General features: G+C 39.2%; 5 protein-coding genes across 13 annotated transcripts in view; 2 read left to right on the plus strand and 3 right to left on the minus strand.

Annotated features, from left to right (window-relative positions):
- Positions 1 to 1,941: 1,941 nt before the first annotated feature.
- LOC306998874 (erythroferrone) lies at positions 1,942 to 10,143 on the minus strand. Its single transcript, XM_079613249.1, has 8 exons — positions 8,941 to 10,143; positions 7,932 to 8,048; positions 7,574 to 7,688; positions 6,289 to 6,416; positions 5,905 to 6,016; positions 3,788 to 3,878; positions 3,588 to 3,666; positions 1,942 to 2,380 (listed from the first exon to the last, which is right to left on the minus strand). The coding sequence occupies exons 1-8, from the start codon at positions 9,076 to 9,078 to the stop codon at positions 2,282 to 2,284; spliced, it is 879 nt and encodes a 292-aa protein (XP_079469375.1). The 5' UTR covers positions 9,079 to 10,143; the 3' UTR covers positions 1,942 to 2,281.
- A 1,471-nt stretch (positions 10,144 to 11,614) lies between these two features.
- mfn1a (mitofusin 1a) lies at positions 11,615 to 30,797 on the plus strand. 4 transcript variants are annotated; one of them, XR_013797688.1, is made up of 18 exons: positions 11,615 to 11,789; positions 11,896 to 12,019; positions 15,926 to 16,061; positions 16,311 to 16,473; positions 17,259 to 17,383; positions 17,784 to 17,892; positions 18,357 to 18,464; positions 18,905 to 19,058; positions 19,349 to 19,416; positions 19,954 to 20,075; positions 21,696 to 21,822; positions 22,771 to 22,875; positions 25,117 to 25,219; positions 25,320 to 25,540; positions 25,622 to 25,732; positions 26,425 to 26,547; positions 28,681 to 28,815; positions 30,377 to 30,647. XR_013797688.1 is itself a non-coding variant. In XM_079613244.1 (18 exons), the coding sequence occupies exons 2-18, from the start codon at positions 11,905 to 11,907 to the stop codon at positions 30,444 to 30,446; spliced, it is 2,169 nt and encodes a 722-aa protein (XP_079469370.1). In that variant the 5' UTR covers positions 11,615 to 11,789; positions 11,896 to 11,904; the 3' UTR covers positions 30,447 to 30,797. The 4 variants fall into 4 exon arrangements, 3 of the variants coding, with proteins under 3 accessions (XP_079469370.1, XP_079469371.1, XP_079469372.1); XM_079613244.1 differs by having other exon boundaries at positions 26,351 to 26,547; positions 30,377 to 30,797; XM_079613245.1 differs by having other exon boundaries at positions 25,320 to 25,536.
- Positions 30,798 to 32,823: 2,026 nt separating this feature from the next.
- On the minus strand, positions 32,824 to 46,676 carry gnb4a (guanine nucleotide binding protein (G protein), beta polypeptide 4a). Of its 2 annotated transcripts, none has more exons than XM_079613248.1 (10): positions 46,529 to 46,676; positions 43,421 to 43,518; positions 41,041 to 41,079; positions 40,571 to 40,677; positions 40,051 to 40,114; positions 39,115 to 39,277; positions 38,958 to 39,024; positions 36,703 to 36,904; positions 36,369 to 36,585; positions 32,824 to 34,782 (listed from the first exon to the last, which is right to left on the minus strand). In XM_079613248.1, exons 2-10 carry the CDS (start codon positions 43,475 to 43,477, stop codon positions 34,676 to 34,678), a joined length of 1,023 nt encoding a protein of 340 aa, XP_079469374.1. In that variant the 5' UTR covers positions 43,478 to 43,518; positions 46,529 to 46,676; the 3' UTR covers positions 32,824 to 34,675. The 2 variants fall into 2 exon arrangements, with proteins under 2 accessions (XP_079469374.1, XP_079469373.1); XM_079613247.1 differs by lacking the exon at positions 46,529 to 46,676 and adding an exon at positions 45,521 to 45,705.
- A 4,292-nt stretch (positions 46,677 to 50,968) lies between these two features.
- pex5lb (peroxisomal biogenesis factor 5-like b) lies at positions 50,969 to 112,106 on the minus strand. Of its 4 annotated transcripts, XM_079614264.1 has the most exons (14): positions 111,785 to 112,087; positions 88,710 to 88,802; positions 85,031 to 85,142; positions 83,678 to 83,890; positions 80,761 to 80,890; positions 78,247 to 78,337; positions 69,100 to 69,186; positions 64,561 to 64,680; positions 60,414 to 60,557; positions 57,647 to 57,717; positions 56,815 to 57,033; positions 55,447 to 55,609; positions 54,256 to 54,413; positions 50,969 to 53,370 (listed from the first exon to the last, which is right to left on the minus strand). In XM_079614264.1, exons 1-14 carry the CDS (start codon positions 111,803 to 111,805, stop codon positions 53,181 to 53,183), a joined length of 1,812 nt encoding a protein of 603 aa, XP_079470390.1. In that variant the 5' UTR covers positions 111,806 to 112,087; the 3' UTR covers positions 50,969 to 53,180. The 4 variants fall into 4 exon arrangements, with proteins under 4 accessions (XP_079470390.1, XP_079470392.1, XP_079470391.1 ...); XM_079614266.1 differs by lacking the exon at positions 88,710 to 88,802 and having other exon boundaries at positions 111,785 to 112,106; XM_079614265.1 differs by lacking the exon at positions 69,100 to 69,186 and having other exon boundaries at positions 51,169 to 53,370; positions 111,785 to 111,939.
- A 6,697-nt stretch (positions 112,107 to 118,803) lies between these two features.
- Positions 118,804 to 131,482, plus strand: part of phb2a (prohibitin 2a) — a 14,093-nt gene continuing 1,414 nt past the window's right edge. The window contains exons 1-9 of one of the 2 annotated variants that reach the window (XM_079613061.1): positions 118,804 to 119,109; positions 119,862 to 119,991; positions 120,164 to 120,248; positions 122,568 to 122,647; positions 122,804 to 122,988; positions 126,932 to 127,061; positions 128,250 to 128,353; positions 128,936 to 129,013; positions 131,008 to 131,084. In XM_079613061.1, coding sequence (XP_079469187.1) covers positions 119,089 to 119,109; positions 119,862 to 119,991; positions 120,164 to 120,248; positions 122,568 to 122,647; positions 122,804 to 122,988; positions 126,932 to 127,061; positions 128,250 to 128,353; positions 128,936 to 129,013; positions 131,008 to 131,084 — 890 coding nt within the window. In that variant the 5' untranslated portion in view covers positions 118,804 to 119,088. The remainder of the gene's footprint in view (positions 119,110 to 119,861; positions 119,992 to 120,163; positions 120,249 to 122,567; positions 122,648 to 122,803; positions 122,989 to 126,931; positions 127,062 to 128,249; positions 128,354 to 128,935; positions 129,014 to 131,007; positions 131,085 to 131,482) is intronic. The other variant, XM_079613062.1, reaches the window with a different exon arrangement.

The following is a 131,482-nucleotide window of genomic DNA, read 5'->3' on the forward strand; positions in this document are numbered from 1 at the left end:
CCACGGCAAAATAAAAAAAATTCTGTGTATTAACTTGCACAAATTAATTGTTCACGCTAGTATGCGCTAACAAAGTAAATAGGGTAAATTTTGATTTCATGTCGACTTTAAAGACATTTTGATCCACTTCAAATCTTGACTACAGTGTATGTAGCCTATGTGTATATATATACATACATACATACATACTCGCCTCCCTCATTACCATATGGACAAAGAAATGTATAAATAAATGTGAAAAAAAATTGATTTGGAAATAAATAGACATAAATACATACATTTATAAATAAATGTGGAAATAAATGTAGGGAACAAAAGTGTAAATGCACATTTATGTTTTTTTTTTTTTTTTTTTTACAGTAGGCCTACTTGTAATAAAATGTATTTATTTATTTATTATTTCGCCAGCTTTGGTATTCCATAAAACCCCTGATCGATATTTATACATGTACTATTATTATTATTTAAATCTCTATAGCTTATTATAGAATTTGCCTTGTGACACAAGGTGAGCATTTCAATGAGACATAAAAAGTCTCAGTTTATCATTCGTCACCTTTATAATACAGGTTGATCCCTCACAATCTCTCTTTTAATCATGTGTGTTTAGTGCTTTTGGCAATGTTGTGTTGGTGCTGAATGAGGGGAGGGGGGGAGAGGGGTGTGTGTGAGGGAATGTGTTGAAAGCTGAGAAAGACAGCGTGGAGAAGGCTGAGAGTAAAAATGTCTTGGATACAAAAAAAAGGCACTTATTTATCCTGAAAAATAAATAAATGTCATTTAGTTTTGGCTAAAAGCCTTCCATCTTGAGCAATTAACAGGAAACAAGTTGGCCAACTATGTTTTGGGGAAAAGTGGAGTGTTTGTGTGAACTGGCCCGTGTGTTTCTTTGTCTCTTTGTTAATGAGACACTGCTGTCAGTGAACCCATCATGGGATAAATAAGCATGTCATTACCACACACTCATTTATCTTTCGGCACATTATTTGACAGCAATCCGTCCTTGTAAGGTATTGCAGTCTGACCACAAATGATATGTTAGATGATTCCCTGGAAGGTATAGCAGAACATTCATTTGGATGGTGTGTGCGCGTGTATGTCTGTGTGTGTAGGAGAGAGAGAGAGAGAGAAGGAGAGAGAGAGAGAGAGAGAGAGAGAGAGAGAGAGAGAGAGAGAGAGAGAGAGAGAGAGAGAGAGAGAGAGAGAGAGAGAGAGAGAGAGGGAGAGGGAGAGGGAGAGGGAGAGGGAGAGGGAGAGGGAGAGAGAGAGAGAGAGAGAGAGAGAGAGAGAGAGAGAGAGAGAGAGAGAGAGAGAGGGCACAGTGCCAAACACCAGGCGCCACTCTTCCATTATGATGACCTCATCCCCATCCACTACTGGAACATATCGTCTACATTCATCATCGCTGAATGTAGTGTTTGTGTCTTTGTTCAGGCACAATGAAACTCAGAACCATTACCAAATAATATTTAGAGTTGTATGTTAATTGTGTAATAAATGTAGCTTTCCTTTTATTGCTAGAATGCGGTGGAAACGATACAAAAATAAGTTGCCGCTTGCTAAGTCCAGCCCATTTATCCTGCAAAAGTAGTTGCTTTATTAGTGGCAATAACACACACAAGGTTTAAGACGTTTGGCTTGCTTAGTTAGGGACATGTATTATTCATCAACATGATTGATTTGACTGCACTGACACTGACAGCATCACGGTTTTCCTCAGAGCTGCTTATAGCTGAATTACACTCATTGAATAATAAAATAAAGCTGAATAATAGCAATATTTATACGAAAATGTTTCTGTTTTCAAAAAAGTTCAGTTATAAATCGGAAAACATGATGGTTTGTTCAGCCTAAAATGCATATTGAAACACTTTCTTTGATTTGACTCTTTGATTTATTCAAATAACTGAATTCACTGAAATCAATTCCCAGAGACGGTTTAAGCAGTTATAGTATTTATTGCAAATATACACAAATATCAATATTGTCTCAAAAAAGCAAATGCAAATAAATAAAACTTCAACCCTATTAAGAATGGAATGCATAAACATACCACATGAAAAAATACATACACCTCTATGAACAGTTTAGAGTTGCCATTATTTAGTTAAGAAATGCAGCAATGCAACCCCGCTGCTATTTGCAACAATGGTAAAGATCCTTATACACAGTCTCTTAGATGCTCATTATGTCATTATTATTATTATAATTGAATACCTCATGTGTATTTTGTCAGCACAGTGAACTCTGTTTTTTATTGGTTTGTGCTTTGTCGGTGTCCTCATATTCCAAAAAGGATGCCAGAAAACAGACTGTCCTGGAGGATTGTGAGGGCTGAGCCCGTCCCATTGTCAATGAGAATAGACACATACTCTCCAGCCTGTGGAAAAAGAAATGATACACATTAATGAAGCTTTTGTTTGTTTTATGGTCCATGATGAAGAAGAAAAGTTATTAGATATATGCTTTGTAGCTATGCTTGGTGTATTGGTTCACCGTTTTCAAGAAGAGTGTATATGTAATGATATTGTCATGTGGTGTAACCGTCAAGTATAAAGTAATAACCTATTTTTCTTACAAAGATTTTAAATGTATTTTTCAAGGTAAAAAGGCATGAATTCATAAATCATTAGGTTTTGGGTGGTTGTGCCACATGACATTTCACAAGCTGAACTAACTTATCATAAAAACTTCAAATTAAGATATTTTGAAAAGTCTTCTTGACCTGGACTCACAGTCATGAGGGTTTTGTGATTTTTTGAATCCATCATGATGAGGGTCTGTGCATGCTAACAGCACTACATGACTAAGAAATAATAATAAAAGATTCCAAACTACTTAAAATTGTATTCTTTAATAGTGTCTTTTTCTTCGTTATGATATCAGGACAGTTGCTCGACCCTGACTTTAAACATCAAGAAATATTCAAAGTAAATTTGAAATTAGAAATTACAACCATGCTCATTTTAGAGAAAGTGTATTTAAATCACTGTATGTATGCAACCCGATCACACTTAATGCGTCTATATAGCACGCAGTGTGTTTATCGTGTAATTTATACGCGAAAATGAGTTTTTACGTGAATGGGTTGGTTAGGGTAGGTTTAGTAGGGATGTGTGGGGTGCGTGTGTATTATACGTTTGGGTAGAATTAGTGGTGTGTGGTGCGTGTGTATTACGTATCAAATGCACGTAAAAACTCATTTTCGCGTATAAATTGCACGATAAACACACTGCGTGCTATAGAGACGCATTTACATGAGAACAGGCTGATGTATGAATTACATTTATATAATGTGTTGAATTAACTGAATAAATTAGCCAAAAAGTGAGCATCACATTACAGAAAGAGGGCAATAATGTATATGCATAATACATGGGTTTTGAGAGGGATTAATCATATTGTCAAGGTCAGATGAAATTAAAAAGATGCCCCAAATATGGACATTTTCCCAGGCCTTTAATTTTTTTTTTAGCATTATTGGCACAACGGATTCCAGTAATTGATATTACTGAAGATAATTGAAGATAATTCTTGTTCAGTTAAATATGCTTATGATTTGTGTTAAGCTTGTCAGTCAGTCGTACCTGTAGGTAAAGAGTACCGGTCAGGAGAATACTGAATACTCCTCCTGTGGCGCTCACTCCAGTCACAGTCTCGAGAGACCTGCATCATTATAAACACGTTAATCATGGTTTGGGACACGTTTGCTTGACTGAATGTGTGGCGTTATAATAACAGGTCAAACGGTCAGTGCTATTCATGATCATGGACCATTACTACTCACACATTACTCTGACAAAGAGACTCTATGCATATGGAGGTCTTGACACTGTCTCTCTGCCTGGCATTAGGCTTCTTCTGAGACTCATTGGATTCTAAGTAAACACAAACACAGATACATGATGCAAAGTTAAAGGGATTGTGACAGGCAGACTCCATTCTCAGTAGTACAGGCACCCCACCCCTGTTCCACTGAGCTTTATCTGAAGGACAGACTGTTGGAAGGGCCACATTTACCACACACTCTCTAAGAGACAGCATGATGCAATCAGGAATAAGGCATTGCATGTGCTTCAGCTTGCAGAATTATGCTATGAAGCTTATCCATTATATATTCCTATCTGTCTAAATGGCAGGGGCGTAGAATTTAATAGGGATGCCAGGGACGTGTCCTTACCAATATTCAGTGACCACTGATTTGTCCCTAGCAATAATTTTGATCAAAAATCTCTTCCAAGAGCGTTCTGTGAAAAATGCGCAATTCCTGGTACACAAACGGTTAATAGAGAAACCCACATCGTTAATCCGATTGCCATTGTTTTTCTTTCTAACTTGTCAGAGGCCGTAGCTACATTTGGTTGTGCGAAGCGGCAAAGCTCCTCCGAAACCTAGATGCGGTAATTGAGGGAGAAATCAACAGTTCTGTGCACGAGAATAAGGGGTAAATCCCGTCACATATTGATTCAGGGACAGTGCATTTTTGTCCAATATAGGACACAACTGCAGGATAAGTGGCAAACCTAAATGCTAGTGTGTTGTACACTCTTCTAGTGGCACTTATAGTGAAAGATTGTGACAACCGGCTATTTTATGTGTGCTCACTATTTTAAAAGGCTTATAAATCTGCCAAATCATGTTTCTATTTAAATCTAGTGTTTTGCACAGGTTTCTGTGAGGGTAATGTTTAGGGGACTTGGTCTGTTGAAGGCTTGGTCTTGTCTCGTTTGATCAAGTTGAAACCCTTGTCAGGCTGCTTTTAGTCATCCTAGTCTCATCAGCTGGGGCTGAAAGAAGTTTCAGTGCTCTTAAGAGACTGAAAACATGGCCCAGAACAAGAATGGCACAAGTGAGAAACAGTATTGCTGTGTGCCATGTCCACCAGGACAAACTGGACAACATCGATGTGAAACAAATATGCCAACAGTTAATTTCTAATAAACTAATTTCCTGAATCCTCATCTACTGGGGATGTTGTCACAGTATGTGGCTGATAATGACCATGGTGACAAACAGCCATCACTGGACTCTGGCCACAGATCAGGGGCTGGAGTGAATGTGTGTGTGACCCACAGGTGGCCAGCACCCACTCCATAAAGTCTGCAAAGGTCCCCCGAGGACCATCAATGGGCAGGCGTGCCCTTGTCTGCTTAGTAAGACTGGCGTGGTAAAATACCTTTAATAAGCAGTCGGGAAACAACGTCAGGCACACCAGTTGTAAAAAAATCCTTGGGTTGCAGCTAAACTCCAGAGATAAGAACCCCTGCTGTATGACATACTGTGTCCACAGACACCATTGTGCAACCCGTGGACACTATCCCATAAGGCTACGTGAGGAGCCATCAGATTCAAAAAGATCTGCGAGCCAGTGTCCAAAGCTGGGAATCATACCTTTAGGGGTACAACAGCTTGTCACTGAGGCAGTTCCCTCAAACGTACACCTACTGCACATCCCCTATACCTTAAATATGCACTATGAACCTTTGTTTGACTATAAATTAGTGAATTTCCACTACAATTGGACAGTGGACAGTGGCCCTCCAGAACAAGAGTTGCCCATCGCTGTTAGATAGGGTACAAATACATGTAAATAAGTACAGTGGGAGTACTTTTGAAGGTTGGAAGATACTGCCCATGAAAAGCTAGTCTAAAGGTATTTTTTTTCCCACAATCTGACAATATATAGCAAGCACTAGTATACAGAAATGTAGATGCAATCTCTGTTTTAGGACTTTAAGTTTTAGAGCTGGTGATGTCGATTTTCTCTCAAAAGCACAGTGTGCCAAGCACAATGTTTTAATATAAACTAAGGCTGTTACTATTTTTTCAAGTTCAGGAGCATGAAGTTTAACCATATTGGTTGATAACAAGTCTGAATATTGAGGAGATTTTTGAACTACGTACCGAGTAGCAGACTAGCTGTGAGCTGATAGAACCCAGACACTGGAGCCGTGTACCGGCCACTGCTGGCGTTAAAGCCCTGTCCTCTCTGATGGAACTGCTCTGTGTTTGAGGGCTGTTTGAGGAAAACACACAGAAATGGAATTATTGAATATGTCTTTGGGGATCCTTCGCCAACCCTTCTCCACTGCTTTGCCAGTCTGTTTCACCATCAGCCAACGCTAACATTGCTGCTAAACCAATATATCTAGAAGTTAGGGCTACTTCAGGCAAAGGAAAGCATAATTAAGAGATTATATTTAATTTCTCAGCTCTGGGGATGCTAAATCATGGTTAATAAAATGGAGAAAAATTGTTTGTAGTTTGAAAGGGATTTTATCCACTCACAGTGTTGAAGGGCTGGAGCTCCTGCAGACTGCGACGGTGGACCAGCAGGTTGTGGTGCAGTCGGCAACGGAAAGCCGTGGCCACACGAGGAGGTTGATCGCAGAGCAAACAGTGAGTTCCTACCATCTCTGAGTTGAAAGATAATAGCAGGATTGTAATGTTCCTTTGTCAAAAGAACAATTAATTCCCATCTGACTACATTGTTTAACACGGGACAAGGTATAACCCAGTAGACTATGCACTCTCTCAGACACAGAAACACTGAAATACAGCCAGTGGAAAATGGTTGAGATTGTCTTTGATCGACACTTGGCTGCAAATAAATTCATTAAACAATCTCACGGTGAAGAGAAGATGTAAATATTTGGAGTGTGTGAGTGTGTGCATGAGCAGACAGAGTGGATGGAAGTGTGAGGGAATGAGAATGCTAGAATGTATAAGCGTGCGGCGCCACTGCACTTTTCTGTGTGAATAAGGCCCTTTATGTTTTATATTGCTGTCAGAACAGCCTGCAGCTCACTGCACCAGAGCACAAACAGACCTGTGTCTGCTTTCCTGGCAATGCTCCAACACTCATTCCACACACACATGCACACACACACAGAATCTGGAATCCGTGGAATTCTTTGGCCAGGCCAAGTCAAATCCACGTCCTGGAAAATTACACCTATTAAGAGATCAGGCCAGCCCACAAACAGACTTGCAGCCGCCCCAACAAATGAGCATGACAACACACATCCCAAACATCAAGCAATGCTGAAAGTGATCTAGCCGAAACAAAAACATGTACAGCTGTTAGACCACAAAAACCGACATATTCCAATGTTTAACAAACTCTTTGAAAGGTGTTGATGTCAAAACGTAATACTTAATACCAGTATAACTATTTTGTGCACCTGCATCTGGAGTCTTTGTGTAGTTTGAATCCATCACTCTGAAAAAAACTATTGCACAAGTGCACTGAATCTTTAGATGGTGCACGGTGTAGACCAAAGGGCAACCTACAACCTATAAAGTCACAATAGTGCTTATGAACACTATGAACAGTGGTTGTCAATCCTGGTCCAGGAGACCCACCTCTCTGTACATTTTCCATGTCTCTGTTATCTGACACTTTGTCCTGACTAGCTGGTGATCTGAATCCACTTATCAAAAGGAATCTTAACCAGTTGTAGATCTTGCTCAGGTCTGCCAGATGGATGTATAATGAGATTTCTTTTCTGTTTTGTGTGGCACAATTGGCAATGGTGTGTGAATGGGCGTATGTCCAAAAATCCCAGTATACCTTTCAGTTTGACTTGGAAGTCCTGTATCAACTCTGCATGATGAGGCAGTAGGGGGCCTGGAGGCCCAGGAGGCCCCTGGGGACCAGGAGGGCCTGGTGGACCTGGAAGGCCATGCTAGACATGTAGAAAGTTTTCAAGTTACATTGCATAATTAGACAAATCCATTTGAAGTGGTGAAGGATTAGACACGTTCTCATAGTAGACATGTTGTCACATAAGGCCTCATTAGATTTATTTGTGTGTGCTGTGTTCATGCAGATGCACTCGACTTTATAAAGCCTTTGTTCAATATATCAATGCACTTGTTCTATGCATTAATATTCACATTTAACATGGCATGTAAGAAGCAGAAATTACCTTGGAGAGTTTTCTATTTCCTTTCGGTTTCTTATTTCCACCCTTGTTGGCGTTGTCCCTAAAGTCTTTCCATGTCCTGTGGGGGCTCACGATGGTTATGTCAGAGTATACAGTCTCCTGTAAAAATGAAGCATCTCAGGGCTTTAAACTATGCAAGCAAACTTTCACTACAGCAAATATGCAAACTCTTAATGTAGAAAGGGACCCGTTTTTTATGATCATTCTACATATATCATATCATTAGATCATGCATATATCCTATCATTTATACATATACTTTCCATTTAATTTTGTGTGTATATATATATACACCCTCTAAAAAGAAACATCCCTTTTTCGGGATACTATATTTTGTAAAAACAGGATCATTATTGGAAAGGCTATAAACAATGTTTTTCATGCTTGTTCAGTGAACCACAAACAATTGTTACACATGCACCTGTGGAACGGTCCTTAAGACACTAACAGTTTACAGGTGGTGGACAATTAAGGTCACAGTTACAATAACTTAGGACACTAAAGAGATTTTGAGAAGCACCAGGAGAAAGATGGTTCCTGATCACCTCCGTGGACATGCCATAGTCCTGCTGCAGGAGACATGATGACTGCAGATGTGAGCAGATCAGTAACTGCAATGTCCGTAATGTTAGAGGCCTAAGAGGCCAGTGTAAATGGGAGACAGGAAGGATAACTGGTCTGAACGTCTTTGCAGTGACAAACCACATGTAACCATATGCAGAACTGGTGCAAATTTGGTGCAGTCCATGAGGATGAGATGCACTGTAGTATTAATGCAGCTGGTGACTGCTAAAATTTTCAAGCTCATATATCTGTGAGTTTGTTTACACAAGTTTACGCGGAGTTTGTTTTTTAAATAAATATTCCCTCATGTCTAGTGATTTTCACACCCATATCGTACAACTCAAAGATTTGATTCACGAGATTTCCCAGTGTCATTGTGTAAGTCTTAACAGGTGTAGATCAGGTGTGTGTATGGCATTTGACTTACAGGGCTCTCAGTGCTGACGGTGTTGTTCTCCTCCTGGAGCTCCAGACTCTCCTCGCTCTCTTGTGTGGAGCAGGCGGTCATCAGTAAACTCAGCAGAAAGGCCAGCAGTGCCCCTCTCGTCCCACGCCTGAGCTTCATCCTGCAGTGTCAGTAGGTAAACATCTAACTCACTCAACCCCTTCTTAATATCTCAATGCACAATTTCCATTCCAAACCAGCGATGTGACCAGAAGTCCCAGAGGGTAACGCAATGGAATCGGTCCTTAGAAAACAAGGATATCCAAAAAGTGGAGGTGAGAAATGAAGAGTGCTGGGTCTTCAAAGTGTGAACAAGAGTCCTTTAGCTGATAGTGGGACTTGATGACTTGCTCTGTGATCTACCAATGCTCTACTTTCATTTCCGGGGTGGTTTCTGAGATGGAGAAGAAAACCCGTCCTCAGATTAGTTCATGTTTTGATTGTCCTCAGCACGGAGAGCCATGTGAGTTGTCCATAGGGCCTCGCTTCTCTTCTACCCATTCACAGTCAAGTCTGTCCTCTGACAGCCAAGATCCTCTGTGCCTCCTGAGTATAGTCTAAACTGTCTGAGCTTGAGTTATGGATGTTCAGCGTATGTGTTATAGTCACCCGCTGTGTGTAGGTGTGTATTCCATAAATACATGTGTGTGGTTGTGTGAATGTATTTGTTGATTGTTAGTGTCTGTTGCTGAGTTGCGGTGTGATTACCTGTGATAAACCCTGTGTGTGTGGTATACTCAGTCTCTCTCTGTGGGTGGTATCTCCACTTCTTCTCTGTTTTAATAGTGTTTGATTGTCTTCTGCTTATCCCTGGTGCCTTTGCACACTTCCGTCTGTTTATATTTTCAGTAATTCCTTCAGTGGTGATGTTTTTTTCTTCCTTTTTGCCGGTCGAGGTCCCCTTTGCCAGGCTCCAGTTTATTCCACATCTATGTCAGTGGTCCTCTCAGAAAGGATTTTTCTGTTTTGAAGGGCTCCTTTTCGCGCTCCTCTCTTTTTAGCTTCCTCTCAGACCAGACTCCTCCTCCTCTTCTAGTTTGTCCACTCCTCCTGATATCTGCCGCTGGATCTTGACCTGTCACTTTGTCTCTCTTCAGCCTCCATGCCATTTATCTGAAGTCTCAGTTTATCTGATCTCTCTCTGTCTCCTACACTGAGTTCCTTGGTGCCTTCTTTCGTTTGTCTTGTTTAGCTCATTCGTTTGTCTCTGCCAGCCCTTTCTCTCTCCGTCATCCTCAGCTGCAGGGTCCTAGTGCCTCTTTTATGGGTTTATACAGTGGTCAGAGATGCTCTGAGATGATTTCCAGTGATGGAAATCAAACAAATGTAAAATGTCAGAAATACGACAAAGATAGTGTTAATTTAGTCTCTATCCTAAATTTGCAAGCAGCGAGAGACCTTTGGGTGTGGCAGAAATGTGCATAGCAGATATGCAAAAATGTACTGTGAAAAATGATGACAGTTGAGATGAAAGTTGCACACTTTCTTGTAGCAAACCACCACACCTCGCTTTTTATCAGTCTTCTGCTCTTGCTTTTTCCTGGCTGAGAGTACAGCATCTGTGTGGTTTTTAGACTAGACCACAACTAGGCATGAAACTAATGAAGCTTTAAAAATGAGCTTTAAAAATGAGTCTGTGAGCCTAATTAAATGTCATTATTTTCAAAATTCATACAGGGGATTATTGGCACAGTCTTTTGACAAATTCGTTTAACCCTGTGGTGCTCTTCGAGTGTCGGTCAAAAATGACCGAAATTATTTTATTTTTATTTCAATGGAATTAATGTACTATATTTTAGTTCGATAATGTTTTTTTATTTAATATTTTGTATTTTTAGGGTATTTTATTGTACTAAATTATATTTACGCTGTATTTATAATCCATTTATTCACTTTTTGAGCATAGACCTGAACTAACTTAAACTGTCGTAAATCTTGAATGCTTTCAAGCGCACGTTTAAGTTTGATCTCTTTTCAAAGATGACACTTGGCAGATTATTGCTGAAGTGAAAAAAGTTTTTAAAAGTTAACTTTTAGAGTTTTACGTAAATGTTTACAGAATTTTTAATTTATTTTTATGAATTTATTTAATACGAAATACATATTTTCAAAAAAGTTTTACTCGAAAACTGTGAGAAAATCAAAGCCACAAATCTAAACAAGTTGTGTTCAAAATTTGGGCAAAATTTGTCTCCCATTCATTTCCAATGCGCTTATTTTTGACCGCGAGGAGCACTATTTTTTTTTTTTTTTTTTCACATAGGCAAGTGCCAAAACCTTTACCAAGTTTCGAACCATTCCGATAAAAAAAAAAAAAAAAAAGTAAAATTCTTCGGTCAAAATGACCGAAGAGCACCAGAGCGATCAGGATAATCAGCACACAGAATTTTTCATCCCAGTGTGTTTTGAGTAATGTATAGCATAGAGGCAATTTTAAATGATTAAATGCTGGAAATCATTAAAGTATGCACTGAAAATCGAAAAAACCATACACTTACTTCATAAAACAATATAGACAATGCTGTCTAAATGATTTTGGAAATAGAAGTTTGAAGTTAGAGAAAGGTGAGTGGAAGCTGTCTGCATAATTAAGTCCTGGATAAGAGGATTTGAGGTCACTAGTCCTGTAAAGACTTTCTCAGTATTACCAAATCTCATCAGACAATCTCAATATCCTGTTCACAGAAAGACTTCTCCAATGGCTAAAGGAGGCTCGGAAAAGATGTTGTTTCGGAAAAGGTTTCATGTCCCTGTTTGTTAACGAATATGCTCTTTGACCCCGTTTGAGAAACGGCACCACTTGAACTGCTGTAATTCTGTTGTCAGACCGGGTGAGTACCAAATCCTCAATATATAGGCTAGCACTACGCTTATATGACATTATGTCACCATGTTTTTAGTCATCTGAACTGTGAATTATACTCGCTGTACTTTCAGTGTTAAAACATGGATCAGGATGATGTTTCTCCACTGCAGCACTTTGTGGTGGCAAAGAGGACAATCAGTGCCATGTTTCAACAGATGTTGGAATTTGTTCGAGAGGGAGCAGATTTTGTAGAGGGTAAGATGCAATGATTAACTATTGCATTTGTGATTTATAAATATTTTCTTATTTTATTGTTTAAATTATATATATATATATATTTAGTAATTAGTCTAATTTGCAAAAAGGTACCATGGTATTACCATGTTTACATTTGAGAACACTAGTGAAAAAGCTTCAGTTTTGGCTTTTTATCATTTAAATATACATCGTTTTCTTCTTTACAAATGTTAGGATCAGCATAACATTTGAAGTAAAATGTTTATTGTTACAAAGGACATCTTATGGTTTAGTGGGAGCGAGGACAAAGAGTTTATTTTATGCGATAACGTTCCATTGTTTAAACTTTCCAAAGTCGTTAAACGTAATTTTTAACATTAACTTAAATACTTTCATTAGATTAGATTTAAAATCCCAGCATTTTACGTGAAGACCATTGTACACTTTTGGACTTTTGACAATATCTATTTAGACTCTATAATATGATTGCAACATGTAAATACTATGGTTTCTTAGTATGGAAATTATTAAGTACCGTGATATATATTAAAGCACCATATTTATGCTAATCCTTATGCTAAAATGCTTTAAATATTTTTTTCACATCAAAACGCTGTAGTCCATACTGTCACGGGTTAGCGTGTGTCCAAGAGATATGCGTGACACAGAATGAATGATAATATAAGACTTATCGATATGAAATATGAAATATGAAAAGCATACTCACAAAGTCTGAATCGTTCCCTATCCCCGATATAGTGCACTACGCCCCATTCACCATACAGAAAATAGTAAACGTGTGAACAATTGACCGGTTTCAGCCGCAGCTTCAGCGTCTATTTATAGTGTAAGGGGCGGAGCTTCAGATTCCAGAGAGCATTTGATTGGACAGAAAATCTGATGAAAAACTGAAGTGCAGAGTGATGTCACCTAAATAATTGAATGTTAGGTGAATCTTCCACATGCAAATTTTGTCATTGTTTTGGAGCACATTAGCCTAGATAACAGCATATTTATACTAAAATCCCAAAAAACTTACTTCATGGGGACTTTAAATACACAAAGGATGATACCAATGAAACAAGGAACAGGTGTGTAACTAACAATAAACCATGACAACTAATGAATGACTTAAACTAAGGTAAACGGTGGCAATAAAAAACTAAGACTTAAACAAGACAGAAACTAAACATGTCCGTGACACACACCCCATAATAACAAAGCAAAAAAAAAGCCCGAAAATTAACATAAGCATTCAGACCCTTTGCTATGATGCTTGAAATTTAGCTCAGTCCACATGTGGCAAATTCAATTGAGAACCCATTGGCCTCTGCAATTTATATTGGACGTTTGGAACAACCAGGGCTTTTACTAGAGCTGGACCTCAGTCCAATCTGAGCAGGGGGAGAAGGGCCTTGGTGACCAAGAACCTGGTGGTCCTTATGGTTGCGGTCCAGAAATCGTGTGGGAGAAACTTTCAGAAGGACAAACATCACTGCAACTCTCCATTAATCTTGGTATTATGTGAGAGTTGCCCGATAGAAACCGCTACATGTCCATGACACATGAATCCCACTTGGAACATGCAAAAAACCAGGTTACACTTACAGAAAGTCGACTGACTGTAAGTAACTTTGAAACTACATGTCAACTTATTCTCATTGGAGTCTTAGTAGACTGTTAAAATGCTGGGGTTTGGGTTAGTAGAATTAGTTGAAATACTTCCAAAGTTAGTTATATTCAGTAGAATGTCTGTTGGGGAAAACAGACTTGTTTTTATCAAAATAAAATATTAAGCAGACAGTCTGCTAACACTCTAATGACTGCTAGTTGACATGTGCTTATAGTTACTATAGTTAGTTACTTATAGCAAAGTTACCTAGTTACTAGAATGTCTAAAGTGGACTATCAAAATAAAGTGTAAACAAAAGACTGAGACTTTCAGACTGAGAAACAAGACTCTCTGATCTGATGAATTGCAGTTCAAGCGCCATCCCAATGGTGAAGCATGGTGCTTTTAGACTGAGGGAATGGAGGAAAGATGAATGCAACACAAAACTATCCTATTAGTACTTGTTTTGGCTTTATAGCGGTTCTTGAATAATGTTATTTTCCAGCTAAAGTTAGTTTTGATTGATTTACTTCCGTCGCAAGGATCATTAGTTATTAAATTAGAGGCCGCTAAGACGACACCGTTCTCTCTACACAGACTTTAAACGCGAACCTGTGAGAAACACTGATGGTGCTCACGTGCGCATCAAGAATTAATTCTATAGTTATGTGCGTTTGAATATATGTGCGCAGGTTTGTAATTCCCTACAAACCAAGCCTAAACACTTCACTTCAGCACTGCGTTGACATCAGGTCCAGGTGAAGGTCTTTCGTCAGATCTGGATACGGCCTGGATCCGGCAGGCTGCGGGAAAACCTCGGGATAAACAAAGACACTAAAATTAGCGTAGATGCCATTCTTCTTATGATGTAACGAGTACATCAGGATTTATGGGAAGTGTTCCCAGTTCCGGCTGACCTAATCTATGCAGCCTAACATTGAGTTATAGAAGTCTATAATGTATTGTCAAAGAGATGTGTCTTTAATCTAGCTTTGACCTGACAGAGTGTGTCTGCTTCCCGGACAATGTTAGGAAGACTGTTCCAGAGTTTTGGTGCTAAATAGGAAAAGGATCTACGGCCAGCAGTCGATTTTGATATTCTAGGTATTATTAACTGGCCGGAATTTTGAGATCGCAATAGACGTGAAGGACTATAATGCGTTAAGAGCTCGCTCAAGTACTGCGGAGCTAAACCATTTAGTGCCTTGTAAGTAATCAGCAATATTTAACAATGTCTAAGATGTTTAATAGAGATCCAATGCAGTGTTGACAGAACAGGGCTAATATGGTCATACTTCCTGGTTCTGGTAAGAACTCGAGCTGCTGCGTTTTGAACTAGCTGTAGTTTGTTTGTTAAGCCTGCAGGGCAACCACCCAGTAGAGCATTACAATAATCTAGCCTTGAGGTCATGAACGCATGAACTAATTGTTCCGCATTTGTCAATGAGAGCATATGGCGTAATTTAGATATATTTTTAAGATGGAAAAATGCGGTTTTACAGATACTAGACAAGTGACTTTCACACACTTATCACTGTGAAGCTGCTTTGATACAATCTGTATTGTAAAAAGCGCTATATAAATAAAGGTGACTTGACATGACTTTCAAATGAAAGATTGGTATCAAAGAGCACACCCAGGTTCCTAACCGACGACGAAGACTTAACAGAGCAGCCATCAAGTGTTAGACAGTACTCTAGGTTATTACGTGTGGAAGTTTTTTGTCCAATAATTAGAATCACTGTTTTTTCAGAATTTAGTAGTAGGAAATTACTAATCATCCAATTTTTTTAAGGGTCTTTAAAGAGTTAAGGGCCTGAATACATTTGCAATGTAATATTTCAGGATTAAACAATAAATAATATGCAAAGCTATCACCAATCTGGCAAATCTCCTTTGTCATCATGGGGTATGGAGTGTAGACTGATGAACTCTTACACAGGCCTATATATCTTTATCAAAATAGTCAGATACACACCTGCTCGACAACACATCAGTTATTAATTCCAGTTCACATGGATACGCGGAAGCGATAAAAAAAATGATGTATTATACATTTTTAAGGCCAGACAATTCATTTGTTGAAGTCAATTTGTAGAGAAACACTACATGCCTGCGCACAATATATAGATTCAAACGTGCATATCTATAGACTAAACACGTAATACGCATGTGCACGCCGTCTACGCTTTCAAAGATTCCCGTTTTTAAAGTTTACACTGAGATCACTTTTTTCACTTTTTCTTTTTTAAACTTGCACTTTACTGTATGATGGTATTTGATATGCATGTGTGTGTGTGTGTGGTGCCTAGAGACGAGGAAGAGTGAGGATCTGGAGCATGTAGCTGAGGAAGAACAGTGTCTGCAGATCCAGGCCAGCTCCAGGAAACTAACGGTCATTAAAGACGTGCTGGCCCGCAGACACATGAAGGTGGCCTTCTTCGGCAGGTAACACAACAGCGTACTAGTATGTAAAGCAAACGATTACAACAGGCCAGCCAGAATGAAATGAGCAATGCATTAACTGCATGCATCGCTAATTTATACAAATAAGCAAGACGCCAAAAACGGAGTATTTGTGTACAGGGATCGCTCTCATCGCTCTCTCCACTCTTCATTAATTTGAGTTTGAGCTACTCTTGAAACAGAGTGTAAATAGACAGTTTTTGTTACTGGATGCTATATGTCGTTTCTCAGGACGAGTAATGGAAAGAGTACGGTAATTAACGCCATGCTAAGGGAACGGGTTCTGCCCAGTGGAATCGGCCACACCACAAACTGTTTCCTGAGTGTGGAGGGCACAGACGGGGAGCATGCCTACCTTACCACTGAGGACTCTGAAGAGAGGAAGAGCATTGAAGTATGACGCAAATATTACGCGGTTCTTTATGTTTGTAAACTGGTGTTCATTTGAGAATTATTTCACACTATATTTAATGAATTTACTCTTATGTACTGGGACAAACCAGTTTAAAAAAAAAAACTAAAACTACAGTTTCTTTGATGCTCAAGTTGGCATCATGGTTGAGAGAAAATATAAATCACAATTACCTACAATTAAAGCTATCGTAGGCAATTTTGGAGAGGCTGCAATAGTCACCTTCATTTATATAGTGCTTTTTACAATATAGATTGTTTCAAAGCAGCTTTACAGTGATATTAGGAAATTAATGGAACAAATATTGTTTTGGCTGTACTGTACAGCAGCTCTAATAGAAAGTCATTGACTAGCTTAAGTAAGGTTTTAATTGATTCATGTCCGTTGTAAAAATCATTCGTTATTAACTTAGGCGCCACATACACAACAGAAAACTTGTAATACGTTCCATTGTTTACATGACAATTGTTTACATTTACATGACCACAGCATTTTGGTGGCCTGAGAACGCAAACTTTGAAGTAGGTTTCAAAGTGCAAGTTTTGAAAATGAGTTTCGCAAGCGATACCGTCATGTTTGATCTAATTTCTCAAGAAACTAACTTTATTTTTTACACAACGTTTCAACTAAATCCACAGGAAAGCTCATTATGTCTTTTTAACATTTTAAAAAGATAAATAACCGGATTTTCCATTTGTGTTGTTATATGAATATATTGTGATCCTCTATCTTGTTGTTGAAGCTTAAAGTTTGACTTTACCTTACAGACGGTCAATCATCTGGCCCACGCTCTGCATATGGACCGGAACCAAGACTCAGGCTGTCTAGTCCGAGTGTTTTGGCCCAAAACTAAGTGTGCGGTGCTGAGAGATGATCTGGTTCTGATGGATAGGTATGGCCACACCGACTACAGGGTTGTCAGAGCTGAATAACGTTTCTGCAGGGTAGTTTGGCACATGAACAACATACCTGGGCTGCGTTTCTCCAAAGCTTCATGAGCCTACAGAGATCATAAAACCATTGGCACCAACGGTCTCTACGATCAACTTAGCTCACAATCATTTTGGGAAACGCAACCCAGGAGAATCGCTGCATATACATGCAGATACATGGACTTCTACAAGGTTTGATGTGTTGTGAAGGGGGGCAAGTAAAAGCACTAATGGTTTTGGAAGTGCGACTCTAGAGGTATCATGTGTGGTAACAGCTGAAACAAAAAGTCTCAGATTAGCAATAAAGAATTGAACATTATGTGTAGTTTGGTGTAATGTTAACGTCCTCACATTCCTCAGTCCAGGCACAGACGTCACATCAGAGCTGGACAGTTGGATTGACAAGTTCTGCTTAGATGCTGATGTCTTTGTGCTTGTGGCCAACTCTGAGTCCACCATAATGAACACTGTGAGTAGAGACTTATCACTTTCAGACCTCCATTTACAAAATATCTGTGTTATATCTGTTATCAGTCAATATTAGAGTTTTTTTTATTTTGTATTTATTGGTATCGGTTGGATATTTAATCCTTCAAACTTCCAATATTTCCTATATTTAGATGCTTCATGCTCATTTAGACTACCTTTGCAGTCAACTTAAGTTTCAAAGTACTAATAATTAAGTAAAACTGTTGAATGTCATTTTTAGCAAATCTTAAAATGAAGATCCATTTTTTTTTTTGCATTTATTGTGGCAAAACATTGTCAGATATTATTGTAAAGATAAGTATTGACCAAATTGTAGTATCGCTGCATCCCTATAAGGTTTACTTTTATTATTTACCAAACTTGTCGTATTTATTTTTTTCCCCTGCAGTTTTAAATTATTTTCCCTTTTGTTTATTTCAATATTTCTCAACTCTTCTTTGAAAGGAGAAGCACTTTTTCCACAAAGTGAATGAGCGCATATCAAAGCCCAACATTTTCATCCTAAACAATCGCTGGGACGCATCCGTCTTAGAGCCGGAGTATCTGGAAGATGTAAGTTTTATTACAAATGACTCATTACTTATATTTATAAGTCTCAAGTGATTCACCATATAAAACCAGCACAGAGATTTGTGAGATTTTCGTAACATCTATCATTCCTCCGTCATCCATTTCAGGTTTATAGGTTCAAGGAAATGAGATTAACAACACTTCATAAGTTTCATTAATATGTCATTCACAAACATAACGCAGTGCTTAACAGTTGAGAAGTTCATGTATATTAAAGGGATAGTTCACCCAAAAAATATATTTTGAAGAATATGGGTAACCAAACAGTAATTGGGCCCCATTGACTTGTTGTACTATCCCTTTAAGAGATGAATAGATATAAAATTGCATTGAATATGTTTATGAACTATAAGTTGAATAATGAAAGTTTAGTTAATGGATGTGTTTCGTGTTCATTTGTTTGTACTTCACTGACCTTTTAGGTGCGGAAACAGCACATGGATCGCTGTGTCAGTTTCTTAGTGGAGGAGCTGAAGGTAGTGGACCTTCACAAGGCACCTGACCGCATCTTCTTTGTCTCGGCCAAGGAGGTGTTGAGTGCCAGGATCCACCGTGCCCAGGGAATGCCAGAGACTGGTAGGCTCCAGCGCTTTGGGTCACACAGTGCAGACTCTACTGCTTTTGACACGGTTCTGGAGGGAGACCAGGAAAAACGAGGCTTAGCCAAGTTAAAAACAAGAGTAACAACCATAAAACACTCAGAGGCAGATGCTATTAAATCTTGAAGTGGCCCGATGATTTTGAGAGTGATACTTGGTGTGACTTGAAGTGTGAAAAATATGCAAAAACGATGCTTCATGCTTCATTTCATATTTCATTTGTTGGCTGGGAGGGATCAAAATGGGGCATATGCTTTTTATTTAAAGGCGGGGCTTTGGCTGAAGGATTCCAAGAGCGACTGATGGAGTTCCAGAGTTTCGAAAGAACATTTGAGGTGAGACTGCTCTCAAACTGTAGTCACTGGCTCCAGGATAATCGTTGTCTGACAACGAAGCTGAAAACAATGAAGATTAAGAGGAGCTCGATGGAAACTGAGTCTTAGCCCTGTCTGTATGCTGTTTAGACTAGATGAGAATTTATGACAGCTTGACGTGGTGACGGTCTCCTTAAGCAAGCTGTTTTTTGCGTTGATTCAGGCCATCTGCTGCTGGCTCCCAAATGTGTGAGATACTTGGTGTTCCTCATAGATTCCAGGCAGCCGTTTACCGTAGAGGCCAAGTTAGCGGATTTGAGTAGGTGAGCGTACCTCACATTCTTGGGAACCAGGGATGAAAATTCACAGTAATCTACGATGGCATTAATAGATGGGTCTGTTGTGATCCAGCCATGCAAGCAACCGATGTCGAGAGTGAAAAGCATGTTGATGGGTTCAGATAAAATCCGACCGTTGGAATCTTGTTTTAATCATGACGTGATCCCTGATAACTGTGGCACAATGACGGCTCAAGAACGCGCTTCGTGGATTCCACAGGAATTTATATCCCAGTCTGCCGTGAAGACCAAGTTTGAGCAGCACACAATCAGAGCCTGGCAGATCATTGAGTCGGTCAAGGCTATCATGGATGCCATCAATATTTCTTCAGCAGAAAAGAAGTGAGTTCCAAAACCTTGTCTGCTCTGTAATGGAGGGTCTCTGTCCAAGCTCCCAAAGTCTAAAATTGGTCTCACTATTGAGCCGAGACCTGAGATTCTCTCAGTCAGAGCGAAAACTAATGCCTAATATGGGGAGAACTGCCACTCTCCGCGAACTTACGGCTTCTGAACTGGTTGAACAGTTCCACTCTGGTTGCATATGAGGGCGCTCACGGGACGAGTGCAGAATGAATGGAGGTCTATGGAGCTATAGAGAGCCTAAGTCTCTCCCCTTCCGGTGGACCTCCATGGGACCTTATTTCAGAAAAATATTGTATGGTAGTCAATGGCGAGAGACAACAAATATTTTGATCTCGTTTGAATTGTGCCCTGAATTACACATATGATGTTTGTCAATTTAAAATATACATTTTAAAGTCAAGAAAGTCGCAGTTTGATGTAAAACTGTTGAGGTATAAAACTGTGAAAATACGTAATTACAAAGACTACAGACCCAAAAGGCGCACATGTGACGTCATACCTTTTCACTCAATGAATAAAGCTAACGTCTGTCATTTGTTCAATAGTCTAACATTATAATCGTAACGTTACGCCGTGATGTCTGAGTGTTTTGTACCAGACTGCACACATACGAGCAACGGTGACGTATAGTGCGAGGCGAGAGATGTAGTTCATCGAGTGATTTTCACATAAAACTAAACGTTACTCTTCTGTTTTATGACAAACTGCGACTTTCTTGACTTTCATAATTATCTTTTAAATTGACAAACATCATATGTGTAATTCAGGGCACAGTTCGGACGGAATAAAAAGATAAGTTGTCTCTCGCCATTGACTACCATACTTATTTTTTCCAAAATAAGGTCCCATGAGGTCCCGGAAGCGGAGGGGCGGGACTTAGGCTCTCTATACCCCTCAAAATCCACTTTTCTCAGGATATAATTTGTCTGGTAATTTGAATGTTGTATTCGAAAGGAGATGCAAAGAAATCACACATTGCTGGGTGTTAGATTTTTTAGAGTCACTTATTTGCTTTAAAAGGTCTTTTAAAATGTCAATGACGTCGTACGACCAGAGATACTGCTTTACGGCAATCCTTCAGTGACTTTGGTGCTTTCGCGCTCTGCACTTTCTTTTCTCTCGAGGCATCGACAACACAGCGGACACAGGTGACTACACAACACAGCTGACATAGGTAAACACACGTGCTAGAAGAGTTTTTGCTAGAAGACATTCTGGTCCCGCTTCGGATGCCACGATGCCATCAAGCGGTATCTCTGGTCGTAATCAGTCCTTCACTGACCAATCAGCATTCATTAGCAGAATGCTAGCGTGTTATGGGCTTATGGGAGATTTCTCAACGGCAATCGGGTGAAAGTGACAAATTTAGCCGTCTAGCTCCATAGACTCCCATTCATTTAGCACACATGGGCGATCGCCCCCAGTGGAACTCTGGTGGAACTACAACCAAAATTCGGTTACAATAGGACTTAATAGGGAGTGGCCAGGCTCTCCGTAGACGGGCTCTGGCGAAACCATTTGTTCTTTAGTATGGTATTCTTCATAAAAGTCATTGAAACTTTATTGTTGTAACCATCATAATGTTCTGTAAATCTGTAGAGTGTTCTCACTGGAAGAGCGTGAGGCTCAAATGGACCGGCTAGAGTTTGTGCGAAATCAGCTTAACTTCCTGACCGAGGACATCAAAGACAAGATAAAGGCCATCGCAGACGAAGTGGCTGCCAAGGTAACTTGCATCATCACCCCTTACAAAACGTATCATGGCGACTGTAGTGTCCGCAAAAAAAACCCTAATGAAATCTGATTATGTATTATCAGATTCCATAAATTAAGTACTTGTAATTAGATATAAAAATTTTCTATTGATTAAATGATTACATGTTATTCTCACAATGGCAGTAAATTATTCATAATTCATTGATTCTAATTCTTCCTTTCTAACGGTTCCTTTCTAAAAAATAAAAAAAGCCTACTACTATACGTTCAGAAGGTTTGTGGAATTGCACACACAGACCAGCCACTAGTCATGAGCCGATCACTGAAAACTGAGACCCACAAAGCTTTTATTTGTGTTTTATTTGAAAAATGTAAACATTTTATTTAATTACATAATAGCTTTTCATTAAACTCACAAACCCCAGTCTAAGAAACCCTGGCGTAATATCATATTTATTAAACTTTATGTCGTTGTCTAACAAAGAATGGACTATATTTTCTTTCTCTTTGTATTTTTTATATCAATATGGTATAAGATTATCATATTCAAATCAACTTAATAAATGTGTCAGGTCAAAAGTTATCTAAAAGTAGTCAGAATACATTACCTACAATTTTACATAACGGACTACAATTTGTAAGTAATCTACCCAGCACTGTATGCATGTATAACATGTGTATATGGGCTCTATATACTGTATATATATCGGATTATTTTATCCCTTGATGTAGCCCTCGCTACATAATGTTCAGATTTTAAAAAAATCTTTAAACTTCTTAATTCACTTCACAACTTCATCAGCCTCTTTGTTAAGCATGGTTTTAAATGCCTAATTACCATGGATGAAATCATATGAGATACCATTTAAAAAATCAAATATTATATATTATATATATATATATATATCAAATATTGGTAATTTCTGTTCAAAATGACTTTTTCCTGCTGTTCTTCTAGGTGTCCAGTGCCATGGCAGAAGAGATCTGTTGCCTGTCTGTTCTTGTGGATGAATTCTGCACTGATTTTAGCCCTGCCCCAAATGCCTTATCCCTATACAAAACAGTGAGTTCTGTTAAAAAGTTGTTATTTTATTTTAAGTCCGATTCATGGAAAAGAAAGAATCATGGAGTGTTAACTTTTCAAGTCTGAAACGTGTACCTTGAGCAGTGCACTAGTTGTCATGTTCTGTTCACCATTCATGAACTCTGAGTGACAGCTTGTCTGTGTGATCAGCGTAACAGGATTGAGGAGCTGGTGTCTTAATCTGCTGCTGGTCACTGCGCACAGAGAAATGTTACTTAAGACTAGACACATTGTTCTTTCATCATGAGACTAATCTACAGGTCTTTAAATAGAATTTGAAGATGTCACACAACCATGTAAAGACACAATGGTGCATTAAAGCCATACTAAAGTTATTTTATAAATATTATAATAACTCCTGTGTAAATTTAGTTACAGCAGATCTAGGCAGGTGGAGCTGGGGAGGTGGAGGGTATCTGGTAGCGCTCTGCAGGACTAGCTTACAGCAAACAATGAATCAGACTATTTCAATATTAAGTATGTAAAGCCGGGCTCAGACTACAGGAGTTTTTAAATCTCAACCGATTGTGAAATCTGGTTGCATCATGCACTACAAGATTTGAAAATCATGGTGCATCACAAAATGTTCTTAAAGTCTTCTTTAAAAATGTTCTTAAAGTAGTCAGTAATTTTATGCCGTTAAACTCATCTTTGATGACAAAAATGACATATTTAAAAAATGTTTTTTCCTTGAAAAAAATGTTCTTCATACTTTAAAATAGCTTGAATGTAACTCTACACACTTGCCTCATTTAGTATATGCGGTTCTATGAATATGCAAATGAGCCCCGCCTCCACTCACTCACACCAGCTCAGAGATCCACTGGTTGACGATCACACGTTGACCTGATTGGTTACAAGGTAGTTTGTGACGTCAGAAACACCAGCGATTTCGAACCGCGTTTTTGAGACTGTCTTTGGTTCACTGCAGTTTTAAAGGTGGGGTAGGCCTATGTGATTTGCAAAACGGCCGGCAGATTTTGAAAATACACAACTCAAATGGTCCTACTTTCTTTCCTTTGACTCCACCCATTCAAAGAACATGGACATGAATGGGGGGAGGGGGGATGGTACGACCGATTGATTGACGCACTTACTGTCCAATGATTCTAGGTGGTCTTGGAAATGATTGGCTGAAGTTTTTCGAGTCCTACCCGTTCCACAGATGATTAAATTGCTTAATTTTTATTTCAGTGCTTCTAACTCAGTGGCTGTAATTGGGTTAGGAATAGGATTTTAAGTGATTTTGAAACAATGGCCAAAAAAGAGAATTACATACCCCACCTTTAAGTAGAAAATACTCCGCAATGGTGTTGACTTATGATTTTGCACATGGTTTGTCTTAAAGCAGATTAAAAACACCACCTAGACATATAAACAACATTAAAAGCTGGATTTTCAACACAGGGGGACTTTAAGATTATCATGTCAGATTTAGCACCTCACGTGATCTCACAGGAAATAAAATTTTAAAATAAAATAAAACGCGTGTCGCGGCAACTTGCCATAGACATTATATGAGGAGACATTATTAAGGAAGTCGTGTTGCCGCCACATTTCCACCAGCCGTTCCTCCATCTCCGTCGTCGTACGGCTGCTTATTGTTTCACGGGTCGCCATTTCAAAAGTTACGTCACTACCGTCTCCTTGTAGACGCGTCTCTCATTGGCTATTGTGGAAGTACAGATGCAATCATAGTCGTAATCATCCCGATTTAAATCCTAAATATAGAATCTGAGCCGATTTTTTCCTCAGAATGTCGGGAGGGGTAAATCGGGCAACCTAAAAATCCTGTTGTCGGCTTTAAGGACCATCATTGTTCTTAATGACTTGCCTGTAAAATAAAGGTTTAAAATCAGCCTGCGCCCTCTAGAGTTTCATGACTGAACTAGATATTTAGTGCTATATTTGTGAAGCACAATAAAATGTTCATGCTTTATACATGCCACTTAAGATTGTGTTAATTCATCGGAACTCACTAAATATTTGCGCTAATAAATTATATAATTTGAAAGCTTCCTGACATAAAAATTATATTCTGAGCCATAAACACATTGCAAAAAAACAAAACACCATAAAGCCTGAAAACTGAGGTCGTCTTATCTGACGCAGTTCTGCTAATGACCCATATTTATCTTGTTTTAAGAATATTTAGAAGATATTGAAAAGCTTTTTTTCAGTATCTAATAGGCTGTAATCATGTTTGTGTGCATTTTCCAGAAGCTCATGGCCTACGCGGAGGAGAGAATGGCCAAGAATCTGGACCTGCGCTGTTCCAGCACTATAAACGGCTGTGTGCTGTCGTCTCAGAGAGACATCATGGGTACACAGTTTTCACTTCAGACATAAAGTCTCCAGTAAACAAGCTTTCCCTGGCAAAAGATTCTTTAGCATTGACCGCCCTCCTGTGCCTCTCACACCAGACACCCTGCGTCCTCTGCTGCCCCCTGCTGCCCGAGGTCACCTACACCTCCCCCACAGGAGGTTCACCATGACCTACGACCTGAACCTCGCTAGCCTCTGTGAACATTTTGTGGAGGACACCGACTTTCACTTCTCACTGGGTCTTACATCCTTGGTGAATCGTTTCCTAGGGCCCGCTAAAGCCAGAGAAGCTTTGAGTCTGCTGAACCAGAACTTGAAAGTAACTTGATTTAAAGATCTCTAATGACAAACGCATGAAGTGTGAACAGGCCTAAAGTGACGTGATATGCTTCGTGCACAGGTCACCTCTTCCTCTGCTCAGACCCAGGACGAGCTGGCTATCTCCATGGCAACAGGACTGGCCTCTCTCACATCCAGAGCATCAGTGGGCATGTTGGTCACTGCTGGAGTGGTAAGAAATATTTGATTTAAAGCTTTTCGTACCAGTAAGCACATCTAAAAACAGCCTAGAGTAAATACAATTGACCCTTCGCAGGGAGCGTGATTGACAGGTGATCTGACCAATCATACTTCGACATCCGCCATTTTGTCCGACAAAGCCGTCAGGAGAGTTTGTAGATTAACATGGGAGGATTTGAACTTGAGAAGCGGAGTGAACTGACGCCTTTCTGCGGTTAAAACAACATTCCTTCTGATGTTCATTCATGTTTATTTGATGCTATAAATGAACTAGAAGGAAGAGATGATCGGTTCACGAGCAGCTTTAACTGATGCTCTACAGCGATCTGTCAGACACATTAAAGAGCCACAAAACGGTATTTATTGTTTAAATTTCTTTTAAAAAAAAAGTACAAAATTTGAAAGGTGAGACTGTTTAATATCAAAAGTAACCGAAAAGTAACCTGGTCTGTCCTGTCTGTCAGTCTCCTCTCTGCTCCGCGATGTATTTTTCACTGTGTGTCGTGAGAACATGGTGTGGCGTGAGAGCGGCGTAGCTTGTCGGACATAGCGACAGTAACTAAGGGGGGCGGGTCTTTGCGAACGGTCAATTGATGGCATTTTTGGACAGGTGTGGCGTTCTGCGGGATGGAGGGTTATTGTCCTCTCTGTGAGTCTCTACGGTTTGCTCTACCTGTATGAAAGGCTCACCTGGACCAACAGCTCGAAAGAAAGGGCCCTGAAGCAGCAGTTTGTGGATTACGCCACTCAAAGACTGCAGGCCATCTCACACATCATCAGCAGTGACTGTGGACAGCAGGTGCAACAGTGAGTGACGGGCTGAACACATCATTTACTCGCCTAGAACACAAAAGATGGTCAGGTTCTTTCCTGTCAAATTACAGTGATAGAAAAGCCTCAAAAGGCATCCAAATCAAATGCAAAGTGGTCCGTGTTATATTTTGTCAATGGTGTAGTGGTGGTCGAAGTCACTTTGAATTTTTTTTTCAAAATCTACACAGGGATTTTTTTTTTTTTGCCTCACTCGAAATTGCCAATCGCATAGGATTAGGAGTCAGTCATCATCTGAATCAAATCAATGCGTGTGCAGTTTCATAAGCAAGCAAAAAAAGGTCCATTGTCTATCGTGAATAGTGCAGCGTTGAATGAAGGACAGTTCACACAGAAGTCACTTTCAAACCAAGCAGCTGTCAAATTCATGTGGGCCAGCTTGAGCCTAACGTGAGGGGAAATCTGAAGGTCTCGTGCGAAATTCCAGATCGCGTGAACTCGGATTGAAACGACTGGCTTTTGCTCGTGACCGCACATTTATTATGCCACAAACACTGTATGAAAGCATAGCAGAAGCCTAGAGCTGAATCTACTCTTTGAATTCCCAAGGTACAGGAAAAGACATTGTCATTTTTGTCAAGATATTTAAAGGGATAGTTCACCCAAAAATGAAAATTAGCCCATGACTTACTCACCCTGAAATTATCCTAGGTGTATATGACATTCTTCTTTCAGACGAATACAATCGGAGTTACATTAAAGGGATAGTTCACTTTAAAATTAAAATTCTGTCATCATTTACTCACCCTCAAGTTGTTTCAAACCTGTATTAATTTATTTCTTCTGCTAAACACAAAGAAAGATATTTTGAAGAATGTCAGTAACCAAACAGTAGTCTGTACCCATTGACTTCCATAGTATTTTTTTTCCTACTATGGAAGTCAATGGGTACAGACTACTGTTTGGTTACTGACATTCTTCAAAATATCTTTCTTTGTGTTTAGCAGAAGAAATAAATTAATACAGGTTTGAAACAACTTGAGGGTGAGTAAATGATGACAGAATTTTAATTTTAAAGTGAACTATCCCTTTAATGTAACTCCGATTGTATTCGTCTGAAAGAAGAATGTCATATACACCTAGGATAATTTCAGGGTGAGTAAGTCATGGGCTAATTTTCATTTTTGGGTGAACTATCCCTTTAAATATCTTGACAAAAATGACAATGTCTTTTCCTGTACCTTGGGAATTCAAAGAGTAGATTCAGCTCTTCCAAGCTTTATAATGGCAGTGAATGGCTGTTTCTGTTTTGAAGTCCATAAAAGTGCATCCATCCATCATAAAAGTCCATCCATCCATCATAAAAGTCCATCTATCCATCATAAAAGTGCATCTATCCATCATAAAAGTGCTCCACACAGCTCCGGGGGGTTAATAAAGGCCTTCTGAAATGAAGCGATGCGTTTGTGTAAGAAAAATATCCATATTTAAAACTTTATAAAGTAAAATTCTAGCTCCTGGCCAAACGGCCATACGCAGTCTACTTACGCCTAAAGCGCAACTTACCGGAATGTTTCAGAAGTAGCGTATAGTGCGTCATGGTGTAGCGTATCAGCAATACGCCGTATTAGTCGCATAAGTTGCACTTCACACTTAAATATGGATATTCTTCTTACACAAACGCATGTGTGGAGCACTTTTATGATGGATAGATGCACTTTTATGATGGATGGATCCACTTTTATGAACAAAAACAGCAATTCACTGCCATTATAAAGTTTGGAAGAGACAGGACATTTTTTAATATAACTCTGATTTTATTCGTCTGAAAGAAGAATGTCATATACACCTATGATCACTTGAGGGTGAGTAAATCATGGGCTAATTTTCATTTTTGGATGAACTATCCCATAAAATTCAAATCTGTCCACGTCAACTTTGCACACTGAAGGTGTGTTAATAAAAGGTAAATAATGTGACATCACCTGGCTTTCACAGCGATTTCGAGTGAATATTTCATCTACAGGCCGATGACAGCTGGTCGCACTTCACAGACCTGCATACAAACATACTGAGACATTTGGAATATCGGTTTATATGATCTGCGGGACGGATGAGGGTTGTGCGGGTGATGTGTGAAGGATATGCTTATCTGCGCTCTTCTTGCAGGGAGATGGTGGCCGTCTTCGCCCGCATGTGCCAACAGGTAGACAAGAGCGAGATGGAGCTTGAAACTGAGATCCGCAGACTGAGCGCCAGGATCCAGCGCCTGGAGAGTGTCCAGAGACGCTCCAAAACCCTCAGGTAGAAGAGACGGGGTGTGCGTGAGAGAGACCGACAGCTCACTGTAGATAATTACCCTTAATTGGAAGAATTGGTAATTCTGTAAGCACAGGAAAGGTGCGGCAGCATCATATAACAACATTGCATGTTCACTAACTTTATTTCTACAACACTAGACATTTAAACTGTATTTTATAGCTTTAAAACAATAATTAATAAATACTTAAAATAGTATTTGTCCAGCTTAACACACAAAGACATTTGGAGATTGGCCGTACCTCATGAGGTGAGTTGAGGATTCACTTCTCTGCTAATGATCAAGATTTCATATTTAAGTTTCAGTGCAAGTGAATTCATATAGGTTTAAGCTTTAAAAATATTAATTCTAAAGATATCTAAATCATATGTTAAAACGTTTATTATACATTATGAACATAATTGCTTGCGTATCAGGGTACAACATACAGTTACACATTAACAATGTACTAAAAACTGTTTAGTTTTTCCTTTGCGTATACAGACGACACTGTCAAAGCAATCAGCAGAAAAGGACTAAAACCGCTGTGTAATGCATGTCTAAACAGTAGTTAGCCATGTCAACACTACACACCTATGGATTGAGCTCGTAAATACACGACAAAAACTTGCACTTTGAAACCCGTTTTCAAGTTTGTGTTTTCAGGCCCCCATAAAAGTTTATTGTCGTGTAAAAGCCCCTGAGATGCATTAAAGGATTAGTTCACTTCAGAATTAATTTCCTGATCATTTACTCACGTCTCACTCTTTGAAGCTGCAATCCGGACCTCCAACTCATTGGTTCCTGTTGAAGTCCACTATATGGAGAAAAATCCTGAAATGTTTTCCCCAAAAACCTTAATTTCTTTTCGACTGAAGAAAGAAAGACATGAATATCTTAGATGACGTGTGGGTGAGTGAATTATCGGGAAATTTGACTAATCCTTTAAGTATTTAAACCTCAATACATTCTCACATGCTTCAAAAATACTAAAGTCAAAGTTGTATTTGGTAACACCTTGTTCTTCTCAGTATCCATGTAACCTGCAAATAACATTTTAGAATGCGGCTTAAAATTCCTGCAAGCACAATACTGTAAATAAACTATAAATGTGCTTATTTAATAATAAAAAAATATATATCACTAAAGTAAATAGTTCAAATGGTGCTAATTAACATTAAAGTGCACTTTAATTTGGAGATTTAAGTGGGCAGGGCTTTATTACATCAGAGATCGGTCACTGTCCTCACAGTATGTTCACAATCTCATACCCAGAACAAAACTTTCCCGACCACTTTAGCATTAGTCACTATGACAATAAATGCCTGTAAAAACTTTCTTGCCCTTTAAACCTGGTTTGTGAGATTGCTCTCCCAACCACTCCAACACCGTAACACTGGCTCAACCATTAATATAAGAGTCTTACAAACAGATTGAGGGGAGTGTTCAGGAATCTCATCTGGGAGAAAAAAAATTGGTGACACTATTGTAAAAAAAAAAAAAAAGAGACACTTCTGTTTTAAGTAGTCTTAACCGATAATACTGGTCTCGTTTTTTTTTTTTCAGGCACAAAGCCACTGACCTGGAGTCACAACTGGAGTGTTTTTCAGCACAGTATCTGCATCTTCAACATTAACCAGAGCAGCAAGAGAGGAGTAAGACTGTCCTCCAGTGTTCAGTGCTGGAACAACCAACATCTGCTGAATGAAGTTACAGAGTCCACATTCATTTCATTTCAGTATTTCATACAGGCCTCAGGAAGCCAGATTTCTCACTGAAAAAACTCTCAAAGCAAGTTAATAATATGCAGACAACCTCCTTGATGAAAAGCCTTTATTGGTTATGAGAACAAATAGTAACAGGTGTCACTGCCACTGCACAAATACAAATAAATTCTGGGTGTTAAAAAAATTACAAATAATAACAAAAAATGTTTTCTGAACCAACATAAAATAATACAAATCGGTTTTCAATAAAGCAGTTAAAGTGAATTAAGAGGAATGTGTGTTAGAATCAAAAGGCAGTTGTGTCTGCTGGTTTTGTCCATGAAATACACACACGGTGAGGGACAGAATCGCAGAACTCAGAATGACTAAATAAGTGAATTAAAAACAAAATCATTTGGTCTTTAATCAGATAGTTACGACATATGCAGGACCGTCCAGGATCATTTATTTTGCACAATGAACAGAATATCCATAAGTGGATCTATCGCTATATAAAATACATCAAAACCACTATGAATCACGCGCGCTTGCTTTTTGGTAAGCCACAATTTGTTTTAAGGGTTGGTCACAGTTACTGTGCTTGAAAGATTGCACTTGGGTTATTATCGGTGTCCTGTGTGTTTACAAATGAAAAAAAAAAGGTTCCTCCAATGTCTGAACTGTGTAGCAAGCGAAAAAGCCATCACACGACAAACACTGTTTTTTAAAGGTGGTGCACTGCTTTAAATGTGCCAACCGGCGTTAACACCTTTGAACACAGCATTACCTCTGGCACACTTTCGTTTTTAGAGTTGAAGGCAGGGTGTAGTATTGTGATCATGTGATTGATGCGAACCGCTGCAATAAGGAAATCAGCCTTCGGGTTTCAGTGCAGTCATTTCGATGTTTGGCAGCGTAACCACCTCAGCAAAAACAACCGTGGCCTAGTTCCGATTCAGAAAAATGCAGCTCTTGCTCACTTCCTCTAACGACGAGGCCAGCACACTTGGAAAACCAATGTTGTGAGGGAAACCGTTTTCAGAAAATATAAATATCCAAGGCTCGCGGTGTAAGTAATGCACCAAGTGCTTATCGTATCGCAGAAGCCGCATCATTGAAATATGATAGTTAACACTCAAGCTTTAAAATGATTTTCACAGTTGGAATCTGTTCAATGATTCGGTTATGCAACTTCGCAAAGCTTCGCATGAGCGCAAGTGAATCAGAAACCGTTCAGGTGTTTTTTGTGACCTGTTGAAGGAGCAAGCTGATTTCTTCAGAGTCAGCGGGCTGTGGTATCGCTAGCACAGTGTTTGATCTTATCCATAGGATAAGGCTCAGTAAGCTAGCTGAAATATCCATAGGATAGTATGTAGCTTGCTCCTTACGGTCATGCGCATGTATGGACTAACTGGGAAGTTCAGGTTGAACTCTCAAATCATCTGAAATTAATGTTCCGGGCTCAATGCAAGTTAAGGTCGAGGCATGGTGGTTAAAGGCACTTGCAACTCATTTAAATCCACACTAAAATACAATTTCAAAAGTATAGCAGCAACACTTAACATGAGATTAAATGTAAACTGTCTTTCCTAAATTTAACCAATATCAACTCCTGTCATGATTATGTAGAGTCCTCAATGAAGAGGACTTTTATATAAAAGAAGAAAAAAAAAAAACACAGGAATGATGGTAAATATGATTTAGAAAACCCAAATAACAATAAAAAAATTAAAGGATGAATTTACACAAGTGCTTTCAACACAAATGTCTGCTTCTTAAACTTTCATTGCAAGTGCCCTATTTTTCCCAGAAAAAAAGGCATGAGCCAAAATTACTTAACTAGTATTGTTGGTATTACTAAACTTGTATTGAGACCGGAACATTCCTTTCATGTCAATTAATGGAATAAATGGCTGTATTTTGATGGGAGTTGGACTTCATATGAATTATGTTGGTTTTACTAAATCATTTTAGGTTAAAACACGTTTTTGCCTTCATTGTACTATGCAACGTTCTTCATGGACCTTAATGCAACGGTCTAAATGTTGTAAACACTCAAAAAAAGGAACATCACTTCCATATTTGTTGAATATCCTTGCATATCATAACTAACTGTATGATTCAACTGAAATTTCTAAATAATTGCTTTACAAAAGTTTACCTGATGATGAACAGTAATGTCATAAATTGAAGGTGAAAAAGAAACAAAATCTATTCAGAATACTGAATGCAATCTGGTATTGAATGCAATAATGGATGATTCATTTTGCCTGTATTATGTATCAGAAAAAAAACAATGCCCAAAACTAAACCGTAAGGAAAAGCAAAATACCATTTTGTTATGCTCACAAAGTCTGTAAATTCATTCATACTGATTGGCACAAAATTAAGGTGATTACTGACGTTAAGGTTTTGTTTTTTCTTTGTTTTACAGAAACTGGTAGAGGGCTCTATACCATCAATTCTCACATTTGTGAAAAATACACAGTGTAGCTCGTGGTCCACGACAGCTTTTCAGCTTTCTTGTCATAGAATCTAAGCACATTTACTCAAATACATGCAGAAACACCAATGTGTGCTGTTTTGCGTGACTATTTTCTAGTGCAAAAGCATACAGTCCTAGCTAGTTCCTCATCTAAGAAGGGCAGATGCTCATAGTGTGTGTAGGAAGGCAGACAATGTCAGAGTGGCAGTGACCAAGGCCTCTTGTTAGGTATTAGGTTGCACTTCCAGCCTGCTAACCAATGGCAAAGTGGCACAAAGCATCAAGGCCATGCTTGGTGTTTGAATTCAAACAAATGACTAAACCAAACCTAAGCTAAAAATGCATCATTTACTCACCCTCAAACTGTTCCAATCCAAAATTATAATTTTTTTGTGCTTACGCGCATTTAAAAGCACCATGAACGAGGCCCATATGATTTGTGCACCAAACTCCATGTCTTCATAAGCTGTACAAGTCGATAAACAGGATCAACAGAGCCGAAGCCGTTATTCACTGATAAATCTCAAATGCACTGATAAATCTCAAATGCACGAGGTCTTCCTGGAACGTTCACGAATTGCTTTGTGCCGATTCAGTTCTTGAGTTCAACTTTCAACCCACTCGAAGTGGATGCAGAGGTTAAATGTAGATAACCAAATTAAATTTCAGTTCGTTTCTTACTCAGTCTCTTGTACGTCTTCAGAGGACTTTGAATGTAGAGCACAAGTCACATATCCTGTTTTTGAAGTGTAAATACATCAGTCCCCATTTACTGTGATTACTTGGGAAACCAAGTCTTCTTCAGAATTGTTCTGATTTCGACAGAAGAAACAAAGCATGACGGTGAGTAAATGACGTCAAGTTTAGCTTGTGGCTAACTATCCCTTTAACCATAAATGCATCACACATGTCCTGCTGGATCAGTATGGAAAGCAGCAAATCTCAGAGAGTATATCTAGTGATAGAAAAGACAGAAGGGACGGACAGGCTGATGGTAAGTCCTTCTGTGCAGTCAGTAATACAGTCTAATACCATGAAACGTGCCGAACATTTCTGTCAGGCTTAGAGGATGGCAAACACAAGCTCAGTGACATCAGTGTTTCTCACACAACTACACTCTACCAACCTGAGCCTGAACCATTTATGACAGAACAGGCCAAAACACTGACGATACTAGCCAAAGCAAACTAAACTTAAGGTCAAAGGTCAAACACTGACGGCCTACAACACTGTGGCGGCAGCATCATCCTTCGGTGTGGCAAATAGCACTGTGATTGGGGACAAAGAAAAAAAAAATCTTTTACGCGGGAAAAGAAAACAGGCACAGCTAAGACACCCATCACGAGCATCCACACACCAGAACATCCAAACACTGTCAGAAGTGCATATGTTATACATACAAGCGTAAAGAATGGCGGATATATACAACACAGTCTGTTCCGCACCTCTCGAGTGGAGATGTGAAGCCCGAGAGACGGAGAGAGCCAGCGGAGGCTCTTCACTGCTGGTCCTCACCTCTTTGACTGACTGTAGGATAGTGGGATAGTGCGGAGAGAAGAAAACCAGGTCGTCTGTAAGGAGGGGAAGGAGAGGGAGGGGTCCTGCGTGGCAGTGGTGCACTACAGTGACTCTGTGATCAGAAAGAGTGGCTCCCCGAAGTCCCGTCCAGTGAGGTCAGTTCCATATCCTGAGGAAGCTGTCCCAAGAACCGGTGGCCACCGCCATGCCGTCACTGGTCACCCCCAAACAGCTGACCCTGTTGTCATGCCCAGCCAGAACGCCTTCAAAACACAACAGCAGCAAAACAGCAGGGATGAATAACAGAAGTATTTTACAGACTGGGTTATCTTTCAATCTAAACCCTGGGTAGAGGAACGTTCCACACTTGTAATTTCAAAGCGGGGTTACCACTGCTTTTTACCCAGGGTTATGAAACCCTGCATTGCAGTGCCAAACATGTACAGTGTGAAACAATGCTGTGTTAGACGGTTAGATGCTTAGCAACAGACCCCCCGAACGCATGGGACGCAAACCAATGAAGGTCCAACGAACAGAAAGGTCAACTCTTTGTGTTCTATGTTTAAAGAATGGGGAATTATGCCATACATATGTGTTATTCATATTCCATACTTAATGTTTTAGCTGTATGTAGAGTTTTTGATTAAACTTTGTTGTAAAAGTAGTTTTATATTTCAAGTCTCCATTTGAGTGATTAGTGTTCTCTTTAGTGAACTTTGATTTCAACGAGTATGTACACATTGTGTTTTGGTGTAACTGTTACAACCTTTTGAAATGCAAAAAAAAAAAAAAAAAAAGCACGTTTATTGAACTTCCACAAGTAAAAACCATTCGAGTTTAGAGAAATTATATAATGTTGATGAGAAACTATTAAAAATTCGAACAGTCGAAACAATACCGCTGCTGCTATTCGACTTGTTTATAACAACCAGTATTTCCAAGTCGAATAGCAGCAACAGTTTTGTTTTATTGTCGGGAGGGCATATATTGTCCCAATAAGGCATCCATTCAATAATTATTATAAATATAAATAACTTAGTTATATTTCATCTTGTTAATGTACAACAATACTGAGGTGCAAATAGTATTGGCCACTATTTATAAGTATACACAGAATCTAACAACTACTTTTATATTGTGTAAATAGAACGTATCGCTATTGTCACTAATGGCATTTCGCTAAGAAAATGCTGCTATTGTCACTTAGAGTAAATAGTATCTATTGTTAAAAATGTTTTACACCGTTAACTAAAGTAAATATTTTCTAGATAATATCTTCATAATTTCTTTGCATTTTACTACAATGACAATATAAAAGTAGATTTAATTTTGAAAGCTGGTCTCTACAATTGAGGTTTTATACATGAAGATACATTAGCTGCCGATACAGGAGGTCTCTTTCATGGGGATCATAATAATCGAAGCATCTAGTTTATTAGGGCCGAATACAGATGGTGCGGACTCAAGTTTTCTGCTTCCGCATCAGGGTATTTAATTATAAGTCTTCTCCTGAAATGTCTGAATGCAAACAAAGACGGTTTCTCCTAATATCAGTAGAAGGCCTCATTCTCATAAGAGATTCTTTAACACAACATTTGTGAAAACACCAAGGTTTGTTACTAAAATGAAACCATGACAAATGGCCATAATGGTGCTTTTGTTTGTGTCGACGTGGTTTAAAAGTCAGGACTGTCAGAGAGGAGACCACTTGAGATGCTTGACTTTCTTCATTGTGCTTTAAAGCAGAAAAGCTTCAGTAGAACTCAAACACAGATTTTGTGATCTGGAACAACTGTTAATTCAGGTTTCTTTTCCCCCGTGTGGTCAAAGGGTTGTGTGAATTACTGACCTGCACGCTCTCCTTTAAGCGTGTCCCACACATTGCAGTTGAAGTCATCGTAGCCAGCGAGCAGCAGACGGCCACTCTTGGAGAAGGCCACGGAGGTGATGCCGCAGATAATGTTGTCATGCGAGTACATCATGAGTTCCTGGTCCGCACGGAGGTCAAACAAACGACAAGTCGCGTCGTCCGAGCCCGTGGTGAACGCATTACCATTTGGAAAGAACTGGAAAAAAACGAGCACAATTAAAACTGGACGATATGAGTTTTGAACAAGTATTATGAAAGGCTCAATAAGAAGTAAACCAGCATCAGCCACTGCGGAGGACTCTTTGACACTCACACAGACAGCATTTATATCAGACACGTGTCCAGTGAAAGACTGTCTGCACATCCCGTCTCGGATGTCCCACAGTTTGGAGGACGCGTCGCAGGCACCGGACACAAAGGTCTTCGAGTCAGGGCTGAGGGACAGGCTCATCACGTCTCCACTGTGCCCGGTGAACGTGGTGGTCTGCTGACCGGTCTCGATGTCCCAGAGAGCACTGCAAAGTGGAAGGACAGCTGGTTCACATTCAGTACAAGATCACACAGACCTTGACAAAAGGGTTTGCAACTCTTTATCTTAGCAGTGTCAACTCTTTTATCAGAGCTCAACAATCAGGATGGCACAGGGTAGGGCTGGGCGATTTGGACCAATCTTTCATATATTTTTCGGCTTAATGACGATACATCTGGGCACTTCTACAAAGAGGGCTGAATGCACAGTTTTGTTTTGGGTAAATGAAGCTTGAAGCCCTTTGTTTCAGGGCAGAAGACTTCGGGCTGTGAAGGTTTCGTGGTTGGGGTTGCAGTAGCAATGCAAAGTTTAACTCTCTTCGAACTGCAGTTTATGGTGCTGTCGTAAATGCTGGGATTTGAGGTACGTCTGCTTTTGGATGCAACATGTTTATGACATTCTCCACAGACGAAATGGCACTGCTGCTCAGAAGACCTTTTAAATCGGAATAATCTCCAAGTAATTAAACTAGGGCCACAACTAATGATTATTTTCAGAATTGATTAATCAATTTATTTGATAGAAAAAACACATACAATCTTTTCCTCCAAACAATGTGCAAATTGAAGGCTATGAAAACAAATAGAGTGAATGTGTCCATGTAGGCTATGCTACTGTATACAAAACAACATACAAACATTATAATCTAAAGCAAAAAAAAAAGCAGAAGTTAAATTCACTAAACTAGTTTTAAGAATAAAAACAAAAGCAGACTAAAACATTAACAGGAACATATTCACTCATATAATAAAAATACAATTATTTGTGCCACATAAATATTTAAAACCTACATATTAACATCCAACAACAAATATGCAAAAGGTATTAATTATTATTGCGCTCCTATTTAATTGCACAGAGTCTGTCGTATCGATTTGAGCGTTTTTTTTCTTATTCTATATATTTTTTGAAAACATATCAATATACCAAGAAAGACGATATACCGCCCAACCCTATCACTGGACCAGTGTGTGAGCGGATTTCAGGCTAGTTGACGAAAGGACGTGTGTGTTAATATGTCTTGCATTCCTTGATAAAGTACATGCGTCAGTCTTACACTTAAAATATATATATATATATTATATTTTTGAAAATTGTGATGAAACATTCAATTAAATATTAAATGCAAATGAATTCAAAACAAATCAGCAAATGTTTTGTACTGTACGTCTTCATTTGGAGCAAAAGTTTTTAATGCAGAATATAGATGGATACAGTACTGTGCAAAAGTCTCAGGCACGTTAGTACTTTCACCAGAAATATTTTTTTATTTATATCTTTTGCTGTAGTGTGTCAGTAGGAAATATCAGTTTCCAAACATTCCTTTTGCCACTAATTGTAATAATCCAGTGAGATTTTTGTATGCAAAAGAATTTAACAACCGGTCTGATCCACACTGATTTTTTTTTTCTTTCTACATTTTTACTTTTCTCAGTACTGTAACTTTGCAGGTCGGTTTCTTCAAGCGTCTTGGACACGTTGCCGCAGTTCTTCTGGATTTAGTCTCTCAGTTTGTTCTGTTTCTTCATGTAATTCCAGACAGACTCGATGATGGTGAGATCAGATCTCCGTGTGGATCAGACCGGCTGTTGTTAAATTCTTGTGCATACAAAGATCTCACTGGATTATTACAATTAATGGCAAAAGGAATGTTTGGAAATTTAAACATATTTCCTACTGACACACGACAGCAAAAGATATAAATAAAAAAAATATTTCTGGTGAAAATACTAATACACACAACAGCTATTCATATATCTGAACTATTTTAACAGTACTACTAAACATTGAGAAACAGTTCCTGCCCTTAGACCAAATTAATTTGTTTCAGTTGACTTAGAAATCAGCATCATTCAAACAATTATCACGAAACAATGTCATCAAAAATGACCATCTGTGACATTTTTCGATTGTTACTCATTGTCTCTAGTTCAGCGAAACATCATGTGATAAATGTAGTGCATTCATGATATAATGAAATATGTTGTTGAGGGTAAATAATCTATTAAAATGGTCATTCAAAGCTGTGATGGACTCACCATGTAGTATCTCCAGAACTGGTGACAATCTGACTATCGTCCAGAAAGCGACAACATGACAAATAACCTGGTGTGGGGGAAAGAAAACACGAGCTTCATCACACTGCATGACAGATTAATGATGCTAATCTTGCTGTGGAGTGTTGTCTAGGTCTACCTGTGTGTCCAGGCAGTTCTCTGGTGACTCTGACGTTGCCCTCGCGGGTTTTAAGGCTGTAGATTGAGCAGATGTTGTCCAGGCCTCCACAGGCTACATAATTCCCTGAGGGAGCGTAGGCGCAAGTCATCACCCATGATGACCTTAATGGGATGGCATGCATCTGGAAGGAATCACACAAAAAAGTTGCTATTCCCTTTTGTTGAGACCAATTCAAAACCAATCCAATGAGACCAATTCAAAATCATGAACAGCATACTAAGCAAACTACTCCTGTTATTTCTGCCGTGTAACGAAACGGTAAAAATAATAATGCTATGCTAGTAGATGATTCTGAATTCAGCACAAGAGTTAGGATGTTCCACAGGTTTGAAGCAGCAAGAGGCTAAGTTGGATATATAGCACATCCTATTTTACCTGCGTACATACAGCATGCTCACGTAATACTGTATAGCAAATCTGGACTGCATGATTGTTTATATCATTGCAAAAATATAATGTGTTTTATTGCACAGCTCAAGCATACAGAACACTATAATAAAGCGATTTATACAGTATATTAGCACATTTCAACAGCCTGATTTTTTTAGTTTCATCGCAAAATGTAAACCGTATTATCACCCGGCTCTAATCTGCTAAATGCATTTTCTGTAAAGCTGCTTTGAAACTACGTGCAGCGTGAAAAGCGCAATATAAACCCATTTGACTTGAATAAGTATATGATTTTTGTCCATTTTGATGGCTTTTGTAGTTAATGATATTTGCATTTTAGTAAAAAAAAAAAAAAAAAAAAAGTTAACTGATTTTAATTTTAACACTGACTTCATAGTTTATTATAGTCATAGTCAAGTATCAATTACAAAGGAAGATTTCATTCATACATCCTTTAACAACTGTGCTTTTTACATCTATATTCACTTGTCGGGCTGGACAAACCTTGTTTGTGGTGTAGCTGTCCCAAATGATGAGTTTGCCATCTTGTGAGGCACTAACTAGTAACCTTAATGTAAAAAAACACACACACAAAAAAACAAACACACAGAAAAAGGGTTAAAGAGTAAACCGCTGTTGATGATACAAAATGTCAAAGATTAAAAATTCAACAAGGGGAATATGTGGAAAATGATTGCAACTTATAACATTAATACACATCATGGCATTTAAATGCTTGTGATAATATTCCTTAAAATGACAAACACACTGCAGGCGACTATAGATACAAACTCCGAGCAACTAACAATTGTGCCTCCTCCCTAAAGCACTAGAACGGATGGAGAAAAGGTGAACGACAGAGGGAGGAAAAGAGAGACAGAAGGCAGCCTACATAATCCCAGAACACCCCTGGGTTGAGAGAGGCCTGCTGTATTATTCATTGAGTGTACACTGACAGAGCTGCAGGGTTCCTCTGAGAGAGCCCATCCTCCAGCCCCCTCGCTCTCTCTCTGTGTCAACTGACCTGGAATCAGTGGCCCAGTGCATGGCATAGATTTTGGCTAAATGGCCTCGGAGGGTCCGCCTTGTTCTCATCTGGATCCTTCCGACTGAATCCAGACCAGCTGTAATCTAAACACACGAAAGACATCTTCATTTACAGTGACACTACACAGCAAGAAGCAGACAATATTTCAAAGTTATGGTGATCATCTAAAATTAACACAGCACGGACTGAAGTGAAGACAAGCAGAAATGTATGACGTCATAAATCTCAAAAATTGCCCGGGCCTGGGTTGAGCGTTTAAATTTTGATGGAGGACTTGGCATGTAAGAGGATGTTTAATATTTCAGTGCACTTAAGAGCGTGTTCAGAGTGTACGTCAGTGGCTATTTTGCATGTCTGTGCTGAGCGCAGAGAACAGGAGAGCGGGGACCTCCACAGATGAGCGAGGACACACCAGTGATGCAGGGGGACCCAGCAGAGCTGCTTACCTGGGACAGGCTGGAGTCGCTGCATGCTTTCCTGGCATCCTGCAATGAGAACAGCAGCATGTCAGAGAGAGCAGTCTTTCTACTGAACAGGGCTGAGGAAGCGCTTAGAGACGAACATCTGCTCGCTGGCACTCGGGTCCACACGAAGATCGTATTTAACATTTGAGAAATAACCAAAAGTCCAGTCACCAAAGCTGATATACACACTGTGCAAAGCAGGGCAACCAATATAGGAGGTGGGGGGGTATACATAATTTAACAAAATACTTCCTGCAACAACAATGAGGAAACAGGACATTAATATTAATCTTCTTTATAGTTTATTTTTAAAGAGGTTAAGCATATATTTTTTGTATAGCCGTAGGCAACACCTAGCTATAAATAAAATGTGTCTCAAGCTTGAAATCAGTCAATAAAAAACTACTACTAAACAGTACCATATTTAAATGTATTGTTATTCTGAAGAATGTATTTTGGCAGTTCTTTGGCAGTATAATTATGTATTATAGATCCTACAGCTGTACATTTTCGTCTGCCTTTTTCCGTATTTGTGATTCGGTGGCTCTGAATGGTCAAAACACAGTTTAAAATGCTTGCTACGGATGCTGAAAATCGAAAAAAAAAGTATCTTCTGCTCACCAAAGCTGCGTTTATTTGGTCAAAACCGTAGTAAAAACAATAATACTGTCAAATACTATTAAACTATCATAATTTGAAATGGTTTTCATTTTATTATATTTGAAAAAATAATTTATTCCTGTGATGTCAAAGCTGAATTCTCAGCATCATCACTACTTCGGTCTTCAGTGTCACATGATCCTTCAGAATCCTTTCAAATATGCTAATATTCTAATATGTAGAAAAGAGTTTATTTTTGTTTTACAATTGTTTGTAAGCATGTAAAAGTTGTTACTGACAACTATAATCAATTGAATGCATCCTTCCTGAATAACAAAAAAAAAGGTTGACCCCAAACTTTCGAAGGGCCGTGTACTACTGTGTATGTTGTTGTTGTGTGAAGAAGTGTCGATTAGGGATGGGCGTATCAATGAGTATCAAAAGTATCGATATTAAAAAATAAAAAAGTATCGATACTAAGGTGTGTGTTTTTTTTGTATGTCCAGTGATTTTGTTCAACAAGAAATGTAATGCGTCAGCTACAATATTGAATTGTACAAATAAACTATAGCGAATAATTGTGTAGAACCATTTTCCTGCTCATCTGAACACACGCAAACGCTGCAAGAGAGAACCAACCAATCACAGAGAGCGTTCGCTCACTGCTGACACACTGCGTTCAAACAGGGCTGCGCCTCCCAAAAGTGTCATAAGAAACCATTGATGCTTTGTGGAAACACAGCCCAAAACAACGCTTATCAGACGACAGAAAAATATGTCAGGTATTTCACAATAAACAAATTAGAATTTAAGCCGACATAGTTTGTGCAATTATATTTATTTAAATTGAATGTTATAAGTTCATATTGATCATGTTCTATTCTGTAACTAATGTTAATGTAAATCATACACGGTCAGATTAAAAAGGTTGCATTTTATGGATGGATGAACCATGGTTTTACTACAGTGGCCTTAGTTCAACTATAGTATGTGTAGATCTTCATGGTTACCACAACAGTAAACATATTTTAACCATATGTGAACAAAAATATAATCTAATGAATTGCAATTAAGGTGTATTGAATGTTAAAATCACTTAAGTGAAGTTAAGTGACTTGTAAAATGTTAAGTGGGTATCATAACCCATTTTACTCCTAGTAATTTAATAAACGTAATAATTTTAAGTTCAGTTTAGAGGTATTGTTATCGATATCAACGATACTGGTCTATTAAAGTATCGTATCGAAAAACAAAATAAGTGGTATCGCCCATCCCTAGTGTCGACTTGACCCCAGAAGCCATCCTTTGATCTGATTGGCTGAGAAGAAAAGTGAGGGGATCTTACTCTGATCTGATTGGCTGAGCAGAAAAGTGAGGGGATCTTACTCTGATCTGATTGGCTGAGAAGAAAAGTTATGGGATCTTACTGTGATCTGATTGGATGAGCAGAAAAGTGAAAAGTGATGGGATCTTACTCTGATCTGATTGGCTGAGCAGACAAGTTTTGGGATCTTACTCTGATCTGATTGGCTGAGAAGAAAAGTGAGGGGATCTTACTCTGATCTGATTGGCTGTGCAGAAAAGTGATGGGATCTTACTCTGCTCTGATTGGCTATGCAGAAAAGTGATGGGATCTTACTCTGATCTGATTGGCTGAGCAGAAAAGTGATGGGATCTTACTCTGATCTGATTGGCTGTGCAGAAAAGTGAGGGGATCTTACTCTGATCTGATTGGCTGTGCAGAAGAGTGAGGGGATCTTACTCTGATCTGATTGCGCAGCTGCTCGGCCTCTTGCCGCAACTGCTCCAGCTCACTCATGGTCCTCCAGGTGTTTCACTCCTTTCCCAGCGTTGATAATACTGAACACACACAAACATAAAGTCACATTAAGTAGTCAATAAAGGAAGTAAACGGAGCACTCATGCTGGATCAATAATTCAAGCCACTCACGCAAACAATATTCATTAGAAAGTCATGTCAGAGGTCACACAGACAGTAAGATGGAGCCTCTAGATACAATTTGTGGTGAACACAGAGAGTGGTCCATCAATGTTTTCACTATACTGAATAGAACTAGCGGTTGAATCATACAATTCAGCGAAGGGACCAAACCCTCCTGCAAACTGAAGAGCTGGGCACGCTGCGCTCCTTTGTTTAATGAGGGGCAACACTGCTTGGCACTGCCTACTAGTTCATTTCCCTAAAGATATAGCTAATGTCAGCAAAAAAAGACAGCTAATCAAATTCTTTAAACATTAAGAGGTTATATACAGTATGATACTCAACAGCAAAGGGAACAAAACGACACTTTAAAATACCATATGCAAATGTTTCAAATATTTTATACATTTTCATCTTGAAAATAGTCAATCCAGCTAGTTCCGGCATATTAAATTTTAATCGAAATTTTTTTAAATCTAAAATTTCATATACATACGGGCGTTTATAATCCTTAATCCAGATGTGCTAATCTCCAATTTAACCTGTGACACTCAAAGCCTGTTAAAGCTTGTCAAGATAAACTCGAAAAACGCAGTTGTAAATTAAATATCCACACAGGGACGAAAATGTAACTGTTAAATTTGTATTGGTCACCGGGTTTAATGCGATAAAACGTAGCGCATTAAACGTGTAAATAAAACGTGTGTAATACTGATGTTCACGTGCACGTTCCACATTATTTGAAGCTAGCCAACTGTTTTGACAACAAATAGCAGTAAAAATATTACAAATTATAAAAATAAAAAAAAACTACTTTTAGAATAAAGATTTAACACACAATCTCAATTCTTTCTAGCCAGATTATTTTAGAGCTGCTGAGCATAACTTCTATTTTCTACATTTTTTCAGACTTTGCCTTTTAAGGTTTGGAAATGATCATTTTAAAATGTCCATGACTTCATGAACCTTATCTACAGCTTTCAGTCTTATTGCAGCCTAACAGCAAATGCTGAGTAACTGAATATGGCTTTGAATATGGTTTGACTGAATATGTTTTGACACAATATGGAAACACCCCAAGAGATTGTTCAGGACAACCCTGACCTCAGTGAAATCTCTACATTTCAGCATAAGTTTTTTTTGTATGTTTTTTTAGGGAAGCACAGTAGCATGATTGCAAGCAGTGTTGCTAAAAACAGGAAGACTGCTTGTCCCAACCCTAGCAGCCAAATGACAGGAAAAGCAATGATCAGTATGCATTTTAAACAACAAGCTTTCCATCGTAAGATACTGTACACATTATATAGTGAAATATTAATAACATACAAAAAGCTCAGGTTGATTTAAATAATGGAGCATCTTCTCAAGAGAGGGGGGAAAAGTCAATCCAGCTAGTTCGGGCATATGAAATCCATTTTAATCCTAAATTTAATATGTACATCCGGGGGGGTTTAATCCTTAATCCAGATGTGCTAATCTCCAATTTAACCTGTGACACTCAAAGCCTGTTAAAGCTTGTTGCGATAAACTCGAAAACGCAGTTGTAAATTAAATATCCACACAGGGACGAAAATGTAACTGTTAAATGTGTATTGGTCACCGGGTTTAATGCGATAAACGTAACGTTAGTGTGTATACTGATGTTCACGTAACGTACATTTCATTTAATCGAAGCTAGCCAACTGTTTTGACAACAAATTCAACACCACATGTTGCACGAGGCAGATATCTCTATATAACCCAGTATTTATGCAACAAAAGGTATAAAAGAGCCATTCTCTGCGGATTTCTCATCCGCAAAGTTAATCACAGAGTTATTAGCAGCTATGATTTGGTTAGTTTGGTTAGCACGGTGGCTAGCGAGCGGTGACTGTATCATGTCAGTTACTCCAGACCACCACACAAACACTGACACATTACCTGATGTAAAAACACTACAAAATCCTCCTGCCGCGTGTAAGGGTTAGTAGACTTGTTTTCTTTTTCAAAATGTTAAAGCGGTCATTTCGTTAATATCCAAAACAAGGCATCGGGCGCCAAATTTACTAGATTCAAGGCAATTCACACAGCGATTACCACACCCATACTGATATTGAGAGCATGGCAACAATTGGATGGAGGGGGGGGAGAGAAACAGTTCCGAGTGTTTAACACAAGATATTCAGTGTACCTGCATAAAAATTAGTAAAATGTGTATCTCGTTGCTTTATATAGTATATTGTTATGAAGCTAATTTATTTTTATCAAAAGAGTTTGACATTTGCCTACGCCTACCTAATCAAGTCACCCGCGCTTGAAATGGTTCTGGCTATCAGCTTCCTCAATTATCAAAATGACTGAAGTAGTTTACATTTGGATGCAGTCACAGATTTGTAATAATACGCACGCATTAATTAGACTCGTAAAATATCCATGAGAATAGTGTGCTCTGCCATTTTAAAAGGCACATATATTATACTAAATAAATAAATGTGTTTACAATTAGCTACTTTCAATAAATATGAACAATTAATGTCTAGGATATTAGTTACTATTTTAGCAAAGTTTCTTTTTCTTTTCTTTTTTTTTTAAGTGAAAAAGCATAACGTCACAGAATAAGATTCCCACCTATTTAAAGCCACAGCATACACTGGGGTGGGTTGCCAGTTTGCCACTCCGAGAGAGCCAATTTGTTTAAAATCTATTTGGCTAATGTGAGTTATTTGGAATTGAATTTTAAAGCGAATTATCATGTGATATTTTGGAGCAAAATACAAATAAGCATTAGGCAATAGTGGCAAGAATGAAATCATCTGTGGCAATCCATGGGTTAAGAAATGCAAACCACACACTCGCTGCTTCATCATCTCACACTTGCTGATCTATAAACCCAGTCAAATGTAATATAATTAAGTTACAAAACCAGTATTAAGTGACATTTAGTCTTACCTAGTACGTTGAAGTCCACCAGTGAGAGGTTGTTCAGTGGAAGCGCACGGCTCCCTCTGTAGTGTGTGTGTGTGTGTGTGTGCTGATGGGAGCACTGGCACCGGGATAGGCAGTGGGGACTTTAGTTAATGGCCAGCACATCTACACTGAGAGCTGCTGGTGGTGACAAGGTGGGGCTGGATGGGGGAGGCTGAATACTGAAAGTGGGAAGATGAGGTCTTAAAGAGACAGCAGTTCTCACTGTCTGTTCATTTGGGCAGTGTCGCAACCGAGTAGGCCTACGTGTTAAACAAAACAAACAAGGACTGTCCTGTGCATTCAATTATTTACCATTTGTTTACATTATCTGGGCACATGCACAAAAAGCAGGAATGATTACTGAATGTAGGATATGTAATGAAGGGCTGTCAATAATTTATTAAAATGGAAAGCTTTTCCATGTAGTCCATTGTCAACATTTTCAATTCAAGTGCTTTATTGAATCGCTTACTGTTTATCATGCTCATGTTTACAGACAAATTTCTGTTTAAATTTGCTGATCAAAACATGCCTAGCTTGACTTCACACATTGCTCAACTTGATGAACATCATATCTGCATTTATTTATCGCATTTCAATGAAAACTGTCCGTTCAAAGCTGCTTACATAAGATAGACAACCTTGACAAAAGTCAAATTTGGGGCTGAGAGTTTCCTTGCATGAGTCCAGCCAAAAGTTCTGACAGCAATAAAGTGATTCCGGTTACAAAGGAAGTCTTTTGAGTCACTATATATTTGAGGATGATATGAAAGGTCATGAAACATGACCCTGCTAAGACATCCACCTCACATCCTCACTGTTACCTAAAATCATAAAGAAATCCATAAACTAATTTGAGCCAGTCTCCTTTTCAACCACATGGCTTTATTTTCAGAGCCTTGTAATGTGTCTAACATTTCAAGGCACGGTGAAAAGACTTGAAATATCTAATCTGATTACAGTCTGTAAGGCCATCCAAGGTTATGTCTTGATTTTTGTATATTAATACACACATATTTAATACATACATAATATAATATAATATAATATAAAGGCAGTTTTGGGGTAACATTACAAGTAACAAGTACATTACTTTTAAACGTAATGAAAAGCACATCTCTTTGGCCTAGCATACACATAACACATTGTAAACTTCTATAACTCAATGTTAGGCTGCATAGTTTAGATCAGCCGGAACCGGGAACACTTCCCATAAATCCTGATGTACTCGTTACATCATAAGAAGGATGGCGTTTACGCTAATATTAGTCTCTTTGTTTATCCCGAGGTTTACCGCAGTCTGCCGGATCCAGGCCGTATCCGGATCTGATGAAGGACCAGCGCCTGGACACGACGACAACGCAGTCCTGAAGTGTCAACTAGTCTCTCCCCTGTGAAGGCCTCCTTCCCTTTACCGCTGTACAGATCAAACGTTGTCGGGATAATTCCGGTTCACTTGGCTAATCGGAAGCGGTAAATAATTCTGTGTTATCATTTTTGAAGGCCAGGCAAGTAGTTTGTTGAGGGTTGGCTTGTAAAGAAGGACTACACGACTGCACACATATTCAAACGCGCATACTGTACCTATAACTTTAAACACTTTAGCCATCTGCGTTTTAGCGGGTTTGCAGAGATAACCTTTTTTTTTTATTTCATGGTTTGCGTTCTCGAGACACCAGGCACAGTTTTGTGAGCAGCCGGATCGCGTTAAGGGTTTTCTGCTAGAACGGTGTCGGTTTGAATCAATCAAAACTAACTTTAGCTGGACAATAACTTTAATCTAGAGCTGCTAAAGCCAAACAATCTCTGTTACTGTAATTTGTACAAAAAATGTACAACTGTCACAATCTTCTAGTCCAAGGATAATACAATGTATATCAAAATAAAGGTGTTGTTCATTAAACGAAGCAGCCTCAGGTAATCCAACAAGAGCTAACATTATCGAACAGTGTGCATAACACAAACCCCAACAATACCGGACAAAGATAAAGGAAATGTGGAACTTAAATACTCAATGATAACAAACTCAATAATGATCGGCTGTGATAATTAAATGAATATCCATGATAGTCCGTGACAACGAAATATCCAAGTTATTTTTTTCAAGTTACTTTGTTTTTCCCATTTATTGACTGACATCTCTCCTGTCCCCATATTGAGAGAAATCGTAAGTGTGTGTGCTGTGCAATCATGATGGCTATTAGATCTAGACTAAATGTGAGCATTTACTCTCACTCAAAAGAATAAAAACAGTGAAACGCAAACTCAAAATACTACGCACACCTGAAATAATTAGCCTAAACATGTTAAATTGCACAAATGTACTTTATGTATTTAATCTCACTTTATTGAGCAATTTATTTAATGAAGCAATGTTCTGCTTTTGATGATCCAAATCATGCATACTAATAAGCAAAAATGACTTGATAAACATCATATTGAGTTCCTTTTTTTAAATTGTATTTCTGAAGTAAGGCCCTGTCCCAAATGGCACCCTAAACACTCGCGTTTTAACTCGCGTCACAAGTCGTGATGTAACGCCGCTTTGACTGTCGGGAAGAACTGTGCTGTGGGGCTCGCTTCGGTGCGGGCTCGGCAAAAGTGCATCGAGGGCACATATCACCACAAAGGGGGCGCTAACGAGCACCCTTTTGAGACCTAAAATAACAAATGGGACACCCTACAGACCGTGGACTTAACGGACACGCCCACGGCAGCCATTTTAAGTCCACAAGAATGAAAGTGCATATGAAGTGTGCCATTTGCAACAGGGCCTAAGGCTGGATCCCAAATGCCACACTCCGGCCTTGTGGACCTCCTTCGAGTTCACACTTGGTGACGCCAGGCAGTGCAGACCTAAGGGGCGCTGGCGAGAGTCCACGCGAGAGTGTATTTTGGGACAGGCTTGATGACATCATGCCACGAAAGTCCAACAGCCACGAAACTCTTCCCGTAATTTTTCTGATTGGGCGTCCGCAATGATTCCTGGGTAGGTAACTCGTGTGGAGGGCGCGAAAGAGCGGGGTTTCGCCGCAGTCCGCATCGAGGGCACAAAGGCGGCACTCGAGAGCACACTTCTGAGCGCTGAAATGCAGAATGGGACACACTACGGACCCGTACACTTGGCGAGCACGCGCAATTTAAGGCCACGAGACCGCGAGTCCACATGAAGTGTGCCATTTAGGAGTGTTGAACTTTCTTCTCCTGCGTCCTGTTCTTCTGCGATCCAGAATGGCAGAACAGCTGACAGGTATTTTTATTTGAGCTGCGCCCTCTACTGTACAGACGTAAATTTGCATTTCCTTCAGCCTGAGGCTTATTCATTTGGTATTTTTATCTTTTTTAAATCAAAATCAAACAACCAAACCCAGCCCGGATTAGAAAAAGTAACAGAAAAGCAACTAAGTAACACAATTAGTTACTTTTTTTATGGGGTAATGCAATATTGTATATGAACATATTGTAATATATATTTTGTAATGCATTACATTTAAAAGTAAATTTTCCCAACACTGATTAAAGCTACAATATGTATTTGTTTTCGCCGCTAGGGGTCTTTAACCTCTTACAGTAACAAAGGCGTAGGTTGATGACGCATAAGCGGGATTATGGAACTTATCGTCAAGCTGATGGATCTAATAATGTTTATGGATAAGTGAATACATTGATGTTTTTAACATGACTGCGGTGTGAAGCAGGGCGTGATTGCTAATGAGAGACAGATATCAGCGCCACACGCGAGTCCCGCGGATATAAAGGAATAAGGACATTTCATTCTACCGAACTACCATTACTCGCAAGTGCTGTATTAATACTCACACAGGTCAGTTTATTAGACGAATGAAACTTGTGAGGTAACGGGGCGCTGTTTCACTCGCTCTACACTATCACACTAACTAAACTGCATTTGAGTGTGTTGAAAGTTATAATGTTATTCTTTTTGTTGATTTGTCTGTATGAGACTAGCAGTAAGCTAGATCAACATTTGAATAACATACTGATAATTTTCTAACATTTCATCATGTTAAGCTATATAACATTGATTAGTGTTATGTACATTTGCTCACCTGTCTAATAAAGTACATACAGTATTCAAGAGTGGCGAAGTCGAAGTTAGTCGCGGACGTGAAGCTCTCGGCGTCTCGAAAACGCCACGCTGATATTGATCCTTGTTTTAGTTCTCCTTTTGTCCCAAAGTCTCCATAATGTTTGAACGAAACAACAACAGCGTGAGTGTGCCGCTGCTAGACGTAATGCACGTCTGTTGCCATGGTTACTATCATTACTAACATGGATACATGTGAACAGGGACGGGCACTTTTTAAAATAGGAATTTCTCTGAAATTAAAAATCTTTGGGAACTTTTGGGATAGTGTAAGTACACAACTGCAGGAAATATATCACACTGTGCAAGTGATTTTTGGATATTTTATTAGAAAAATCGTACATATTGTAGCTTTAAAGGTGACAAATGTACCACTGCATTACTTCAGACAGAAGAAAGCAGTGTTCAGTGTGTGCCTGTGGGGGGTGCTCTGGTATCACCATTTCTAGATCATTTAAAGGTCAGGGACCACCATGTGCTTAGTTTTGAAATGAAAAAAAAGAGAGACATAATATTTCAGTTCTTCTAAAATACAGCTTTAATAAATAGGTTATAAATGCATCTTGGCTATATTACCTGTTAATGTAGGAGAGACTGAAAGATGATACTTGATGGGTAGACATGCATACATTTTATGACTGTTCATTCCATGAAATAGTCTATTTTACATGAATAAAAATTAAATACATTTCCTTCTGCAATTCTACAAGTTGTTTTTGCCAATAATTATATTTATAGTTACATGACAGCTCTGATCATAGCAAAACTAGTGTGATTTTCTACAAGACAAGTGTCATTAATGCCCGCATACTGTGCTCATACATGGCATATGATTTTAAATATTGTCATATATAGTATGCTTGGTGTTTGAATGTTGCTCAAAAATGTACATTAATAGTAGTTACATTCACTTTTAAGTTAGTAAATATGGGACCATGAAGAGAGGAAAATCTGTTTTCTGTATTACATGCAATCATCAGATTTTCCAAACCTTCTGTAATATTTAAGATGCATCTAGTGAAGCAATTTGCCCAAACAAAAAAGGTTATTAATGTTATTTATGTATTTAAACACCGTCTCATTCAGTGCCCTTCAATCATCTCGGCTCACTCCAGTTACTTTGACGTTAACTAATAATGCATAGTGTTAAAATTATAGACCAATCTGAATAAGGACACCCACTAGGATTTTTGGTAAACTTAGCAACAACAAAAAAACAGCAATGCTGGTTTGCATAGTTATTTCTTCAAAGAAAAATATCCAGCCTAAAACGATACAAAGGAGCTGAAATCATAATGTTCTAGCGCATGGCTTTTTTTCACTATAAACTACATACTGCACGTATGACCGATAAAGGGATTTCAGTCTCATGAAATGCGCTTCAAACTTACCAGGCCCAACGACTCAACTGCATGGCCAAGATGTTGTTGTTGGTAGATTTTGTGAATGTATTCGGTCCCCTTTGAACGTTTGGGCTAACAGTCTTAAATGAACTCGCTCACTTTCAACATGATACTGCTTTAGCTGTGACCTTTCATGCAGAGGCTTTGAAGTTGCTCCCCACCGAGCCCTGATCCAGAATGCCCCGGAGCACACAGCATTAAACGGGGCTCGCTGGAAGACAGATGGCCTGGGGAACACGCCCTGCCCGCACACCTGGGTGTATAGATCCCCCTGAGTCAAACTCAGCTAGGCTGCAACCGAAATCGCAAACTTCCCTACTACATAGTAGGCGAAAAACAGTACCAAGTACAAAAAAAGTTAGAGGACCGAATACTTCTAAGTGTGCATTCGATGGGCACTTAACTATCCCATGAGACCACGGGAGAGGATTTGTGAATGACAGTGAAGTGACGGTCACATGACAATGTCACCTGATTACATTCATGAATTGTTTTTGTTTTGTTTTTCTATCGTGAAGTAATTATTTTTGCAAAAATAAGCACCTATGCAATTTCAGATGCAGCCCTAGTGTCATTCCTGAACTGACCGGCTATACGGCTACACTCTTTTCAGTGGAAAAACAGCGCCACCTTGTGGTGAGGGACGTGAACTAACAGTGTGAAATGAACGTGGAAAAACACAGGATGAACAAAGGTTCTTGAGATCTGAATCGACCATGATAGATAGCTAGGCTCTTTGAAGATTAATATTCAATTCTAATCGATAAACTAAACAAAATTCCTCCTATGTTCCCCAACGAGGTTTGGTTCATTTTTCTCAAGTATACAAAGTTAGATAAGCTTAAAAATATTAGTGAAATATAACTAACATCAAGAAAAGGTGCTTTTGCTCTCTCTTTCTGGCATGTATTCCTCTAGTTTCAAAAACCTTCAGTACCGGTTCTGCTTGTGCTCTATAGAATATAAACGCCGTCTTCAGGGGCCTCTGAAGAAAGCAAAGGCTGCCCATAAATTCAACAAAAATAGCTGTGCACGCTCTGCATATTAAATTGACATCCCGTATTCACTCGAGCCAAACTTTGTGCCTACTGTCAGTGAATAATAGATTTCACAGGTCCGAGTCGGATCACATGTCCACGTTGAAGGCCCTCATTAGGAGGTCCAGATCTCCCACGCTTGCTGCCTGGAACAGTTCTGGCTGGTCCATGAGGGAGAGGGCGATCCGCAGAGCGGCCCAGATGTTGCTGGACATCGCCTGATGACTCCTGCTCTTCCTCTGCTGGTGCAGAGCGGTCAGGAAGTTACTCACTGCCTCCCTGCCAGAGAAAAGACACAGGTAAAATGTTATTTTGCTAGTTTCAGTCCGACGCAGTTATCATTTTCTCGTCCTGCATGGCGCATGGTTGTTTAAATAGCAAATGCATTTGCACCCATTTGTGCGCCCATGGGCGGCTGGTCTGAAAACGAGGTGTGTTCAGGCGCATTGTTGGTGTGTTGCTATTTTGAGGAAACAGAAATAGACTGAGCCATTGACCAACTGAAACCTGGTCTAAAGTCAATGGCGCAATATTTGTTATTTAAAGGGTGCATTAGTAATGTGTGCCTATAAGCGGGTCCACAACACGTACACTCTGCTTATTACACACACAGGGACACACAGCAGCACACAAACATGCCAAATATAAAAAAATAAAGGATAACAATGTAAAAGATTATTATTGTGAACAGATATAGTTTAATTCGGCTTGTCCCGTAGATGGTCTGCTTGCGCTTTAACCTCGTGCACGAGCAGATCCGTTTCATCGCTAGAAAAGAGTTTTTCCTCTTGCAAATTTCATCATGTAAACAGCGAATCCGCCATGGCGCGAGTGCAACTGGCTTTTAAAGGGAATGGGAGATGAGACTCTGTGATTGGTTTATTCCACATTACACCCAAAACACCCAGTACTCATTAAGAGAATAGGGACAACCCTTTTAGACCATGCGCTGACCATTTTTCCCGTCGTTAAACTAGCAAAAGTGGATTCGGACACAACCTAAGTGCACTTGGGCCATACGCTTTAGACCATGCACTTAGATCGTTAAAATAGGGCCCTGAAATTTGAAGTTTCAGACTTTATTTAGTTTAGCCTTCTGCTTGTTCAGTCTGCTTTAGTGTCTACACTAAGGATTAACCCTTGCTCATTGGTTCGGTTCATTACCGATGTGCCCCCAGGTTGATGCAGCTGATGCCGAGGTTGTATCTGGAGCGGATGAAGCCTGGCTGGAGCTCCAGAGCTCTGGTGTAGGCCTCCACCGCCTCCTCACTGCGGTCCCCATTCGCCAGCGTGGCCCCGAGCCGATTCCACAGGAGATAGTCCTGTGAAAACATACAGAATTGGCAGATCTATTGGTAATGTGCTCCAGAGATTAATTTCAGGCATAACTGTCAATGGCTGCATTCTTGATTGTCTTTGGACTGTTGCTGGGAACCTCCAATAAACAAGCAACAGATGATCTTAGTGGTTTCGCAGACACATAATTTACAAATGAATCACTAGAACTTCTTACACTAGAACTTGGACCTAGCCCATTACAGGCTTTGTATGTGAGGAGGAGGACCTTAAAATCAATTCTAAATGTTACTATGATATTATATTATATTAGTAAGAAAGAATAAGTGAGAAAGATTTAATAGACTCTGCATTAGTTTTATATAACATGTGTTTCTAAGTGTTCCTCTATTCATCCTTGTTGTGTTTTTATCGTTTTATCTTGCATTTAGCTTGCTCACTAGGACTGGTAAGGCAATATATTCTCCATAAAGATTTAAATTTGAATTGAAAATATTTCTATTAAAGTTTATACATTTAACAGTGGATATAAAAAAAAATGACACTATCAACAAAATCTTTTGTGTACGTTTGCTGCGGTTTTCTGTTCTCTCGCGACTGGATTTACGTCTGTTGTCTTGTGTTCATAAATGTCCAACGTCTTGGTATAAGCGGGATAATCCACGGCTGGCTGTGCTTTAAATTATTTGAATGCACTCCGCTTCGCGTCAGGTGGTTCTTTGCCTCCAACATAGTGCATTAAAATCATTTAATGCACAGCTAGCCGTGGATTATTCCTTACTTAAATTACATATCAAACACCACATTATATTAACAAAGCTAAAAGTGGTGAAACTGTGGGCAGAACCCTCCACCCAAATCAATGTGAACTACTAAATCAATATGCATTACAGATTGCTGTGTTAATTAATTATTCAATTAATGTAAATAATTAAGTATATGTATTAATTAATTAATAGTTTAAACAAGCTTAAAAACACCCACAGTGCTGTCAGGACAGCTCTGAGAATCTACAAGATCTGTAGCATTAAAAATGATGAATAGGACTCCCTGGCTTACCTCCGGTCGGACAGACAGTGCGGCATTGAAGGCGTCCACAGCTTTGTCAAACTCTGAGCTGAGGTTGAAGAGCACACCCAGGCCTGTCTGGAGGTCCGGGTCCACCCCTTCAGCGCTCTGCACTGCCTCCTGATACAGCTCCAACACCTCCACCAGCTGAGAGCTGCACACAACACACACCATGAACAAGGGCAGGGCCGTATGAGGACACGTATATCGTGGCGATGACATAAACTGTCAGTTGATAGCACATTCCAGGGCCAGGTTTTATGGCTGGGCCCCTCTCTGTCTGCAACAGTGGAAAAAGCTTTGCTACATTTTGATTGGATCTTGGTGGACTTGCACAAACAAATGTCTAACACCACCAGATAAGGATGCTAGGACAACTGCCAACCGGCCATAACAATTATTTATGACTTTTTGGGTGCGATAGCAGTGGCTCAAACTATTCAATTTTTAAATAATAACAAATCCATTCGTAACTATATGTTTGGAAACCTTAAAACAGATTAATTTCATACTCAACTCATACTTCATACAACAAATCCTATACAAATGCAGCTGTTAACGTATAAATTAATCTTTTTTTCCAAAAAGGCAACAACTTTGCAAATGTATTCTGGTTGTGGTTTGGAAAGTGAGAAATGCATTGGTTAGATTTTAAAGACACTTTAAAGACTGTGTGCTTTATGCAAATGTGTTCCCAAGTTAGATACAGGTACAGGTTGGTAGAGTCTCCAACCTACAAAGGTGAGACATTACCAGATACAATGTTTTGAGTCTCTTGGCCTGTGAAGAAAGAGACAACAACAGGCCCAGGGTGACAGAAGACAAACAGATATTTGCAACAAGGTTAAGCTCAGGAGGGCAGTCCTTCACTTTAAGGAAACGTTGTCTGTGTGCTCCAGGTTTTAGGACCCTTTGGTGCTCCAGGAGATCAACATACCGCAGAGCTTCGTGTTTAAGGCGGTTTGAAACGTATTCCGGCTCCTTTGTCCGCTGCATTGTCACCCAGTACAACCAGCGGAAGACAGTAAGAGGTCATCTGGCATTCTCACACTCATCTTAAGTGACGTGACCGAAACCCTTTACTAATTTGGTGCCACCAGTGAGAGAAAGTATAATAGAGAATTTGCTTGTTTCTCTCACAGTACGTACATATATCTGTGTATCTTTTAGTAGGCGTGACTACATAAAGTTATTGACACGTTCATAAAGAAACCTGAATGAATGAATGAAGAATCTACAGTGAAATTAAAATACGTGATCTACACCACAGTACTCCCATCTCACAAAACAGACCTCATGCATATGCTTTATATATGCAGCATGTGGACATTGATTCATGCGAGTGAATGTGGATCGTACCATCCGAGAGTGGGGATGGGGGAGACGGAGGACCCTCTGCGGCTGGGCAGTGGAGAGCCATCCAGAGGGCTGCGGTTCTGGAGCAGGTGTCTGTATCTGGGGTTGTATCTGATCCAGCGGTGAAGAGCCTCACAGGCCTCCGGCTGCTGCCCTGCGTTGGTCAGGCTCACCGCCAGAGCCATCAGGGCCTTCAGATTGTTTGGGTGCAGCTCCAAACATCTATTTGAACAAAGACAGACATGACCAAACATGGAAGAATAAGCGAGGGAGTGAGTTGGTCCAACAACGTTTTTTTGTTTTTGTTTTTAATTGTGATTAAACCAACTACGTGAGTTTGGGGCGGCGCGATCTGTAGTCCAATAAATGGTCCGCAAGGGGAGTGTTCCCAAAAATGATTTGTGCAATACCATTTGTTACCACTAATTGCGCAGAACCCCATAAAGCTTTAATGCAATTTCCTCATGCATAATTTAATACGTTCGTGACCTTTAGACTTTTTGCTCCAATTGAGATTGTTATGGCCTTAATTTTAAACAATTTTTACAAATTAAGAATTGCAGAAACCCTGAAACTACAAATGTGACTATTTCTACAGCCTTTTATCTAAAATATGTTTCAATGACTAGTGGATTAGGCAAGAAATCCTGAACATTGCACTTAAGAAGATTCTGGTTTGTCAGAGTGTCTAGTAAGTGTGTAATCCCCAATGAAAGGACATTCAAACTCTGTATTTTTAACATCATTCACCCTCAGAGAACAGAGCATTAATGCTCCTCTGGCATATATCAGACTCGAGCATAAATCACAAAACCCCTCATTATTGTCGACTCACCTCTGAAGACAAACAATGGCTGCCTGTTCATTCTCGTTCTCTGCTTGTGTGGTGCCCAAAACCTGCCAAGCCTTTGTAGAGGGAAAAAAGCACTATAGTTTGAAACATCACAAAAATATTAGAGCGAAGCAGAAATAAAAAAGACTTGAATTGCTCGAGGGGCACTGTAAAAAGAGCGTTCAATTATTGGGGCTGCCAGTTTTCTAAAGCATATTGTTGTTCCCTCTTCATTACGTGCTTGGCTAGTGCATTTAGTGCATTCACTCTGGGGACGTTGGCATTTGACTTTAATGTGGTTTTGTTTCAAATTAAACAGGATCATATTTATAAGCCGTCCCAGAGGTTTACGCCATCTGTCTGGCATCACTGTGGCTCATAAAACATGGGAAATTTCATTAAATGTTTGATGGTGCTGACTGGGCAATAATAAAAGGAAGGCAGGAAGGACATGGATTTGCACTGTCTGTCACTAAGCGGTTTCATCGTTTGTGAGGTGATAAAACATTCGGAGTAGATGGAGTTGAATACAGGAGATAATAGTTATGTTCCAAATCCAAGTAAGCGGACACGAGGCTGATTCAGAACGTTCTAAATATAAAATTATTAAACTTCTTAAAGAATTGGTCCCCTCCATTTTCTACAAGACACCCGTTCAAAAGTTTGGGGTCAGTTTTAATTTTTGTATGATTTTAAAATAAGTCTCTTATCATCAGGATTTGCTGATAAACCCAAACACAGAACAGCCAAGAAAGCTCAAATAGGTCTTGTGTGCTACACAACCCAAGAACGCCTGACCAATGAACACAAAGACCAGGCGATCGACAAAAAGACACGAGACAAGAGCACATGGACAGTGAACACTCAACCCGTGCACTCAAAACCAAAGACAAAACATGGAGCGTGAATGTCCGAACCCCAACACTACCCTCCCTCTAAAAGGACACGCTCTGGCGTCACCAATGAGGAACACCAAACACAAGACTGATACATCAACACAAAATAGACATACACCAAGACATCGCAAGACAGATACACACACCGACACAACAACAGAAGACAGACTGGGGTCAGACAATGACAGGTAGTGGAGGGAGGTATGGAAACCAGGCCGCTGTTGGGGGCACAGTCCAGGAAAGGTCTGGATGGTCCAGAACCCAGACAGATGACCAGAGAGGGACGGGAGGGAAGAGCCAGGGAGGGAACCCTAGCAGAAGGCCAGGGCGGTATCTGGCCTTCTGCTGGGGCAGACCAGGGAGGCTCGGGCTTAACAGGAACCCTGGTGCATAGCCAGGATAGGACCTGGATAGCAGTGAGTCTGGGGTTGGAGCAGATTCTGGAGGATCCTGGTCTAGAGCGGGCTCTGGAGTGGCCTCCGTGGCTGGTACCACAGGACAAATGTTCTCTTCTTCAAAGAGCGAGACAACGTGGTGGGACTAGGCTGGGATTGGGTGAGATTGAATGAGAGAGGGATCCACTCCTCCTACAGAATCTCTGTATCCTTTAGATGGCAAACATGGTCCCTGTATGTTGTCCCTGCACTGGCTACCTGTTAGGTACCGTATTGATTTTAAAATCCTTTTGCTGGCCTATAAATCTCTGCACAATCTGGCACCCCAGTATTTGACTAACTTATTAATCCCCTACACACCACGTCGCAATCTGCGCTCCTCACAGAGTGGTCTTTTGGTTGTTCCGAAGACACGGCTTCATACGTGGGGTGACCGAGCATTTTCCGTCTATGCTCCTAAGCTCTGGAATTCTCTCCCGGCCAACATCAGGGAAGCAAATACACTAGTGACTTTTAAATCTCGTCTTAAAACTCTTTATTTTAGGATTGCTTTTACCTGAACTTGATTTTATGTGTTTATTTTTTTTTTTTTTTTTTTTTATTTTTTTTTTATTGTATCTTCATTGTGTTTATTCAATTGTTGTTATGCTTGTCTGTAAAGCGCTTTGAGAAAGCTACTTTTAAAGGCGCTATACAAAATAAATATATTATTATTATTATTATGGTCAATTACTTCCCAGTAAGTCCATGATTTTCTAATTGCCCAACTCCTCCCAGGGAGTGGGATCATCGAGTCAGACAAGTAAAAGGTCAATTAACGCCAAAACCTTGCCAAAAACAAGTCCCTGGGCTAATTCGAAGGAGATCTAGTACATATCTCCAAGGGGTGATGATTCTGGAGGCAACTTAAACATCCTACCAGCCTTGAATGTGTTCTGGGAGGGCAGAACACAAAAGTGGAATAAATAAGGAAATTAGGAGGATAACGAGGGAGGAAAACTGGGGTACATGAACAAATAAACAGGTAACAAGAAGGGTGGGGTAAAGACAATAGACAGTGGAGCACATGGCACATGAAAACTAACAAAGCAAAGACACGTGCTACAACAAAGCCATAAAAATTCCTGATTTAATTTGCTCAAATCAGTTAATCAGTTCAAATGTTTGGGTTCAGTTAGATTTATGTGTTTACATATTAGTGTATACATATATATATATATATATATATATATATATACACACTTTTTCATTTTGCTCGGTGTAATGCATTCTGGAATTGCCTTAATTGCAAAAGATGCCAAGCTGCCTTTGATTTTGGTCAATCGAAAGTATCTTATGGATTCCTTCAAGTCTTCATGTCTTAAAATATTGTCTCAGTAGGCCGCTTGCTAGGTTTAGGAGCACAGATAGTGTGTAAGACAGCTAAAAAAAAACACACAAATTCTCAATAAATGGGTTGTCCAGATTGGGGTTCTTTACCTCAGAGTCCAGAGGGTCTTGTAAGATGGCCGCCTCTAACAGTAGTACAGAGCTGTTCAGATCCCCGTCCTTGCACTTCTGCAGCCCCTGTTCAAAAGCATTGGTGTAGTCTTTGTAAGGGTTATTGGTATGGAAGCAGTGACCCTGTAAGCAACAGAACCAAGGAACAAGCTTAAAGAAAACAAGCAAAACCACGATTAAATATCATGATGATTTTAATAGAATACTCGAGCGGCGCGGGACTCAAGAGTAATCCTTTCATAAATCTGGAGAGGCAGACGGTGGAGTGTTGATAATTGGATCATGCTGAGGTCTTTAATATTGCAGTGAAAAGTGCAGTTGGACTAATCAGTGGCGTGGGGAGAAGAAAAGGGCACATGAACTCACACTACACACTAAACTAAGTGACACTACACAATAAACTAAGACTCTTTGTATGCTAGAAAGAAAATTAAAAACAATAATTTAATAATTTTTTTTACAGTGGCTCATACTTTTTGTTTTAAAGTAAAAACTTCAGAAGAATTTGAGAATTTTCCTAAAAATCATTCAAAAAATCCCTAAAGGTTTTTGAATGGATTGTGTTGTTTCAAATATCAACCATGACAGGAGCGTGAATGATTGCAACAGGTTAGGGTTAAACGGGTTCTATAAAAATAACTTAAAAAAAAAAAAAAAAAAGTACACAATAAATGTGTGTACACTTATTATGATTATTTCAGTAATTTACAGGCAGTGCAAAAAGAGCCTTTGAGGTGTTTTTCATTCAGTGCATCTGAATCGAACACTGTCCCAGTAGCCACTACATTTGAATTTGAACATACTTCACGACAATTAAAAAAGTATGTTCTATCTATATCATGAATATGGGTAGTGTGAATAAAATTCGGACGTACTACATCCGCCATGTTGTTACTGTCACATGACCTACCGCATCAGTTGTGTCACTTCACTGCCATTCATAAATCGTCATGGTATAGTAAAGTGTCATCATATGCACAATTCAGAATCTCGTCGAAACTAGTAGGTCATCCAGGTACTTTTTGCCTATTTACTACGTATTTGGACATACTACTCTGTTGGCACCCTATAAACTACAGTACATAGAAATGCCCTAGCATCTAGAAACTATGATTAATCAAGCTGTATCTCTAAAAGGGATGCAGCATAGGCAGCAACTCAATACAAATTTATTTATAAAGCACTTTCAAAACCATAAAAATTGACCAAAGTGCTGCACATAAAATAACATTAAAACTCGAGAAGTATTTATAAGCATAAAATAACAACGTCAAAAACAACCAACAGTCATATAATCCGTCATGCTACAGTACATATCACTTACAATGATCAGACCCAGCCAAAAGCCAAGGAGAATAGGAAAGCACTGTAGTTTTTGGCTATATCCGAACATTCTCTGCCTACTTGGAAGCACACAATCATGGAACATAAGAGAGAATATTAGATGAAAGAGAACATTATCTGACATCTGGAGTCTCTAACCTTTGAAGTGATACATCTACCCCTGTATCAGTTCTGCCGTCATAGAGAAAGCAATACAGCGGGCAGTCATTTTGAGATTCATGCGGTGGTGCGGAACAGCACCTTTGATTGGTTAACAATCAACAGAATGGCTTCTGCCGGTTATTGTTATGTAAACTACATCCACTCACTGAGTGTCCAAAACCAAGTGCGATGCAATAAAAGCTCCTCTTCCACGCTCCAGTTTTTGTCCCAATCAGTGTTAAATAAAATCTCTCTGGCCCAACTCCACATAAATATATATTTCAGTCAAGAAACTCTAGCAATCTGCTAGCTATCGCATCATTTCATCATCTATATGGCAAAAGCTGATTGGCCTCTGCTGATTCTGCAGCCAATGAACATTTAAATGCACTGGTTCAGTGGATCAGAAACCCTTCACCTCCCCAGCTCCACCTGCTTAGATCTGCTATGGGATTTATGCATGTCTGATCATGCAGCAGGAGATCTTACATGCTCACAGCAGTGATTATTAAACTATTGAACTATTAAAAGAGTTGCAGTGTACAATACAAGTGTTCTAATTGGCTGCAACATAATGTGGTTCAACATAATGTATGTGTGTGTGGGGGGGGTGTTGCTGTCACTGTCTATGGCAGTCTGTATTTTATTATTTTGATGGTCCCTTTAAAACAGAGTTAGTTGACATGTAGTTCAAACTAAAGCCCTATTCGGACGATTAGTTTTACAAGGGTAGTAATGTAATTTTACCACAGGATGTCTGTAATAACAATGGCCAATTCGCACAGGATAATAAATCTCAGTAAAACTAGCAGAAGTGGGAGTCGCAACTCGATTTACGCACCGCCGTCACCTTCCTGTCCTCATGCGTATTACGTTGCTTCCTGATATCATGTGCGCAAACACATATAACCTATATTTATATAACATCCAGTCGAAAGATGTATTAAAGGGGTCATGACATGGTTTTTTTTATTTTATTATTATGTTCCCTTAGGTGCAATTATAGTATTACTATAGTTTTTTTTACAAAAAAACTTTTAAAATATAGTGATTTATGACCTTTTCCCACCCTTTTTCTCATCCTCTGATTCAAACAGTCTGTTTTGGGGGTGTTTCCCCTTTAAGAGTTCAGTGTTAACGCCCACTGTTATGATTGGATAACGTCAGTGCCTATGCATCAATTATTAACGCCCCCAGCCAGAACCTGTGCGGATTCAGCGTATTTAAAAAGTAGTTTAAAGTTTTAAATACATTACTTACAGTTTGCGTCGTCGTTGTTGAGCCCAGAATAGTCGGCACGGACTTATCTTTGAGCAACAGTTTTCTGGCAAAGCCAGCATCATTTTGGGATTTGTTCTCAATACAGTCATCCTTCAAATGGACTGGGACGTCGGCAAACAAATAAAGTGCATCCATTTTTCAAAGATGTTGTTTGTTCACAGCCATGAACAGCACATCTGCGTGGCATCGTAATTTCCCTGTACACAGACCCACTCGGCTCGCTGTCCGTCGACTGAACACTTGTGAGGCGCGCGGGCGCGGTCGTGACAATGATACGAAATGAGCGTAGTTGTCTTGCGCTTTAAGCGTAGTTGTCTTGTGCCGGAGGCGGTCTATATGCAAACGCGGGTATGTCACTTCGTACCGTGACGTCACTTCTTATCATGGATCCAGAACGAGCTGTATTTCGAGCTTGATTAAATAAATGATTCGTTTATAATGGGGAGGACGTCTTAAGCTATGAAACTTGCAGGACGTTTTAATGGTACAAAGACCTCTTATATACCAAAAGATCAAGGCAAATTTGGTTTCTCATGTCATGACCCCTTTAATTAAATTCAGATTGGATTGTGTTGGTAAAAGGCACTTACCTAACGCTAAAAGAAGTTTTGTGCCTCTGACGAGTGCTTTTGATCTTCTTTCTGATCTGAATGGTGCGTGGAAAACACTTGAGTCCTACCGTCTAGAACACAACTGACACAACTTTTTTCCATACTTGAAAAAAAAAACAGAAAACTACTTTTAAACAGGAAATTACGGAATATCTAAGTACATATTTACAGCAAGTCTATTCACACTTTTTTTTTCGCACCTTTTTACAGAAGGTAACAGTCGTCGTAATCTTTACTGACATTGTCCGTAATTATAACTGAGATGGCACATTTGACGGGACTAAAATCACTGAGAAGCTCTGGAAATAATTACTTTACCCCATCCACGTTAAACTAATCCCGTCTGAATAGGGCTTTAGTCAACATAATGTTCTGGGGACCATCAAAATAAAGTGTTACCTAGCAGTCTCGTTGAGAAATGTAATAATGCTACATTACTCTTTGAATCTAACTATATAAAACTGTGAGCGCGAGAGAGGCGCAGTGTGTGATATAGTGGGTGAACCAATGGTTTTAGTTTCAAAAAACCTCCAAAAACGACAGATGATAGTACCGGCAGTTTATGCGAGCTGCCGATATAAGCAAGAATCACTCTCGGCACCGTGAACAGCAAAGGAGTGCGCCACTGCACGGCCGAGAACAGGCTCTGGCTCCAGGACTCAAACTATTATGTTGGAAAACAGGTATAAGGTCTCCGGCCCTGTGGTGGAGAACCGCTGATGAGGAGCATTTTGATTGGCTGAGAATACCTTTTCAGTGGATGAAACATTGGGTGGAATCGGGCCTTCACTGTCAGCGTCCTCCAACCAGTTCCTCCGTGCCAGCTCCTCCCACTCGGCCTGCATTTTATCCCAGAACTCAGTGTCTGACTGTGGGAGACAGTTACACATCCCTTTAGGACACAGCCAATAGTGGAATATCATACAAAACAAGACCCTGTACAGCATTACAGAGAGATGTTGTTTGGCATCCATAAAATGCTTTTTAACAGTAGTTGTTTTTGTCCCAGCAGGGAATATAAAGGATAGACTTCATAGCATTTGAATTGCTCTGTGTTTTTAATTAGTCCACATAGGACCAGCCAGGCACACAATCGTGCTCCAGTTTTATGAGGACATATGGTTTTTGGTTACAAAAAGCTGCACTGTAATTTTAAGCATCAAGGCCAAAAGGTCAACATGCTATATTCATCTTTATGGATTCACCATCCAAAAGCGCATTTTCCATTTGGAAGCGCGTTTGCGATTGGATTACCAGAAGACCTCTCAGCTTTCATACAGTATCTAATTCTTATCAATCTGTGAGGTCAGCAGAAGTGGTGCACAATGTATAGATATGTGTACATCAGATCAGGTATGATCATTTTAAAGCAGATTCCAGTTAGTCTATTATTGACTGCAGAGGAAAATATTATTGTAAATTACTTTCTTAGACTGTGTATGTGTATATATTATATATATAGAGAGAGAAAATGAAGATGAAGATCTACATTTAGTTTCTTAACAACAATGAACAGGCAGGAACATGTCAGGAGAATGATAAACATAACAGCTTTACACACAATACGTATAATTTGCAATAAAAAAAATCTGTATTATACATTTTTAAGGCCAGACAAGTAATTTGTTGAGGTCAATTTGTAAATAAACACTACACGCCTGCGCACATATATATATTCAAACGCACATACCTATAGACTAAACACGTAATACGGATGCGCACGCAGGCCGGGTTTTCACAGGTTCGTGTTTTTGAGGTTTGCGCAGAGATAACTTTTTTTAATTTTTTTATTCAGGCCTTGCACCTTGGAACCTATTTCAAGGTTTGCGTTCTCAAGCCACCAGACACTGTTGTTGTGCGAATGAGCGGGCCGGAGCGCGTTAAGGGTTTTCTGTTAGAACGGTGTCGTGTTAGCGGCCCTTAAGTTAATAACTAATGATCTTGACTAGACTAAAGACAATACCAAACAAAGGACTGATCGAAATAAGGGCTTATAAATACACACAGGTAAAACTAAACAAGACACAGGTGAAAACGATTAGTAACCATAGCAACTAACTTGAAATGAGAAAAAGGAAAACATGAACTACAACACAGAGGAAGACAGGAACATACAAACTAAAAGTCCAAGGAACAGAAACCAATGACATTGAAATACAATTTGAAATGACAGTTTTAGAACAGGAACACGTCAGGAGACAGGAATAAATAAGTAATGTATTCCTGTGATGGAATATCTATAAGCACCCTCAAACAAAAACAAGAACCCCCATAGTTGAAACTGTAAAAATATAATATTGGCATAACAGATTTAGCAAATGCTCCAGTTTGTGCTATGGAGAATGTCAAACTTTCTATTTATGATGTGTTTTTGCCGCGTTGAGTCATTGTAGCAAATCACATACATGTCTGTTGATCTCTTGAATGTAATGGCCAATCAGAGATCTTTAAGTTAGTCAGAACATAGATATTATGTACATATAAGAGATTCAATGAGCAATATAGACAGCTTCATTGATTATAACAGAACTTTGTGAGATCGGGATGATCGGTTTTGGAAACCATGAAACATTTATTTATTTATTTTCATATATTATTATCTGGATTCTCTGATGAATAGAAAGTTCAAAAGAACAGCTTCTATTTGAAATAAGATTTTTTTTGCAACAACGTCTTTACTGTCTCTCTCTCTCTCTCTCTCTCTCTCTCTCTCTCTCTCTCTCTCTCTCTCTCTCTCTCTCTCTCTCTGTGTTCTTATCCTTTTGAGACACCACACCTTTTATTACATAACATCATTTAGCAAAACGTGGGTTATATCCGCAGCTACTGTACTATTCCTGTATATACAGTATGTGATCAGCATATTCCGAATATACAAACCACATCATTAGTTTCCTTATTCTCTACTGGAAGCACTGAAGAAGCTGGAACGCAAAGTATTGGACCATCATGAGATTATTATAATGTTCCAAATTACTCCAAAAATTTTCTTTCCTCTATTGCTGGCTGTCAGTAGCACACAGCACTAAGAATTACTTTCGTTTGAACTTGCACAGATACAGTATGGAATATTCAATTACATTCATAATTCAGAATACAGAATTCTGGCATATGCCACATGTTCTATTCAGATTTCTAAAATCGTGAAAATCAGTTTAATCAGTTAACGGATTGACATGTTATCACATATACATATTCGGAAATTATCAAAATCTGAATAATATTGGAATATTCTTGTGCATGTGAAGACAGTCACTGTCACAGTCTTAGCCCATTAATGTTTCACCAAATGCTTCTTGATCATGACAAAGGTAAAATCAGCATCACCTCCAAGAATGAGGATTCACACCCTATTCAACTCTATTCACACACATGACACTGATCTAAAAGACGTGTTTCTATCTGTGCATTTGTGCATAGTTAGCAAGTGTGTGTTCCGTCAAGCATTCTTTGTTCGCTTACTATGGCTCCCTTAACAGTACAGCTTGAATAACCCAGTTCTTAGCACAACTAACTGAGTGTATTGGTTTTTTTATGTTTCTTGGCAGCTCAAATTAATCTCGCAACAGACAAACAATTGCTTAGGCTTCAACTGTCGTCCTAGAGTTGATTCACTGAGTGTTTGCATTAAGGGGAAATGAGGGGAGAGTGTTCCATCTACGATGAAGGCACGTGCTGGCCGGGACAATTAATCACAGACAATCCCGCAAGCCGCACACGATCACGTACAACAGACAGTCACGTACGCATTCATTTTTTTTCCATTTGCATGATTGATACACTGGGATAAATCATATAAATAAGTGGCCCAATAGAATATGGATGATCAATCTTTTCCTAGATTGTCTGCGTTTTCTTTCTCAGCTCTGTCGTCGTGATGAAGAGGCCATGGAGATGCAACACCGCGAGGGATCTCTAGAGTCATTCATCTGCACTCAAATAATCACCCACTGGCACAGACAACCTGTGCTTTAGCTTTGCAATTAAAAGGGTTTCATCCCTGCTTCAGTTTCAAAATATGCACCAGCTTTTGTAGCAGTTAAGCAAGAACTATGAGTCCTTGATAAAGGATAAGGAAAATCTTTTTGAAAATATCATTTAAAATGTGCAAGTTCTTAGAAATGTTGCATTTGTGTTGGTTTGACGTTTGATTTCGAAAAAAGGTTCAACAATTTTTAAGACAAGTTTAAATATAGACTCTAAAAATGTCACGTGCATTGTGTAACGAAAAGGGTGTATGTACACATCTTAATTATTATTTAAAAAAAAGTTTTCCTTTATTTGAGATCATTTCCTGTTTTATGCTTTGTGCATGTTTCTACATGTTGGTTACCTCACAACATGCAAAACGGGACTTTGATTTTGAAGATTTTTGCATATTGTTGGAGATATCGCCCTGTGGGAACACTCTGACATAAAAAATATAACTGAAAGTTTTTGTTTTGTTTTTATTAATACTTATTGTTTATTGCTTTTGTAAAGAACAGAGGAACAACATACACAAAGTTGCCATACATTACATATAATCCTTCAGTCAGTTCACCAGTACATTACATCATTATACACTCAAATAGGAAATAATTAGAAATAATAATTAATTATAATACCAAACTACTTAATAAGATATTTCCTAATAAGGGATTTAATTCTTATAATGAGCCTTTTTTTTCTTCAAAACATTTTAATATTGAAAAAGGCACTTCAACTGTAGATATAATATAACAATATGAATGGTTTGATAAAAATATGCTTCACAACAGAAATATTATTCTAATATTTACCCTATTTTATAGCTGATGCATTAGAGAGTGTGCAACAAAAGGTACAGTAGTTTCATGCAAGGGAAGTACAGAAAACTTCAGACAGTTTGCATCAGGATATTGACTGGATGTTTGTGTCACTGTTAAATATAGCTACTTTACTGAGCACATCACTTTAAAATGGATGTCTTATGAATATTACTGCCCAATAAGCATCTCTGAATTGGAGACTAGAGAGGTAAGAGCTGACATAATCACAAAGCAGAGATGTCATTTGTTGATGCTGCACTCTTCAGCTAAAAATACACCAATTATGCAGTCTTAACTTACAGGGTGAGACTGACCTTACAGAATGCAAGAAACTGCAATTCCCAGGTGGCCAGATACACTGTGAATAAGCCCTGCGGTATGAAGATTACTGTGGCAGCAGAGAAGACTTTTTCCAAACTTTTTAGAATAAATACATAGCCGTGTTTTTCTTGTGTGACCGTGTGAGTGTGTGTGTGTGTTGTAGGGACTTGGTCTCACCTCCACAGCAGCCTTGGCTCGCACAAACTCCTCCTCTAATGAGTGTTGTCTCCCCAGTAAAGTGCCGCCCAGCTGGGGCCTCTGCCGCTGCGCACACAGATGGTCATACACACATATGCAGACAAGGTCAACAAGCAGTCACTGACTAACACCGTTTTGTCCTCAGATCATGCTGAATAAGCAACCTTAAAGTTATGGCCAATATTAATTTTTTAGTATACAGTGGCCTCAAAAAGTATTTGGAGACTTAAGCCACACTAAAATATATATGGGATGATAAACTATCAAACCAAGAGGCATCTGCAAACGAATGATGCTAGACCTTCTCAGAACGAATATGTCTAAAACTAACAAAACCGGCATATTGGGAATTAAATTGAACCATCTGGATTCAATGTGATGTTTAGTGGCTGTATGTGAAGACAGTTCCTCTTTATGTTGACACAGGTGTGCTAGTAACTTTTAGCACCCCCCAAACAAGATATCATGCTCAGGGGGTTATGTTTTTAATAAATAACAAATTCTCCAATATTAAAATAAATTAGTAAAATAATAAAATGGTAATTCAAAATGCCAACATTTACAACTATAATATTATCTACCCATACTACTATGCAGTGTTGGGTAAAGATACTTTTAAAAGGTAATGCATTACACTTTTGTTACCTATTACTTTTTATAGAAAGTAATGCTTTACGTTACTTTTGTGTTACTTTTTAACCTGGGCTAGGCTTGCTACTGTGGTGTTATTATTATGTGTTTGAGATGGGCTTCTTCGTGGGGATAATTCGTCATTAACTTAGTGGGCCGCCAACACGACACCGTTCCAATAACGCAAACCATGAAATAGTCAAATAAACCATGAAATAATCTGAGACTAATATTAGCGTAGACGCCATCCTTCTTATGATGTACCAAGTACTTCAGGGTTTGCAGCCTAACATTGAGTTATAGAAGTCTATAATGTGTCATGTGTATGCTAGGTCAAAGAGATGTGTTTTTAATCTAGCTTTGAACTGACAGAGTGTGTCTGCTTCCCGGACAATGGTAGGAAGATTGTTCCAAAGTTTTGGTGCTAAATAGGAAAAGGATCTACCGCCAGCAGTCGATTTTGATATTGTAGGTATTATCAGAGACAATTTATATAAGATACATGCCACTTCCTCAATCCTCAATACAACTATATAAGGAAAACCCGTAACGGCAAAGATGGCGGTTGTATGCACATGTCCCGCCCCTCCCGCTGGAAAGCCAATCATCTGCTTTTAACGGTCAAGCCGGGAAACATTTAAGCCTATCGTCTGGTTTCACTGACGCATGCGCACAGTTGAGGTAAATTAAGTTGGTGTCGTGAACCCTTGCGCGTGCGTAGTAAAAGTATAACCTGTGGCGAAAAAGGCGTTTTAAACCTTATTTTGGGGCAAAGTCATCAAACTTTTTAAGCGATTTTTATCATGTTTTACTGCTGTTTCTATACATGGAGTTTTATGTCCCAGTGACCAGTAAAAAATTGCAGTTCTGACTCTCTGCACAATCATTTAGATAGGAGCCTGGTCTTGTTAGTCCGAAATAGCTGCCCAGAGGCGTAGCCAAGATGGTGGCCGAGTGGCACGACTTGCCTAAAAGGACTTTGGTATTATCAACTGGCCGGAATTTTGAGATCGCAATAGACGTGACAATGGGCCTGATCTCTTTTGTTTAATAACTCGACATGGCGTCAGAAGAAAAGTGAGAATAGACGCGTAAAGGAGAAGAGGGGCGAGACAGAGAGAGCAGAAAAAAGTCGGCGGTAGTTGATCGATCAGCATGAGCGAGGGCGACGCGGGTCCCTCGGTGGCGCAGAAACAACTCCAGTTCGGTCTAAGCGTGCCTCCGAGCGCCACCTTCACAATTCAGCCTCCATAGCCGTTCAATTTCACAAAACCTCAAGAGTGGGAGAAATGGATTCTTCATGTTTATGCCTGCGAGATTAGCCAGCTCGCAGGCTAATCAGGTGAACACATTAATATACTGCATGGGAGACGAGGCAGACGATGTGTTAAGAGGTCAGCCTTTATCTGAGGCGCAGCGGCATGAGTACGCAACGGTTAAAGAGACACACAAGTTTTTTGTGCCAAAAAGCAAGATTCAATCAAAGAGTGCAGCAGTGAATCAGTTGATAATTTAAAGGATAATTCCGGTATTTAACACCTTGAGTCTATATTGTAGTTTGTTTTGGATGAACAAGAGTGGTGGACAACATTTTTTTGACAATGGTTCCTCTCTCGAGTTTTTGACTATAATAGAATTGGCCATGGACCCATTTAACATTGGAGTCAATGGGCATGTCCGAAAATGTCATTTAAACAGCCAATAATGTTCGTTTACAAAACTGTTAAACTCACCGAGTGGTTAGTGGTGTTCGTTGATGATTATAAACAATATATCGTCGCAATATATGATTCCAATCCGTTTATTTTGCTATAGTGGAACTATTTTTTCAGACACTTCACAACTGTGTAACTTCCGCTCAATATTTGAATCTGAAGCGTTAGCACACTCCCGACCACTTGATGGCGATAACCGATGTTTATGTCTTGCGGGACACTCACGGTCACAGTCGAGTTCAACTTCATATTGCACTGGTCAGTGGTCACGTCTTTCAATATTTTCAAGGTTTTGTTTGTTTATTTCGCTTACTCTCCCGGAGCACAGTTGCTCTGCTCGCTAGCCTTATGAGAAACGGAAGCGAGCAAAAAGACTACATCGACCAAATGTAAACAGCCGGTTTACCAATACGTTTCCGGTAGCGCATTTATATTAACGAGCACTCAGTCCCTCAACAGAATTCAATGGGATTTTACAAAATGACGAATAAAACACGACAGAAACTGTATTTCGCAACACTTTTTGTTTCTGGAACATCAACTAACATCACTAATCACTCGGTGAGTTGCACAGTTTTGAAAACTAATGTTAGAGGTTGTTTTAATGACATTTTCGGACATGCCTATTGACTCCAATGTTAAATGGGTCCATGGCCAATTCTTTTATAGTCAAAAACTCGAGAGAGGAACCATTGTCAAAAAAATGTTGTCCACCACTCTTGTTCATCCAAAACAAACTACAATAATAGACTCAAGGTGTTAAATACCGGAATTATCCTTTAATTACAGCCCTGTATGCTCTTGCAGAAAACTGTAACTATGGTGTCCTTCATGATGAATTGCTTAAAGATAGACTTGTAGTACACTATCTGAGAGGATGCAGCTGGACAGAGATCTCACTCTTGAGAAAGCTATTAATATGGCACGAGCACGACAGTCAGAAGTCATTAAAAAACAGCAGACTGACTTAAGATGTGAGACAAGAAGTGTAGCTGAAATTGATGCGGTGGCAGCAAAAGCCAACAAAAAAACTGCAAAACCGAGCCCATCAAGATTCAAAACCAGCGGCTTTTCCAATCGTGCATCAACCCCATCTCTGAACAAAAATGATAAAAGGCCCTGTCAAAGATGTGGAAAAACACCTTGTCATGGAAAATGGCAATGCCCAGCCAAAGATGTTTCATGCCACACGTGGGGAAAAAGGGCACTACAGCAAGATGTGTATATCTGCCAAAACAGTGCACGCTATTGAAGCAGAAGAGTGCAATGAGTCATCAGAACCCTGGTTTTTAGGCACAGGAGAGGTGGGCCAGAATGCTTGGGCTGTAGAGCTGTTCATTAGACACCATAAAGTAAAATTTTAAATCGACACAGGTGCTGACGTTACAGTCATTCCAGAGTCTACATTCAGAGAGATAACAAAATTGACATTTACACTGGAAAATGCAGACATGCCTCTACTGGGGCCAGATGGGTCTTCACTTTCTGTAATTGGAATGTCCCATGAGTCACTTAGAAAAGGTGAGCTAACTGTGCAAGAGAACATTGATGTGGTTAAAGATCTTCACACAGCACTTTTAGGTCGGCCAGCAATTGTAAAAATACAATATGTATCAAGAAACGAGTCAATCCAACCAAGGTTTTAATGCCCTCTGATTTTCCAGCCAGACCATGGCTTATAAGCTGGGTGCAGACTTGTTTCCAGTGCAGGGAGGCACTTATCTACTGGTGGTGGACTATTTTTCCAAATTTGTGGAGATTGCCAAACTAACCCCTGCATGATCTGATGATGTTATAGTGCACTTAAAGTCTGAATGTTTTCACGGCATGGAATTCCTGAGATTGTTTTCTCGGATAATGGACCTCAATTTTCCAGCCAGATGTTTGCAAAAATCTGCAGCTGACTATGGCTTCAGTCATTTCACCAGCAGCCCGAGATTTGCTAAAAGCAATGGAGAAGCTGAGCCTCATGTTCAGTCTGTAAAGGACCCCTTGGCTTTCAGAACAACACCACTGGAAAATGGCTACACCATCAGAAGGAAAATACATCATCTTGTCCCTATGGCAAACACCAAACCATGCGCTGAAATGGTCCCAAAAACTGTTGAACCAACAGAGGAGGGGCGGAACACACATCAAAACTCCTATGTTATACAAAACACAGAGACTGGTCTTATAGGTCAGATGAGAACTAATACAAGGAGTTAAAAGAGAACAAAAAACAACAACAAAAAAGAACTGGTTCAGCTTGGTTTAAGTTCAAAATTAATTTAGAAGGCTAATGAATGGTCTTGTTATTATTGGCTTACTGTTTTAAGTATTGTTAGAAGGGGAGATGTGATCTCTTTTGTTTAATAACTCGACAGCTATTTTGTTTTTTAATGACAAAAGTTATATTTTTGGCAAATGCAAAGGCCTTTGTACACCAAAAGTGAAATGAATAAGTTTCAGGCTAAAGGAAATGTAAATGCAAGCCTGTACAGTAGAGGGCGCAGCTCAAATCTTTCAGCGGTTCTGCCATTCTGGATTGCAGAAGAACAGGATAAAGGAGAAGGAAGTTTAATACTCTTCCTTTAGCAATACAAACAAAAAAGTTTAAAGGGGTGGTAAAATGCCCTTTTCACAAGATGTAAAATAAGTCTCTGATGTCCCCAGAGTGTGTGTGTGAAGTTTTAGCTCAAAATACCCGACAGATATTTTTATATAGCATGTTAAAGTTGTCACTTTTTGAGAGTGAGCAAAAACACACAGTTTTGTGTCTGTTCCTTTAAATGCAAATGAGCTGCTGCTCCCGGCACAGGGGGCGGAGCTACAAGAGCTTGTGTCCTATTACCTCACACACACACACACACACACTGAAAATTTCAAAGACTTTTAGCCTTTTATGTTCAAACCAGAGTCAGACAATGATGGAGAGCTTTGAGAAGAAGTGACAACATGTAGAAGCAACAGGACATTTCTGAATGGTTAGTTGATGAATTTATGAAGCTTATGTGTAGTTATCTTCTAGTCTTGATTAGCATAGGGGGCGGGGTTTATGTAAATTCTAGGGTTGGTGATGTCACTAACCCGGGAGGAATGTCGTGTAGTTCATACCAGCCGTTTGTTGTAGTCCTAAAAAAACGATTTCTTTAAAAGCAAATATCTCCCTTTGCTTTGAACTTTGAGTGTTGTAACTTTGCAGATGTTGTTTTTGATCAAACAGCAACATTACACACTAACTAAAGTTAGAAAAGTGAAATCATAATCAACCACCCCTTTAACACAAATGTGATGATTATCTAAAGTAATATTTGCTGATTATATGGTTGAATTGGATCATCGAAGGACAGCAGTAAACACATTGGTTAATAAAGTGAGATTTTAACATAAAGTATATTTATGTTATATAATATGTAATTATTGTTGTTTTGCATTAAATTCTGAATTTGAATTTCACTGTTTTAATTCATTTTGAGGAATACTGAATCTGTTTTTGTGCAAGTGAGATGAGTAAGTGCATGCTTGCATGTAGTCTAGAACTAAATCATGTATAATTTACAAAGTTTATGAGGAACACGTTCAAATTGACTTACCAATCATCAAGATATGAGGCCTATAAATATACATAGCCGACTCACCTATGTTCCTCGACAGTTTTCTGAATCCCACCACCACCCCGTCTCCTCACACTCGCCTGATTACTATCCTAACCAGAGATAAGGGGGGATACTCTGGGTTTAGGCAAAAATGTAGAGCTCGGTCATCACTCTAAATACACATACCTTTTATTTATCTGATTATTTGTAAGTGTGAACTCGTGAAAATACCCATCATGTTTACACAGCGCACACAACACTCTGCACTTACTCCAGATTTCTCCCAACATGGGCACAGGAGAGCTATCAGTCAATAAATTGGAAAACAAAGTAACTTGCATTATGTATGTGTTGCCACCAACAGTGCTACTATTTACTAAGTGCTACTAAATACAAACTTTGACGTTTGTGTTTGTTTGATTAAGACGAGACACGGTAGGCAAAAACATCGTTTTTTTTTCCACTGGTCAATTTTGAGATTTTGGGCTATTTGTCTTCAATAACATGTCTTCTTTCAGACTTGTGGTGAAAAAAAGTCCAAAATACACATTTAGGTCTTTATTTTACTACACTTTGTCTATTTGCGTCTGTAGATTTCTCCGAAATTCAACAAAAGTTAGCGCTCTGAATCAACGCGCTGCTCCGCGATCTCTCTCTGCTTCCTTTAATCTCACACATCGCTGGAAAGCTCTCTCTCTTCTGTACAATGCTGTCGGATCCAAATATGGTAATTTCCTTTTAATCAGTAACCAATCGTGAAAGTAAAATGGGCATTTAACCCTAAAAGCGAAATCTCATTGGCTGATGTCAATTTCTGACAACGTGATTGGTTCAGATGCATCACGTGACGCGCTCTGACATTTAGATGTGTGTTTTTGACTGTTTTTCTGTTCAGTTGAAGGCCATAAATGCTGTGTTTATAAGTTTTGATGTGATGTAGGTGGTTTGTATTGTTGTTGCTAATGATTTGATAAGATATTGTGTCAGTAAATAGTTGTTTCCACTAAAAAAGTATGATTTTTTACATTACAAATCTTTAAATGCCTTTTTCTCAAAATGACTTTTCTCTCATACTCCAAGTCCGAAATCTCCTCTTCAGTAGCACCTATACACACCAAACTTTCCAGTCTTACTAAATATATTATTCCTAGCCTGATTTATATAACATTTTATTCCAAAAAACATGGCGAAAATAATTTTTTTAAGGCTATTGACAGTATATTCTGATTTACAGGATAACAAAAGTAGATATCCATAAATCCCTCTGTAATTATTTTCCCATCTAATATGTGAACACAATGAAAAAATCATTTTTAACCTGGCTTTATCCAATTCTGAGATTTCGTTTTTTAAAATATAGGCAAATTAGCGCATATTTAATTAGATAATGCATAATTTGCATATTTAAACATTAAATTACAGAAAACTTGTAATAAATTTTTTTCTCATCTTAATGTAGGTAATCACCTGGGAAAGTTTCATGGTGATATCTGCTTGTTAAAAATATTACCCTATTCACCTGTAGTGTCTCGCCTTAAGGCCACTTTTTGGATTTGAGACGTTTATATAATCTATTGGTCTTATGTTTTTGGCCAAGGTCAGAGATGACCGTTAAAGCTGCAGTTCGTAACTATGTTATGTTCATTCCCTAATTTACCGACGTGCGTCTGTGGAGGGAAAAGTCCGCTGTGCGTTGGCTGCAAAATAGGAATGATACATGCGTCGGCATTTGCGCTGGATGTAAAGGCCTTTTTATGCTTCTGCGTCGAATCGACGGCGTACCCCCGCAGACCCTTCTGTGTCGACGCGAACCCCTCTCCGCACCCTCCGCCGTAGCTCGACGTGCACCTCCAAAAAATTGTAACTACGCGTGGAGGCGACGCAGACCACAAGGGCTGTGATACCGCCCCCCTAGCGTTCTCGCGGTGAAATGCACCGCGATGCAACACAACCCGACGCAGAACCATAAAACGGCCACGACGCCGTAGGAGTAACGGCGTAGCTACGGCGTGGAGTTGACGCAGAAGCATAAAACAGGCTTAAGATAGGGCCCTGCATGCGTCCTGCGGGAGAACATTGTAGCCGGATCTACTTCTCTCTGTTTATGTCTATGATGAGTCACGCAGGTACTGGGATACTCCTCAGTGATACGACCCGAACCGGTCTAAAATAGTCCCAATATAAACACTTATTATAGGTGTAAGGTAGTGATTCAGGATAAGACAAAAACACGATTCGGAAAATTGATTCATGATGTACTCGCATATTATATACATTTTTGACATTTTGACCACAAAAAAAGTTACGGACTACAGCTTTAAGCAGCGAAACATTTACATACAAAGACAAAACTTCTTTGTACGCGCTTGCAATTCCGCGCTGCTGCGTTCGCATGTATATGATGTACGTTATATCTTTCAATGTCATACTTCCGATGTGAACACGCTCATTTTGTTGGTTTGTTTGAGCATTTGTTGTAGCTTTGCAACGGAAGTGAATCCATCAATCGAAACTAACTTTAGCTGGACAATAACTTTATTCTAGAGCTGCTGTAAAGCCAAAACAACCTCTGTTACTGTAATTTCCTATTATCAATGTAAATCTGCTTTGAAACTATCTATATTGTGAAAAAGCCCTATTTAAATGAAGGTGACTTGACTTGACATTTGTTAACATGGGCAACGAAAAAGGACGCCCAGCTGATGCTTATGGTGAGAAACAGTTGTTATGTTAGACAAGCAGATAGTGTCCAAATACTCGGCCTTCATTTTGAACGGTGTATCTATTGTTAAATCATGTAGAGCCTAACAAATATTTTTTTGTGAAATGTTTTCCTTGAAAAGTGTGCTTGTGCTGCATTTCATTAAGATTGTGTTATCTAATGCAGTGCCATTTAGTCATTTTAGCAATAAAATACTTTCTGGGGCCACTGTATATTATTCCTGTACTCAGTATACAGAAGTCCTTCAATAGTTGTAGGCAATATAAAGGTTTAGTATAGAGTATAGCTATTGAATCCTTACTAATATCTAAGAAATAAACAGAGCCTGTCTTACACAAAGAGTCCTCAGAAGGCCTCAGTGAGAAGGGTTTGTACCATTTTAAGTGCACATTTTCTGAGTGTGAGTGTGAGAGGGGATGGTGATCAATACTGAATGCTGCTGTAGTCTTTTACATGAGATCAAAGTATCATTAGTGTGTACCTGAGGGGCCGGCCCGGGGTCTGACTCCGTGCTCATGCTGAGCTCCAGGGCGCCATGCCTGTTAGAGAAATCTGTTTTAAAGTCTGCAGACCTGAAAAGGACAAAATGCAGAGAATAATGATATTATTGCGTGCATTAATAACAATAATGCACAGAGGCAACTCAATTTAAACTATCTAAATTGGTTTATATATCCATGATAAATGATGATACTATTAAAAATGCATTTTATTGATTTATCTTTTATAACGAATGGATGTATTTACCCCCTAAACTCCTAAACTCAGGGTGTCAACAATATGAGTCCATTTGAGGGAAAAAATAATAAAATATGTAATATTCACATTCATTTATAATGCTGGTATGATGTTTTCAAAAACATTTCATATATAATGCAGCATTCACACAGTGAATGATACAGCTGTCCAAACTTCAACTATGTTAATGATCTTTTTAAAATGCCTCATTAAATCTAATTTAATATCAGGTTTATGTTCCGTTCTGTTGTCTTTTATTTTGACAGTCTGTTCTGTTTCCTTTAGTTTCTGTTTCCCCGCTCGGTTTAGGCACAACATTTGAATTTGAATTTGACTTCACAACCGTTAAAAAAGTATGTTGTATATATAATATGAATATGTGTAGCACGAATGAAATTCGGACGCTACATCCACCATGTTGATGACTTACTAGAGCTGGACGATATGACCTAAAATCTACATTTTAATTGAACAATTTACCCCGATTATGATTAATGAACAAAAAATGTTTTGCAGTCAAACTTCACTGACAAGGTTTGTACTGTGAATATGCTCAACTATTAAATGTAGGATTTATTTTTTCTAATGATAGAGTGCATTTCTTATCTTTGTGATTTTAAAATAATTGAAGGAAACCAGTTTTGATGTCGGCTTGAGAAAGCCTGAACCTTGACCGGGGAATCGAACTCGGATCAGCTTTCATACAGATTTCTGCTCTTTGTAAATCAGATACAGATAAATGAGCACAATACCAGCACATTTATTTGAATGCATTAATGAGAGAGTGATTGCGTGTGCGAATTAGTCATACCGCCTCTCTGTTAATGCTGAAGCTGTGGGCTGTAGTTACTTCAAAAGTAGAAAAATCTATGCTATAACTGTTGAGTTCCTAAGCTACTTTAGAGATAAATCACAGGACAGCGTTGACAACGAGTTTCTGCACTCCTTAACGTTTCTCCGTGCGCACGATCTTCTTCACGTCTGTCTGTATGAGTGTTTGTGTGCCATAATGTATCAGCGCAGTAGTTCAATGTAATGATACACATCTGATGGTCTAAAATCGCTTGAATGTTCAAACTTAAAATTAGGGCTGTCAAAAGATTAATCGCATCCAAAATAAAAGTTTGTGTTTACATAATATATGTGTGTATACTGTGTATAATTATTTATATATATAAAAACACACAATCATGTATATATTTAAGAAAAATTGGTTATATTTATATATAAAATATTTATATATAATATAAATTATATAAATGTATATACAGTATATAAATGCAATTATTCCTTAAATATATACATGAATGTGTGTGTATTTATACATAATAATTATACACAGTATACACACATATATTATGTAAACACAAACTTTTATTTTGGATGTGATTAATCACGATTAATCTTTTGACAGCCCTACTTAAAATACATGCAATTGACAAACTTTCATGAGGACGCAAGCGAAAGTGATCTCGCCTCTGGGCTTGTGCGCTGTCTGTGTGTGTGTAGCAGCGCATAAGAACGGCGGTTAAATTACCTGTACAATAATTGCCTAAAGTTAATAATTGTAAACATATTGTTTGAATAAACAAAGATAACAGCTCCTGAATCTTTCATTGTGCTTGCAAACTGCACTTGATGTGCGAGCTACTGTCTGTGTGCGTGTTACAATCAACATATTCGTTTAAAACGGCGTCAAATGGCATTTATAAAACGAAAAAAAAAAACGACATGGGAAAATCACGTTGGTTAGAGGTTCTGAATTTCGGTTTCGATTACATTTCGATTAATCGTCCAGCCCTATGAACTACCCGCTTCACTGCCATGCAAAAATCCTCTCCCGTGGCCTCATGGGATAGTAAACTGTCCATTGAATGTGTACTCCAGAATCTCGCTGGAAGTATTCGTCCATTCGTTCACACTACTGTTTTTCGAATAGTATTCTATGGCTGTACTGTTTTCTGCATACTAATAGTCGGGAAGTATTCGATTTCAGACGCAGCGTTGGTTTCCTAGGTTACTGATTGTGTCCTTCATTGGTTTATCTAGTTTGTGCATGATGAATTCAAAGGCAATTTGGGCAATAACATGTCAAATGTGCTTCCTATTTGTTTTATGCTATTAAGCAGCATAAAGTTGCTCCAGAAGAGCATGTGTTTTGCTGTACATTAATCGCTAAATATGGAAACCTATCGCACGACGCCTGGCTAGGACACCGTGATAACACATTAACGATGAGATGGAAACCTGACCGTACCACAAAAGCTCAGTGGATGAATGGTTGGATGTGCACCTCTTCCTCTCATATCTCCACTTTCGCCCTCCGTTCAAGGCACTGTCTGGGTGAAGGCTCACCTCCTCCCATTTCTCCAAGGGTGAGCTGCTCACTGGAGACAGGACGGGAAATAAAAATGACAGGGTGTCATAAACACTATGTTTTTAATGAAACAACATATCTGTGCAAAAAGGGGAGATTGCGGCTAACCAGCGGCAGATAAGGATACATCTCACTTATCTACCGATGCTTGCTTATCTCAACCAGGCTACAGTCTGCAGCTGGCAATTGATTAAAGCAGTCGGACTGCGGAGTGAGAAATCTAGCACAACCGAGAAAACATGGCAATGGTTTAGCTTACAGTAGCTTAAGGCGTAATCTACTGGAAATAAACTTTACAGTGCAAGTTGTTTAATGCTTTCCAGAGGATTAAGATAAGCCTGTGTAGTGTTTCGTATTAAACCATTTCTAGCATGAACTTGAGACAAATAAAAATGAATGCATTGCAACTTGGGGCAGCAATGTCGTGAAAGCCACGGTTTGGTGTGTTTAAACCATTTCCATAATTTTCCACCAATTCAGTTCCACCACATTAAATCTAATGATATGCTAATGCTGATGTTAAAGAGTAGAGTAACTGCGTCCTGATGGAGTGGCAGAGGGCATTAAAAAACAGACAACAAAGGGCAAAAATATAATTACACTGAGAGCCTGGATTAAATCAGCTGTTAATATCAGTTTAATCATAAGCACCTCTTAAATTGATTAAAATAACTCTACACTTAAATCAATTTCACAAATCCAGGCTTTTCTTTTACAGATTATAATGGACAACTTTCCTAATAGGTTCTACAGTCTCATGAATTATCGTTGTACTCATGGTAGGGACATACAGCTACAATATCAAGGGCATCTGGGTAACCCAGGTAGATCATAATCATAATCATATGCTATTGCCCAATCTTTCAGAAATTTGTTTCGCACCAGATTGTACGTTCAACACTAAGTCTCAGGACCACTGATTGTAGACAGGGGAACCTAAACTCCTTTAGCACACATTAAGATTAATACAGTCGGAATGACTACATGATTTGATAACTTTTTGATATTATTTGTTATGCTGTGTAAACACATTGTAAACACATATTATAACATTTAAGCCAAATATTAATTATAAATGTTAACTAGATGTGTTACCTGACTAGCAATGTGTTTATGCTGACATATAATACAAGTTTTATGTCTTGAAAAGGCGGTTTGTCTTATAAAAAGTTGTATGTTACATGTCTTGAAAAGGCAGTTTGTTATTTATATACATTTTAAATAATTTATATATATTAATTGAGTTGGCTCATGGTTTTATTTTATGCGCTTCAGAAATGTATTTCCAGTAAGGGTACAGTCAGAATGACTACATTATTTGATAACTTTTTGATATTATTTGTTATGCTGATAATTGTTAATTATAACACATTGTAAACACATATTACACCATTTAAGCCAAATATTAATTATAAATGTTAACTAGATGTTTTCACTACCTGACTAGCAATGTGTGTTTATTATGCTGACATATAATACAAGTTGTATGTCTTGAAAAGGCGGTTTGTCTTATAAAAAGTCATGTTATGTCTTGAAAAGACAGTTTGTCTTATAAAACATATGTTATATGTCTTGAAAAAGACAGTTTGTCTTATAAAACATATGTTATATGTCTTGAAAAAGACAGTTTGTCTTAGTTATGTTATGTCTTGAAAAGGCAGCTTGTCTTATAAAAGTTATATGTTACGTGTCTTGAAAAGGCAGTTTGTTGTATAAAAAGTTATGTTATATGTGTTGAAAAGGTTTTATTTTATGCGCTTCAGAAATGTGAAGTCATTTCCGGTAAGGAAGCATAGTGTGCATCGATGCCCCGAACATTACAGTGCACTAGTGGGATTTTGCGATGGAGACAGCCCTTAAAATGTCCGAATCCCTGACCAGTGCCCTGACTACTGAACTAGGGAGCTGATTGAGACTTTTGACTTTGACTGTTGAGAGGGTGATGTCAATACGTACAACTTCAAATTGAGAAAATGGAAGTTTTGCATTTGGTGAGCTAATAGAATAATATAACTTTGTGTACGGTTATTTAATTACGCCATCCAGTATGATGCTGCCATTTTGTGACTTGTTTTGTACACTGTTGGATTATAAAATACAAACAGGTACAATTTTAAAACAGTTTAATCTGAAATCAATATCTCTTATCTCCATAATTATTTATGTGGAGAAATGCAGTGTAATAAGTGGTGTGACTGTAAACCGTATCTCTTGAATGTCAGTCTAGTTTGGACTTGCCGCGCTAGCAACTGCTCTCTCCGCGGAAGCTTTGCGTTAAAAGAGCTAATAAAATATTTCAACTCAGATCAATATTTCTATCTAAATATTTACTTATGGCAAGTAGAAGTAGCCGTGTAATTAGCGGGATAATGTACATCCAGCCGGTTGGTTTCTCAAAATAACCCCCTGTTTGTTTTGAGAGAACAACCGGCTGGATGTACATTATCCCTTACATAACACCATATTTATGAATAAAAGCCTAAATGATCTGATCATTATATAAACCGGTCGTGTCTCTTCAGAAGACTTTCAGCGGAGGGACAGAAATCTCTCGGGTTTCATTAAAATAGATTTGTGTTTCAGAGATGAACAATATTGTTTTTGGGTGAACTATCCCTTTAAAAGTGAAGTGTGTAATTTCTGCACTTCAGTGAGACCATTTTTCCCTGTCATAATATGTATACAACAAAAAGAAGTCATGAGAACCTTTTAAAACATGCCATAATTGCCAACTAAATTGACTTATGGTTCATTTGATCAACGTTATAAAAGCATCTTTACTTAACAAGCAAAATACCTGAATCTAACGAGACTCTCTCAGGGTTCGAGCGGCTGGGGGATGATGTCTCGGTCTCCACCTGGATCAGCTCCGTCTCCTCCGTCTTCTTCTTGCGAAGGCTACTCTTAGAGAAACCGTTCTTACGAGACCCGCGGGGACTCCGCCTGTCCCAGCTCCACCTTCTCTCGCACGGCTCGCTCAAGTCCACCAGGTCTAGCGCTGTGGACAAGACTAGCGCACGTGGAGGAACAAAGCATTACCAACAAAAGTCACTCCAAATGAAAACCTGTATTAGCCAGGCACACATTTATAGATGAAATATTCCTTTAAAACTTATATTCTTAGGTAATATGCAATTATCAAACATTAAGGGCCATATTTTAACAATCTAAGCGCATAGTTTAAAGCGCACAGCACAACTTCACTTAGGTCATGTCCGAATCCACTTTTGCTAGTTTAACGACGGGAAAAATGGTCGGCGTGCCCGGCACATGTCTAAGAGGGTTGTCTCTATTCTCTTAATGAGTAATGGGTGTGTTTTGGGATTTACGTGCGTTAAACCAATCAGATTAACTCATCTCCCATTCCCTTTAAAAGCCAGCTGCGCTCGCAACATGGCGGATTCGCTATTTAACATGGCGGAATTTGAAAGTGGAAAGACAGAACGCGTCTCCAGAGCGCAAACGGATCTGCTCGTGCGCGAGGTTAAAGCGCAAGCAGACCATCTATACGGGACAAGCCGGATTCCACCATACCTTTATGTACACAATAATAATCTTTTACATTGTAATCCTTTTATTTTAAATATTTGGCATGTTTGTGTGCTGCTGTGTCTCCCTGTGTTGTGGACCAGCCAATGGGCGCACATTACTAACGCGCTCTTTAAATAAAAATATACAAATATTGCGCCATTGACTTTAGACCAGGTTTCAGTTGGTCAATGGCGCAGTCTATTTCTTTCTGTTTCCTCAAAATAGCAACGCGCCAACAATGCGCCTGAACACACCTCGTTTTCAGACCAGCCGCCCATGGGCGCACAAATGGGCGCAAATGCATTTGACGTGGCGCAGCACGTAAAAATGATAACTGCGTCGGGCTGAAACTAGCAAAAAACACTTGCGTCGCGCTTGGTGGTGCATTGCGCCGGGTTTAAGATAGGGCCCAAAAAGTGATAAACTGAGACCTAAAAATTGTTTTGTTTTGACAGAGTAAATGCCAAGGAACACTAACTGTGAAACTGCATTATGTAAACAAGCTAGCACTGAAATCTGGGACAGAAAACTTGGTGCCTGACGGCTACGGGATGGAGGAGGAGAAGAAGAACAGATGAGAGAGGAGGAACAGATGAGAGAGCAGTAATTGTGAGGGAACCTGCTGTGTTGGAGGTGACTGGCCGTGTGGCTCCATCACTCTTGCTCTCGCTCTGGAAGTCATCGATGGACGGGCTCAGTAACGGACGGCTCTCTTGCTGCTCGCTGCACAGCTGTAACACATAAAACAAACATATTTCACTTTAAGTGCACCCCTTTCCACATTTATCTTCTTATTTGTAAATTTTTGTAGATCTTCATTTTGTTTCCTGTTTTATGTTTCTGGTCAAGTACAGTTTTATTTTTTATTTTTTTCCAGTTATTCGCATGTCCTTGTTCCTCGATCCCTCCCCTCTGTTGTTTAGCCACACTGCTAAAATACCTTTTCTCTGCTTTTTTTATCCCAACTAGCCCAAAGTGTCTAGGATTGCCCAGTTAGCATGGACCAGTTAGCCCCTGTTGGTAGATAAATACAGTTGTTGTGAAAGATGCTATGGACCCCATGCGATTCCAATGGCTGAGAGCTTTTAACAGGTACTTTATTTGTGCCTGATTGAAAGTTAGAGAAAATCACTTTACTGTGTATTTTTTCTTAATCATGAAAATATTCATAACACTTTACTTCATAGCGTCTTTGTTACACGTTGCAAGTACTTACTATAGTCTTAACAGTAAATTGTACAAACGACATGCAACTAACCCTATACAAAACCCTAATCCTAACTCCATAATAAGTACATGTTTTTAATTATATTTAATTTAATTATAGAATTACATTGTAATAATGACACCTTCAAATTAAGTGGTTAGACTTTATTTTAAGGTGTCTTTGTTACACTGTAATTATACATTTAAGTAGTGAGTAATATTAAGTAACTGCATGTACTTTTATTAAAGGGTTAGTTGCATTTAATGATGCCTAATTAATAGTTATTACTATAGTTACTACATGTAACATATGTAACAATGACACTGTAAAATAAAGTCATCACAGGGCCGGCTTAACGGCTTAATCCAGTGCCTTAGCAAAGCGCTAACTGGTAAAGAAAAGTCTCATCCACAGATGTTGAAAGACATTTAAAGTAGTTCTTAGATTTAGTTTCCCTAACACCTTCATGTCTCCAATCCAATAACTGCCAGTTATCTCCATAAATGTTACATCATCATATTAAATACTCATTGCAGTGAGAAAATGAAATCATTAAAACTGAGATTTCTATCCTTTACAGTAAATCATCTAATCTCAGCTTGTCTTATTACCTGTGGATAGTAGTAATAGTTAAATAGCACTGATTCAGACCAAAAATTGTACAGTCAGGCATAATACATCTCAGTGATACAATACAGTAACATAGGCTTTTCAAATATAATTTCTTTCATAAATATACTGTATTGAGTAAAAAAAACATTACATGCAATTTGTACAATACATATAACAATGAATCTATTAGTCTATTGTGTTGCAGGTTGTGAGTGTGACAGATTTTGAACACATTTCTTTGGAAATAATACAACGGTAAAATGTATGGCTGTCAAGAATGACTAAATTGCTTAGAAAGCAATTGCCCTCGACACAGGTCAGTACTAAGAGTGTCCCTCACTTCATAACAGAGGTCATAAAGCATCGATATAGGGGGCACACAAACAAATCCATTTATCAGCCTTGGTAATGAGTACAGAACACCATGAGGTCCATCTGGAGATACTGCAAGCACCAAACACATATTTTAACACTCTAGGTTGAATTCACTAAAAAGTTCCGCCACGTCTGCTTATTATTTCAGTGTTTCTTAATTAGCATTTCACTGATTTATTGATTAACCACACGCAATCCAGTTTGACTAAATGTACAGGTGTTTATGGCCATTCTTTTCAGCACAATCAAACCTCTTTTCTTTGCAAATTAGGCTATAGATTGTGCCTTATTCCCAAAATCCAGTGCTATTTGTCTGGCATATTACAACTGTGCGGTGACCACCCACAGAAAAAAAGCCAGTAAATGGAATTTGATTTAAAGGGGTCATGAACTGGCTTAAAAAATTGTATATTGTTGTCTGAGGTCAACGTATGACGTTTGCTTGTTTTTTACATTAAAAAACATCAAAATGAATAAGTAATAGGCTATTTTCTACCCTGGTTTTGAGCTGGGCGTTTTTTTATGGGCGTGGCGCATTGAAGACTTGAAAGTAAACGCCCACTGCTATGATTGGATAACAGTTTTTAATATTATAATGAGTTGACATATTAGCGAATCGGTGGGCGGGGCTAAACAGGCAGTGTTGAAGTAGGCGTCTATCTTCTTCTGCGGAGGCGGGGTTTGATACCCTTTGATGTCATTGATCCCCAGTTTAAAAAACCCGTCATCCGCTGTGCCTGGTGTCAATAAAAGCTTTTATTGGACTAACAAGGAAGTTTTCAGTTCTGAAACTTACAGGATGTTCTTACAGTATGATGACCTCTTATATGTCAAAAGCTCAAGGAAAATTTGCTTTCTCGGTTCATCACCCTTTTAAATGGGATTTTTGTGCATGTTAATATCAGTAAAACAGTAACTTACCAAATGATTGAGAAGGGTATTTATATTTATAAATATACATATACATAACATATACCGGTAGATAGATAGTGGTGTTCTAGTCAGACTGTGGTAGTTTGATGTATCCACCACAACCAAGCATGACAATTGCATTCAGCATTAAAGATTTGTGCATGTTTGCACTGCTATTTGATTTTCATAGTTCCTTAAGTGAAAACAGCACGTTACATATTTAGTTAGTCGCCATTCTGAATCCAGGTAAACTTTACCCAGCTGTTTCATCCTTGAAAGTAACTTCCTCATTTCTTTATAATTAAAATAGGTCTTTGATTTCTGAAAATGTGTATTTGTGAGTCCCAAATTCAGTCTAAATCGTACACGACTTCACCAATTACTTTCAATTTCACTTGGTCTTTTGTAAAGGATGAGATGGCAAGTGTTTTTCAGCCCATTTTCACAATACGCAATCTCAGCAGTAACTGGCGGTAAATTCCCCATTGAGCAGCTCATCACAATGTATTGAGAAACGCATGGCTCTCTGCCACATCCTCAATGGAATAGAACCAAACCCTCCAAATAACAAAATCCTTCAACATTTGGGTAAACCTTTTATAGACAGCCAAAAATGACATCCATTTATTGACTTCGTGTAACTGCAGAGAGGTGGTACAACAAATAACAAAAGCCACCCCACATTGCAGCAAGAATCTACATCCCACAAAATCCACATTTAATTTGCTTCCTTCAAACAAATTATTCCCAATGTAATAACAAACAGCAAGTAACATCAACATGCAGCTCGGGCTTCAGTAAAAAACAGGTCACATGCATGCGAATCAAAGCCAAGACAACAACAGAAATCAAATTCAAGCAACAGAACATTCAGCAGCTGTTTATGGGGAGAGTAGCGCTCACATAAAGCAAATGCCACTCTTGTTTGTGTCGTGAAATACTGAGTGGTCCCAAAGGACCATCCCATTGCCATGGGTCTTGATGACACATCTAGTGTGAACCCCATAGAGCAGCTTGCTTTCGACAACAAGAAGCAACTATAGCACTTCCACACACATGGCTCATGTGTGTCACATAACACTAAGGGATATTCAAAACAGGGTGCACCAAGCTCTTGGGTTTACTTGACTTATTCACACAGTCACACTAACGCTTGGTGTTCCCTGTTGGTGGGTGTATGTGCTCAGCCCACCTTGGTTGTCCTGGTGAGCAGGGGTTTTCCATCTGAGGATGCCTTACTTGGTAGCTCCTTCAGCACCAAAGCAACCGCCCTAGAGCCTTTCTCCTACAACAGTGAAATCAACAGTGAGTTGTGTCAGTCAGTTTGTGTTCAAATTCTTGCAGCGATTCTGTGGGTTCCTTGAAAAACACTAATAAGGCATTACCAATTCAAATGAAATGACAATTTGCAGGCGTACAAGAAATAAAACATCCCTCTTTCTTGCTTTTTAAGCCACTTCTTGTTGATTAAAAAAAAAAAGTTCACCCAACTGACACAAAACAATGTGCATGATTAGCATGCTATCATCTATCAACTCTACAGCACAAAACATATGAGTAGGGATGCACCACGTATCGATAAAATACAGTTCATTGGCCGACAACTACTTATCTTCAGCAAAGACATGCAACAGTACATGGAGTAGTAAACCATTTCATAGAATTCATGGATACAGTGACACCATACAAAAACACTTGGCTTACAACTGTGCTTTTAACAGCCTCCACGCCACTCAAACAGATCTAAGCACTTAAGCCACCGCTGGGACGCTGAGAGCTGGAGTGGAAACAATTCACTGTCAATGTTTAACACTGCAAACTGCTATTTAAACCCCAATGTATTGAACAACTACACTGTTGGCCCCATATTACAATCCAAGATAATCTAAGTGTGCTGTTGTATAGTGACCAATGAAGTGAACCGCTAATGCAACACTTCCACGGTCCAGCAACAGAACACATAAGAACACATTAAACTCTGGAGACATAAGAAACAAAAGACACTTTGAAAACAGATGCTATCAATAAGTTTGTGTTTTTAACTTATTTAACCTTGTAAAAAAGCCTATAATGGTAGGATGTTGAGAGTGATAACCAAATTGTTGCAAAGTAGATTCTAGGGCATTCAGGGTGGTTTCAGGTTTCTAGGTGGTTTCTAAACCAACCTGTTATATTCTAGGGCCGGTTGTGCCATGTTAAAACGTACTCGGTTACTGACGTAACCTCGGTTCTCTCTAGGAGAGGGAACGAGTACTGCGTCAAAGCGACGCTACGGGAAATATATTTCTTTTTCGAGATTGAAGCCTAAAAATTAATCCTTAATTTTGTAAAATATGTAAAACGCTTTTCTGTAGCATACAACCTTAGGCGGAGCAAATCGCGCGCCCATTGGCTGCTCCGCCAGAAAAGCACAGCCTATGCGAGGCCAGTGACGCCGACCAATGAGGGCGCCTCGCGCCCTCTGCGTCACCTCCCGCCGAAACGGGCGTGGTCTAGGCCTATAAATACGAGCATAGCTGTCTCCACTCTGATTTTCGTCACTGAAGTGACACAGTGTGGGCACGCACGGCCTGAGACGCAGTACTCGTTCCCTCTCCTAGAGAGAACCGAGGTTACGTTAGTAACCGAGTACGTTCTCTTACGTAGAGTTCTCTCCTACTGCGTCGAAGCGACGCTACGGGAACCCTTGTAACACGGCGTGCGTGCTCTTGGACCGACACAGACACCCGAGGGCGCTCGCGCCCTGGTATACAAGCGCCTACACCAAGAATGTATAGGGAGAGCGGCTAAAAATTAGCATCATCCCTTTATAGTAGTGCCTCTAAGGGCATAATAACATATATATGTAATAATAGATATATATGAGGGGTAATAGCATGCTCATGGGACACATTGTCAGTGAGTGATGCTTAAAACATAGGAGTGACCTGGGCCGCAGCGCAGGGCAGGAACACTATACATAGTCTTCTAGACCGAGAGCAGTTTAGCCTGCAACGCAGGAACCTCTAGGTTATAGAACCTTATAAATGTAGACGGGGAGGCCCAGCCTGCCGCCATACAGATATCTTGTAACGAGATTCCGCTATACCAAGCCCACGAAGAGGCCATGCCTCTCGTAGAATGTGCTCTAATGCCCAGAGGGCATTCCAAACCTCTAGATGCGTAGGCTAGCGCAATGGCGTCCACTACCCATCGAGATAGACTCTGTTTCGTCGCAGCTCGCCCTTTAGAGCGCCCACTGAACGAAACAAAGAGCTGCTCCGACTGTCGAAAAACAGCGGAGTGGGACACATAAGCTCTTAATGCCCTGACCGGGCAAAGGGAGCTATTTCCGTCCTCAGAGGCCGGCAGAGCCGACAGGGAGATGACCTGAGCCCTGAACGGTGTGTTGAGGGACCAATGAGGGCGCCTCGCGCCCTCTGAGTCACCTCCCGCCCTCTGAGTCACCTCCCGCCGAAACGGGCGTGGTCTAGGCCTATAAATACGAGCATAGCTGTCTCCACTCTGATTTTCGTCACTGAAGCGACACAGTGTGGGCACGCACGGCCTGAGACGCAGTACTCGTTCCCTCTCCTAGAGAGAACCGAGGTTACGTTAGTAACCGAGTACGTTCTCTTACGTAGAGTTCTCTCCTACTGCGTCGAAGCGACGCTACGGGAACCCTTGTAACACGCCGTGCGTGCTCTTGGACCGACACAGACACCCGAGGGCGCTCGCGCCCTGGTATACAAGCGCCTACACCAAGAATGTATAGGGAGAGCGGCTAAAAATTAGCATCATCCCTTTATAGTAGTGCCTCTAAGGGCATAATAACATATATATGTAATAATAGATATATATGAGGGGTAATAGCATGCTCATGGGACACATTGTCAGTGAGTGATGCTTAAAACATAGGAGTGACCTAAGTCCACTGCCATCATTTCTAGGCAGTTTATGTGCGGTAGTTCGACTCGTTCCGCCCACTGGCCAAAGAACGGTCTGCCTTCGAGCAGTGCTCCCCAGCCTGAGGTGGACGCGTCCGTGGACACCACCTTCAGGCTCTAGGAAGTCCCCAGGCTTACACCTGACCGGTACCAGTCTGACGCTCTCCATGGTGTCAGGGCTGAAAAGCATTCCTGATTGACCTTGAGGCGATAACGACCGTGAACCCATGCTCGGCGCGGTACGCGCGCTTTCAGCCAGAACTGCAGTGGGCGCATGCGCAGCAGGCCCAACTGTAGAGCTGCCGAGGCTGAGGCCATGAGGCCTAGCATTTTTTGAAATCTCCTGAGCGGCACTATATGACCGCTGCGGAAGGATTTCGCCATCTGCAGGGTGTTTAGCCTGCGCTGTGATGACAGCCGTGCTGTCATAGACAGCGAGTTCAGTTCCAGTCCCAAAAGGAGATCCTTTGACTGGGAAACAGTGAACTTTTTCCTCCCAATTGACTCTCAGACCTAAGTGCTCGATGTGATCGAGTATTAGGGTCTTGTGGCGAATGAGTTCTGAAGGCGATTGAGCTAGAATCAGCCAATCGTCCAAATAATTCAGAATTCGAATGCCTCGGAGTCTCAGGGGTGCCAGCGCCGCGTCCATGCACACTGTAAATGTACGAGGTGCTAGAGACAGGCCGAATGGCAGGACTGTGTACTGATATGCCCGGCCCTCGAAGGCGGATCTCAAAAATCGCCTGTGACGTGACGCAATTTGTATGTGAAAATACGCGTCTTTCAGATCTATTGCCATAAACCAGTCTCCTCTGCGAATCTGCGCGAGGATTTTTCTGGTCGTGAGCATTCTGAACTTTCGCTTTGTTAGCGCTTTGTTCAGATGCCTCAGATCTAAAATGGGTCTGAGACCCCCGTCTTTCTTCGGTACCAGGACATATCTGCTGTACAAACCCCCTTCGCTCTGAGCTTGAGATAAAGGCTCTATGGCCCCTTTGCTCAATAGCTTCGCTATTTCGGCTCGAAGTAGATGTGCTACTTCTGTTTTTACCGTGGTTTCGACTCTCTCCGTGTGACGGGGAGGGCGTCGATAAAACTGTAGCGAATAGCCTCTTTTATAGTCTCTAGCACCCATTCTGAGACCCCAGGAAGTCTTTCCTATGCATCTGCACGCGTGACTAGGGGGTTGAATGTAATCTGGGCCCTGGTCGCGAAATGGCGGCGACACGAGAGCAACCGTGTGCTGTAACATGGACGCCGTGGCGTCTGAGTTGAGAGAGAGAGCGCGCGGAGCGAGCCCCGTAGGGCTCGTTATATTTGTGAATAAATGCGGGCGCGTGGTAGCGGGCACATTTATAACACCGGGAATACTGTGAACTGACTGACCGTCCGTTGGTTTAGTTTTTACAGAAACCGCGGAACGTGCAGTGTGTAGTGGTTGTGGGCACTGGACAGTGGGCACGCTCACTACATGTAAAGCACAATCGACATGAGTCGATTTTATGTGTGCAGACCCTGTGTTGTACGGGGCTGTGCTTCCACGGGTTGAAAAACCGGGCTCTGGTCGCGAAATGGCGGCGACACGAGAGCAGTCGTGTGCTGTAACATGGGTGCCATTGCAGCGTGATGCGGGGGCGCGCTTAATCGAGCGGGCAGCCCGCGCGCGCAATTGCCGGGACATGTGTAGCACAGAGAGTACTGTCTATCAGAACCGACTGACCGTGCATTCGTTTCGTTTTTACAGAAACCATGGGACATGCAGTGTGTAGTGATTGTGGGCACTGAAAAGCGGGCACGTTCACTAACTTACATGTAATGCACAATCGACATGAGTCGATTTTATGTGTGCAAGCCCTGTATTGTGTAGGGCTGTGCTTGTGTGTACGAATGGGCACTGGGTCGTGGGCATTACGGATACACACATCACACCATCGGCCGTGGCCGGGACACCAGAAAATACATTTTCAGATTTACCTGGGGCGTCGTGAAAACGGCGTTTGTGTGCAGGCAAACGGGCATTGATGCCGATTTGGTGACTGCAAAATACACTGGCACGGTCGCGTATGTTGGGACTGTGCGAGCGAGACATTTTAGTGAAATCCGGCGGCGGCGGGATTTTAACACTGTAGCTTTCCTCGAAGCAGAAGTGCGCATCCTGGCTGAAAACGGGGCTTTCCGGGACTCCGCGATTTCTTCGTGAATTCAGGAAGAAAAGGGCGCGGGTCGTGAGGATGGTAACGTACGTTCCTCTGCAGAAAAACAGCCATCCAGCCGGTAAGCGCATCGATGCTGGTCTTTCTCCGTCGACGCTCATGAGCGGCGGGGGAGGGGAGATCCTCGGAGCTCGCCCATCCCTCGCTACCCGAAGCGAGGAGAGAACAGCAGTCGTCCTCCACAGACGCGGCTTCACCTTCCTCGTCCATGACGGACGCGGCGGCACACAGCGGCCCTTGTCCGTCGATCAGAGAGTCCAGCGAAGCGGGCGGAGAAGCTGGCGGCAGCAGCGGCGAGCACCTCGTGGTGGAGGGAGGTTCCGGGCTCCGCTGAGCACGGCGCTTTTCAAGGCGCGGCACTACAGCGGGCGGAAAAATGCAGCTTCAGTAAATGAACGCCAGGCGAGTCCGCAGAGTCACCGTAGGCATCAAATCACAGTGATGGCAGCCGCCATCGACGAGAGCTGAAGCTGCGTGATCCTCACAGGCAGGAAACACAAGCACGTGGTCCCCGTCGCTGAGCGGGGCTCTACACGAGCCACAGGAGGTGCGAGACATCTTGAAAAAGACGCTCGGCTCTTTTAGTGAAAAACTGTGTGACGCGACGGCGAACACACACACAAAACACACACACATAATGTAAAGGATATTCCACGCCGGAGAAGCGCAGCAGGGAACGGCGTCTGAAGGCGGCGATGACCAGCGGCTTCAGGTAAGAGGCGCGTCCTGCTGAGGTGCTTGTTTCAGACGGCTGTGGTGGCTCGAATCCGGTCCTACGATGCGTGTAGCTTCGTGAAGAATAGAAAATCAGAGTGGAGACAGCTATGCTCGTATTTATAGGCCTAGACCACGCCCGTTTCGGCGGGAGGTGACGCAGAGGGCGCGAGGCGCCCTCATTGGTCGGCGTCACTGGCCTCGCATAGGCTGTGCTTTTCTGGCGGAGCAGCCAATGGGCGCGCGATTTGCTCCGCCTAAGGTTGTATGCTACAGAAAAGCGTTTTACATATTTTACAAAATTAAGGATTAATTTTTAGGCTTCAATCTCGAAAAAGAAATATCTTTCCCGTAGCGTCGCTTCGACGCAGTAGGAGAGAACTCTACGTAAGAGAACTTACACTACACGTTGTCAAGTCACCTTCATTTATATAGCGCTTTAACAATATAATTTGCCCCCACTGTCATGTAACACACCAGGAAACTGCTTTGCACGGTCTTTTGCGCTTATTTTTGTTGGCAAATGAGACTAATTTGCGGGCTTCATCATGGTTTCATCGCGGGGTTTGCAGCTTTTCGATGATGTTCGCGTCGCGTACATGGTCATACTTCCTGGTTCTGATAGGAACTCTAGCTGCTGCATTTTGGACCAGCTGTAGTTTGTTTATACTCGTTGTAACGAGTATACCCTGTTCTGTTGTTTTCATTGTGTTTTTGGTTTTGTCCTGTAGTTTTCCTCAGTCTGTTTAATTAGTTATCCCATTCACCTGTTCCTTGTCAACCACCTCATTAATTATCGTGTTTGCTCTGTGTACTTAAGCCTTCAGTTCTCCCTCTGTGTTTGTCCATCTTTGTCAATGGTAGCACGTGTGTGTAATGTATATTCTGTGAGATTTTCCAGAGTTTTGTAATTAAAGATCCTGTTTCCCGTTCCCGGACCGTTCGCTGTGTACATTCTGCTTCACCAGCTTGAACGCTGAAACTGAGGCACGCCTGCCTGGTGTGGGTCATCTGGGAGATTTCACTGAGTATGTGGAGTGGGTGCTGGTGCAGAACAACTCACCTTTCAACATCGGCCCCGCAGAGGATGACGTCATAACCAGTCCCACTCCAGCACCACCAGAGACCAGCCATCCACCACCTGCGAGCGAATCGACGGAGATGTTGTGTGTGCCCACTTTGGAGACCGGCCTGCCGCGATGAACGAGCCTGAACCGAGGAAGAGGTTGGAAGGAGTCATCGCCCCGGAGCCTGTTTCACAGCATGTGTCTGACCAGGTGCGTAAGCCGGCACCGCCGCAGACCGCAGAGGGAGTTTTAGTGGAGATGGATGGCTTGGCTTGGAGGATAGCCGTGCCCACACTTCTGCCGCTGTGAGTGAGTTGAGCCTGGTCTCCTGGAGGATATGTGGAGGAACCTTTTTAGAGGATGATTTGATTGACTGGTTTGGTGAGGTGATACGCTATGCCTCCGAATCTCCAGCGTCCCCTGGTTCTCCAGTTCCCCCTTTATCTCCGGAATGCCCGCCCAATCTTCCTCTCCCACCTCCTCATAACGCCAGTTCCTCAGCCCCGCCTTCACTGGTGTCCTTCAGCCCCACTCATCTCCAACACACAGCAGGGATCTGCCAAGTGTCTCCAAGCCACCAGCTCCACTTAGCCTAGAGGATCCCCTGGCTCCTCCTCCAGCCTATGGGCACATCGCTCCACCTCCACCTGTCGACACTTCAGCTCCACCTTGGCTCCTGCCTCCCTCGGCTCCACCTGAAACCATCGGCCATACGGCTCCACCAGGCTCCCTCATCCCTCCGGTCAGACATCTTCCTGCCTGTGCCTATTCAAATCAGTTAAATGATTATTAGGCTGCATAAATTAAGTTAGCCGGAACTGGGAACACTTCATTCCTATAACACCCGATGTACTCGTTGCATTATAAGAAGAATGGCATCTACGCTAATGTTGGTCTTTCTGTTTATTCCGAGGTTTATTGTAATCAGCCGGATCTCATTGGCGGGTCAGCTCTACCGGGGTCTCCATCATCTGAGGCGCCATCTCTGTCGGTCGTCCCCAGGGTGTCATCTACTATCAAGTCATTGTCACCATGGCTCCTCCCACCTTGGGCTCCACCCTGGGGCCTTGTCCTGGCTGGCCTCAGGACCACCTCCTGGCTTCTCCTGTTCTTAGCTCCTTCTACTCCCCCGTGGACTGTTATATTTCTATGGACTGGTGTTTATTTTTCAGTTCCACAACCTCCTCCAGAGTCTTATTTCTATTTACGGCACGAGGATGCGCCTTTTTGAGAGGGGGCGTACAGTAACGAGTATACCCTGTTCTGTTTTCATTGTGTTTTTTGGTTTTGTTCAGTGCCCTGATTTTCCTCAGTCTGTTTAATTAGTTATCCCATTCACCAGTGCCTTGTCAATCACCTCGTTAATTATCTTGTTTGCTCTGTGTACTTAAGCCTTCAGTTCTCCCTCTGTGTTTGTCCATCTTCGTCAATGGTAAAACGTGTGTGTGAAGTATATTCTGTGAGATTTTCCTGAGTTTTGTTATTAAAAGATGCTTTTTCCTGTTCTCCTTCATGAGCTTTTATCAGGAGGTTTCGTGGCATAAATGGGCAATATTTTAAATATTTGAGAGCACCATTAAACTTGGTTGGAAAAGTAACTATGTATAAACCAAATATTTATAGAAATACGCAACCAGAATTACTTGGAATAAAATAGCAGACTGATTGAATCTTCAATGAGCTCATGTTTTACCTGGCAGACTTCAATCTTTTAGACTTATAAATAATATTGTTTCAATGGACGTTTTATTAATTACTGTTAAATTAATTAAACGATGCAAAAAAGTTAGAAAAATTAATCATAAAAAAAAATTGACATTACTTACAAATGGGGAGGTGCCTTCTTTGGTCAATTTAAAGGTTAGTTCAACTAAATGTTTTAATTAAAAATTAAAAAACATTAGACATACTGGGCCTTGTGGAAGCACAAACATGAAAGTGTGACACACGTGAACAAACCTCATTGGTTCTCGCGTGTCAAGCCAGCATGTTTACACTTTCATTCGTTTATACTTCAAATGTTTATATGTGAATAAAAGCCTAAATTAAACCACTCAATTCATACTTTTACATAACGTTTTGGTGGAATGGATTTGTCAGTAGAGGGACAGATCTCAGGTTTCATAAAAAATGATGAAAAATTAACGAAAGTCCAATGGGTTTGGAACGACATGAGGGTTGAGTAATAAATAAATAAATGAATAATTGAATAAACATCATATTATGTGACTAGTCATTACAGAGAGTTTATGACCTACTAGATTCTGCCGTAAAAAAAATGGTGCAGCCAAATTAAGTATAGAGTTAGTGATAAACTAGTATTTATCAAGTCCCTATTGTGAAAATCGCAAAATATATTTAAGGTATATTTTAACTGTGTGCTGGAAATGATCATTGTAACAATGCATTGAAAGTATACTTTCAAAATACATTATAGTATACAATAGTATTTTGTACACAGTAAAGCTAAGTATTATTTGTTTATTAATGTGCATTTGTTATTGAAGACAAAGTGTGCAATCTGTAGTATTTGGAATAAGCCAAAGCTATTGCTGAGCATATACTTTTTACACAAATATAGTACACCTCGATAGCCTCGTGGGCAAGTGCGCCGACATGTAGCGCCGCTGTGCTTCGTGCGACCCGAGTTCGAGTCCCGACACAAGGACCTTTCCCGATCCCGTCCCCACTCTCTCTCTCCCACTTCACCTCCTGTCTAGCTACTGTCCTATCCTAATAAAAGGCAAAAACGGCAAATGTATATACACTTATAGTACATTGCTTGTATGTTTTGAAGACACTCTTACTTAATTTGTACTGTACTTGTAACACAAATAAAGTAGACTTTAATATCACTAATCAAGCATGAAATTAGTCCTTACACAGGCTTTTAAAGTACACTAAGTATACTTGAAGTTGTTTCAATTTAGCACAAAAGTACACTAAATATGCTTAAAGTTATGCTTTACTACAATTTAATTACAACTAAAATATACTTAGTACAAAATGAGTTGTTTCAAAATAGCACACTTCAAGTTAACTAATCATTAACACACCTGAAGTATACTAAATTAGTCTGGCTACAAGTATACTTAGCATACATTTTTTCATTCACATTCTAATATGCCCCCTTTAAGTCAAGTCCTTATACTTTTGTTATTGTATATTCTTGCCCCCCTTTGTACCTTATTTAAGGATAAATAAGGTACAAAGAAGTACCTTTTGAAAATGTTCTGCCCCAGTGACAGCTTTTGTACCTTTTTTTCTGTGTAGATTAGATTATGTAAAAAAAAAAAAAAAAATGTCACATATGTTGAGACAGTAACAGTCTTTTGAAGAATTGTGTTTTCCTTATAACAAGCAAATCCCAAAAAAGGGCCCATCGCCAGCTGTGTTCTGTCCTTATATCTCTGCTTGTGTTCTTTTTCAGAGTGATTTTTGCATCAAAGATATCCAGAAATATGTGAATAGTGTGAAGGACAGAGTTCTTTTTTTGTGTAATATCCATTACAGGCCAAACATTTAACTTTGTTTTGCAAGTAAATTGGTCTTCACTTAAATTCTTCATCTTAAGAGGTCAAATATGTTCACATTTAGCAGTTTAATAAGTGTTTGAAAGAGAACTAAGCATTAAAGTAGATAACACAAGCCATATGGCAAAGACGGCCTTTATTTAGGTGGAAAATGTCGCTCCCAGGCCTGTCTGTGATCATCCATCTACCTCTTTATCAACGTAGTCTTCCTACAAACCTCACACTGAGCGACATTTCAATCCTGACAACTACTCCATCAAGCTCATGTTTGACCTTAAGAAGGTCTTGCACCAGAATGCACATAGGACAGGCTATCCCATTACATTTAAAAATCCAAATACCTCAGCAACTGACACCTTAAACTTTTAATATTGTCCGAAAAACTGAAACATTTATGATAAATGATTTACTTCTAAACCACAAGCATAGAGTAGTGATGCCTGATTCTTGAGCAAATCATCTTTTGAGCTGATTCCCAGCAAATCATCGGATCACGAAGCTTCAGTTCTGGGCCGGTGACCCAAGACACACAGCCGAAGAAGCATGCAAGCTCCTCGTCCTCGCACAGCACCGAATGCGTGTCCCGCAATCAAACCTATAGGTTTTGCCCCTACAGGGTACTAATAGGATTTTGGAGTCCAGTTTGGTAGAGAATCATGCTATGACTGCCGGACTACGTTCCCAGAATTGTTTTGGGACATCTCAGAGATACCATGCTGTGAGCTTTATTTAAAAAAATCTCAGAACATCACGTCAGGGTGGTTTTTGAGTAATCTTAGGCGCCGCTCAAACTAAATTATTTCTTGTGGTCAAAAATAGCTAAAACACAGTGGAAGGAAATAGAAAGCAAAGGTCTGGAGATGGGTTATTGACAGATGAAATAGATCCTGTAAAAATTTACATTCTTTACATTACATTTACATTACAGTCATTATTTACTTACTCTAAGGATGATCCAAACCTGTATGCTGTTCTGTTCTGTATTTATTTATTTATTTGCTAAAATGCTAGAATCTTAAAAAGTTCATAGCGACACACACTAACAGGCTCCAAAAATGTCCAAAAAACCCTATTGTATATTGGGGGGGGTGATTATTATACTATATTCCAAGTCGCCTGAAGCTGTCCGATAGCTTGTGTGTAATGAACAAATGAAAGTACATTTATGTCATTATGGTAGATAAAAAAAATATTAAAGGGGTGGTTCGGGATTTTGGACATCGGACCTCATTTTCAAGTTAGCCTTGTTGTTATTCATCAGTGGAGACAGTTTTCAAAAAATTTCATCCAGTCCTTCCAGTTGCATAGTTCGCCGATGCTAGGCTAGCGCGAATCAACGGTATAAGCTAGCCTGCCATTAAAAACAGTTTTACCCACTCCACAGTACACCAAAAGCAAATAAATTATAACGCCAGACTGTCGATGTAAATTTCTATTGAGAGAATAATGTTAGAAATCAAAGTAACTTACCGGTACTCTTACAACATCTCAATGATCGCATTACATTTACAGGAACTAGTTTCTCAGCAGCGGCGGAATTTTACTTTGCTCCGGTTAGTAGTACTGCGCCGAAAAGTAAACACAGAACAGAAGCGTGCACTACAGATGGGACGTCTAGCTAGCTAGTAGTAGCCATGAACAACGATATTGAAAAACATTTGATTGTAAACTAAGGAATTGGCAAAATGGTGATTCGTTGTGCATTTCGAAATTGTAAAAATAAACCAAATAGATGGTCATGCAAAAAGTTTCCACAAATTTCCATTGAGAGACCCAGAAAGGAACCAACTGTGGCTTCTTTCTGCTGGCTTGGACAACGAGACACCGGCAGAGACTATTAAAGTTGCGAATTTGTAGTGATTATTTTAGACCACACGACTTTGAAAACCCCCATAATCGAAACGTTCATAAGTCACTGACAAGGAATGCAGTTCCAGCCGTCTTTCCAGATGCACCAACAGCAGATGAACAGGTAATAACTTTTGTTAGGCTACTATAGCTATCTATGAAGCTAGTCCCTTTCATAACTGATAGAATGACAATGACAACGTTAGTGGAGATAACGTTACAGTTCAATTTCTGCCCTTTTAGCATCCATCTCGATTAGTTCTTCGTCTGTGTATTCCGGCTCATACATGTACGGTTCGTTGAATAAAATACATTCCTCGTCTCCAAAGTCTGAAACATTGGCATGGCTTTCAAACGTGGCCATAGTCCTGTGTTGATTTCTTAGTGAAATCTTACTCTTCTTACTCTGCTTCTGGAGTGATGAGTGTCAGCGGCAGGTAAATACACTTGCGTCATGTGGAGACTCTCTCGGTTGCCTAGGTAACTTAATATCACTCCGCCGCTGCTGTAGACTGTGCTAATAAATACAGGGAACAAAATGTAACTATTGCAATGCAATGAAAGGGTAGTTTGATTTCTAACATTATTCTCTCAACAGACATTTACATAGACAGTCTGGCGTTATCATTTATTTGATTTTGGTGTACTGTGGAGTGGGTAAAACAGTTTTTAATGGCAGGCTAGCTTATACCGTTGACTCGCGCTAGCCTAGCATCGGCGATCTATGCAACTGGAAGGACTGGATGAACATTTTTGAAAACTGTCTCCACTGATGAATAACAACTAGGCTAACTTGAAAATGAGGTCAGATGTCCAAAATCCTGAACCACCCCTTTAAAGCTAATATCCCTTGTGAAAAATAAATGTGCTTGACTGTATTGAATAATTGAATGTGCACTTGTCTTCACAACTTAAAAGTATTTTTTTTTATCTGTACTTGTAATTATATAAAATTTATTAAATAAAAGGCCACTTAATTATACTTTAATAGAGTATACATTAATGAATATGTTTCTTAACACCTTTAAAAAGTGTATAATGTCAAATCAAAAAAAGTTTAGTTTAAAGTTGTCACGAATGCCCTTGTTTGTTACCATGGTTACTTATTATTTGCACCTGTGTCTTGTTAATTTCCTTTGTGTGTTCTGTACATTTATAGCCCTTAATTTTCACTTTGCGTATGTCAGTTATTGTCTATGTTTTATGTGGTTGTTTTCTATGATTATTATTCTTGTGATCTCCTGCGTGTTGGAATTGTGAATAAAATGTTTGTTTTGGATCCTCATCTCAACTTCATCTTGTGAATACCACAACAGCCACAGCGAGACAAAGGTACATTTTAAATAATTTATTAAATAATCTTTTGTCATGATTTTAAAAAATAAACTTATTTTGATATTGATTAAAGCACATGTAAAGAACATGATTATTTTTTTAACTGTAGTGTGGTATTTGATATTGCATTTAAATGTATTATATTTTAAATGTACTAAATTGCAACTTAATTATTATAAATGTGTAATTACAAATATAATTAAATGCATGACATACAAGTTATTATGTGAAAGTTGCTGACATGGCATTTTAAAAACACTCATTGAGTGTGGATGTTGCATATTTTCATAGATGAAGTTTAAATATAGCACAGATGGATTCAAAGACATGTCATGTGTGAATAGGACAGTTTTATTAGCAACTATAGACAAGAATGCGCAGTGTCATGTCGTAATAATAATGTGCTGGGAGGTGATAAATTCGGTTCTCACACATGGTGATGGACTCAGGTTGTGTTGACTGGGTGAAAGTTGATCGCGCCGAAGAAAGGATCTGCAAGCAAAGGAATTGTAGGAAGTGCTAGCACAAGCTGTGAATGATTGTAATTTCAGAACAACATATTTATAGCCTTAAGAGCTGCTTAAAATTTGCTTGTAGCTTATGTTATGTCTAAGACTTCATGGACATAAAATGGATTTTGGGACTTCTAATCAGCTTATCCAACTATTTATACAACAAAATATATATTTGCACATCAAATTATCCACTTTGCTATAGCAGCTCAAATTACACTTAAAGGCTTAAAAACAAACTCTGCCTATTTATGTTAAGTCTTTCAATTAGGTTATAAGACAACTAATCACGAAAGCTACATACAAAGTGGGTTAAGATTGATAGAATATTGACTAATCATATGCATAATCATTAACCCCCACTAACCCGCCAAAATCAACCGTGCGGAAAACACATATCAACTCACTAGCCAATTTGGCTAAGAATAATGATTGACTGTTGTAAAACTGAGAACCATTCTGTCACATGTCTGTCCTGTCTTGTGATGCACATGGGTGTTTTGTTATTTTGGGGCCATGTGCTCTTGTCATTGTCTGGTCCCTCCCCCTTGTTATCTGATTATTGGTTTAGTTGTCCCACCTGTCCTGCTCGTTACCCTCCTTGTTTGCCTCCCTATTTAGTCTTCCTGTGTTTGCTGTCCTGTGCTGGTTCGTTGTACATGTTACGTGTGTCTGTGCCTGTCCTGCCCTGTCCTGCCCTGTCCTGCCCTGCCCTGCCCTGCCCTGTTCCGTGTTGGATTAAGTTCTGATTTCCTTTGTTGGTTGGTTTGTTTGTTTCTTGTTTTATCTTTATTAAATCTTCATTTCACTCTGCATTTGAGTCCTTTTCCATTTTCCACTACCCACCGTGACACATTCAATGTTTAAAAATGTTTATTATATTTTTGTTTTGGGCTAGTAGAAGTTCTGAATGGCTGGTAACTTAATTTAGTAGACAAATTAGCTGGAGAGTCAAAAAGTTCGAGCAATATCGAGCAATCCTCCCCTTTTTTAAAATTTCATTTGTAGCTTCAGTGTCTATTTATAGTGTAGGGGGCGGGACGCTTCAGATTCTAGAGAGCTTTCAGCGGCTCAAACCTCCGTTACTAACTCTAAAATGACGTTTTGGAATTAGCAACGGAGGGTTTAGATGCGCAAGGAATTAGTCCTACATATAAGAGCGTTTTAATGACAAAAACTTTACAAACGTCTTGAAATACATCATCTGAACAATATTTCGAGGTGTGGTAACTGTAGTATAAGCGGAATAATTGACTCCAGGCCGTTGAATTATTATAAAAATAATGCACACCCTGAATAATGATTGACTGTTGTAAAACTGAGAACCATTCAATGTTTAAAAATGTTTATTATATTTTTGTTTTGGGCTAGTAGAAGTTCTGAATGGCTGGTAACTTAAAATTTAGTAGACAAATTAGCTGGAGAGTCAAAAAGTTCAAATTTCAAACCCCGATTATAAATAAAAGTATCTCTAAGCCATTAAATAAACACTCACTGCCACATAAAAACATAGTAAAACAACACCATAGAGTCCCAGGCCTGGTCCTCTCTCGTCCTTAACTGTCGTCACTCCTCATCCTTCCGGAGCTCCGCCATGGGACTCGAGAGCGGTGTGTCGCGCAGGTGACGCTCATTAAAGGCCCACAGATGTGCCTTGAAACACATAGCATTTTTCAATGTGTTGACGTAATTTCCACTGAAACAGGAATACAGGACGGGACATATTATAGAGCAATCCTCTCCTTTTTTTTAATTTCATTTGTAGCTTCAGTGTCTATTTATAGTGTAGGGGGCGGGACGCTTCAGATTCTAGAGAGCTTTTGATTGGACAGAAAATCTGATGAGAAGCTGAAGTGCAGAGTGATGTCTCCAAAATCATTGATCCATATTGGCGGTGAGAGACTGAATGTTTTGAATGCTTATTAATACTTCCAGATTAATTTAAATCCTTTGTAAAATACAATGCACAACCACTGTGTTTACAAGTTCTTTATTTTGGATGAATACAGTTCTAAATATAGCATATTTTATACTTTGCTTTGGATAAAAGCATCTGCTAAATGAATAAATGTAAATGTAGAAAATGTTTTTCTGTCCTAAAGGCAGACAAATTTAGCCTGGTCCTACCAGACTCTCGTACATTTCATTTGTCTGGCCTCCCTCCATTGACAAGCGTTAATTTCGTTGAAGGCGGGTCCTCTGTTGAAGTTTAAAACTATTGGATCTGCCCAGAGACACTCTGGATCTGCCATCGCTAACGTTTGGTCGTGACGTATGTCAACTCAAACTAGCGCATGACCTCAACGTCATCGTTCTCAGCCACTCCCTCTGTACACTGATTGAACCGGTCAAAAATTGACTGGAGAAAACCCACGAATACACCGCAAACCCAGACAACGTACTGAAGGAAAATGAAAATTGAGCGGAAGTACGTAGGAGGGCGGAGCCAGGCTAAGACGAATTCAGAGTGGTTAAAAAATGTCAGGGTCTGAATTGACCGTTCCCAAAGACCTGCCCCCCTTAGTTACTGTTGCTATGTCCAACAAGCTATGCCGCTCTCACGCAGTGAAAAATTCATCGCGGAGCAGAGATTGAGACTGACAACACGCTGACAGACAGGACAGACCAGGTTACTTTTCGGTTACTTTTGATATTAAACATATTAAACAAAGTCTCACCTTTCAAATTTGGTCATTTTTTTAAAGAAATTTAAACAATAAATACCGTTTTGGGGCTCTTTAATGTGTCTGACAGATCGCTGTAGAGCCTCAGTTAAAGCTGCTCGTGAACCGATCATCTCTTCCTTCTAGTTCATTTATAGCATCAAATAAACATGAATGAACATCAGAAGGAATGTTGTTTTAACCGCGGAAAGGCGTCAGTACACTCCGTTTCTCAAGTTCAAATCCTCCCATGTTAATCTACGAACTCTCCTGACGGATTTGTCGGACAAAATGGCGGATGGCGAAGTATGATTGGTCAGATCACCTGTCAATCAAGCTCCCTGCGAAGGGTCAATTGGAGTCGAATTGGTTTGAAATTGACGCCATCTTTAATATTTACATCTGAGTTGAGCTGGGGTTACGTAGGGGCGTGACATTTCCCGAACACGTGCTAAGCGCTGCCAATCACAACACACTGGGCCAGCTAACCAATCACAGCACATTTCGTATTTCGGAAGGAGGGGCTTCATCGAAACAAAACCTAAACAGCGCGTTCTAGCCAGACTGAGGAGAGGAGCTGTGATGATGTAAAATATGTGAAAAATAATGCGTTCTTTGAACAATCAGGCATTAAGACATATTCTAGTACACCCCAAAAATAAAATCAAGACTAAAAGGGCATAACAGGACCTCTTTAAAATGACAAAGTTAATGTTCTTGGAAAAACTTATTTTAATTTTATTTCTATTAATACTGACTAGTTGCCCACTCCACATATACAAATGCCAACCTCACAACAGCATCATATAATGCCATTGTTATCACATATTCTTGCATTCTCCTTTGTCAAACTTATGACTCATTCGATATTTAACAGGCTAGGCTAAACACCTACATGCTAAACTTAAGAAGAAAACATAATTCCAAACTTCTAGCTTACTACACACGTCAAGCAAAGATCACAGCTTTTGGTGAGAACAAGAATATTCAGTTACCTTGAAAATCCTCTGAGCAATACCTTGGAGAATGAAGCAGCCTAAGGCAGCATCAATCTTTGCTCATATCCGAGGTCAGTGTCGGCTCCACTGCGGCCCACCAGAGGCTTATTAGCATTAATCATACCTTCAGCAACCATACTCTATTCAAAGTTAGACAAAAGCCCCAGTTTTATATGTAAACATGCAATTGTCTCTTCACAGTGACAAATGGAAAATGTTGGGTTAGAGCATATTTACACAAACTATAAGACAGTAGACGTTATCTGAAGGCCTGGCAGGATGCGAGTTTAATCCACACATGTGCTTGTAGGTCAAAGAGAAAAAAGCCTTTTTTAAATTTACAATAATCCTCTGCGTTTTGCACCTACTTTCACCAGGGAATATGTGTGCCATCCACAGTGGCTGCTGTGTCAGATGGCGTTATGTGGTCTGTGGCGTGTGATCCGGTTCAGGGAAAAGAGGCACAACAGCTGCAGTGTCATCAGCCGAATCCAGTTGCTTTAAGTGATTAGCAGTTTAAGCCGCAGTGAAGAGCAACCTGCCTTAGGGTTCACATCTGACCCATTTTCTGAAGGCCGGAGAGGTTGAATTCCATATGTGGTCTGCCTTCAACTCTCCCGGGAGTCAATGACATTTAACTATAACTGTGTTGATTTCATGAATGGGCCTGGTCCATTTGCTTACATTGAAATTGGTACGTTCAGCACAATTTAGTGCTCTATCTATGACAGTTTAAAAATCTCTCAGGTTACTGGAACATTGTGAGCTAAATGAGTGAGCAATGTCTGTTGATCAATGTTTTATGGTACGGTTCGATTTTCATTGACTTTCAAAAGCAGTCGTCTCATTTCTAATGTTCCGGTGCAGACCACACTGATCCGGACGGCTGTTATCCAATCATCAGTCAGGCTTTCAACATTTACATTGGATTTGATATGGCTTGTTATGTGAAAGAGTCGCTGTTTTAATCGTACAATGAGTGCACCTGCTGTCTTAAAATCAGTTTTTATATTCTATATTTTTCCCTCAGATCCATTTAAGTTTGTCTCCAAGGCAATAGTACTCATTTAATGTTTTCCTTTTCAGCCTTGAGTTTATACCAAATGTTTTGACCCATTGTCATGGTTAGTTGTTTTTTCCATGCATGCTATTTTCCAGAGGTTGAACTCAAGAAATGGAAATTTCCCACCATATTCATATTCTCTGACTACAATTTATTGTTATATTCCTTCTCAGTGTAAAAAAAGTCAGGTGCAAGTCAAGAAATGTTCAACTAAATTATTAAAGATATACTAAATGTTCTTTCATTAACTATGGCTCCTTTCATGTGTGCTTAAGTGGCTTTTGTAACATTGAATAAATGGTTTCTTTTGAGATACTTTGTGGAGACGATGAAGACAATTAGCAAAAGGCTCCAACCAGATCATATGCATGGCAAAAATAGGTTCCTGTTCAGCATTTTTCAGCATTCATTTCCATTGTGCTTAAGTTGTGCTATTATGGGGTGCAATTCCCGAAAGCATTGTTGGCCAACTACGGTCATAAGTTTCATTGGTACCATCCTAGTTCAACGATTTAACGAAACCATAATTCCAACGAACATTCACAAACAGCATCACGAACACCGGTGTGGTTTGAACAGCTCTCAACCTGTGGTTAGAAGCATAGTTTCTGTGACTCTAGTGGAAAAAAAAACTAAAATACATTTATTTCACACTAAGTATAGTACAAAACTATTAACATTACTGACATAGGCCTATATAAATATTACAATTAAACTACATTTGGACTACGTCTTTATTTTACAATGCACATTTATTAATATTAAGCCTAAAATATCACTATTAGTAGGGTAGTCTTTAAATGCAAGATAAATGCAAGATATTTAAAGTGTATAGGTATAGGCTAACTTGCAATAGTTCCACTTTAGCATAATCAAATAGTTTCAAACTCTGTTTGGATCAGATTTGGACAAACCAATTTTTAAACCCAACGTTTGGGTTTTTCCTTGGTAGAAACAACCATGCATGTGCATAAATGCATAAAGGGAACCCAAGAGTATGACGTAGGGGGGAACCAAACATCAAATAGAGCAAAACGAGTGAAGTGAAGTAGTCCTCAAATACAGTAGCGTGTCTGTTACAGAAATGACATTGTGAACGAACACTCCTGAGTTAAATGAACCGCATGTAGCTATACAGGAATAAAGTCTACACCAATTACATATTGAATGTCACGTGATAAAAAAACAAAAAAGAAATCTTTCTTTTGACGGAGGTGCGCACATGTTTTTACAGTTTCGGGAAACAGTCGTAACAAGCTGGTTAATTTATCTAATGATACATCGAAGTACAGTGTTTAAGCAGCGAGTTACATTGTTGTATGGGAATTACACCCATGTGTGTAATTTAATTTAAGACATAACCAACTATGTTTACGTGAATACTCAAAGTACATTATTGTGTGTCTATCTGACCATTCAAGCACAATAAGACACGGAAGAGATCTGAATTCGCGATCACATGCTGTCATATGGCGCTTTTCCACTACACAGTACCAGAACCCCTCGACTCGACTCGCCTTTGTTTGGTTTTCCACTGTGTAAAAGTTGTACCAGTACCTGCTTCCAGATACTTTTTTTCGTATCACCTTCAGCGATGTTCTGAGCGAGCCGAGGCGAGCTGAGGCGATACTAAAATGTTACGTGAAACACGGCAGACTGCTGATTGGTCAGAGAGAATCGTCACTATTCACTGCGTCATCATTGCACGCGCCAGACGGAGTATCCTGAATAACCCCGGCATTTAAAAAAAATTTGGCCAGAGATTGCATGATATAGCTACCCATTACTAATATTATGTAAAACAGCATACACTCGATTTCCTCCATTGTCTTGTGTGTGTGGGTAGCGGGTGTGTGTCGCGTTGCTATGACGACCAGGTACTATTGTGGATGTACTATCTGCAATGGAAAACGGAGCGCAAAGCGAGCCGAGACGAGTCGAGTCGAGCTGGTACTGGAAAAGCCCCATAAGAGAGGCAGCTTTCTCGGAGCGCTTCTTACAGACTTCTCTTTTTCACAGCTAATTGCGCTTAATAACTTTATTAAACATCATACACGTTCCGAATTCGTGTTTTATGTACGCGTGCTTCAGCTGTGTGTCAGCCAGCGTGAGCCCCAACCGCGTTCTTTTTCACTCTTTATTTTCTCATTCATGCATGTTTTGTAATCACTCTTGAGTAGGGCTGTAAACGATTAATCGCGATTAATCGCATCCAAAATAAAAGTTTGTGTTTACATAAATGTGTGTGTGTATTGTGTATAATTATTTTGTATATATAAATACACACACATGCATGTAAGCTCTATAAATACTGAGGGTAAGCTCTATTTGAGAAATATTTGCATTTATATACTGCATATATATATTTATATAATTTATATTATATATATAAATAGAACTATTTTATATATAAATAACACATTTTTCTTAAATATATACATGCATGTGTGTGTATTTATATATACAAAATAATTATACACAAAACACACACATATATTATGTAGACAAAAACTTTTATTTGGATGCGATTAATCCCGATTAATCGTTTACAGCCCTACTCTTGAGTGTAAATAACTTTAATCAGTACTGTGCTACGCGGATATATTTACATACCGCGAAATAAACGATTTAGTAAAATCACTAAAGATAGACACTTTATACCGTGGTCGTCATGGTACCATCATCCCGCCCAGCCCTAGCTCAATGTATTGAATACCTAAAAATAAGAAACAATTATTTTACTTGATTTCTACTCCTCTCAAAAGCGTAGTTATCACACATCTCAGCCTGCTAACCTAAATGGGACAACAGCAGTATTCCAAGAACTAAATTCTCTACATACCGGTTTAGCGGAGGTGCATTATGATAAACACATCAAAGGGCTTTCTCGCCCTTCTCTTTTTTAGTCTCGGCTGAACTAATGTTCCTTCAGAAGGCAAAGCCTAAGCTATTCGTACATGGGAATAGCTTTACCAAAGAAGGTTTTTGTAGGCATAAAGGCGCACTCTCAAACATTATTCTCTTTCTTCTGAGAATTTAGGAATATTTTAAGCTCTTCCTTATAACAGTGAGAACCAAAGTAGTCGAGTGATGGAAATGCACTAAACTAAGCATATATCACTCACTCTCACTCTCAGAGTCTTATATGCAGATTCAGAGAATCCAGCGCTGTGAGTGGCAGAGATCAGTGGGAAGATTGTGTAACATCCATAGCACCATTCAAGCCTTTATTCTCAGCTTGATGTTTAAAACATCACTCTGTTCCTCCTCCTGTGCATCTACAATATCAGACAGAAACCGATGAAGAAAAGAAGAAGAAAGCCACAAATTGCGATGCAGCAAATTACTTGCAAACACAACAAAACACTAATTTAAATCGCGAACACGATTTTCCTTTGTCCGATCATGAGAAATGTGACACAGACCTGTGGTCTAAACCCATCCTACTCGGATTTACAGCTTGGTGAGACAGAAGACATATTTATCTTGAGGACTCGGAAGCAAACCACACTTGATGGCAGTTCCCTGAAGTGCAAGCGCAGCATCATCAGTCATGTGAGCGGCAGCAGGCAATATCTAAGTTCATCTGACTCTATGAAGGTCAAATTCCTTCAAAGTCCAAAACATGGATGTTGACCCTGCAGTCATGAAGGGTTAATGACATCAATGCTCATTTAATCCATTTTTTATTGATGAAATGTCTTGTTTTTTAAGGAAAAAGGAAATAAATAATAATAATAATAATAATTCATTACATTTATATAGCGCTTTTCTGGACACCCAAAGCGCTTTACATAGAAGGGGGGAATCTCCTCAACCACCACCAATGCATTTAAATGCATTTAAAACTGCTTAAAGTTCTTCAAATAAATGTGCAACACATTTATACGATTACATCTTGGTATTTACACAATGGATGTTGAGGAAAAAACATATAATTATAATACTATAGTAAAGAAAGTATATATTTTACCATATAGTATAGTAGAGCCTTTTAAAAGTTATCTTACAATAATATGACACATAAAAAAACTTAATAGGGACTTTTTTTGAGGGCCTTTAAAACATATGTTTTATTCAATACATGACACAAATAAAACCAGAACATGGTGTTCACACAGTTAAACGTTTCAATGGGACAAAACAATGCCTTGAAATGATCTTTTCTTCAGAGTTAACGTCCTCCTCATGCAATTAAAGCTTATGTCGTGAAATGTGTTTTGCCCATTGCTCACATGCTAAAATAGAGCTTAAAGAGTGCGATTTGACCGGTGAGAATAGTATTAACTCCTCAATTTGAGGATGATTTAGTTTTTTACATGCGCACGTGCCGGTATGAGATGCTTCACGCGCCGTTGGCCAATAATAGATAAAAGAAGCATGCCAGCTTACCTGTGAATGTCCCTGGTACATATTCAGTCCAAGTGCTGAAAACACCCGCCGTGTGTTGGTACCCGCTACTGTAAATGGTCAATGTGGAGGAGAAAGATGAGCGGAGCAATCCCTGAGTCTCGAGATGTTGTTTTCATGCTCCGGCTACGTCCACGTGAGGGTTCCTCTTACAGGACCTTTCACGAGACCGCGCATCCGAGTTTCTGACGTTCATATTACATGTTAGCTTCGCGGTAGAGAGGGATCGTGAAGCAAGTATGGTCTTCCTCTTTTTTTCCCCTCGGGTTATTCCACACACTCCTTAGTGGAAACGCTCGAGTCCCAGCCCACTTGAGCGCGGAAACGCCTTATTGAGCAGAATGCCACCTCCCATGAATAACATCAACACTCAAGATGTGCTGCTGATGCTGCTGGAGGAAGAGGAAGTACACTACTGCACACTTTATTACTGTACTTTATACTGCTGAGTGGTAAAAGCATGTTAATCTGAGGAAATTGGAAACCATTTACAGTCTTCCACATACATGTATCATCTAAATATAGCCTATTTTTTTTTTTATTACAAGCTGTTCAACAAAATAAGTAGATATTAACAAAATATTCTTCTTTTTTATGTAATACTTAATCAAGTATCAAGTTTGACATATTGAACTCCTCTATAAATGCTTTGTGACTGAAGTCAAACCTCACAAAAACATGTCATCCTATTTTAGGGATATTAATTATTATCGTTATTATTATTGTATTTTTATGCTTTTTTTTTGTTAACCATTATTGTTACCGATTCTCTATATTTTTATTTAAATTAGCATTAATTAAAGACATTACCACATATACTACCATGATGTATAACACTCTCATTATAAATCGAGAGACAAAAAGAGAGAGAGATAGAGACATTTTTATTAATTTTATTCATTTGACAAATTTGTTCATTCATTCATTCATTCATTCATTCATTCATTCATTCATTCATTCATTCATTCATTCGTTCATTCATTCGTTCATTCATTCATTCATTCAATAACTTTACGAATTTATAGTATATAATTTCCTTGCTTGCACGACAATAAATCCGTAAAACAACAGAAAAGGTACTGGCAGCTCATTACCGGGACAAAAAATAAATACAGAAAATTCCTTCAGATTAATACAGTACATTGTGCCCTATTTTTACGGATTTTTTGTTGAGTGCGGTAGTGCCCTGTTCCTTCCATCACTGTCTCATTGGAGGCATTCATTATGATTGATTGTCTCTTGTTCAGTGTAGCAGTCCAAGCTTAATCAGAAGTGAGACACACGACAACCTATTCACTCGCAGTCATCCGGTCTACACTGTATGCAGCTTCAAATTAATGAGCTGGCATGTAATCAAATATTTCTCCTCCCTGAGTCATGACAAATAAGGTCAGGACATAGAAATCCTCAATAACCCAACTCAATAATAATCTTCCTTGGGATTTTTTCATGAATTTCTAATGGTTTCAGTAAATCCACATCCTGAGTATGTGACAAAAAAATTAAACAATAAATCAAATGATTATACGTCTAGACTTTGCAGTGATAATAATACACTGTTGTACGACTACATCTCATTTCTGGATCATGATCTTTAAAAATGTTTGCATTTCTTGATCAAGAAGATCTGTAAGTGTTTAATGTGCAATACAATATAAGCATTTACATTTGCCCTCAATTGTTTTTACGTTCAAGTATTTAGGACAGAAGCTAGTTCTCATTCAGGAGGAACATTGTTTTTTTGGGGGGGTTAAAAAGTAACTGAAATTTCTTCGGTAACTAAAGTGTCTTCAAACATCTACGTAGTAGGAATAATGAATACATTATTAAGAAAGCAAGTTTTGTAACAAGTTTTTCCAAGTGTTAGATGTAACACATTACAAGATGTGAGTTAAGTAATCTGATTACTTTTTAAATAATGAGTAAAGTAATGCATTATATATCTGACAAAATATCTGAGTTTCTTTTTCAAATAAGTAACGCAAGTAATTTTGTTTTCCCACCACCAGTCCCTGCGTTGAGAGACATTGTGAGTAATTGCAGAGGCGTTTTTGTGCACTGTGTGAACATGATGGTAACTGTAGTTCACGACTGAGGGTACGTTTACACGACAACGATATACTTAAAACTGAGACTTTTTTTCTTTGAGTTTTCCGCGTACAGACGAAACCATTGTCAAAACGTTCCCCTTACACACGGATCCGCAAAAACGACTGAAAGCTCTGTATTCTGCTGCCAGGCCATTATGACGATGAAACACTACTGAATGAACACTAATGAACACTGAATAACCACTTTGTTCTTTCAAAATCATATGTGCTCATTAATGTGTAATTACTTCTAACTAATCAAGTTTTCTCGTAAGCGTAGAATCTGTCATTTATAATACATACGGGTGAGCTGCTCGAATGGCAGAAGCCATGTTGCGCCTCCATCTTGAAAATACATTAGCCAAAGAGCGACATACCTGGAAATTCAAGCGTCGCCTTTCATGTTTTTACACTCAGTGGCACCGTGACGAATGCGAGCGGGAGGTTACTCGCGACTGCCGGCAGATTTGAAATAATACGGCCACTGTAGGAGTTAAAACGCCCTCGGAACGGGAGCGGCTAGAAAGTAATATTCAGTTGGTAGTCATATACATCTTCACTGCTAGATGGGAGTAATTCCTACACAGTGTAGCTTTAAGGCTAACATATTCATACTAAAAGCTAAAAAACGTACATTTTGATTTCAGGGGGCCTTTAATTCTTGAATTCTTTGGGAATTCATTATGGTCTTGTATTGTAGGCGCAGAACTGTTTCTGCGTGAGAAAATAATGTTTTATGATATTATTCAATGTCATTAAGCATTTGCTCATTTGCACCGGTCTCAGTTCACAGACTGAGCGGTTCAGGTCAGCCGTTCTCTGTGCTGTTTAATGTGCCGGCTGCTTTGACCTCGCAGTGACTCGTGTGTGCCCTGATATTAGCAGTGGGAATTCTGGATATCCTCTTTGAACTGTTTGTCCCACAGTTTATCCGGACCAGACTGATGCACAGTGTTGCTTTCCACAATTTATATGTAATACATTTGACTTTTGCACATGCAGACAATGACGTCATATGAATTAAATGCACATTAGTGTCACATATTATGAAGACTATGCAAATTATTGTAAACTACATATTATGCAAAATATCTTAAATGAAATATAATATGCAAGATGTGTAAACTTAACATGTGTGTTTATTTGTTTTCTATAACAAAAATACAGATTTCAGGTCATTATAACACATAAGATGTGGGACTATTTAACCTGATATATTTTGCATTTCCATTGAGGCCAGAAGGCACCAATTTTACTAAACAAATTGCTAACCTTCAGGCTGCTGTTTAACATTGTGTTTAAAAAGCGCACACATACAATTGGTGAACCTAAATGAATTCTTATCCGTCATGAAGTCTTCTCATTCTTCAAGGTTTTTTTTAAATGAACCCACTTGCTTGTAAGAGTTGTTTCAACAGACCTCACATTCTCTATACAACCATCATACAAACAAACAAACTAATCTCCATGTCCTGGAGACAGACATTCATGCTCAATGACCCTACATCTGCTTTTTCACAACCCACTCTCAAGTGACGAACCGTAAAGATGGAGAATAACTGTTATCAAAGTCAACCTTGCACTCTTGGCACACATGTCCTTGTGTTCTCCTGTGTGCGAACTGAGTCAAGCCTGAAGCTGGAAATGAGAAGATTATATATATGAAGCCTCTGTCCCAGAGCAGACTGACGAATCTTAATTAATGAGCATCTCTTTGAGTAAGTATGCCTTAAGATTTCACTATTTGAAATGTAAATTAGTTCTAGAGCACACACATGGTCGTAAAAGCATGAGCCAGTCTGCATCAAGTAATTAAGCAATATCATATGAGCAAGAGTTTTGTTGCTTCAAATATTACAGGTTGTGGATTTGGTGAGGCCGCGGGTAATCATCCATTACTAAAGCACAAGTGAGAGTGCAATATAAAGCAGTTCAATGAACAAAGACGTTAATGTTACTAAATTTACATATTAGAAATTGCCAGTTATTTCTATTATGTGTATTTCTATTCCCCAAACAAACACCGTATTCAGCATCAACACATAGTTCTGTCATGACAACTCTCGGGAGATTGGTATAGTAATAGTAGAGAATGGCAATGGTAATGGATATGGTCTTGGCGGAATAGAAGATAATGATGGGATCGCTACCAAATGAGTCAAAGACTTATCAGCCTACGCCATCTAGAGTTTCATGCCAGAACTAGGCAACTGTTCTTTATTTCTCAATGAGTCACAGTGTTGAACAAATCAGTTGAGTTAATAATTCAATGACTCACTCATAAAGACTTTACTTGTCACCACCTACTGCCAAAACAATGTAACCTGCAGAACGAGTCGCTGAAAAATCCCCCCACAACGGCATAGACTATCAGTTGATAGGTTTCCATTCAAAGTTGCAAATTTAAGACTTTAAGAGAACAGAATCATCACTTCCTGGGAAAATTTAGCAAAATATCTTAATAAAAATGGAAGCTGTTACAATCGCGTAAGAAACTGTTTTAGTTTCTTATACATCATAAATGACTTGCGTCTCAGAACGATAATAATGTCATCATGTTATCTTGTGTTTGGATGCCGGTGTTTGGGAACGCAATCATGAGACACTTCCGTCATTACAGCAAATCTTTCTGATGACAGACTTTGGCTCAGGCATTTCAAAATGATCAAACCAACATTAGAGATGCTGTGCAAAGAAGTCGGTCCACTAGTCCAGTTTTCCAATCACATCCTCTGAGGCGAAGTCACGTGAGTTTTTTGTTGCGCATCGAGAGAAACGAAGGAAACAGGAACACGGACTATGTGTATACATACAGTTAATGACTGACAAGGGCTATACATAGGCTACACAGGAGCCAACAAGACACACCTGGGAAACTACCAGGACTAATCAACACTAAATACAAAGGACTACAAAATCGGCTCACGAGACAGGAAGCAGGAAATATAACAAATGTCCTGACATGACACAGGGAACATATAAGAGGAACACCAAATTTGAGGCCTGAAACTAACTGCTGAGTAATTCATTTTGAACACTGTAAAAAGTAAAACCTGATCTTACCTAATAATTACTGGTATCATGAATTGGTGACCTGAGAAAACTATTACATTGACCATTCTGAAACTAAAACCACTGATGTGGTGAAAATCAATATTTGAATGTTGTTTATATGCCTATGTTGTGTTTTTAATATGCTTTAAGACAAACCATGTGCAAATTCATAAGTGATCACTATTGCTGAGTATTTTCTCCTTAAAACTGCAGTGAACCAAAGACAGTCTCTAAAACACGGTTTGAAATCGCTGGTGTTTCTGACGTCACAAACTACTTTGTAACCAATCAGGTCAAGGTGTGATCGTCAACGAGTGGATCTCTGAGCTGGTGCGAGTGCGTGGAGGCGGGGCTAATTTGCATATTCATAAAACCGCTTATACTAAATGAGGCAAGGGTGTAGAGTTACATTCAAGCTATTTTAAAGTAAGAAGAGATGTTTTTCAAGGAAAAAACAGTTTAAAGGGATAAAAATACTGACTGCATGGGGTGCTTTAAAGTGCCGGCTGATCTTGGGTCTACTTTTTATTTGACCCACTTGACCTGAGGTCGCTTAGACACGAGTGAACAGGCCAGGACATGCATGCATTGAAGTAAATGCCATGAATGAATGCCTCAGCCCAGGAGATGCCAGATGGGCTGATGTCAGACTAGTCAAAGGTCACACAATGACAGAACAGTGAGCATCACATGGGTGTTCAGAGTGTTACTGTCACCGTGTCAAATTCATACATCCACCATCTGCCATTGTGACGAGAAGGGATAAAAAGTGACAGATTCAGAACAGGATTTGGAGAAGGAAAGTCAATCATGTCAGGTATCTCTGACACATGGAAACAAATACACTGCGTGCCACACGAGCTGTGGGAAACCTATTAGTCTGACTGACTTGGGTAAAAGATTTTGAAATGAAAAAGTCTTGAGTAAAATGACAGTAATTGATTGTCTTAGCATCAATGATTAGGAGACACTGAAATAACTTTTGGGGGAAGGATGGAAGCAGAGACAGGCAGCTTTGCATCATAATATATTATACTTATTTACAGTATGACTCATTGCATGTTTGATTTTTTGAGAAAAAAGGTCTTCTTTGCATAAATTTTCCAGCATTTTCAATCAATTAAATAGTTTATACAGCCATGATGGCGTGAGAGTGTGTGATGTACAGATGTGTCGTCGATCTCATTGCAGTTTTGAGGCCAGGTTACATAACATGAGAGAGAGAGAAATGTCTGAAATATGTAAGGGCTTACACACTGAGATGTCTGTAACATTTTATTAATTAAAGAAATAATACATTACATTTTGTTGAAATTAAAAATTAAGGTATTTTTTAGGACCATTAAGGTTATTATTTATCATTCTCGTTCACTGTATATATGGCAGTACTGACTTTATGTTGATTTAAATAGGCTAAAAAGAAATAAAAAGAACATTCATATAATTGTACACTGCCTTTTTGCTTATTTAAATAAAATTACATTCAATTAAAACAAAAAAGTGGGTTACACTTTATTTTAAGGTGACGTAGTTATATTGTGCTTACTCAAATAAGTAGCCTACTGAGTAATATTAATAAACTACATGAAATTAGTAGGCTATAGAGTTACAGTTAGGGTTTAATTTTGGGTTAGTTACTTTTATGCTTAAATTTACTGCTACATGTTGTGTAACGTGTAGCCTAATTACGTCACCTTAAAATAAAATGTTACCCAATAATGTAAATCTAATTAATATTTAGCTTTAGAGATGTTTTCATGAGATCCACTTGAGAATCAACAGACAGAAAATGAAAACGTGTGTAGAAAATATTGCTGAGCATTAATCTATGTAAACAAGAGTTCTCTACTGCCCCCTCCCGACATGTTTAAGGACTCTCGTGAAATCACAAATAGACCCAACAGTGATATAAAATTAAAGTTTAATCCAACTACGAAAGCAAAAGGTTCTCCACGGGTCTCCAAAGAAAGCTTTGTTAAAGATCTTCGCGGTTAAACCACGTTCATTCAGTTCACTGCTGCACTACAGCTCGAGCAGTAGAATACAACTCCCGTGGTGCCACGCGGTAAACCAGGAAGTGCTGCATCACGTGGTTGGACTGTCACAGGTGACGTTCAGCCGACAGGACAGGACAGCAGCAGCATGGCGAATAAAGATCCCGGAGTAAGTTACATCATATTTAATAATATAAAGAAAGTTTTGGAATTGTATATGAACATTTTGTTGGCAGGCAATAACTGTATTTTAAATAATTGGCTTCTAGTAGTTTGCATGTAATTGTCTAGGTTTATTTATGTCTTTTAAAAAAGCTATGCTAGTGTGCTAGCTTTGCAGGGTTCAGTTATGCCACTATGACGCACCTTGTATAACTTTATGTGTGTGACCTTCATTGAAATATAATTATTATGATGTAGCTCACTCTAAAATCACAATTTGTCTCGGTTATATGGTGCATTTATAACAGTATTTTAAAGTTGGCCCTCATTTGTCCTAGACAAGGTCAATTTGGTACACTTGAATTGCATTAACTGACTTGTACTCGTATCCCACATTCATTTATTAACTGGATTCTTATTCTTCAGCAAGCTACTGGTATCTTGCATAAAAACCACTAATAACATTTTTAATTTGATACATTTTCTTTTTGTAGGCTGCTATAAAAGCCTTTCTAAATTGAGTTTGAGTCAAACTGGCTTGAGATCAGTTATATGGCTTTAAAGTATTTGACCTATAAATCTACACAGTTCCCACCTCTGTATCATTGGCGATTCAAGTCTCTTTAATCGTGATGCCTATGCATTAGTTGGAAGAACATGTTGAACATGATATCATGCTGCCTAGATATAAGACAACATCATTCATTTAATATAAATAGCCATTTGAAAAGTCTGACTTTATGTGTCTGTTTGTCTCAGAACTTTTTGCAGCAGCTGAGGCAGATTGCTGGCCGGATGGGGTCCGGCCCTCGAGGGCTCGGGCTGGGCGTGAAGCTGCTCATCGGAGCCGGAGCCCTTGCCTACGGGGTCAAAGAAGCCACGTACACCGGTAATACACACACTGAAAAATTAAGAATGATTACATGGTTAGGATGGGCAAATTATGTAATGAATGAAAGTTATCCCTGTCATTTTTTACTCTCTTACATTTCTTAAACTCGTGCGTGCTTTATTGGGAGTTTAATAACTAATTGTGTTTTGCTTTGTGTGTGTGTGTGTAGTTGAGGGTGGACAGAGAGCCATTATCTTCAACAGAATCGGAGGGATGCAGATGGACACTGTGCTTTCAGAAGGATTGCACATCAGGTACATTAAGGCTGTCCATCATGAATATAACAAAAAAACTTTTTTTTTTTTGTTGTAATTTCAAAGACGTTCAGTTTTTGTGCTTTTAAATTTTATGCCATCTATGTATCTTCCTGACAAAAAAAAAAAAAAAACGTTTGTGTTTATCGTTTTGAATAGAGGTTGATGATACAGTAATATACTGGTGTAGCTATATATTGAAAATGGGTTAATTATTATATCTATAGGATTGACCCATAGGACCTTTAAAAAGATTACAAAAGAAAAGTTTATTTAGAATGAGGATATAAGGCTATTAAGATATCTTTATTACTTTTAGAGTTACAGGCACACAAGCTTGGGCACTCATTATGGCACTCAGTAGTAGGGCTGGGTACCGAGTCTCGATACTTTTTAGGTACCGACCGAATTGCCTCGATACTATCGAGTATCGAAAAATGACATGTTGTTCGGTTCCAGATTTTGATACCTAAGGAGTTAACTCATCAACGTCAGTGCTCAAACACATACATATGAAATGCACACACATAAACGCGACACACATAAAGTCGCTCACACACATACACACAAACTCACAAACACACACGAGACGCGCGGAACTCTCCGCGGCCCGCACATATTCATATGAGACGCGCGCGCGCGCACAAACTCTCGACGCGCATACTTGTATGAGACGCGAGCACACACACACAAACTCTCCGCGCACATATTCATACGAGATGCGAGCACACACACATAATACCTTAAAGATGTGGAAAAGTCGATCAAAAGTGTGGGTACATTTCTCCAGGCTCGATTCCAACAGCGCGCGATGCAGTATTTGCGGTAAAATAATTGCTGACCGGTACCACGACAAACACGATGAAGACCTTGACAGTGCACGGAGTAAAGAGCAGACAGTTGCTTCGTCTTCGACTGGTAAATGAAGAGATACCTTGTTGATCACTCCAGTGTTTATATTGCAATAAATAATAACCTACTGAATGTACACTGCCGTTCAAAAATGTGTTGGTTAGTCAGATTTTATTTTTTTTCAGTAAAGATGCATTAAAGTTATCAAAGGTGACATTAAAACATGTGTAATGTTACAAAATTTTTCGTTTTTAAATAAATGCTTTTCTTTTGAATTTTTTATTCATCAAAGAATCATGAAAAAATGTATCATAGTTTCCAAAATATTAGCAGCAAACCGTTTTCATATTTCTGAAGGGTCATGTGACACTGAAGTAATGATTTTGAAAATTCAGTTTGGACATCACAGGAATAAATTACATTTTGAAATATATTCAAATAAGATTTTAAATTGTAATACTATTTCACAATATTACTAAAGTTTTAGGCCTACTGTATTTTTTTATTTAAAAATTCAGCTTTGGTGAGCATGAGCGCTTTATAAAACATTTTTTGTTCCTTTGTGCACTGGCTAAGGAGCATGAGTCAAACTGAAAAAATAAAAATAAATAAATAAAAAATAAAAGTTTTTCTGAGGTAATATGTTATGTAATCTTGTTAAAATGGATTTCATAAAATTGTTATCGAAAAAAGTATCGTTAGGAACCGGTATCGAAAGATTTTGAACGATACCCAGCCCTACTCAGTAGTCAGTAATGTTCAATTGTGTTGATGGAAAGAAAAAAAAAAGATTTGTTCTTCAGAAAATGTGCGACCATTAAAAATTTGTACTAATTTACACATGGAGCCACATTAACATCTCTATATATTGGGACTTAAAATTAACTATATTCGGCCTTAAAAATTCGGCGTCCCGCTGTAACTTTACACCGCGCGGTGGCGCTGCCGTTACTTTAGAAAAACAGGTCATTTATACACTTTTTATTTTTATAATATGGGTTATTTTCTCACCAAATTTTGAGGAGGCGCTGCCTCCTTTTTCTGGAAACCGTGATACTTTTTAATGGCTTTTTTAAGTTCAAAAGAACAGCATTTATTTGACACATTAATCTTTTATAACATTATAAATGCCTTTACTGTCACTTTTGATCAATTGAATGCATCCTGAATAAAATTAATTTAAATTTAATGTTAACCGTTATCTTCCCATCATCTCACAAATCTCAAATGTGGTTCAATATTTAAAACGTGCTTTTATGACTCTTTAAATGTTTAGTTTTTTGGAGCTCAGCAGAGTAATAAGTATTTAAAAAAATATAAATCTATTTTTTATGTTTAGAGATAAGGAACTTGGGCGCTCTGCCTAACATTTTACTTCATGCTTCACAAAAGAAAGAACATGATACAGGTCAGAACAACATGAGGGAAAGTTTCATTTAGCAGTAAACTCTTCATTTTTACGTCTAGGATACCGTGGTTCCAGTACCCCATCATCTATGATATCCGAGCTAGGCCAAGGAAGATTTCATCACTCACTGGAAGCAAAGGTGACTTTGAACCAGATGTTTTATTGTTAAAAATGTGCCTGATAAAACCTGAAATATGTAGCCTGCTGTTATTGCAACATACCCTGTCTCTCACCATTGCCCTTGTCAATGACCAGCACATTAAGTGTGACCTTCATGTGACTCTGTCCATCACAGATCTTCAGATGGTGAACATAGGTCTCCGTGTCCTTTCTCGGCCCATTGCCTCAAGCTTGCCAGTCTTGTACCAGCAGTTGGGGAAAGACTATGACGAGCGCGTGCTTCCTTCCATCGTCAACGAGGTGCTCAAGAGCGTGGTGGCCAAGTTCAACGCCTCCCAGCTGATCACACAGAGAGCCCAGGTACAGTATGAAGACTGAAGCCAACAGTCTGCCTTCAGGTGAACCGGTGCCCGAGAAGAAAGACACGAGTGATAAAAGCAAGCACATGACGTAGTCAAGTAATTTAGTAGATCTAGCTTTCTGCTCGCTTTAAATCAGACAGAGATAAAGGATAATTCCGGTATTTAACACCTTTCGTCTATATTGTAGTTGGTTTTGGATGAACAAGAGTGGTGGACAACATTTTTTTGACAATGGTTCCTTTCTCGAGTTTTTGACTATAATAGAATTGGCCATGGACCCATTTAACATTGGAGTCAATGGGCATGTCCGAAAATGTCATTAAAACAGCCAATAATGTTCGTTTACAAAACTGTTAAACTCACCGAGTGGTTAGTGGTGTTCGTTGATGATTATAAACAATATATCGTCGCAATATATGATTCCAATTCGTTTATTTTGCTATAGTAGAACTATTTTTTCAGACACTTCACAACTGTGTAACTTCCGCTCAATATTTGAATCTGAAGCGTTAGCACACTCCCGACCACTTGATGGCGATAACCGATGTTTATGTCTCGCGGGACACTCACGGTCACAGTCGAGTTCAACTTCATATTGCACTGGTCAGTGGTCACGTCTTTCAATATTTTCAAGGTTTTGTTTGTTTATTTCGCTTACTCTCCCGTAGGGCTGTGCGATATGACGATATATATCGGATGGACGATATAAAAAGTCTATCGATTCATATTATGCTCTATCGTGGTGTCGTAAAAAACATTGTTTACGGCAAAACTTTTTCATCATTTGGAGGACTGCAATCTTACACGCCGCCATGAGAATGCAGGCAGAAACGTGAATAACATGGCGAGTGAAGGGTGATAGAACCGGGTGTTTCCGAGCAGGACCAGCCAGGACAAACCGAGGAGCTCGTTCCTAAATGAGGGGCTACCTCTGTAGCATGAACATGATTTGGTTAAATTTCTATATGTTTGGTTGACTATTATATTTTGATAATGAACATGCTGCTATGTCAAGCAATGCAAGAACGTGTGCGCGTGCCGTGAAGCGTCGGCGCGATCACAGGAACAGGAATCCGTTACTCCGTAAATTATGGTGATACGGATAGAAGCAAGAAATGATTCAAAACTGTAAAGCCGTAAAATACAGAAAACAAGCTCGATTCCCTTTTCTACCATCTCGGTTTCCTTTTTGTGAACTTTGGACCCTGTCGCATGATCCGAAGCTCAGTAAAATGCTTCCTTTCGTTTTGTTAATCTGTAATTATTTAAGGCAAATAGCCTATATTTCGCATATAGGCCTATATATTAGTTTTATATATTTAGCTTTATTCTGTTTTCTCCGTTCACAGAAGCGCTTTAAGTGCGTGATGTGACGTGTGGATCCATGTTCTAATCTACACTATCCTGCAATTTTCGCTGGTTTCAAAAAACAAAAAGTTGCATATTACCTGCTATTCATTTTCACTGAAATGTAGGCCTAATTTTTTGACAGTTGGTGACATACAGTATGGAAAACTAACGCCAGCGCATTCCCATTGCGACTTATCAATGATGACTGACAGCTGAGCATGGGCATTTCACTCACGTTGGATAGGCTATGCGCGTCAATATCACATTTGCTCAGTCTGTACTATTTTAATTCATGATTGGTTGACTGGCAAATTAAAATAGTTAACAGAACGATAAAATAACGTTGTTAACCGGTTAATGCCCATTTCAAATAAGCGTGTCTGTTCAGAACGATTCAATTTGATTTGGTTTCCGTTTCTGGTTATGCTCCTGTCAAAATTTCGTTTGTTTGTTTTCGTTCATTGAACAGGTTCGGAGCCCTGATTTCTGCTACATTAAACATCTTCCATTGAATTTTTACATTTGGTATTTTATATAGCAATATTTTATGTTGGGCCTGTAATCATTTGTTTTTGAAAAGTGTTTTATATTTCGTTCATATTTTATATTTCTACATTCTTAATCAAACATTTGCCCTTTTTTTTTAGAATATAATATATATATATATATATAAAAACATTTTTGAGGATATACTTAATATATAGCCTACTCAATATATATATCAACTTTTCTTTTATTTGATATATGCTAAAAGTATTTTCCATGTAGTAATTATATATATAAATTATTAATTGATTGAATTTACAGAAAAGGTACTATATCGTGATATATATCGTTATCGGGATATGAGATGACTTATATCGTGATATGAGATTTTGGTCATATCGCCCAGCCCTACTCTCCCGGAGCACAGTTGCTCTGCTCGCTAGCCTTATGAGAAACGGAAGCGAGCAAAAAGACTACATCGACCAAATGTAAACAGCCCCCTTTCCGTTTCCGGTAGCGCATTTATATTAACGAGCACTCAGTCCTTCAACAGAATTCAATGGGATTTTACAAAATGACGAATAAAACACGACAGAAACTGTATTTCGCAACACTTTTTGTTTCTGGAACATCAACTAACATCACTAATCACTCGGTGAGTTGCACAGTTTTGAAAACTAATGTTAAAGGTTGTTTTAATGACATTTTCAGACATGCCCATTGACTCCAATGTTAAATGGGTCCATGGCCAATTCTATTATAGTCAAAAACTCGAGAGAGGAACCATTGTCAAAAAAATGTTGTCCACCACTCTTGTTCATCCAAAACAAACTACAATATAGACTCAAGGTGTTAAATACCGGAATTATCCTTTAAAGCATTTCGGTAATATAGCATTTATTAGAGAGAGAGAGAGAGAGAGAGATTGTGCATTTGTATATTGTTTGCGCAGTGTCTCTCTACTTATAGTGAAGCTGTGAGTTTAATTACTTAAAAACGGCTATGCTTGTTTGTTTTTTTGCCACTCCAGAGTTGGCAGGTCTGTATTAAAGAATACGATTGAAGTACTATTACAGTATTGAAGTAATAGATAACCTGAAAAAAAAAAAAAAAAATCTGTCATGTTGTTTCAAACCTCATAAGCTATGCCATTTGGTGTCATTGATCTGAACCAAGTTTGAATGTGCACAAGCACTAATATTTGATACCTCTGACAGAAACAATTTTGAGTAAATAACAGTGAATTCCAAAAATTCTGGAAATAAAACGGGGGAAAAAGCATTATAGTATGAAATCGTGATATTTTTGTGTATATTTTGGAGCTTGCTTGCCTCAGTCCTTATTCGCTTTCATGCAAAAGAGCCGTGTGAACATTCAGAATGTCTCCTTTTGTTTTGAATGGAAGTCAGTCATATACAGGTTTGGTCATAGAAGAGATAACATGATGCCTGAGACCACATTCTCAAATGAATAGTATCAATAGCTTCAAGTATTTATCTTGATGCAGACTCTATTTGATCTTGTTATAAGATTCAGTCCCAGCCACTAAATTCACCTTCCCCTGACCTTTGACTTTAACACCGCCAGCGGCTTCTCTAGTCTAAGCCTGGTGTGAGACAGAAATGATTAACTCTCCGCGAAGTCTGAGAAGCTCAGGCTTTGTCTAGTTAGAGAGCTATTTAAGACGACGGGCTGTTATTTCACACACTCTCACCTGATGCTTCGGGACGGCAGCTCAGACACACGATTACACAATACACATTACTTGTGGCCAAATTTGATTACAGTTTTATTACATATTTTTTTAACAGCCGGGTCCAAAAGTCCACATTGAAAATCTGGGATTCCAATGAAGCACAATATGCTCTTTTGACCATTACCGAAATCATGTTGGGTAACATGAGTGTTGAGTTTGTCAGCTCAAATGCTGCTGTCAATAAAGCAAAAGAAGGCCATAGCAAATACTAAGACATTCACACTTTGTAGCAGCTTCACTTTTGGACCTCATCGTATCTGCATGCCTGTTGCTGGTTTAAACAAGGTGATCAGTTACTGAGAAAATCAGCTTAGCCTTTATTCGTGTGTCATTTTATTTTGGTGGTCAGGTGTCACTACTCATAAGGAGAGATCTAATCGAGAGAGCTAAAGACTTTAACATCATCCTGGATGACGTGGCCATCACAGAGCTCAGCTTCAGCAAAGAATACACCGCTGCTGTGGAGGCCAAGCAAGTTGGTTAGTAGTGCCGAAATACATCTTTTGTAATCCGTAACAGAATTCAGTGGATTTACCACCCTAAACTAAGCATGCCTAAGCTATAAAAAATGTTTTATATTGTACCTAGTCTAGTCACATAATTATATGATTTGTTTATTTTGGATATATGAGACGAGCCTCTTTGTAATAGTCAGTTTCACAGTAAATGCCACAATCTGTCTTGGTTCCAAAAGATAAAAGTACTCAATAAGAGGGCCAGATGTTTGGCCACATTTTATGTTATTTATGACATTGCACATATTTTATGGTTATATATATATATATATATATATGTTTATTAGGGCTGTGAAATTACTGGTAACGCATGTGATTATTATTATTATTATTTTTTTTTATATAATAATATTTAATGCAAATAACCCAACATGCATCCTCTGACTGCGCTACTGACTCACTCATAAAGACAGTCTTTGCCGCCATCTATTGGCGAAATATTGTATGTAACTTCTGCTGCTGTTTACGGTCAGGGACTATTTTTTTCCAGCGGAAGGAAGTCTTTTAGTGATTTTACTTCATGAATGTTGCATAGATGCATATTTTTCGGCTCTAATAGTGGTATTTTGTGGTAACAGTATTGGCAGGTGTTGGCTAAATCAATCGGCATATAAACTAATTTTGGTCAAGGTTGTCAGTGTATTTTAAATGTTGTTTCCAACAATGTAATATTTTTTTTTTTTACAAAATATAAATACTTTTACTAGTACTGGTTGAAATTACCGGTATGCATTTATTTAATAAAAAAAAATGTAATATTGTGCAATATTTCAAATACACCAATATAATTTAAAATAACTGTTTTCTGTTTAAACATATTTAAATATATTTTCCTGTGAAAGTCTGAGTTGCAGCTGTTGAAAAATAACAGTACAGATTAATTATTGTGACTGGTTATTATTATCACCCATAGTGGTGCATCCTTAAAACAACATGCTTATCTCCATGCTCTCCTCTAGAGGGCACTCTGGTCTAGTTATTTCACCAGTGTTCCTGTATTGACCAAACATTAACAACAATACACAACTGGCATAAACCATATCTGTAAGAACGGAGATGTTTATTTTTATCACTCAAAAAGCCTGAAAAGGAGAATATTTATGTGTGAGCCAGTTTTCTATATAATAAGTTTTCTCTCTTGCTGCCGTGTAGCCCAGCAGGAGGCCCAGAGGGCCCAGTTCTACGTAGAGAAGGCCAAACAGGACCAGAGACAGAAGATCATCCAGGCTGAGGGTGAAGCCGAGGCTGCTAAACTGGTAAACTACCGCAGTTCTCTCCATCCCACGTGTTGACGATCATTGAAACAATGTCTCCGTTTTATTCAGGATTATTACAAGGGGTTTCCTTGGTTACCATCAAACGTCCCAGATGCACTATTTGCATCCACAAGCACCTCGTTTCATATGATTATTATTCCCTGTTATTATGTTCTAGATCTGTGAGTGGTAAATGACTGTAATTATCAGATATAATTAATGAATCCTGCTTCTGTAATAATTAATCCGCAGTCATTCATCGGCTATTTTGAACCATTGCCCCCTCATTTTCAACAAGCTATCCGCAACCAAAACACTTTTAAAAGCATTTGTTCTCTTTTTTGTTTGTGCATTATGGACATTTCTCAGTCATTCTTTCGATTTGTGTATGTTCCAGTGTTTGCAGTCTTAGTGTCTTCAGAAATGCCTTTGCTTTTTTGCACTCTTTTCTGCTGATATGATGCAATTCTATTTCTAAAACGGGCTGTAGGGTCAATGGCTGTCTGCTGACGGTAAACAAAGGCTCAACCAAGGGTACAGAGTAATTTGCTTTTGTTTTTATTGTGTGTTTGTGCACTCCAGTTGGGTCAAGCTGTCTTGAAGAACCCTGGATACCTAAAACTGAGACGTATCAGAGCAGCCCAGAGTATCGCCAAAACGGTAAGACTCTCCAAACTAAAGAAGTCATTGGTTGAATTTCACTGACTCGCAAAAGTTTGTGGTCAGTGAGAAATAACAAAATAAATCAAGCTGAATAATTTTATTTAGGAAGGATGCATTGAATTGATCAAAATTGACAGTGAATATGTAGCAAAATATAACAATACATTATTATTTAAAATAAATCCTGTTCTCTTGAACTATAGCTTTAAATAATCCTGAAAAAGATTAAGCCGCACAAATGTTTTCAACATTAGTAATCAGAAATGTTTCTTGAGCATCAAATCAGCATATTAGAATGATCCCGAAGGATCATGTGACTCTAAAGACGGGTAATATATGGTGAAAATTGAGCTTTGCATCACAGGAATAAATTACATTTTAAATGATATGCAAACAGAAAAACAATTTTATTTTAAATTGTAATATTTTGCATAATTACTGTTTTTATGTATTTTTGAATAAATAAATAAATAAATTAAGCCTATAGGATGGGACTTTCAGAAACATAAAAAAAATATTTACCGACCCAAACTTTTGGACGGTAGCATACATGCTAACAACTTAGTACGTTACTGCCAGTTCCACAGTTTACATGAGCCACACATGAAAACTAGGATATTTTCAAAATGTAATTTTTTCAAGTCCAGTCATATAATGATTAAAAATCACTGCTGTTTTAAATACTTTGCCTTAATTTGACCTCACTAGTAATGAAAGGTCAAGTTGAACCAACCTAGTAGGTGATTAGGTATTCCGTGTGTTCTCTACACAGTATACATACTACATACTATGTTAGTATGCAATATTAATAAAAGATTGTAAAATGTAACATCCTTGATTCTCCAATAAAAAGATTTTTTTTAAAAGACGGCGTCGTTGTCCTATCTAATAAAGCCATAAAAAGACCAATTAACACCCGCCAGCTCGATAAAAGCAGGGGGAAATCCTCCGTGGCGGGTATAGCATATCAACGCATTAGCCAATTTGACAGGTTATGATTCATAAATTGATCTATCACTTTGCTTTGCTACATCCTTACCCATGGGTACACCCTGAATTCTATGAGGACATAATGAAAAAACATCTGGTCCTTGGCAGGTCTTAAAATTTGGTAAATACAACCTCAGATGAACCTCAACACATGACATATTACACTGTGTCATTATTTATTTAACAAAAACTAGGCCATTAGTGTTTCCATGTTTTATAAAGAGGAAAGACATCAGCAATGATCTTAGAGAAGCAGTTGTTGTTGCCATCAATCTGGGAAGGGTTACATAAGGCCATTTCCAAACGATCTGAAGTCCATCATTCTACAATGAGGAAGATTTTTCACAAGTGGAAAACATTTAAGACCGTTGCTAATCTTCCAGTGAGTGGATGTCCCAGCAAACTCTCCCCAAGGTCAGACTGTGCACTGGTCAGAGAAACTGCAAACTTATCAAACAAATCCACAACAGAATACCTCTAGCAATTGCCCAATCAAAGTCCAGACCTCAAGCCGATTGAAACGCTGCGGCGGGACCTTAAGAGTGGATCTGTGCATGAACAGATGCTCCCAAACCTCAATGACCTGAAGCAACGTTATAAAGAATAGCGGGCCAAAATCCCTCTACAGTGACGTGAGAGACTGATGAAGTCATACAGAAAACCATAACTTCAAAGTTATATGCTATACGTGACACTACAAGCAACTGAATCGTGTTTTGTCACACATGGCTACTCCATATTGGCTTTATTTTTGTTAAATAATGACAGTGTAATATGTCATGTGTTGATGTTCATCAGAGGTTGTATTTACCAAATTTTAAGACCAGCTCATTTTTTATTATTATGTCCTGATATGTAAAACCATGGAATACAAAGAGGGTGTACTTTCTATTTCACATGACTATGTATGCATGTATGTGTGTCTAATATGTATGTATGTATGTATATGTATGTATGTGTATATAAGCCCTTGGCTCATAATCTTATATCTTTTGCACCAGGTGGCAACTTCTCAGAACAAGGTGTACCTGAGTGCAGACAGCCTAGTTTTGAACCTCCAGGACGACTACTTTGACAAGTAAGATCCTAGTGCTCCTCACACACTGAACACACTAAAACACTAAACATTTTGTCATGATCTTCAAAACTAACTGAAACTTTCTCAGTTGTAGTTACGAAAGGGAAAATCCCCTCATGAAATGTATTCTGTGATCAGTTGACCAGTGAAGGACAGCTTGTCCTAACAGAGTCTAAAGCTGTGGTTGACCGACATATCGCCAAGGATGTTATATCGGCCTATATTTGGCAATTTTAGATTTTATATATCGGCCGATAAGCTTTTCTGTTTGGAAGCGGCCTGAGCACACAGCACACCCATTCTCGGTCTTCATGTTTAACAGTTTTGTCTAATACGTTACTGCATTGAACTGTTAAACAAAGAAAGTAAACTGTATTAGTTTAACTGCTTCTATTGTT

Source organism: Phoxinus phoxinus (assembly GCF_949152265.1).
Source record: "Phoxinus phoxinus genome assembly, chromosome: 5".
Taxonomy (NCBI): Eukaryota; Metazoa; Chordata; class Actinopteri; order Cypriniformes; family Leuciscidae; genus Phoxinus; species Phoxinus phoxinus.

Bases quoted from the DNA above. Each gene is read 5' to 3' on its own strand.
- LOC306998874 (XM_079613249.1), bottom strand. From the start codon at position 9,078: ATGAAGCTCAGGCGTGGGACGAGAGGGGCACTGCTGGCCTTTCTGCTG. The intron at 8,049-8,940 runs GTAAGTCAAATG...TCATTTTTACAG, and splicing joins CCGTCAGCACTGAGAGCCCT to GAGACTGTATACTCTGACAT. The intron at 6,417-7,573 runs GTATACTGGGAT...CTTTCAACTCAG, and splicing joins CTTCCAAGTCAAACTGAAAG to AGATGGTAGGAACTCACTGT.
- mfn1a (XM_079613244.1), top strand. From the start codon at position 11,905: ATGGATCAGGATGATGTTTCTCCACTGCAGCACTTTGTGGTGGCAAAG. The intron at 17,893-18,356 runs GTGAGTAGAGAC...CTTCTTTGAAAG, and splicing joins AGTCCACCATAATGAACACT to GAGAAGCACTTTTTCCACAA. The intron at 25,733-26,350 runs GTAAGAAATATT...ATTTTTGGACAG, and splicing joins TGTTGGTCACTGCTGGAGTG to GTGTGGCGTTCTGCGGGATG.
- gnb4a (XM_079613248.1), bottom strand. From the start codon at position 43,477: ATGAGTGAGCTGGAGCAGTTGCGGCAAGAGGCCGAGCAGCTGCGCAAT. The intron at 41,080-43,420 runs GTAAGATCCCCT...TTCTCATTGCAG, and splicing joins AGCTGCGCAATCAGATCAGA to GATGCCAGGAAAGCATGCAG. The intron at 39,278-40,050 runs GTTTGTCCAGCC...GATTCCTTCCAG, and splicing joins ACAGCTACACCACAAACAAG to ATGCATGCCATCCCATTAAG.
- pex5lb (XM_079614264.1), bottom strand. From the start codon at position 111,805: ATGTACCAGGGACATTCACAG. The intron at 85,143-88,709 runs GTGGGCTGAGCA...TATGTGTTACAG, and splicing joins TGCTCACCAGGACAACCAAG to CTGTGCAGCGAGCAGCAAGA. The intron at 64,681-69,099 runs GTGAGACCAAGT...TGTCTCCCACAG, and splicing joins GAGCCAAGGCTGCTGTGGAG to TCAGACACTGAGTTCTGGGA.